This window comes from Polychytrium aggregatum (assembly GCF_025602895.1).
Source record: "Polychytrium aggregatum strain JEL109 chromosome Unknown BJ171scaffold_132, whole genome shotgun sequence".
NCBI lineage: Eukaryota > Fungi > Chytridiomycota > Chytridiomycetes > Polychytriales > Polychytrium > Polychytrium aggregatum.
Genome location: NW_026516334.1, coordinates 1 through 113,831, shown reverse-complemented (window position 1 = coordinate 113,831; position 113,831 = coordinate 1). Strand labels below are relative to the sequence as shown.

The following is a 113,831-nucleotide window of genomic DNA, read 5'->3' as shown; positions in this document are numbered from 1 at the left end:
CGAGGGCGCGTCGCAGTTTGCGCTTCGGCCCTCGCCGTGGATATATGGATGTGCGCTTTTTGCGCTCTCGGTGCATTGCCCTCGGCCTCTCTCGACATCCTCGTGGGCCGACCATTCTCTCCCCTCTTTGCAGAGGTGTCCCTTTTTTTCATTTTTCATTTTTCATTTTCATTTCTCATTTCTCATTTCTCTCTCTCTCTTTCTCTCTTTGAGGTGCCTCTGTCGGTTCTGGTCTTTCTCAGGCGCTGTTCGATCCATCACCTTCGCTGCAGCAATCCCGTATCACAAGTCCACCTTCTGTCGATGTCGTACTCTTTATTTTGTTTGTGTTTCGGCCTGCATTCCACCGATTTGAAAGACTTTCCCTGCGGTCCCACTTTTGCTTGTCTCACGATTCTGGCCAACTACTACACATTCACCCTTTAGTATCGCTGGGTCTGTCCCGTCTGATATGGAGCCGGCGGCACGGGAGGAGCTTGTTGATTCCCATATATGCCTGCTGGACCTTGCGGGACATGTTGGTTCTGCGGAGCTTGGGGCAGTGGGGGTACGGGGGGAGCGGGCTTGCTGTAGGCTGCGGGTTGGTCGGGCGCTGATGCTTGGACATAGCCCTGTGTGGGAGTCAGCGATCCGGCGTTTCCATAAGTGGCCACAGGCGGTCGAGCAGGCGCATATCCTTGCTGATATTGCGCTGACACAGCGGGGGCTGCGTTGGGATATCCGTAGCCAGGCTGCGAGCCGGTCGCTTGGTTGGAAGGTTGTCCAGCTGGCACAGACTGGGGATAGGACTGAGGGGAATAGCCACCAGCTCCATAGGCCGAAGTGGCAGCAGAAGCCGCTGCATAGGCCGTAGGATATTGCTGCTGCTGGTGCTGCAGTTGGTGCTGCTGCTGCGGTTGGTACTGGGGTTGCTGGTATTGTTGGGGCTTGTGCTGTAGGTGGGCCTGAGTCTGGGCCTGAGTCAGCGGATACTGAGGCTGTGGAGTCTGGCTGGGGATACTGCCATCGACCAACGCTTGCTGGTTGCCTGTGTCTTTGATCGCTGCACTCGATGCAGGCAAAAACTCAGCTACATGGGTATGTTTGGCATGTGTCAGCGTTGTTATCCACAGATCCATCGACTCAATCTTGCAACTTTCATCTACAGTCGACTCACACAACTCTGACTTGGAAAGGCGGCCGATCGGAGGGGTCGTCGTGGCTTTATCTTGGACGGGACGAGGCTCTGTGATACCCAGTGCGAGTGTATGATCAGATGCGATCGAGAGCATGCGCGGACGATCGTTGGCCTTTTGCCAAGGGGCCATCTATCTCAGTGGCATCCGAACGATCCACTGGATGTCCACCAGATGCCCATCAACCCAGCATATGCCCACCTTTCTCGGCGACCTGAAGCACCTGCAGCAAGTGTTCGATCTCTCCTTTCATCGACAGCAGGGTGGCTTTGGCAGCCTCAACCGAATCGGCGTCGCCCAACAAACGTGAGAGGCCGGCGCGACCAGGATAGGGAAGGGCAACTTTGTCTGTATCAGGGGTCGCAGCATATTTCCGTCAGCTGTCTAGGCATTGACTGGTGTTAAGCGGACGGGTGCTTCGAGCATTCGGTTGGCTACACCGACCAAGGGCGATCGTTTGACACTGAAACCTCAAAGCCATCCAGGATATTAGCCCAACCACTCACCAAACACATGGACTTTCAAGATTGTGCTGAGAGTCAGCGCGTGGGTAATATCTAAGCAGCGACAGTATCCATGTCAACGAAGAACAGGTGCAGTCCAAGCATTGTGCTAACCAACGAAGCCGAAGCGTCACCGTCATACCAGTGTCGGTCTCAAGACAGACCAAATCCCCATCTGCTCAGCATCGGCGCCGGATATTCCATTGAAACAATAAGCGGAAATCGTTAGTGCATAGGAACTGAAGTTGCAGTCAGAGGACACAGTGCAGCCGTCGTGGAAGCAGCCAGTTTTTTGGCCGTGGCCGACCTTCGTCAGCGTATTTCAGGACCAGGTTCTCGGACGATGCCGAAAGGTGGGGTCGGAATAGGCGGTGCAGGATGACGCAAAGCTCGTCAAAGGTGAGTTCGCCTGGAAGCCGCGACATGGGCAGGCGTTTGACCAGCTTCTCGTTGGGGAGAGAGCAGATGGCTTTGATGTCGATCATGCTTGGGGAGCAGAGCATAGATGTAAGTCGGGAGGCGATGATGAGCTTGGGCTTGGGCTGGGATGGCCGGCACTGGCTTGGATGCTGTCCTCGAGGTATCGACGGACATACCTGTGCTGCGGATGCTGGAGCGTCGCTTTCTGGACAGCGGGCGGATGGACCGTATGAAACAACGGCGGGGCAGACGCTCGGAGTCAAGCAGAATATCGCCGGGCAGGACGACAGCGGATGCCTTGGGTTGACCGGGGCAGAGGCGGACGGCGGATGCCTTCTCGAAGGTCCGATCCAAACCGGGGCGGGTTGTGCGCCTCGCCCGGATCCGCCGTGAACTTGATCAAATCCATCGACTCGAACAACTCGAACTCGATCAAATTGAACAACTCGAGCTCGATCAAATTGAACAACTTGAAACTTCCATCAACTCCATCAACTTAACACCTCCATCAAATCCATCGACTTAACACTTCCATCGACTGCATCGACTTCTCCTCGACGCCCATGGCCGATCTGTGGCCCCCCGCCCTCTTCGCCCCCTCAGGCAATCTCGTCCCCGGCGTCGCATCAGCCGGCTTCGCAGACCGTTCGAGCTCCAGCGCAATCAGGGTCCTCGCCATCCCGCCCTCCGTCCTGGTCCATTCGTCTCTCCGGATCCAGAGCGCTCGTGAACTTGCTCTTCTCTTGGATGTTTCTCATGCCGCCCACCAGCTGGACCGTCTGACGGAGCTCCTCGATCGACATTGTGCGCAACTAAAGGTATATCGGCGTCTCGGTCCCGTCAGTCGTGGCCTTCGACGGCTTCGAGAACGTTGAGGTCTGTGGCTTGCGATCACACCCTGCGCTGCCATTGTTCACAGCTCCCTTCCTCGGAAGTTGCGGCTTGTCGGTGCCACGTCCCGGGAATGCCTTACCGATCTCGCAGCTCCCTTCCAGATTCTGGACGACATCTTCGAGGACCTGTCCTCGCTGCTCTCACTGACAAAAGATGACCCAGGGCTCAGCCCAAAGCAGCGGGCTTCCATTTCGTCCACAGCACCATTGATAGGTGCGTCCAATCCGCCCATTTGCTGCGTCGGCAACCGATGCCCAGCCAAACAGGACACCACAACCTCCAATGCATCCTGTCTTCTTGGAGATTGCCGTCGTTGACCATCTCGACGTATCCCCTGGTTCGCGCTATCTTGGCCCATCAGCCCAATCCCGGAGCAGGTGGCAGGCCAAGACCAAGCTTGTCTTGCAGAACTTGAGCACTGTTTTGGAAACCTTGGAGCAACACCACCAGCTTTGTCTGGAACATGCTCAGTCGTATCGACACATCGGCCAGGAGCTGCGCCTTTTCAAGGAGACCGCCCAGGTGGCCATCGATAGATTAGTTCTGTATGTTCGTTTCGCATCTGCAGCTCTGGCCAGACACGGTTGCTCTGGGCCTTGCATCAAACTCATGGTCTGCTGGTTTGATCTTTCCCTCACGCTTCGCAAAGCGCCGACGTCATGTTCGAATGCTCCAGGAGGATCCGTATGATATCTATCCAGGCCGATTGCTCGCACCTTCCCGATTGGCCGTCAACCCTTGCCGAAATACGGCACTGCCAGGAATCGGGCACCCACTACTCTGGATCGAGTCGGGCTGAAACGCATGTCACCAGCACGTCCGGCGAAATGGAGGCAGTTCCTGGCTGTCCCCTTGACGACGCTGCATCGCTTGAATCACACTCTCAGATTCGACTTGGAATCTTGTCGCTTTCTCCTGCGGAACAACTTCCAAACCGCTCCCGACCCGTAGTCTCGGCCCAGCAAGGCTCGAAACGCAAACGCGCCGATCTTTCCGAGACCAGCATCACAACCCCAACGATGTCGAGGTCAAAAGCCAAACGAACTCGGCAGCAGTCTGAGCATCCGGGCATTCCTGTTGGTGCCAACAACAATTCCAATGCCAGCCCAGACTCAGCGAAACCGAGAGGGCAACCGTCCGTGCTTAGATCCAAGCGTACCACTCAAGCCATGGGCTCGGCATCCTCACGAGCGATAGTCAATGCTGGAGCGGCGACAGCGAAGCAAATTGATTCGGTGCAGACCGGTGCGACTGCAAAATTACACCAACAATCACATCGGCGTTGCCGACCAGAGATGCATCTGGATCAACGGGATCCACAGCCGTTGGACTGCCCTGATCGTCCGCAACGCAAACCTCAGGATAGCCACCAGAGCGACCTTTCTAAGCAGGACGCAAGCAAACCGCCTCCCCGTACTGAACAGGCCGCTACCTCGGGCGAATCGTCTCGCGATGAGGTCTCAGAGGAGCTCGTCGACTCCAGACACTTTAACCGTGGCCTCACCGAGCACTATTCAGCAAACTCAACTCCAGACCCGCCGGAGGAGCGTGACTATGCACCTCCCAGGATCCAGCTTGATGGGCGACCGTCCGTTGACCGTCCCGATGGCTTCGTGATATTCCAGCCTACTGCGTTCTTAGATCGGCCTGCCCATTCGCCAAGGGATCTTCACCGCCATGGCTCCTACTCGACCGCAAGAAACAGCACAGGAGTCAACAGACATACTCTCGGCAACTCGTCCCCCGAAAGTATGCGACTCAATCCCCGCGCCGCCACAGATGCGGACCCAAATGCATATGGCCATGGGCTTCGGAGCGAACGTATCGACCCAGCGGGGGAATCGTCGAGCCAAGACCGCATGGCTCTCAGCGGTGTTGTACTGCGCGGCACAGCCCCGACGAGCCCGAGCGGCTCTGAGAGCAAGCATGGATCCTCGGGCGATGGCATCACCCCCAGCGAGATTCAGTCCGAGACCCACTCGCTCTGGTGCACGGGCGAGTCGCTCCGGGACGTTCACACCCACGACGTTACCACCATCACCGACTCTATGGTTCATATCGCCTCGCTGGAGCGCCGAAGACGTAGCCGCCATAACTGGCGAAGCAGTCCCGGCGATGCCGACTTTTCTCTCAACAATACCCAGCTGTCCTGAGGGCTTCTTCAGGACTCACCTGTCGCTCTATCTGTAGATTTTCCCCTCGCTCCCTCGCTTTCTCGCGCACGCCCCAATGTGAGAAGGGGGAGGAGGGAGGGAAACAACTGTATCACAACAAAGTCACTCTGCTCGCTATCGATGCGGCTACGCTTTTGGGGCTGGTCGTCCATGTCCGTCGTGCTCCTCATGCAGCATCGGAGGATGAAACACAGTTACTCCATCCTCATCGTCACTCAGCGCCGCGACAGGGACAATCGTTTCGACATCGACGAATTCGGTTGTCTCGTCCTTGTTCTTGGGTCGGTCCTGGTCCTCGGGTATCTGCATTGCGGCACGAAGGGATGGCAGCCCGCACTCAGCATCAGCACATTCGACGACTCAAGGCTGAAGGGCACTCGAAGATAGCAGGAGAGAGGGACTGCTGATGGTACTCACATCGTCAAACTCGTTCTCCCGCTCGATGTACTCTGTGTCTTCTTCCAGCTCCTTGAAATCTGGCATGGTGGTGTGATAGGTGGCAAGAGCATCGCCGATGTGTCAGCGCGCGATGGATATATCGGTCTCGAGCACCTCCACTTCCGAAACCAAGACCCCATAAATCCTCCTCTGGTTGTCCTCCGTGCCAGCACCACATCCACAGTCGGGCGGGTGACTCGTTACCTGGCGCAAAGGCCGACCAGTTCTCAGGATACCGAATCGACCATATGTATACAACACCAAAGCCCGAGAGCGTTGCCATCATTGGACGAACAGGATGGTACTGTAGACATGGAGGAAGGAGGAACATGAGCCTTTCTGCAATCAACATCGCCCCATATCCAAGGACGCGAACAGGGCCGACCAAGCATGCTGGCATGCTGTCCACAGCTCGACTCCGAGACAATGAGCAACGGACTGCGTCGCGTTGAGCGCACGACAGAGGCTCAGCTGGTTGTGAAAGCGAAGCAGATGCCGTACCGCAAAGTCAAGGAGACCCTCCTTTGGTCCCTCTAGGATCTTGACAAGATTGCCACTTTCCTTGTCCCAGATGTAGATCTTGTGGATGTGTTTACCGCTCGATCCTGGGCCCGATACGACAGCAGAGCGGCAGTCAGCATCCATCGACCAAAGTGGCAAAGTTGGGCAACCGGAAGTGAGAAAGTGTCGGAAGCCGGTATCTTGGGCAATCTAAGATGGCCGAGAAGGGCCGAGCGAGCCACGCCAAGGCGATGGTTTGCTCACCTGCGATGACGTATTCTCCATTGGAACTGAAGCCGCACTGGATCCATTGGTTACGATCAACCGAGTCCAGGAACTTGTACCCGGGCTCCATGTGCGGCTGCTCTGACGACGACAGTATCGAAAACACGCGGATGATGCGGTCGTTGGCATTGACAACCAGGTCCCTGAATTGTTGGATCCAGAGAGAGTTTGGGAGTTCCATCCGCCCCGATGTTGGCGCCGTCAGTGATGAAAATCAGCGGGGGTGTACGATCGTTGGGTACCCAGCAAGATCAGCGACGATCGAGAGGACAAAAGTGCAGAGGCGACCGCACCTGCTCTTTCGGCTAAAGTGGAAATTCTTGATCGCTGCTCCGCCTGTTGCTCGGACGTAATGAACAATCTATCGGGCAAGACAGTTGGTCCAGTAAGGCCAGGGGGTCTTGATGCATTGTACTTGCCATCGATACTGGCCGGCATTGGCGGAAGCAGGTGTCTCAAGGTGATCAAATGATCCACATGCATTCATGGAGTGTGCCGAAGCGAGCCACCGCTAGTGTCCATTGGAGCTGGTGGTTCGCATACTTGCCTTTGCAGACTCGGTTCGGACAATGATAATGGCACCTTTGGACGTCCCGATGTAGATAAAGTTGCCGTCATAGTCGAAGCTGATGGCGCTGTAGCTGACACCGTCGATGCTTGCGCTGAAGCGGTTGCAACCGCGAATGCCGCATGGAGATCAATCAGCCCCCCCCCCGTTGGTAAATGAAGGCGTTGATAATCGAAGCCGATGTCGAGGATGCTCTCCACGGGGCGAACGATCGACACGGGCACTTACTTGGTGGTGTGCTCGTTCAAGTCTTGCAGCAGAGGAACGATCTCGGCCTCCTGCGATGGATCATCCGACATTCGCACCAGCACCGGGAGGGCTCCCTGCAAACATGCCGCAAAGATATGACTGTCGCCCGCCATCGCATCAGCCATCGCATGCAAGGTCAGGGTCGACGTTGTGCGTGCGATCTGGGTGGCTGGGACTCTGTTGGCACCCAGCAATCGATGGCGCTGCTGGGTGCTTGATCGTCGGGCAAAGTTGTGGGTGGGAATGCTTACCGTTCACTCGGATGCATCCGTGCGCTCACGACAGGCGAGGTGAACCGGACGGTCTGCTTGCGAGTCCCCTTGGCCAAGTCCCAGAGTATGCAGTTCCAGTCCCTTGAGCCTGTCAAGATGTGGCTTCCGTCTCTGGACCAGCTGGCATGTCGATCGATGCGAATGCGAATGCAAACGTCGACGATTCATCACACCAAGGAGCCGAGGATGGAAACGGGATGACGGCCAAGAGAATATCAGATCTAGCAGCTTTCGATGAACGACTGCCATCGATCTGCATGCTCTCCCTCCTTTCCTCTCCGCCTCATCATTGCAGAAAGAATCATGGTAGCGGGTCGAACCTGAGCGTTGTGATGCCGAGAACATGTCCTCGCAGCGACCGGGCAATCCCTCGGGTCTCAAAGTCCCAAACGTTGCAGCGGCCGTCGGCCCTTCCGGTCGCCAGCAGATTTCCTCGCTTGTTGAATTTACAGACGGTCACATACTCGTCCACGAGCCGGTCCTCGATGATCTCGGGAAAGTCTTGGGTGAATGGGTCTGGAAGACGCACGGAGGATATTAGCTCGGAGGCGGCAACCGGCAGCGAGGACAGATAGGCGGTGCTGAATGTATTTCCACCCTTTGGCGAGGGCAGGGAGAGGAGCAGGATGATTTGGTCGCTAGGCAGGGCTGGTGGATCTCGCAAGCATGACGACAGCGAAGCGATCTGCACGAACGGATTGTGCATTGGCTCGGGGACATGATGGCGAGGCGGCATGCAGTACGATGGGCGGCTCCAGAGACCAAGCAGCTCCAGATTCATGATGCGGCAACGGGGCTGTCGATGCCTCAGCGTCGAGATGGGCGTTGCGATGCGGTATGCAGGCAAGAGATCCCCAAACCCTCCCCCCGCCTTGCTGGCTTTTGGCCCTCGTCGCTGCACTTCGAACTCAGACCGCCTGGGGCTCATATCGGGCAAGGATATCGGCATAGTCCTGATGCATCTGCTGACCAACGCCGGCATGCCAGGGCATCGGCATCGACATCAGCATCGACATCGGCATCGACATCGGCATCGACATCGGCATCGACAGCACAGAGCCCAGGCATCAGCATCACCTGGCTGACTTGGAGCAACATCGAATGCCGAGTGTGCCTGTCGACATGCAGTGCAACGATCCCCTCCCTCCCGCAAGTGTGCTGTCGCCAGACCTTGTTCACGAGGGCTGAATGGCCATCCAGATATTTGCTCAGCGCCAGGGAGGCATTGAGCAGCCTCCTTGCGGTGTCGAGCTGTCCAACGCTGTCGAACGGGGCCGAATGAGCAGCTGGGGCCAGTTCGCTGTCTCGTTTGTGCTGCTTGCAAGTGCTGCCCACAGCGCTCGATCTCAACTTGCGGGTACTTGCCTCAGAAACTGCAGGCGCAATAGAGTCATATTCCTGTTAGCGGCGACGATATCAGGCTCGGCTCACAGTATCAGGCACAAATCCAACACTGCCCCCGCCCCATGGATAACTCACCCGACAGCCATGATTCCTGCCGCACAGTCCGGGGGGAGAGTAAAGTGTGTTATCACGCACTCCGGCATTGGAAAGCAGTGCCATCGCATCGAGCAGCTTGCTCGCACCCACCACGATGTCGTCGTCAGCCAAAGAACATGATTGCTAGAGATCCTCTCGGAGGGCTGCAGGCTGGTAGAGACCCTCAGGAGCTCGCGGGCCTGTTCGAACAGGGACAGGGACACATGGATGTTGTCGATCGATGCCACCTCGATCAGGAAGCAGAGCCTGAAACCCATAGCAACAAAGGCCAAACAACGACAATACATATGCAACATGAGCGCCGGACCTGAGTTGGGCTGCGCCGGAATCAAGTCGGTCATCAAGACACATCGTCTGCGAAAATGCACCCACCACTGGAGAAACTCATCCAGATCGAAGCTGGGATCATGGCTCTTGAGCTGGAGATCCAGGGTTCGTTGCAGAACCATGTACATGACTGTGTCTCGGATCAATGCCTCGGTTCTGTGGTGGCGCCGAGTCATGGGCGGAAGCAAAACAAGTGAAGCAGCATTTCCGAGCCAAATACCTCCAGAGGGACAACCTTCGTATTGGAGCACGATGTTGACCAATGCTTTGAATCCTTCGAGATCGAGCTGTCGCTCCTCTGCGAGCTGAATTGTGCCCTTGATCAGCCACACATCGCTCCGTTCTGGCTCCCTCAGTCGCAACCACGATCGTGCTCACCTTGATGACCTCGGGCAGATCTGTCCAGCTCCCCTGGTGGGCTGTTCGTCCGGATTTCATATTCCCCATTCCCAACAGAGCAATACGCGTGCGATGGTTATGAGCAGGAGAGGCGATGAGATCAACCCAAGATCAACTCTAGCGACGCTGGTCCGCCGACGGGCTGTGGCCACACCTCGTATGTGAAACTCCAAAATGAGCAGCTCTTGGGCCACATCAATGGGCTCGCTCTCTCCGCTGGCGACGGTTCGGAGCCTATCCACCGGGTGGTCCGAATAGAGTCTCTGGATGCGCTCCAGTGCCCTCTGGAGGGTGGGCACATCCGTTGCCTGGAGACCGTGGCGAGTGAGCATCACTGTCTCCAGATACCGGCAGAGTATCAATTTTGCTTGGTCGTCATCCCCAGAGCCTTTGGCGGAGGACATGATCTCGGCGGTAACACCGAACAGCTCTGCAACGGTGACCGGCGAGTCAAGTTCTCGATCTGCCATTGCTGAAACCGAGATGTTCCAAGTCTGATACCCACGAGCGGCAGGGATGCACCATGTCAGAGCGGATGGACGGGACCCGACGCCTTGACCGACAACCCAGAGCGGGCCGCCATGTTCAAACTTGCCTTTTGTCTCAACCATTGCAATTCGCTCTGCAGGGGCATTGGGTCTTGACCGTCACCGGCAGACAGAATCAGAAAGGCTGCTGCCCGGGTCAGTATTCTGGCAGGTGTGATGGCTTGTTTCCGGGCAGGTGAGGCTCTTAGTCCGGCTTGCCTCGGTTTATGCTCAGCATAACGCCCACCTTGGCGGATGTACTTGCTGAGGCTCCTGTAGATTGCGTCTCTGGTCTGCGGAGCTGGCCTGATGGGATTGCATTGGCCATGGTAGCAAGTACGCCGTCAAGTTCGAGTGCTTTGCATTCGAGCGCATGAACAACAATATCCTCGTCTGCATGTCGACCCTGATTCCCAAGGACGCTTACCTGGGCTCCAAAGAACCGTTCACAAGTGCCTGAGACTCCAATTCAATCAGACAGCTGGGCAGTCATCAGTTGCGCTGGCATGGTGGCCGTTGCGATGATGTGGCGGCGATGGACGTAGTGTGCTCACCGGACAGCGACAGCAAACTCGTTCGCATGAGCTTTCATCCAGCCGTGATTCTTGGTGAGCGCAAACAGCCTCAGGCCAGTCTTGAGAGCAGTCCTGTTGGTCAGAGCATAGCGACGAGTCTGGTTGGGTGATGCCCAAGCCCGTGCAGATGCGCCGACTCGATCCTATCGTGCCCCGACTTTGGTAACCGAATGCATTTGTACCTGCTGTTGGCCTGGAGTGAGATCATTTGAAAGCCACCGGCCATAATGGGTTACTTTGATGGTGGACTGCCAGCAATACGGCTTGACATGTCGAACGATGCAATTTGGGATACATGGAGCTCTGTCTGGCTCACCAAAAACGACTCACGAAGGGCCAGCATGTACACATCCATCTGGCCAGCATCCAAGATAGCCTGGAACTCCTTTGAAACTGAGCACGTCCTCGCTAGTGAGCATGCGCAAGAAATCGAGGCCACTTCGAGCCGGGGATAGAGCCGCACAGAATCTCACTTGCTTCCTCGGATAAATTGGGCAACCGGATGGCGGTCTTGAGAGTCCAGAACCTGGTCTCGATCTGGTCCGCGAGAATCGATTCGGCTGGCAGGCATGTCGCCGTGCAAGCGGTAGGGAATGAGTGCCGGAGGGGGGTAGAACGAGAGCTGTGTGTGTTGATGACGACAACTCAATCTGCAGCCACAGTGTACCTTTCGATAGAGTCTCGAGGGCGACTGCCAACTTGTCCAGATGGAAGTGGGACTGAGCGATCTTCATGTGCAGAGCCCCTGTGGACAACACCGTGTGGGCGGCAGGATATTGTGTTGGAGGTTCCATTCCCATTTCAAGGTTGAATGTCAGTTGGCCACCCTTCCCAGGGATCGACATGCTATCATGGGACCGGGGGGGCACTTGCATGAATTCTTGATTTGGCCGGGATCCTGGCTAGCCATCAACTGCGTCCCTGCGACAAACCAGACCAGGGCTTCCTCGTATCTGGTAGCCTGGACAGGGGTGCTGATGTGAGTGGCTCTGGTCGACCGAGTCGGAAACAAGCAACGCATGGTGGCTCACGTCGAAAGCCTTGCATCCGCCATGCCAGAGGATGGACTGGCAAGTCCATGAGAGCGAGTCGCTCATCTCGAGTTCGCCTGCTATTGTTCGTTACAGAAGAACAGCAAGGGGGGGGTTAGTCATGATGGAATCGGCTTGGTGGTAATACTGATATGTCTAGCGCACCTGAGAGCGCCTGCTGGATCAGGTTCGAGGCTTCGTCGGCGTTCCGAATGGGCGAGTTGGATAGTTGATAGAGCCTTGCGACTATGAGCTGCTCACGGAATGCCTGACGAGCGGGCGAGTGGGGCTGGAGGGCCAGATGGGTCGAGACAGAGTCCAGAAAGGACAGAGCAAGCTCTTGACTGGCAGAGGGACCAGCGATGGCGATAGTGGACTTGGTCACCCGATACATGTCATGTATATGCGATAGAAAGCTGCGAGAGGAACCATCCCGGCTCCCATATCGGTGAAGGCTCGATGCTGCAAGACAGGATGCAGTAGGATCTATGAGGTCCAGAGTCGACACAGGCACCAACCTGGATTTGGCCACCCGATGGAAGCTGTCGATGTACCTGCCATGATTGCCAAGTTAGATTCGAGGGATTACTGGAGCTGGTTGTGCGAATCTAGTTACATTTGCATGTGCTCCACTTGGAACGGACAAACTTCCACGATGCTGTTCAGGACTGCACGAAAAAGGTTTAGTATCGCAAAAGGGAAGACCTCGGTACTCAGAGATCACAGCGGTGAAAATGGGGCGTCGGATGCGGCGAGTGATGGCACTCAGATAGATCTTCGATCAGCATGGGTTCAATCGCTTGCTTCGATCTGTTTGCTTGGGCCTGTCCGGACATTCTGATAGGCGGCTCCTGCGCCAGCTATGCCACCCGAGCTTGGCTGTGGCCAGTCCCACAGTGCTTATGTTGCGCCAGAAGCATACCAGCCCACCGATAGTAAGCCTACAGAACCAGAGATACCTTTTGCAACCATCTCGGTTCGATGTGACCCTTGTTGCGCGAGCAGCAACTGCAGTTTGACGCAATGGGCCTCCAGGTTGAGTGGATCGTCCTGCGATCGCACAGCGGTCGCCGGGTCAGCACATGGAGATGAAGGCGACGACGGACGGCTCCAAGACCGAACGCATGCTGGAGCTTGCCCGCAATTCTGGATGGGTGCATTGGTAACATACCCTCATTGCCGCCTGGATATACTCCATGCTCTCTGTCGCCGATGACCCCGGGTCTCCACCTGCCATCAGTGCTGCCGACAGTCGTATCAAGACCAATGCTCGCAGTTGCTGGAGTCTGGGTCGGGTAAAGCTTCCTTCGGGCGGACAAGAAGAATCCAACAATGGTGCTATGGGTCCTAGCGAGGTACTTGTGACAAGGGTGTGGGCTGTTCTGATCCACTGGATGGTGTCTGCAGCAGAGTTGGATTCGCATCTTGCACAGTCGAGACAAATCTCGATGACCTGCTCGATCTGGTTGTAACAAACGAGAGGCCAAGCAGGGTGTCAAGAAGCGGCGAGGCTTTGGTCGACACTCAACCATCACTCAACCATCCACCCATCCACCCATCCACCCATCCATCATCCATCCACCCATCCATCCATCCATCCGCCCATCGATCTGCTGCGATATACCTCGTCGATGGTCGCGGACGACCAGATTTCACCTGCTTTGTTGAGCAAATGGAAGGCCACAGGCGAGCCAGCGTGCTTCCACATCTGCGATGAGTCAAACCAAAGCCAGATAGCATGTCTCAGAGCCGATGATGAAGGCACACCGAAACACATCGGCAGATCGAGCTGGCGATAGTGCGAGTGACCTGCATTTTCGGCCATAAAGGCGTGCAGCAGTAACGCCGAGCGCTTCTGAAGAATGGATGATTGTTTGTGTGGAGCAGAGGCCAGGAGCACCGAACAAAGGCCAAAGATCTCATCGGCGACAGAGTGTTGCCCGAGTCTGCAGCGTTCTCGGCCAGAACGGAGCCCGATCTTGACTGTTTTGAACAGGGCTTTGGCTCACACGATCGGCGGTGCGAGGTGCGATTAACAGTGGGATATGCCGCGGGTCAGACAAGAGAGAGGCCAACGCTGGGAAAGCCAGCGACGCGGATGAGTAACTTGCTCCATTTGCCACTCCCAGACCCACATGCTGTATCAGGCAGTCTTGACGAAACTTCGAGGTAGTAGGCCCATTGGGAGTACGAGAGGCGGACAAGATCAAAGGCTGTCTGTAGAACTGGGATGGGCCAGAGCCACAATCAGCAGAGATGAGTCAGTGTATCGCCGCACGCCGTGTAGCCTGTGAACTGGAAACGACAGAGAAGAGCGAGCAGCGCTGTGGCTGGCATTTTGACAGCCTTGCCCTGCATGTATGGCGACAAGAACTGGATTTCGTTGACATTACCATCTGCGGCGTGACTGCCGAGGGACTCGGAGCCGAGAGCAGCGCTCGATAGAAGTGCATTCCACAAGCGAACACCTGTGCGGAAGTGAATTGGTGAGCCTGAAGAAAAGCGACTCGCCAATGTATGGCTATTGAGAAGCGCAGTGGAACTTGGCGCGGACCAATGTCGTCGACAATGTCCCAAAGGGGCTGCTCTCCGGCAAGGATGTCGATCTGCGACTGGGTTGGGGCTGGTCGATGAGTCACGGCATGATCCTGGGCGAGCTTGGCCGCAAGAGCCTGGAGGACACGAAATGTCTCGGCAGGCCATTCGCGGGCCTCGATGGACGATATCACTTTGGCAGCGAGCTCTATGGGTCGGGTGGGAGGAGCGCAAAGGTGAGATACACGAGCAGTCGTATGAGTTGCGGTCGCGACTGTAGGGACATGGCGCTGTGCGAGCGGACTGCACCTTGCAGGTTTGCCGCAGTGTCAGGGAGCATTGCGGCTGACCAGATGCGGCTGACCAGATGCGGATGTGAGCCTGGGGAGCAGGGCAGATCGAACATGAAACATGGATCATGGGCGTGGAGCGACGAGAGACACGTGACGGATGCTCTTCTGTGCAGCTGTTCCGTGGTGGCAGTGGCAGTGCTGCGCACACACGGTCTGTGTGAGCAGCAAGCACGGTGTGACGAGTCCACTCTGGCTGCGAGTCGCTCATGGCGAATCATGACCCAGTGCAGAACCCGACACGGAATCCAAGGACGAGCCCAAGGATGGGCCCAAGGACGGGCCCAAGCACAAGGCAGCTTTGCGTGGCTGCATTTGCGTTGGCGTGGGCTGCATCTGCATTGGCGTGGGCTGCATCAGCGTCGGCGTCCGACTGCATTATCGCTGGCGTCCACGGCCTCTCCCCCACCTGCCCAGCTTTGTCCTTGACTGGCCGGCTTGTGCGAGGAGCAATCTGCGACCAGTCTGGGCCCGCCAAGCGACAAGCCTGTGCCTGCCTGGTGGCCGGGGCGCTGCAATTTTGCGTCTTGCCGATGCAGACGAAGATGTGAATGTCGATGTGAATGTCGATGTCAATGCTGATACTGATGCTCATGCTGATGCTAATACTGATGCTGATGCTGATGCTAATACTGATGCTCATGCTGATGCTCATGCTCATGCTGATGGGCCTCCTTCCAGCCACCCGGAGAGACTTGCTCGCTGGTGGCAACATGTCTGGCTGGCGTAAGCTTTCCACCTGGCTTTCCATTTGCTTGGTATTCCACTCGAGGCCAGTGCTTGGCTCCACCAATCGACTTGGTGCTCGGGACTCGGCAGTGTTCATCGCCCAGCCCCGGTGTGCGCTTGGCGACTGGCCCAGGGGCATGCCACCGCATGTCGCAACTGCGTCTCGGCTCCCAGCGGTGTCATCCACCCGTTGCTTTCTGCACTGGCTCGGCCAGGAACTGCCCCCACCCTCGTTGATCCGTCCGTTGATCCGTCCGTTGATCTGTCCGTTGATCCGTCCGTTGACCCCCCCCTTCGCGTGCCCACCCTGCCAATCCCGTCGCCACATGCGTGCGTGCTCTGTTCTTCTTCGTGATCGCTATTCTTTGTAGCTGTCACTCTTTGTGCACGTTACTCTTTGTCTCGTTACTGTCTGTGATGATCACTGTTATGGTTTTTATCTATCTCGTTGCTGTTCGCTCTCAACGACATTCATTCCGACTTGCTTCATCCCCGATTCGCTTCGATACCCATGACTGCCTATCGACTTGTCCGTCGGCACCGCGCCTCCTGCCTGTCTCTGCCCATCCACTCGCTCCAGCCATCGGCTTGTGTGGATGTCCGCCCTGCTCGCCCGGGCCCCTCCTGCCCTTTGCTCGGGCTCCTCCTGTCGTTGTGCAGGCTCTTTCTCTCCTTGCCGTCCCCCAAAGCACTCAAATACCCCCATGTCGCCCTTTGCGACTGCAGTGGATTCACTGCCCTTGCATCGCCGGCTCTGTTGGCTGATGCTTCTGTCTTGACCACTTGTCCTCGCATTCTGTCTTCCAACCGCCCATCCGCCTATCCATCGATCCGCTGCTGCTCCTCCACTTCATATTCTCGTCTCTCACTGCCGCTCAGCCGTCCTCGCCATGATCCGCCAGGGCCCTGCCGATCTTCCTGACCTGCCATTTGCAAACCGAGGCCGTCCCATCGGTCGCTCCATCCAGCCGCCCCTGCCAGAATCTCCAGAGGGCAGCCCAAACAAGCAGGGGCACCTGATCCAGTACATCCTCGGTCGCCATCAGAGCGCCCTCAACTCCTCGACCGAGACCATGTCGACGGCGTCGTTTTCGCTGTCCCTGCCCGATTCCGACGCCGTGACGATTGCCCCAAGTGTATCTTCGCTCGAATCTGCCCCGCTGTCCACCCCGCTGTCCGCCCTTCCTCCATCATCACAGTCGCCTGCATCGTCGTTGCACCGGCGGTCGGCCCATGCGCTTATGGTGCGATCGCTCTCATCGCCCGAGTTTGTCCTGGGCCACCAACTGCGAAACCATCACCCACACCAAAACCAAAACCAAAACCAACACCAACACCAAGAGCAGCAGCAGCAGCAGCTTTCCAGCCCACCGCCCTCGGCTTCTCCTGTCTCGACCACCCCAACTACACCGGCGGCCGTGCGGTTCCAAACCGCCCACTCCATGTCGTCGGCGTCGTCGGATGTCGAAAGCCTCCAGGCCTCGATAGACGGAGGCCTGAGAGGCCCCATCTATGGCCATTGGATGGACAAGTACATCGCCATTCCCGAGAAGCTGGCGACTCCGCGCATGCCTCCTCCCCAGATGCCCCTGCCGCCCACCCCGACGGCCAACGATGGGGCTTCGACGGTTTCCAGCCTCGCCTCGCGCCTCGACCGGATCAGGCGATACATCGATGGAACCTCGCCATACTACGACTCAGACGGCCATTTCATCCAGCCCTCAACATGGTCCGCCAAGCCTGCCAGCACTGTTGGAGCCGCCAGCACCGTCAGCATCGCCAGCACCGCCAGCATCGCCAGCTCGCATCACTCGGCGTCAACCAAGTTCGCGCATCCAACCCTCAGCGATCTTCTGAGGAGCAGGCGGCGCAGACTGGACCTGATCATGCTGGACAACCAGGTGAGCTGTGCCCCCCCCCCAGTACATCCCTGCTATCGGCTCAGCTTTACCCGGCTCTGTTCTGCTCGGTTCGACTCAGGACCCAAGTAGTGACATTTTGGATTCGAGCGCTGACACATCTCTTTCACCCGATGCCTTACCGTAGCACTTCTCCGACATCCTTCGATATCTCATCGGCTCACCGGATCCCAGCCTCAGCGTCTACGACATGTGGTTCCCGTCTCTCCGATGCTACCAGCTCATTACCACTCGTTTTCTGCATCTGCCCACGATCGATCTTGGCGTACGTATCTCCTCCCAGCGCCATCGGCTGTTGCAGCTGTTGTTGGTCCTTGATCTGAGCCCACACCGTGCTGTTCTTCATGTCTCTGATTGTTGGTTCTCACTCGCCATCGCTCTCGCCGGCACTGATCCCAAACTTGGTCTCGTTCATAACTCCTCTCAGAAATCCAAGGTCACTCCGACTCTCCGCGGAGCCATCCTGCTGGCCAGCAGTCTGGAGTATCGATGGTACGGTCGCCAAACCGCCGCTGTTTGATGTACCACTCGTCCTCTCCCCCACTTCAACTGCAATCTCGGGCCCTCTCTCTCATCCAATCCTCATGTTCATTGACCGCAAATGCACACTCAATCGGGTTCCCTTTTGTCTGCCGTTCCATTCTGGCATCACACAGCTTTTACTCTGCAGCACGTTCAGCCTCGTTTGGTGGGTATCCCTGAGATGGGTTTGTAACTCGGATCGCACGGTGCTGCATGCGTATCGCTCCTCTGGCCGATCGAGGATGCAAATGGCGGGACTGGGTGAGCCACCCAGTTTCCTCCCCGGTCGTTACGCCACTCAACTCAACGATGTCCAATGCGGCACAATGCAACTCCATCCACCTCCAACTCGTCCTTCGCGATGTTCTCGCTAACCCAAAACCATCCTCCACATTCGCATCTCCCCTCCTTCCTTCTTCCAGGTGACGCTATGAGTGGCTCGGCGCGGTCGCACCTGTGGCGGTCAAAGACCTACACCGGCGAGTACCCGGTGCCGATCATCAGCCCGTCCGACTCGCGGCTCTCCAAGGAGGAGTCTGTGGCTCTCCACCTTGCCGTCTCCGCCGCCCAGATTCCCTCCAAGGTCACCCCGGAGCACAAATCGACTGCCCGAAGTTTCTACAAGGGTGAAGACTACCAGCAGATTGCCACCATCTGTGCATATACAGGATGGATCAATGCCTTCTCGGTAGAGTGTCCCACGAAAGAGCGACAGATGGAGGTGCCATTGTGCGGCTGCCGCAGCAACATGGGCGATCGAGATAGTTGCGTCGTAAACGCAGGTGGTCGCTCTCAGAGCGTCTGTGGCAGCGCTGACTCACTGACCCATACACCAATGCTCCTCAGGATGCCATGGGTATCGATCTCGACCCTGGATCGTATCTTTGGGCCAAGGTGCAGTTGCGGGACAGTCTGTGGGACGGGTCCCGACACGCACCGTTCAACTATGACCCTAGTCAGGGGCACGATCAGCTCCGCGAGCGGGCCCAGGCAGAAGAGTACATTCCCAAGCATGGCATCTCCAAAGCCAGGGACATCCTGAAGATTCTCAAGAGTATGCAAGGCTCCAACTCTTCCGAAGCTCAGTGGATACGCGGATTCCCCGCCGGTAAGTGCGCGTCGTTTTGCTGAGAAAGGACGGAGAGAGATGCCAGCAGTATTCTCAACAGCGCTGATGGGTGGCAGACTTGGACAGCGACTGGCGAAAGACAATCTGGCTGCGCAAATCGAAACCACAATTCTCATCCGTGCCGTTTTTGCCACTTGCCCATATCCCATCCGCACCGTGCCGATGCCCTGGATCCCGCTTCTGTTCCACAGGCCACCGCTTGCTCAATAGCTGGCTGCATGAGCAGTTTGGCTTCAAACCGAGCTACGTCGAGGTCATTCTGAATCGAGACACCAAGCGCACCGTTTGCTACCTTCTCTGGCAGGTGCTGCTTCGAGCCAGCTGGGACAACCTGACGGGAGCGCACTGCCAATGCGAGTGGTCCGCGGCCAGCAAGGCGCTGCTCTGGTATGCCTACGCCGCGCACAGCGGCAACACCCTGGTCCAAGCCCACGCCGGGTACCTGGCCTTCCGGCTGAAGGTGCCAGTCTCGACTATCACGATGGTCGGTGGCAACGGATACCTCGGCGACCGGCGAATGGATGCCGCCCTGGAGTTCTTCCGCGAATCGGCCCAGATGACGCGCGACTACAGCCCGAGCCAGTCCATGCGGCTGTTCGAGGTCATGAAGACACCCTCGGGGGTTGTCGAGCTCATCTCGCTGCTGGGGATGTGTGCCTTGGTTCACCGGCTCTCGGTGACCCTGGCGCCGGATCCGCTGCGATTCGAGCCCGAGGTGGCTCAGTTTCTGACCACGGATGCTGGCTCGGCGCTGCTGATCGACCCGAGCACTCCGTATCTCGGTCTGGTGAAGTAAATGGACGGCGACATTGTTTCCCCAGCCGCCGCCTCCTCACAAAGGCCCAAGTCGCATTCCCGCCTTCATATACCCCCCCCCATTCCATTATCATATCCGCATACATGGGCACACCCATGCTCAAGCACGTAGATCCCCGCATGCATAGGCCGAGCCGTGTAAATCAATAAATCGCTTCCAATGCTGCAGATCGCATCGACGGCAGATTCGCAGGTCTCGTGGCTTGCAGGGCGAAATGGTGATCACGTGCTGAACTGATATGGAAATGGCCAAGCCACACCTCCTTGACCGCCTCCTCGCTCTTTCCGGCTTCCATCATCCGTCGCTCGTCTCCCGCCAGCCCGGCGTTCTTCGATTCCGGTCAAACACAAGATGGCAAGCCGGTACATGTCCTCCAGCTCGGCTGCGAGCGACAAGCCGGCGTGGTACATCTCGCCCAGCCACATCACCGACCGCTCGGCGAACCCCATCGGCCGTGGCATCTTCGGCGAGGTCTATGTTGGCAATTACAACGACATCAAGGTCGTCATCCGGGAGATTCCGAGGGTCTATCAGCAGAGAGAGCCTGTCGCGTTTCGTCACCTTACCAAAAGATGGCATGACTTGAGCCATCCTCATGTTCTCTCGCTCCTTGCGGCATGCGACCAAGACGCCGACGGGAGGTCCGTCCAGCCTTTCATTGTCTCATCGTTCATGCCCAATGGCACCCTCCGCGACTATGTCTCCGATCCGAACACCGTCCGGCCCCTCACCGAGAAACTCAAGCTGCTCACGCAAGTGGCTTCGGGCATGTCCTACCTGCACGACCACAGCATTCTCCACGGCAACCTCAAGGCACAGAACATTCTACTCGACGGTGATTTTCAATCGGTTGTTTCCGATTTTGGCTTTATCTATGCTCACCAAACCCCTCCTTCGCCTCCAAGCGCACTCGCAGGCTCCTCGTTGGACTACATAGCTCCCGAGATGCTTGATGATGAGGAACCGTCCGGCCACACCAAAAAGACGGACGTCTTTGCCTTTGCCATCACCATGTATGAGACCCTGAACGACGGCAAGGATACTTGGGTCACTGCCGACGGCGAGCCCATGCGCCCCCGGGTGATTGAGATGCAGATTTGTAGGGGAAACCGTCCAGCGAAGATCAACGATCTCCCGAACGACGTTTGGGGCCTTATCGAACACTGTTGGCACCAGGATCCCCGAGCAAGACCAACCTTTGCTGAGGCTCTGGCTCGGCTGCAGGACCTTACCAAAGCAAGTGCCGCCGCCCCACGGCCTCGACCTCAACAGTCCCATCGCCCTGTCAAGGGCAATAGCTGGCGCATCACCTTCAACGACATCACTGACCACTCTGCTGAACCGATTGGAACCCGCGGATTCGGTGTCGTCTATACCGGCCGCTACAACGGGGCGAAGGTCATCGTTCGCCAGCTTCGAGAGCTGCTGGACCGTGGAGTGGAGCTCTCTCTATTCGCCGATAAAATGAAGATGTGGTGGAAGCTCGACCATCCCCACGTCCTTTCTCTCATTGGCGCCGGCGAGATCGATGGCTACTTTGCCCGGCCATTCATGGTCTCGCCCTTCATGCCCAACGGCACGCTTCTCCAGTACGTATCCTCCCCAAGAAGGAGCTGCTCCATCGACGAGAAGCTCCAGCTCCTTTACCAAGTTTCCTCCGGAATGACCTACCTCCACGAAGAGAAGCTTCTTCACGGCGACCTCAAGGCGCAGAGTGTGCTCCTCGACGAATCGTTCCGGGCCGTGATCACTGATTTTGGGTTTGCCGAGGCCAACAGCGCTCCGGAGTTGCGTGCACCCCGCACAGTGGACCACATGGCGCCCGAGATGCTGGACGACCGTCGACCATGCAGGCCCACTGCAAAGACCGATATTTATGCGTTCGCCATCACCATGTACGAGGTCCTGTGCAGCGGAGGACCGATCTGGGTTGGCCGGGACGGCCAGGTGATCGATGAGTCGCAAATCGCACTGTACTGTCGCAGGGGCCAGCGACCCAAGCGACTTGACGACGTTCCCGACGACATCTGGATGCTTATGGAAGAGTGCTGGCGCGACAATCCCAGCGAACGCCTCTTTTTCGTCGAGATCCTCGTTCGCCTGGAGGACTACCGGCAGTAAAAAGGAGCGCTCTGATGGCGGATTCGATCAGGTCGAGTCGAGTCGAGTCGAGATGATCTGGGCTGGATGGAATTGCCGTAGCTTGCCTGTTTGCGGCGAGCTTGGGATCTGTGTGCACAATAGAGCAGGACACACCCGTGGGCCTTTTTGAACATTTGCAGAACGGTGGTGTGTTGTGCGCCGATGTGTCCGTCGCTCACCAAGAGTGACTGGGGATATCCATGTGGCAAGCGACCACGAGGCAGCAGCGTCAGCGAGGAGCAAGGCCACCAAGCTTCCATCGAGACCCTGGGCCCGCTCGTGCATGAAGGCGTGAGCCCACCACGACAAGCAAAGATCCGACGCATCCTCAAGACCCACAACACCGACAAGGCGAAACGGGAGATCCTGTATCGATAGCCTCGTTCTGGCTCTGAATGCACATTCATTGATCGCCATCGGGGCTCTCTCGACTGCGGTCCTGCAAGATGAGGGAGCGATCCGCCAAGGGCAGTAATCCCATCCGGTGCGACCGACAGCAGCGACAAGCAACCCCAGAGGACAACGACCGAATGCACAACCAACAGTATCGGGATCGTCGTCAAAGCTCGTGCACAGCGCGGTATGCGACCAAGTTCGCAGTCCCCCTTCGGTATTGTCAAGCAGACCAGAGTTGTTCACCCTCCAGACACTTCGTTTCCCTCTCCCGGCAGCAACCTGGCAGTTGCCCGCATCCCCATCCGTCCATGGGTCGCTGTCGGCCGCCCAAAGCCACAGGTCTCGCACGCTGTGATCCCCAGGCGGCACCGAATACCCAGGCCGGCCTTGATCCCGCTCACCGCAGCCCCATTCCGCTGCCTCCTGTCTTTGTCCACGGGCCTGTCTGTCCTGCGGCCTGCTCGGCTGCACCACTGGGAGGCCGGCTCTTGCTGTGCAGCCGCCAGCGTCGGCCAGCACACTAATATTAGTGTGCTGACTTGGGTGTTGGCTCGTCCTCTTGGCTCTGAGTGGCTGCTGTGCCTGCTTTGTCTCTCCGGGCTCAGTCGCAGACAAGCATCCACTCGGGCGAACCTGACTCCCCCACCTCCTATTTGGTCTTTCCTTTTCGGCGAGCACTGTAAAGCTGCTGGTCAAGGAGAGCAGGGGTGCCGAGGAGGTCGGGGCCGCCCTACCGACGCCGCTGGTTGTCGTCGTCCTGCCAACCTCGTCCAAGTCCATCTTGGTCGCCCTCCTTCCCCTCACCGACTCTCCGGACCAACGCTTCATCGCACCATGTCTCTGTTTAGCTTTGCCAGTCGAAAGCAGCCCAGGGTTGCCACGATCCAGACCACCAAGGTCGAGCCGCAGTCCGTGGACACCGTGCTCGGAAAGAGGTATGTCCCAACGAATGCCTCTAGATGCATTGTTGGGTTTGACGTACCGAGCAGCAGCGTCGCATATGGCCACCGGGGCACCCAGAGCCTGTTCCCTCGCTTACTGCCCTCCCCTTGCATAGTATTCCGATTACCCTCAGCGACAAGAAGGAAACGATTGCCTCGATCCTTGAAACCCTCAGTCCCTGTGCCGACAACGAGTGTGGCATCTCTGGTGGCGCTACCGCCGATCGCCCGAGCCTCGCCGATCTGCTCCAGCCCAGCTGCCGCGATCGAGAGGTTGTCGAAGCAGAACATGCGGTGCGTTTGTGAGCACGGCGACATGTCCCAGGGGGGAGGAGGCACCTTGTCAATGCGCGGTGTTGTTTGGAGGGGACGCTCTCAGTATCGTCTAGTTGGCATGGCTGGTCATTGGTGCTTCTGCTCTCGCCCACTGACCCGTGGCTTCTCCTCTCTCTCTCCGATAGCAATTCAACGGCATCATCAAGCACGTTGCCGGTGCGCCCGACAAGAGCCTACCCATCTACGACTATTGGAAGCCTGCCCTGATGGTGTACCAGTACACGACCCCTGTCATGCTGGGTGTCCCTTTTGTTGACATTGGTGTGAGTACCGGAAAGATGGACATATCCATCTCCATCTCCATCTCCATCTCCATCTCCATCTCCATCTCCATCTCCATCTCCATCTCCATCTCCATCTCCATCTCCATCTCCATCTCCATCTCCATCTCCATCTCCATCTCCATCTCCATCTCCATCTCCATCTCCATCTCCATCTCCATCTCCATCTCCATCTCCATCGCTATCGTCATACGAGTTTCGGCATGGATAATCCGCCGAAGTTGCCTGTCTCTTACATCCGGCCATGGTTCACTGCGTCCCGCTTTCACCTCAGGCTGCCCAAGTATCGCCTCATCTCCGCCGCTTGGTTCTCCTGACCAGCAGTCTTCAGTACAAATGGTGAGCACTGTCTTTGGTGGGTCGCCGGCAGCGGCTCGTGTCTGCAGGGACTTGTATGTGCAGGTCAGACCAAGCTGTCACAACGAGCCTTCTGGCCAACAATCTGACCCGGTCCCGTGTGATACATCATCTCCAATACAATTGGACAACAGTTACTTTTGCGCTGCCCACGCTGTGGCTCTCGGTGAGGATCATGTTGCCCTGGCATCTTGTGGAAGTCATCGCTGCTCTGATGGAAACTTGGCTGCACTTGTCTTCCCACACCAGAACCTGTCGCTCACTCCCACTCATTCCCTTCACCACCACCATCACCATCACCATCACCACCATCACCATCACCACCATCACCACTACCACCACCATCACCAGGCGATGCTATCAATGGCTCCTGGAGAGCCCAGCTCAGAGCCCTTCACCACAACAACACTGCTGCACTTGCTAGCCCGATCGAGGAGCCGCTCTCGGCCAAGGACTTTGCTGCTCTTCAGCTGGTGGCCTCGGCTACCTCGATCCCCTCCAAAGTGACTCTCGATATGAAACGCAATGCCCGCATGCACTTTGACGAGCGCAACTACCAGCTCATTGCGTGCATTTCCAGCTACATTGGCTGGGCCAATGCTGTCTCTGTCGGTATCTCTTTGCATTGGTCAAAACTCCGAGCCCCTTTGGCGTTATGCACACAGTCTGGAGCACCCCGCTGATCAATCTTGGTTTGTAGGACTCGATGGGCATGGAGCTCGAGGCCGGCAACATCTTGTGGGCCCAAGAGCGCCTCAGAGGCCATTGGCATGGACGCCGCCACAGCCCCGCCAGCTTCGATCCAAACGGACCCAACGAGAGCCTCGTCCAGGAAGCCCAGGCCGAGGAGCATGTGCTCAGCAGCGGCTTCTACAGCGTGCTCGACTATTATCGTCTTGCTCTCAATGTCATTGGCACAAGCTCGATTGAGGCCAAGTGGCTCAAAAACTTCCCGGTTGGTAAGTAAGGGTGCCAAGGACCAGGGGGTCGGCACCGCATCCTGATCACAGTTCCCTGTCCGTCCATCCATCTGTCCATCCGTCCATCCAGCTGTGCCCTTGCTGTAAGTGCTGACGGGTTCTGCTCGCCACATCCCCAGGCCACGGCCCGCTTGGCAAGCTGCTTGAGGATAGTCTTGGGTTCCAGCCCGAGTACATCACCAATCTGCTGAATGCCGATGCCAAGCGAGCCATCGTGTTCTCCATGTGGCAGTTCTTGCTCAAGCCCCTCTCCGAGTCGACCAACGAGGCGCCGTACGAGTGGAGTCCTGAAGATAAGGCTCGCCTCTGGTATGCCTATGCGACCAAGGCCCAGAACTCACTCCTGCAGGGCCATGCTGCCTTCTATGCACACCAAGTCCTGCAAATCTCCACGGACGACCTCGGCGAGGCAGGCCTGGGTCGTCGTTCGACTGCCTCGGCCCCGTTTGCCCATGCCCTCAAGTTTGTCCGCGAGTCGGCTTCGACCAACCGCAGCTACCGCACCGAGGACAACCTGGCGCTCTTCAAGAGCACCAAGTCGCCAGCCGGAGTGATGGAGTTGGTGACTCTCCTTGGAGTCTTTACACTGCTCCATCGGCTGTCGGGCATGATGGCCACCGAGCCCTTCCACTACGAGCCAGTTGTCGAAGCGTTTTTGACTTCTGGAGCTGGCCAGACCCTTGGCCTGCCTGCTCGGGCCTCTGCCTAAGTGACCTCATCGTTGGAGAAGTTTTTCAACGTCCTGGCAGTGATACCGATTGTGGTCCGTCTGTCCGTCCGTCTGTCTGTCGGCTTCTATGATCGGGCATCCCCGGCCGATTGCCTGTTTTGTTCTTCTTCCACCCGGCGATGTTGGCGTTCTTCCAAAGTCCGGCCCTTTGGTAGTTCCACCCGGCACCCAACCCGGCGTGCTGCACCTCATATGATTGCGTGCCTCCTCGTTAGTCGATTCTATGTATACCAATATGCTCCCCGATTGAGTTATTCGATTGCTTTTATGTCTGCAGTCACCCCATTACAGTCTTTCTATTACTTTATGTCAGCAGTCTTTCAATTATACTCTTCCTACGTCAGTTCGCTCAAACATCGCGGCAGTCCGCTTTGCGATGGGATCGCTCCTGTCGTTCCAGAACAGATCCGCGCATCACTTGCAGCTATCTTGGCTCGGCCCATCCCATATGCCCAGGCCCTCCTCATGTCTCTGATCGAGGTCAAAGGCCGTGACCGTCCCGCCCAGACCCACATCGTTGCCCAGATCGGCCGGTGAGTCAACGCAAGCCACTGCCGGTTGTGGCGCTGGCTCGTGTCGGTCATCTCGCCCCCTCCCTGTCTTCTTGTGCTGGCTCGCGCACACCTCTCCTGCTCTGGCCTGCCCCGACTCTCCTCCCGCAACCCTCACAACTGCCCAGGCCACCAGCAATGAGTTCGTTCCCCAGACTCTCTCGGCCTCTGTCCGAGCTCAACTCCCACTACGATGTCGTCGTCATCGGCTCCGGGTACGGCGGTAGCATTTCCGCCGCCCGATTTGCCTCCACCGGCAAGTCCGTGGCACTCCTTGAACGGGGTAAGTTCCCAGAAGCGCACATGTCGCTGGAGATCGGCCTGATCAGGCTCCAATCAGGGATTCACTTGCATAGGTTCACTTGCATGGGCTCACTGCATGTCTCCGCGGCGGACAATGCCCGTTATCGGACCTCTGCTCGGTTGTCTGGGTGTGGTCGTCCTGGGCTGCCAAGGAGAAATCTCTGCCCTGAGAGAGCACAAATCGCTGCAAATCCTGGCCCTGTCTCGATCTCGGCCTCGTTCGAGGTCAACATACTCTCCGCCCCTAACTCTGCTATATCTCTACACGACCCTGCTCTATGTATCTGTCTCGGCCTCGTCTATGACTGTTCGTCCAGGCAAGGAGAGATGGCCCGGCGAATATCCTCGGACTCTCCTCGAGTGCACTCCAAATATCCAGGTCACTGCTGCCGGCGAGACGGTTGGAGAGCACACCGGTCTCTTCCACTTTTACTTTGGCGACCAGCAGAATGCGGTCGTCGGCCACGGGTAGGTTGTTCGGTGGTCCTCGTCGACTCTGCGGTGGAGGCGTCGATTTCGATGGGTCTGCTGGGGCATTCGCGGTGGAGGACACGTCCCCCAAGCAGGGGAGGCAATGGAGCCAGTTTCACCGAATCGCCACAGTAAGCCTGCCCGCCGCTTCCTGCCGATCTGATCATACGTGTGCGATGGGCCGGTGGCTGGTTCTGGCTCAACAGCTTGGGCGGAACATCTCTCATCAACGCCAACGTGGCTCTTCGGGCCGACAGCCAAGTCTGGACCCAGCCTGTATGGCCCGAGGATCTACGCAATGACAAGGAGGGCATCGATCGAGGTGAGCGGCGGACGATGCAGCGGAAGCGTTTGGCGGAGCGAGGCGCCGTGTCCGAGCCAGGGCTGCATTGATCCGGAAAGGAATCGCTGGCTCCGCTTCGCTCAAACATGCTCGCAACTGCGGCGTAGTCGATGCCGTCGATAGATCCACAGCCCGTCTGTCGGCGCACGTTGTCGCTACTGCCCGACTGATGCCTTTGCAGCTTTTCGCAGAGCCCAGGAGCTGCTCCAGCCCGAGCCATACCCCGACCACATCCCCACGCCCACCAAGCTCAAGGTTCTTGAGAAACAGGCCCAGCATCTTGGCGTCCACGACCACTTTTATCGTCCGCCCGTCACCGTCGCCTTCGAAAGCAGAGTCAACAACGCCGGCATCTGGCAGCCCAAGTCGACCCTGGACGGCAACGACTGCACGGGAGAAAACGACGGCAGCAAGGGCACCACCCTCATGAACTACATCCCGCGCGCCTACGACTACGGATGCGAGATATACTGTGAAGTCAAGGTCGAGTATCTCAAATACAACCCCGAGACCCGCAAGTGGCTCGTTTTCTACGCTGGTCTCGACGCAGACTCGTGCACCTTTGGCACCAAGCCGCTGCTCTTTGTCACCGCCGATGTCGTCGTCCTCGGCGCCGGAGCCATCGGCTCGACCGAGATCCTGCTGCGTTCCAAGGCTCATGGACTCGACCTCAGCGATCGGGTCGGCCAGCAGTTCAGCGGCAACGGCGACTTGCTGGCCTTCAACTACAACTGCAACGAGCCCGTCAATGCCATCGGCACCACGCACCCAACTCCCCAAGCCCCGGCCGGCCCTTGCATCACAGGCATCATCGACATGCGCAAGGGCGAGCGAACTGAGAACGACGGCTACGTCATCGAGGATGGCACCATCCCGGCTGCCCTGGGCCCGCTGATGGCGCCGGGCCTCAAGGCGTCGGCCATCGTCAACCACAACGAGCCCCCAGCCAACTCCAGCTTCCTTGGTCGCCAGCTGCGCGAGCTCCAGACGACCCTCTTTGGGCCCTACACCGGCGCTACCCTCCATACCGAGACCTACTTGGTGATGTCTCACGACAACAGCCACGGCGAGATCAAGCTCCTCAACGACAACGTCCAGCTCTCATTCCCCGACGTTGGAAAGACCCTCAAGGTCCAGGAGATCTTTGCGCAGACAACCGACGCCTCGCACTCTGTTGGCGGAACAGCTGTGCCCCTGCCCATCTGGAGCCCTTTGGCCAACAAGAGTTTGGTGACCGTGCATCCCCTTGGCGGCTGCTCTATGGCCGCCGATAGCACTGCCGGAGTTGTGGACTCGAAGTCGAGGGTAGGTTGGGACAGCACGGCGAGGATGTGCTCGGAATGCCTATCGCGTGCCTTCTGGCCTAAAATCAGATATGAATCGGTGTATTGATCACAACACCCGCCTTGCTGTACTTTCTTCACGACCCCCGCTGCTCCAGGTTTTCAAAGGTCCCAGCTCTAGATCAACCACGGCCGTGCATGAGGGGCTCTATGTCAGCGACGCTGCTGTCTTCCCCATGGCGCTTGGTGTCAACCCTTTCCTTACCATCTCTGGTAAGTTGTGGCCTGGGCTAGTTGTAGGAGACTCTTGCTGCAATCGTCCGTGCACGATGAAGTGAGGGTCATGTCCGATGTTGGCATCGTAGACATACGCCTGGACCCCGCCTTTCTATGTTGCGCTTGCCGATCTTGCTTTGCGCCGCCGACTTGTATCGAACCGGCTAATGACGCTGTTTTGGGTGTCCGCTAGCACTGGCCGAGCGAATGTGCGAGATTGCTACGAAAGAACGTGGATGGACCATCGACTACGAGCTGCCCTCCAAGACTTTGGACTTCAAGAACCCCCGCGTTCCATCCAAAAACGTCAAGCGCGCACGTCTCCGTGCCCTTGGCGTCGACGACAAGCCTAGCTTCTTCACCAGCGAGTATCTCACTGGCCGGATCGACCTTGCCAAGGCGACTGTCGGAGGTGAGTGTCGGCCACCGATGCCTGCCCCTCCGTCCCCGAGCGATCCACCAGCTGTGGTGCATGCTGCTGCTCAGTATCTGCTGCTGTTCGATGGCTGCTGCTTTGTCTCTTCAGCAGCGTCGATCGCCCTCACTCAGACGTGCTCGCTACACTGCATTTTTGTGACCAGAATCCAGCGACAGCTCGATCAATGTCCTGCTGCTCATCACAGCCCACGATCCTGCCACATTCCTCGACTTTGACAACGAGGCCAACACAGTGTCCGGCTCGCTGCAGTGCAAGGCCCTGTCCGATGACCCGTTGCTGATCACTGGAGGGCATTTCCAGTTTGTCTTTGGCAAAGAGCAGCGCGGTGGCCAGGCTGCTGCATTCTCGGATAGCCAAGGGCTGCTTGCCGAGAGTGCAGCGACAGCAGGAGACTCCAAGACCATTTTGCACCTCGAGGCTATCGACACGAACGGCAAAGTGTACGCCTTTGAGGCCACCCGCGAGACCAGTGGCCTCTTCAACGCCGTCGAGGATCTCAAGGTTGTTCTCAAACACAAGGGCGCCGTTGTTGGACAGGGGCGTCTGTCGGTTACATGGTCGGATTTGATCAAGACCCACCTTCTGGAGCTCCTGGTAAGCGATGTGCGACTGCGGCCGGGACATGATATTGGAGATGCGGATGGGCACTCAGCTCGCCGCCCTACTCACTCCTAGGACATGGATGCTGATCCACTGAGAGCCTTGTTGAGTCAGCGATGATCACTGCCATCGCTGCATGTCGTGCGCTGTTCTTCCATGCATTTCGTGACACTGACACCGTTGCCGCAATCGATGATGTCCGTTGCGCCTGTGGTCTTGCAGGATAGTCAGAAGAGCTTCCTCGGACGACTTTACTCGGCCATCTTTGGATCCGGCCCAAGCCGCACGTCGCCCACGCCGATCTTCGCCACACCGTCGCCTCTGCTGCAACCCGCCAACGCCAAGCGCCGATCCCCCGAGTCGTTCAAGATCCGCGCCAGCGACGGCGTCGAGACACTTCTTACCCGACACCTTGGCGGGGCGAGCGGACCTGTTCTCCTGGTAGGTACCAGCGGCCGCAGTCGCGCTCGCTACAGTCCCGGACTTATTCCAGGGCACATGTGCCAACCCAAAGCCATCTTCCCGTCCCGCAGATCCATGGTGCGCCTTTCTCGCGTTCCGTTTTCGAGAGCTCCCTGCTGGAGCATAGTCTGCTCGATGTCCTGCTGGAGCGTCAGCACGATGTATTCCTGCTCGACCATCGGCTCTCGGCACTGCTTGCCGCTCGCTTCGAGCAGCACGATCTCGACGGCGTCGCCAGCGACATCAGCAGCGCGCTTGCCAAGATCGGCGAGGCTACGAATGGCGCCACCGCACATGTCGTTGCCCACTCGTCCGGAAGCTTGGCGCTGTTCATGGGCCTGTTGGATGGCCGCATCTCCTCGAGCCAGATCAAGTCCATCACCTCCCTGGCTGGTGTAAGTCGTTGATTGCCGCTCTGATCCGTAGGAGAGAAGGGGGCTGGGCTTGCGATGGGCGGCATTCTTGGGTATGTGGGGCCTCATACTCGATGCTGGGCCGCTGACGTCCCCTCCTCATACAATCCCCGTATCCATAGGCGCCCTACGTCGTCCCGAGCCTGAGCACACTCCTCAAGAACCAGATGTTGTATGGTCCTAACGCTCCGGCATTGTATGAGAGTGTTGTCCACGCGCCAACCCTGGTCTCGTCTGCCACCGACGCTCTCTTGAGCTGGAATCCGTTCGTGCCGTTGGCCGAGCGATGCCATAACCCGGACTGCGAGCGCCTGTCGATCCATCTGGGCCGCCAGTGGACCCACAGCCGCCTCAGTCCTGTCGTCCACAGTCATCTGGAGGAATTCGTCGATGTCATCAACTTGAAGGCCGCCGTCCAACTTTCTCATATCATCAGGAACCGCAAACTGGTCTCGGCCACTGGACACGGAGTCTACATTTCGGGCGAGGTACAGCTGGCCGCAAAGCTCAATCTCCCGATCACCTTTATTCACGGATCCAACGACGTCGTGTAAGCCGTGTGCCCTCGGTCGCATGAAACTGCCCGTCGCGGCACCATCACACGTCTCCATCATGCATGCTGGGTCGTGCCCTTGCGAATCGAGTCAAAAGAGCGGCGGCGGTGCCTGAGATGGCCGTCTTTGACTCTGCGGATCCTGGACGGCTGCACGAACTGACTCTTGCGGTTGTCTCGCCCCCGTCTCTCCGATCGATCGTCATCAGGTTCTTGCCAGAGACGAGCACTGCCACTCAGCAGACCTTGGCTCGCCACAATGATCCCTCGCTCTACCGAGTCCACATTGCTCGCGGATACGGCCACTCCGACCTGCTGCTCGGTGACAACGCCTTCCTCGACGTGTTCCCGGCCATCCTTGATACCCTTGTGCGGGCACATTGAGCCCAAGACCCGATGCAGCACCCTGCAGCCAGTTTCCACGCCTGAAGTCAGCGGCGAGACCCCCCCCCAGCAGCACCGCACAGCGCGGCATCCTATACAACTTCTCCGGCTTTGCGGTTGTGTTTTGCGTTCTTTCGTTCAATCTGTCAGCACATCTTTCTCGTCCCCAATTCTTTGCTGGCGTCAGTGTTTCTCCTGCTCTCCATTTCGCTTCTTGTTTTCTTCAATCCTTTCGCGTTGTTGTTGTCTCGTATAACACGATTGGATAGACTGTTCAGCTACTGTGGCTCCGTCAGTCATTCTGAGCATGATGCCTGCCCCTGTCCCCAGTCCCATCCACTCTCAGGAATGCGGCTGCTTGGTTGAGCCAACAGAGAGCCAGAAAGCGTCGATGTCATCCACGACGTACTTGCGCCTTGAGTAGCGAGGTGGGGTTGCTCTTCTTGAGACAGCATGTATTCATCGCGATTCACTAGCACACCTCGCTCGCTACCATGCAGGGTGGTGTCGTCCTTGGTTGGTCGGGGAGCATGACTTGTAAAGTCATCATGCCAACTTCTTGCTGAGTCCCATCTCGAGGAGAAGCTTCTCGACGTGGGGCTGGATCTCGTCCGAGGTGCGGCCGAAGAAGGTCTTGAGCGTTCCTTGGCGCTGGTAGTACTCGATCAGGGGCTGGGTCAGTTCGTGGTACTTTTCCAACCGGATCTTGAACGTTTCCTTCAAGAGAGAAAGCGGGAGGTGAGGGGCGGCGGAAGTGAACATATGTCGCAAACTGTGGGTGGGGGCCGCTCTGTAGCTCCAGCATAACCTGCCACTTCGAAAGTGTAACAGGTGCTCGGGCGAATGCAGCTCATCGGACATACAATGTTGTCGTCCGGGCGCTTGGTAAGGGGCTCGCCCGTCACATCATCGAGGCCCTCTCTCTTGGGTGGGTTGTAGCTCAAATTGTAGGTTCGTCCCTGGCGATCGTGGAGTTGGAGGAAGACAGTGGCGACACAGCCAACCGAATCGGTCACAGGGCGGGATGAAGGTGAGCCTGGTTGCCGGTTGCTATCTAAGCCAGCAGGAAAGCAACAGGGGTCACTTGAACTTACACTTGGTCCATGAACCCAGCGATCTGGCAGATTGGGGGGGGGGATTGCATGCCGTGAGTGCGAATGTCAAATGCCAGCCGACGGACTTGAGAGGCCAAGTACAAATGGATTGCCACGAACTGTTGCGAACGAATCGCTCATACCTATAACTCGTTGCAGAATCACTGCAAGGCAAACAAACACAGGTTAGCAACACCGCACACAGTCGGGTAGATGCGATCCTGCTCATCGAAACAGCCTGCCTGAGCTGGAAAATGACGCCGCCTCCGGGGATGTGTCGGCTTGGACAAGACAATGCCATATCCAAGTGTCCAATGGCTGTGGCTCGACAGCAGCCGACGGACAAGCGGTGCCAGGGAGGGGGCGTACCTTCTTCCGGGACATCCAGGTTGATGACGACGTCCAGCGGCTGTCCCGTTGCCTGAAGATGGGCATCCAGCAGCTGTGCTTGGCTGATGGTTCTTGGAAACCCGTCCAGCATCCAGTTCTGGTGCGGCCGTTCGAATGCATTGACGACATCAAGCGATCGAGGATCAGTATGATTCGGACCAGAGGACACCGACACAGCGGGTCAGAGCGTCGGTGTTGCAAAATCCATAGCGTCATTGGAGGCGGATTTGTAGATTCTGTTGATCGGCCCACATCTGCATCAGGGCCAGGGGGGGCGAGATCGAGATCGGACAACACAGGACGAGCGAGGCAGCCCGACAGCAATGCTGACCTGGTCCTTGAGGCGGTCGATTTCCTCAAACATCAACTCGTTGATCACATCGTCGCCGACAAGACCGCCTGTCTTGATGATGTTGGCTGCGATCTGGCCGATGCTGGTGTTCTCGAAAATGTGTCGTCGCAACAGATCGCCTGACGACAGCGCCACGATCGGGAAGGTTCGGGTGGTGTATTTCGTTTGGGTTCCCTGGGCGGGGCAGAGAGTGAGAGTGGGCTATCAGCGCAGGCATATGGCTCTTCGGACCGGTTGCTGCAGCCCTGTCCAGCGATCGAAGGTTCGATGAGCCTGGGCTGTGTCGACCAAGTCCGGGGTCCGGCCGTATACCTTTCCAGAGCCTATGAAGAAACAAGAGCTGCTCAGCGAGGTGCTACTATCGACAAGCTTGGCGAGGTGCTGCTGTCGGCAAGCACAGAGTTCTCGGTGCATGATACGCAGCCACAGCGGAATCACTGTTGCCTACCCGGACAGCCCATGATCAGACAACGCAGAGGCTTGCGGGTTTCTGACGAAGCAAATCGGCGATGGGCCAGCGGCGTCGATGCGGACAGCTGCCTGGCGACATGCATACCGTCGCTCGCAAGGCGAGGACGCAGAGCGCACCAAAGCAGCATTGTGGCAAATGGTCAAAGGAGGCGGGGAAGGAGGGCAGAGGCAGGCTTCGGACAGCCTCGATCGGATGAGCGCCAGCTCAAGCGCAGACGACGGCAGCATGGGCCGGGGCTCACATGGGCAGCCCGACAGCAAGAGCCCAACGGCAAGAGCCCGCCGGAACATGTGCAAGTCGGTTGCGGCAACGAGCATGTGTATTCAGGAGCCAGGACAACGGAATCGCTGCAAGTCCAGACGCTCCAGTTCCTCTGCACAAACTCCAAGCTGGAAGAGCAGCCGGCGTCTCGGTATTCGAATGATACAGCCATTCTGTTGTCGGCAGATACGAGCTGCATTCTGTTGTCGGCAGATACGAGCTGCATTCTGTTGTCGACAGATACGAGCTGCATTCGACGGAGAGCATATCGCTGCTAGTTAGACGAGCGAACTCTGCGAAATAGCGAGGGAGCTGCGATCGACAATCCGCTAGAGTGCATAGGGCCAAGACGAGACGAATACCAGACCCCATACCTGCATCGGGCTACTTGGGTCTCTCCAGCTCGGACAGTTGCGGCGACCAGGTCTCGATCAGGGTGGTGCCGACGTCTTCTTCCTTGACTTTCTTGATGTACTCCTTGAAGGGCTCGATCCGGCCACTCCCGTCGCCCTTGACTTCCTTGTAGAGTTCGAGGGCATCGGAGGACGACTTGAGCGAGTTGAGCAACAAGATATGTAGATCGTGGCAGCAGTGGACGGGATTCATAGTGAACTCGCAGATATCACTCAGGTCCGACTCGTCCTTCTTGGAGGATGCCCGGCTCACGCCCAAATGGCCCGGCGGCGGGTTGGTCTCGAGATGCACCGAGCTGCTGCGTTTCGATGGGGTTCTCGAAGGCGTCTTGGCAGCAGCATTAACATTCGGCACGGGCAAGGTCATGCTCTCGTTTGACGAGATGGCCGCCACTTCGTTCAGTGCCTTTTCCTGTCCGTGTCGTCGATAGAGCACCTCCAGTGCCTCCTCCCGCCGGTCGAGCTTGAGCAGCGACCTGGCCTTCATGAAGCTGAAGAAGGAAAACTTTTGGAGGTCCAGGACGATCTGATAGTTCGCGGCTGCGTCGAGCGACCGAATCGACTCGGCGTACTTGCCTTTGCGATAGAGGACCGCAGCCTCGAGCGAGAAGGCAAAGTCCCGCAGCTTGGTCCACTCGGCAGGCGGGGGCAGATCCGCCGAGTGCGAGGACTCCCAGTCATCCAAGAACTTGGTAATATACTTTTGTGCCTTTTGAAGGAGAGCAAAGCTTTCGTCGAGCTTTGTGGCAAAGTAATGGCAGACACCTGGATCCACGGAACAGAGTCAGTTGGTGGGTTCTGACTCGGAACCACTGAATCACATCGATCGGCTTCTGAGGCCAGTGGACGGAGAAGGTCGTATCGGATGGAGGCCGCGGGGAGGGGCGGCCTGCCAATCGCTTCGCCGCAGTCGTATCAACGAAGCATCAACGACGCATCAACGAAACATCAACGACGCATCAGCAAAGCATCTCGCCACTGCTCCCATCATTTACCCATGTGTACTTCTGCCAATGCAAACGCATACTCGTTGCCGGCGATCGCTCCTCTCTTCAGGACCAAATCCAGGGCTTTTTCAGAGAGTGGGCGCTCCTTCATTGCGTATTGGACCTGCAACAGAGTCGTTAGAGGCGAGCGCTTGCACAGCGGCCGTGAGAGCGGGCAAATGTGCTCGGACCCATGTTCTCATCGACACACCGTGCTGTGGTTTTACGAGGGCCCGTGTCCTCGCTCTCCGCCGCTCAAAGATTTCCAGCGCTACGTCCGCCCTTGTGGAGGAGGAACGCTTTCGATTGCATACCGCTGTTGGCCATTGCCCAGCAGAATCCGCCTCTATCGCGGCCAATCTCCCCCCAGGCTGTCACTCACCCCAATTTCGGCGAGAACATCTTTCTTGCTGACAACCTCCCATTCGATCAGCAGATCCTTGACCTGCGAGTTCGAGTCGGTCCGCAAGGCGGACTTGAGATCCTTGATGATGTCCTTTTCCTTCTGCGTCCTCATTGCGTCCGAACCACTTGGGTCTCGCGGCTGTTGAGTCTTCGAGGCGAACGCGAGACGCTTCGACGTGATAACAGGGACGCTGCTCGCCCGATGGCTGTTGGGCGGGGGATCTGAGAATTCGGGAAGAGTGCACTGATGGAATCGGAAGATTTGGGTCACCCAACGGAAGTGTGTCAGAAAGCAAGGACGAGGGCGGGATGTTCGTGCGCTTGTTGGGAGTACTTTGGGCGAGTCAAGTCGTGGACTGAGAGCAGCCCAAGAATGGCGCTGGTGATTGGCCCCAATCAGCCTGCATAGCGTCCAGAGGAGCAAAAAATCCCGACAGAGGCAGCGCCAAAACACATACCTCAACCAGCCAACGTCATAAAGACAATGACCGGGCTGCTCGCGACCATTAGCCCCCAAGCAGCGATGAATGCAAGTCCAGGTGATTGCTGCAGTGCATCAAACATAGACAGACAGACAGCCCCGGCTCATCGTCCAGGGATCAGCCGTTCTCACCTTGCTCCCGTCCTGCATACTCGCAAACGCAAAGCATCTGTGCGGCTGCGCGTGCAGATTGGACCAGCCAGGGTTTTGGCGGGAAGAAAGCGCCAGGTGCAAGGCCGGTCGACCGGCACGGAGACTTTCGCTCTGTCAAGCGAGCACCCAGATCGGCGAACATGGATGCATTTACGCTGACGCCGCTGATCATCGAGAGTTATACGGGCGAGCTGTGCCAGGGCAAGTACCACGGCGATGGCAAGCTCCAGTTCATATCCGGCAACGGCTACGAAGGCTCGCTTGTGAACGGATACATGCATGGGACCGGCACGTTTACATGGCGGGATGGCTCCAAGTACTCGGGCGACTTTCAAAACAACAAAGCCACGGGCACTGGCATGTATTCATGGTGAGAGCCTCTGATCTCGGAATCAATCGGCGGAGTAGCATGCAGACGTCGTCACAAGGACGGTTTGGTGAAGGACTGGGCCATCTGGGCTCGAAAGCTGAGCGGTAAGGTGCGAATTTGCTTCAGGACAAACGGCTGTCAGTACGACGGAGAGGTCGTGAATGGCCTCAGGTCTGGAAAGGGCAGGTTCGATTGCGCTCCGATGAACGCCTCGTACAGCGGCCAGTGGAAGGACGGCAAGATGAACGGCGAGGGTGTCCTGATGTATTCACGCGAAGGACCCAGCGGCTACTCCGGTAAGGCTAATGGCCGCGTTGCCGCCGACAAAGATGCCAGCGTTGCCGTGGTTCGACTGACCATTGCTGGCGACCTTCCTGAATCCGTAATGCAGGTGACTGGCGCGACGGTATCAAGGAAGGGCATGGGACCATGGTCTATGCGTCCGGAAACGTGTATGAGGGAGGATGGAAGAACAACGTCAAGCACGGACGCGGCACCATGATCTGGAAAGATCGCAATGAAGAGTATTCCGGCGAATGGGAGGTCGGTGTGAACGAATTAGGAATGGCAAGCAGTGTGCCAATGCCGATATTTCCCGCTTCATCGGGGGGGGGGAGAATCAGGGAGTGCACTTGCTTACATCCTAACTCGACAGAACGGGCTTCCGAACGGCTACGGCGTCTACACATGGAAGATTGATCGAATCATACAGCACCAGTTTCCGAGCCACAACCGATATGAGGGTCAGTGACGGCTCCGACACATTAGTCGCGCAGATCGAGTGTGTGGTGCGCCGGATTCCGGGGGGGAACGGCCCCTTGGTACCCAGACACTGAAAGTATCTGACCATGAGCGGCTGTTGTCCCCTCCAGGCCAGTGGCTTAATGGAAAGCGACATGGATGGGGCGTGTTTCAATATGCCAGTGGGGCGCAGTACGAAGGCGAATGGAAGGAAAACATGAAGGTGAATGAACCAGAGCCCGTCGATGATGCTTGATGAGCCAGATGAGCGAAGCAGATGGAGTCGTGTATGGCTTGGGATCTGAGCACCACGGCTTCAGCACAGGAGCCTGGGTAGCAAATCGGCCGTTCCGATGGAGCAGCAAGGCATGCCTGTTGACTCCTCCCTCGAAATCGTTGCGCTTAGCACGGCAAAGGCAGCTATGTTTCGGACAATGGAAGGCGCTATGTTGGAAGATTTGAAAACGACCGAATGGTGGGGAGCTTTCCAAAGTTTCAGAATGGTAGGCGCAGTGGGAGGGAGCAGTGCCGTTCAATGATGCGCAGATGTAGAGGGGGGAGTTATGGAGAAGCAAGCATTACTGAGACCCACACCCCTCTGTGGCAGAGTGCCCATTTGTGTTCAGACTCAAGAGGGCTGAAGAAGCATCCGAAGAAGAATCCAGGCTGATCAACAGCGTCGTCTTGAGACATATTGGTAATTCACATACCAGAGCATCGGTCCGCCGATAATCAGCACAGCCGTAGAGCACAGGATTGAGTGGCGTTAGAACTGACGCAAACACTCCTATGCGTGTCGCATCCATTCGCTTCAAGGACAACTTCGAAACTTGTATCAAAACTACTGTAATATGGGAGAGAAGCTCGAGAATGGATCGCTGGCTATGACGAGACTGCAGCTGTGGCGACTTTTGATCGACTCGAATCTCCGCAAACAGGGGCTTCCCCTAGGTAGGTGTCTGAAATTACACTGGGTGTGCGCAGGGCCCGATCAAGCGAGTGGTGCGGAGATGTCAGCGTGGTGCCCATTGTTTTGTTGGAATGGATTGATGTGCGCTATCGACACGGATTTCAAGATGAAACCGGCAGAGTGTGTGTATGAATGAATGCCTCGATGATATACAAGTCACAACTCTGATGGTCTGCTATCGATGGTGGTGGTTCCCGGTGGTCACATCCAGTCGAAATGAACAGGTCCCACTCGGCCCTGTACTCAAGCGATACATTATTTCGAAGCCGCTTGCATGTACGTTCGGACAAACCACCGAGCGTGAGCTGGACTGTAAAGGAAAACGAGTGGCCATATGATGTTGGCGGTGATGATGCTGGCGATGTCGGGGGTGCATCTCTGTGCGAATCTGTCGTCATATGTGCCAATGCTGCCAACTGTACCGCCGGATACCTGCACGACTCTGCCTGATCGAGCATTGACTTCTATCATCTACAACAGAATCCACACGCGCCACACGAGCGGTTTATTCTTTACGACTTTCTTGAAGCGCTGATTCAGATCGGAGCATTGGCATATGGAAATTGCAAAGATTTATCCATCCACGAGACCGGACTGGCGGCATCATTTTCCCATCTGATCAAAAACAACCTCCTTCCGGCCTACAGCGAGGCCGAGAAGCGGGAAATCGCAGCATTCGGCGATGTCCTGAAGGAATTCAAATCAAACACGATGCAGGTACGTCCAAGCTCAGGCGGTGCCCTGCCAGATACGATCGCGGAGCAGAGAGTCCAAACCCGACGTGGCGAGAGCGACTAGATTTGGTCCCAACGCCTTTGGTCGAGTCTTTGGGGGAGCTGGCGGAATATGGCTCATAGTGTGGGTTTCGCTCCTGGCAGGCTTGTGCTGACGGTTCTACACTACCATTCAAACCATCGTCGCGCATCCCAGGAAATGGCCGAGGCTTACCAGGACAGAATCTTTGTGATGTATCAAGATTTGGCAAAGTACTCGAAAAAGTCCCTCCCGGACTCGACCGGGGACAAGACGTTGACGATTCGCATGTTCATTTATATCCTCAAGGTGGGAACGGCGACCATGGGCGCAATTGCTTTACCACGCTGGCGGCTCTCTGGTTTAAAATAGAACAGCTGGTTGCTGACGGCATTGACGATACTTGGCGAACTACATGTGCCGCTCGCAATCGCAGGACTATGGCTTTCTTGAGAGTTCAAGTACACTCACGATTCCCCAAGTCATCGAGGTGTTTGCGAGCCAGCTTCCGGGAGTGTCTGATCAGGGCTGCTACAATCTGGAGTTTGAAGTAAGTCAGGACGAGGGTTCATGGAGGCGATGCCGATGCCGATGTCGATGCCAGTAGGGCACTATCCACACAGAGAGCGATTGTGAGACCCAAGCGATGGATTACTGATCAATTCGACGGCCGTCTTGTCCCATCAACACGACCTATATGCGTATGCCGATACTTTGGAATTGAAGATTGTTCCGTTGGAGCTCTTTGAGGCGCTGTTCGAGTGTTTCTTTATCAAGAACATGGGGTTCTACGAAAACAACATTGCCCCTCGGCTTGAAAAGGAAGAGCTGGTCTTGTCCCATGACTCTGCTTTAGATGCTCGACCAAACGCCGTCCAGCGAACGCCGACCTTGACAAACGCTGCTGCCTGGACGGTTCCGGTCATTACGACGACGACGTTCAGCGGCGGAGATGGATTGCAGAGTGTCATCGAAGTGGCGGAGGAGATTGAGTCTCAAGCCGATGCCGCACTTGCAAAGCTGAGCGGGGGGCCAGGGAGAAATGCGGTGAGTATATCTGATGTGCGGCTGCCGTGATATGACGGACCATCGCTCTTACCGAGCAAGCGACGATGCCTGGACTAACCGACGGTTAATCCGCTCAAGCCGCGCATGAGCATAAGCATTCCACCGCTGGCGAGAGACTCATCTCGAGAAACCATCAGTAAAGACGCCAAGGAGCCAAAGGACGTCAAGGAGATTAGAGACGGCAAGGATGTGAAGGATGGTGTCAAAGATGCAAAGGATGCCAGAGAGGTGAAGGAACTCAAGGAAACGAAAGATGGAAAGGACATGAAGGATGGAAAGGATGCCAAAGATACAAAGGATGGCAAGGATGTCAAAGATCCCAAGGACGGAAAGGATCCCAAAGATAGTAAAGACAACAAAGACAAAGACAGCCCAGCAAAAGAGCCAATGGACAGCAAGGTCTCGAAGGAACCAGAGTTAGCTGAAGGTACAAAGACCGACCCGACCAATGGTGCAGACGCTCCAAAAGAGACGGCCAATATCGAGCCTGAGACGATCAAGGAGCCTGGTGAGTTCTTGGAGTAGGGAGGACACATATGCAGGCCAAGTGGCGCTCAGAATGAGTGCATGATAGGCACGCATGTGAACTGACACTTGGGTTGCCGAATGCGTTCGATCGATTTGGTTCTGAGTAGATCCGCCAACAAGTGAGTGAGATAGGTCTCTGGGAGCGTCGCCGTAGCTACGGGTGTGGAGAGGCCTATTTCAGCGCCAAAATTCATGCTGCCGGGTCACTCACAGAGCATGGTGGGAGATAGTAACAAGGGATACATTTTTCTTTCGATTGGGATCAAATGACAGTCGAGGAGCTGTTCAACACCTTCAGAGGATATATCAACCAAGACTTCCTGAAGATCGCTCAAGCGCACTCGGAGTGGAGAGTCGCCATGGAGAACATCCGCCGATCCATCGAAAAGGAGATCGAGGCCAGGCGCAAGCAGGAGGAGGCAGCCGAGCTCAAGCGACAGGCAGAGGAAGCCGAGGCAATTGCTGCCCAATATCCGAAGCAGCCATCCGACGAGTCCCGTTCTGAGAAACAGGGTCAGAGCGAACAAACAAGTGCAGCCACAACTGTGGCGCCAACACCCGTGGGAGACGTATAAACGAGACACCCAGACATCATGGTGGAGAGCGGTGGCTATCAATAGAAGCCCATTCAGATGTAGCCACATTGCATCATAATGCTGCTGCCACTCGCTGTCGCAGTCAACTTCGTCTCGGCTGGGCTACCCATGGTGCGTACGTGTCCATGGATCGCGCTGATTGATATCCGGAAGCAATGATCAGCCGCACATGTGCCCAACAGAATGGCATGCATTCGCGAAAGTGAGTAAGCAAACAGCGGATCAAACAGCAAAGCCCGCCGCATCGGGAATCGAAACGCGGCCGCACGGAGGCACAGGCATCCAGAAACAAAACCAAAATAAAACCAAAAAACATTCATGGAGGATAGGCGGATCGAACGCCTGGCTTTCTGCATGCAAAGCAGACACTCTACCACTGAGTTAAACCCCCTCGTTATGATTTCGTCCGAGCCCACTTCTGTTGTAGATTTCAGCTCAAGCAAATTGATGCCAATCCGTCCAGTCGACTCCACATCGATCACACCCGACAGCCCACCGACCGAGGTGTCGAATGGAATCGGCCGGGCGACTATCATACCGCGTCGGGCCCAGGATACTTTGTTCGCTGTGTTGTTCTCGCTGCCATCGAATCCCCTGCTTCGCCCCTCTCTCCCACCCCTGCCGTTTCTGCCGTTTCTGCCGCCTCCATCCGCGACTTCCATTCCATTCCCCGTTTGACTCTTCCACATCATCCACACACCATGGCCGCCAATATCCATATCTCCCCCGACATGGCTCGCCTTGCCATCGACGACCACAGCCCAGATATCTTCACCATCGTCTGTTTCAACGACAGCTTCCAGCTTGCCCTCGATCACAGCACCATCAGAACCCTCCTCCAAGTGTGCCATCGAGCCCGTCCCCTCCTGAGCCCCAAACTGGCCAGCTTCCACACCTGGTGCCAGAATGCAGGAATATGCTATCCAGACGGACAGATAACGATCGGCCTCACACCCAGCGACCAGATCGCCCTCTCGCTGCATTGCAGGGGTCAAAGCACAGCCGATCGAACCTGGATCATCGCTCAGGCAGCCCAAGGCAATGCTGCAGCCTCGTTCTTCCTGGCCCGCATCCTCCAAGTCGATCTCGATAGCGACCGCATTGACAAATCCGAGCAGAAACTCAAGCAACGACAGATTTGCGACTCTCTGACACAAGCCGCCAACGCGGATCACCTCATGGCACAGTTCCATCTGGCCGAGTGGTATCAAGGCGTCGGGGTCGACCAGAATGACACCAAGGCCGTCGAGCTATATCGCGATATTGCGGGTCGTGGGTTTGTACCGGCCCAAATTGCCCTCGGTCGTTGCTACGAGGGCGGAGAAGGCGTCAAGCAGGACTTCAACATGGCGATCGAGTGGTATTCCAGAGCTGCCGACCAGGGCAGCGACGACGGCCGGCTTCATATTGTATTCCTCTGGGGTTGGTTTTCATTCATCGGCCACAGTGTCAGACAATGTGATGCCGATGCCCTCAGGCACTGGCAGGAGGTCAGCATCCAGTCCACCAATCTAAACATCAAGCCCATCGCCACGCACATGGTCGGGTGGATGCACTATCTCGGCCGGGGTACCGCCCAAGACAAACCGAAAGGGGTCAAGATCATTCGCGAGAACAAGTCGAAGGAATTCCCGATCGGGGATCAAGAGACTTTGATCGGATGGAGTATGGCCTCGTGCACATCACCCGCATCCCGTCAGTTCTTCAAGTTGTGCCAATTCGGATCAGGTCGGGACTGGCTCTGCAAGCATCTTGTGGCCCTGTGTTTGAAGAACGGACTCGGATGTTCGCGGAGTTATAAGGATGCAGCGAGCATCTTTGAGCAACTCACCAGCGAAGGCCACAGAGACAGCCAATACAGGCTGGGGATATGCTATCGGTATGGATGGGGGGTACCGATAGACTACTCAAAGGGGCTCCAGTTGTTCTTGAAAGCCGCCGACGCGGGCGATTCGTATGCCCAGCACATGGCTGGCGTATGCCTTCACTACGGATTCGGAGCTGCCCAGAACCACAAAAAGGCAGTCAGGTGGCTCCTCAAGTCCGCCAAGCAGGGCAATCCGCAAGGGCAACAATTTCTCGGCTACTGCTATATGAACGGCTTGGGCGTCTGGCGCAACGCCGATACTGGAATATTTTGGCTCCGCCATGCCGCGGAGCAGGGAAACGAAACTGCCATCTCCGCCCTCAAGAGCGAAGGCCTGTGGCCTTGATCTCCAAGTTCCTCCGGAGTGTCGCTCCAGAAATCTGGTACGCCGCTGAACATGCAAGCAAGCGTGGCAATCTAGCGGGTGGTAAGTCCTCACATCCCGAACGCCAGAATACCAAAGCTCATCGGACTTGTCATGCAGACCCCATGAAATGACGACGACCAAAGTGCATTGTAATTGATATTCAATACATCCGAGTGTACGTAACAGCGCTATCCCAATACGTCCATGTGTGTCGATCGCCTATGGCTTGGCCATGTGCCGCTCAATCCCCAACGATCCAGATCAGGAATTGATACTGGGGGAGGTATTGGGCCATCCAGCCATAGGAGCCGTTGATGAGACTTGTGTTTGCCCATTCCAGAAGCATGATGAGACACTCGGCGGAATACAAGAACGATGCTCCATATTTTGGACAGATTTCGATATGATTGCACAGTGCGCGCAGCCAGTTCAGCCTCTATCACATCGAATCGGTCGGCGAAAGTCCCATATCGCTGGTTTGCATCTGGAGAGCGTGCCCTACCGTCGAAATGACGTCGCCCTGGCGCTCGTCTCCAAGCAGTATCAGGATGATGACATATCCACCTGGATGCTTGATGACGTCCGTCAGGGCCTATGATTGCTGTCCCAGCCCTTTCAAGGTACTCGCACTTTTCTCGTCCTCCTCCGACCGACTGCTTTGGCTCATCAGACCAGATCCTGCTCCCCAGAAGCCTCACATTCGCTGCAACCCCGAACCAACATGGACCCAAGCGTGCTCTAAGATGCCCAAATCTTTGCCTTTTTTACCTATATAGCCGCCGCAACCCTGGCCATCCACTCGACAAAGTTCGTCAAGTGGAACCGCGTGTTCAGTATTCGACAGGGAGTGCAAATTCATACGCTGATGGGTCTTGCGACGGTGTTTTCGTGCTTTTTCTGCGTGTCAAACTTGGCACAGCTCTTCAGCCCATGCGCAACCAACTGGACGTGCACGCAGTTCGGAAGCTTCCTCTTTGCCCTGGGCGATTGCATCGGCTCGGGTTCCATCGGATGGGCCTACGTCTTGAGGCTGAGAGTGATGACGATCAACAACAAGCCCACGTATCCCTGGCTCTTCATTTTTGGCATCATGCCGATCGTCTACGGCGTCAACGACCTCTACTTCCTCCTCATGATCTATGGGATCACCTCGTGGGAAGTGTCGACGTACTATCAGTTTGTCTTCAACATGGCGCTCGAGGCCAACTTGATCTGTTTGCACGGCCTGATGATGTACCGCCTCCACCAACTCAACAACTCGGTCAAGCTCTTCCAGCGCTCTGCAGGCGGGGCCAGTACCGCCAACGCCGCCAACGCCGCCAATCGAAAGCCCAACCGTAACGCCGAATTCCAGGGCGCTCAGCAGGAGGGCAAGGCCTTGATTGCAGTCATCGCGATTGAGCTCGTGACTTATCTTGCCTCCCTGGTCTTCTCCATGAACGATCCCACTCAAACAATCGGAAATGCTATCGCGACGTTCATTTGGGTCTTTGACATCTATCTGTTCTGCGTCGTCAACACTTTTATCGCCAAGCTTCTCAAGTTTTCATCTGGACGCTCAACCAGCGACTCGACCCACGTCGCTTCGGTCCAGGGCAGCAGCATGGCCTGAGTCCACATCGAGCGCGGATGGTACATACATCAGGACTGGTCGTTTAAGGAATCAACATAGGAAGTGGATGGGTTGCCTGCACGATACATGATGGGGGGCCTCTTGGAATGAACCGCCTCACAATGAAGTGCAGCTGTTGACCGAGCCAGAGGGTGATGGTGCATGGAGTATGCTTCTCGATGGTGGACCCATCCGTTCTCGCCTCAGTGCCTTAGGCCACCATAATATCTACGAGCACCTAGAAATACTCTTTCCACCCGAGTTCTTTGGCCGATAAGGCATCAATACACTCGGCTGGCACCATACCGATATAGAATCACTTTGGCATCCAAAGCAGGGTTCGAGATACGAGCCACAACCGAGACGGGAACGGGCCCCATAAACCCTGCGCTCGTCTGAAATGGGTCCCCGGTTGTGAGGCTTTGAGTCTCACAAGCATCATCTCTCTCCAGAGCCGATGGGACACCAGTGGGCTCCTCGCCAACCACTCCAATTGGTCTCATCGGCAGCATCGTGCCCGTTCTCAATCTTAATTTGATCTGGCAGCCAGACTGGCGTCGATATCAGCAAGAGTGATATGTCTGTATTTCCAAACCTCTCCAGCATGTCACTGGCTGTTCGTATGGCGCAGACCCTGTCCAGATCCCTGCCACATGCCTGTCTTTTCGGCTCTGATGCTTTCGAGTCTCGCTTTGGCCCTCATCAGTGCATCTTGCGGATGATGGGTGTGTTAGTGCATGGAACATATCCCCAATGAGCGGAGAAGCCCGCCGTTTCGATCCCTTACCGGATATTGCTCTTGACTTCTCAGACTCAAATCTATCGACACGGAGAATAGCGGGAGGTTTGATTACGTCCGACTCGTCTGTCAGGGAGCTCACTTGAATCTCCACTTATCTGCCTACATGCACCCAATCCAGCCCTGTTGCATAGACACCCTATCGTCTCACCTATCGTCCACAGCACCTTCGCCAGAGCGTGCACTATGCACTTGCTTGGCCACATTTAGCCGGAGTGACAAAGACCCAGATGTGCAGATTCGAGTACCACAGTGGTTCAGCGCCGGAATCTGTTGGTGGGCGGTGAAGCGCGGTCGGTGAGTGATAAAGTGTGCGGACTGATTCATGTTTCCTATAATCGGATCGACAGCGACCCGTGCCGCAGCACTCTGCACGTACCGTCTTGTGCGTGGGAATGTCAGGATAGATGGTGGTTTGAACCTCTGGCCAGTTTCCAAGGAAATACTCGGCCATCTTTGATGATTGCGTTGGCGCCGGCTTCCAGGTCGGCACATTGAGCATGTGTGTCCCTATCGTCCGAATGAGATGGTGTTCAGCCGTCATCATGGGTATTTTCTATTTGAAGCTCTAGGTTGGCAAAGACTTTAGCATCGACAGCGTAGCAGTTGTACCCCACCTGGTGTGTCTGGAAGGAGCAGATATCCGTATCCATGGAAGGTGTACCGATCCCAGCTGTCGATCGAACCGACTTGGAAAAATATAATTGGTGGTCGCGCATCTGTTGACAGGGTTGGTTTCATTATGAGTTGGGTGGTGAGTGGGCACGATAGCTGCGGCCCCACTGCTTGTCGTTCATAGGAACATTGCGATACCAATCCTCACTTTGTTTCCGGGCAAAGATGTGAACCTCCAGCGGCAAGCCCAGAACAAATTGGAACTCTTGGTCATCCTTGCTCCACCGGCACTGCGACCGACTCGACCGCCCAGTGAGATGATCGAGTCCAATAGCCTCGGGAAGCACCCAGGTCGTTGGGTCAAACTCGACTGCAAACTCCACGAATAATTCGTCGGTCGGGAAGCCGCGGGCACTTCCAATCTCGCCAATAACGGAGAGTTTGCTTGAGAATTCTTCCGGAACTACCGAGAACTCCTTCCCGATAGCGAGTGCGCGGATCGATGACCGCCTGGGTGGGCATTTGGATATTCAAGAAAGGGGAATGAGCGCAATCAAGTTGGCGATGACGATTCGGGCGCCTTTCGCACAGCGCATGCTGATAAACTCGGCATGGATATTCGCAGCAATCAAGTTCTCCCGGTAACTCAGATCACAAGTAGGAGATCGCGATAGGCTGTCGAGGCCTTGGGCACTCTTCTCCGGATCAACAAAATCCCCACCTCGAGTAAAAGTCCTGGTAGAAAGTGCGCTCGCGGTCTTCATCAGCCAGTGTCAGCTCCTGCGAGTCGTTTTTGATGAACAGCTCGTAGTCATTGGCCCCGAAGCTGAACCGATAGGGTGTGTCGCCTTCGGTGAGCCCTGGCTTTGACCCGAGCAACGGGGTGAGTCAGCCGCGCGGGACGATCGCTCATGGACATTTCATAAAATATCAAGGGCCCGAATGCTGTGGCTGAGGTACTCACTGTCATTTCAACCAAGCCATTCGTGAATCCCTGAATCTTGCAGAGGACATGGTTCACAACAACAGGCTCGCTGACGGTCTTGCCGTGGACGACTTTGGTCTCTCGATTGCTGGGATGATAGTTTGTGGCAGCGACCCATCATGGTAACATCAGTTTCTTCTGGACTTGACGAGTTCAAGCGACTCGAATGTCCACCTACTGTATATCTAGCTTCAAGCAAGCGACGATGAACATTTCTTGGAACAGGCTTTGGTCCTTTGGCTTATGAGAGTCCGTCGCTGGATCCAAATGGTGTTGACAGACGAGGGATTGTGGGGAGGGGATAAAGATCTGTCAGTTGGACAACGCTCTCGATATGCAGCTGGCCGATCGTGAGAAACAGGCTTGTGCGGACAGGTGTCTCGAGTTGAGGGGCTCGATCATCAAGCGAGCAAGCGGCCGGCAAGCGGCGGCGCTATCAGGCGCACTACTCACGGCTCCTCAGTTTCCGCGATTGACCATCGGGGCCAATCACCAAATCAGCCGTCGCCACACCAGCCGCGTATTCGTCTTGATGCACGTATGTGAATATGTAGGGCTCATCTGGATAACGGCAGAGGTGCCCATTCGACGGTATGAGTGTCCTGTCGGGCCACGGACTTATGCCTGAGTGCATGGTGGCCCTCATACCCTGTTCCTGGATACCGTGGCTGGCGACCTTGGCCTGCCTGGAGTGCTTCTTGGACAGAACCTGCTCGACTGAAGGCGTATTCGGGTACAGCTGCGCTACTATTCCGCTTTCCTGGAAATGGATCAAGTCGCTGCGGCGCAGAGGAGGAGATGGCTGTTGGAAGTTTGTCTCGGAGCCTGCAATGCTCGTGCCTGGCAGAAGACATACGCGGGGCTGTAGATCTTTTGCTGCCACGAGATCGACTGCTCGACTGCTGGGAGCTTTGAATGCGATCCCTTGGAGTGCTTTGACCCCTTCTGCTTCAGCGGTCCTGGGGTAAGTGGCAAGTCAGTGCGCGTCGCTGGTGCGATTCCATGAAGGCGTTGCATCGAATTCGCACCACTGGCTCAATCAGGAGCTCGGGCAGTGCGACAGACCTCTGTTGTGCGTCGACTTGACGATCGCAAGACGAACTTTGACCTTGACGTTTTCGATTTCATCAAATGTCCGATAGTATCTGGTGCCGAGCATGGCTGCGGTTGCGCTGGCGTGATCGAAGCAATAGCATCTCCCACCCGCCCGACAGACGGCCGGCTCGTTTGCTCACGCCCATTGCCACCCCTCGCCTCGATCTGCCCGGACCCGCCCATTCCCGCCGTCGCCGCCTATCCCGCTCCATTAACCCTGCACGAGCCAATGTGCTTGCTGTGCTTGCTGTGTTCGGTTTCGATGTGGACGCATGATACACTATGAAAAATTCCTTATCAGAACGAAAAACGCGCTCTCGGGGCCACCTCGGTCGGCGAGAGACCCCCGAGGGAAGGCGAGAAGCCTCTCGCCGTCACACACACACACACACACACACACACACACACACACACACACACACACACACACACACACACACACACACCACTTTGCACACACACACACACTTTGCACAAGGGAGTCAACCACCTCCCATCGACCATCCCAAGAGGGATGGCAACCCCGAAGTGGACTGCCCAGAATATGGGCGACCCGGCACCCACTGTCGAAATACTCAAGGAACAGTGCAAATCCTCAAAGTCTCCCCTGTCCCCAGAGTAAAAACGACATTGTTGCAGCCATAAAGCAGGCCCTCGAGGCCACCGGTGCTGGAAACCAAGACCCTCCAACCGAGGACGATGCACTCGATCCTGGCACAAGCAGAAGTCCGGCCGAACGGGAGCGCAAGTGCTCATCGACCTCACGACCTGGAATATGAATCCTTTGTTCCTGTTAGTGATCGAGCCGCTGGGCTTGCAGATCGGCTCGCCCGCCCCAATCGTCGCACACTCAAGTCGAACAGCGCCCACGCATTCATCAAGGTTTCCAAAATCGTTTCAACCGTCGGAACTTTGGATTAAAAAAATGATAAGTTGAACATGGCATCTAAATGGCTGGACCATAAAATTCTTGTTTCGATGTCACCCACAGGTGTCAGATTTGTGTTCGACACGGAAGAATCTGTCATATCCCCGGCTCCGGCAAACTCACAGCAACCGTCCGGTTTGGCTTCCGCGGCAGAGCCAGCCAGCCCATCCCGTTAAATAAATTCTTGTGGAATATCAATACAATTCCGAAATACTTGGGCAATCACGGTCGGGTCAGGGTCCCGGAACTCGGTTGGAGTTGGATTGGGTGATTGCGATGTGCTGGTTGCAGTGTGAGCGGATAGCAGTGCACTCGAGCCACGATTCTCCATATAATCCCGCCAACTGACACGAGCGTGAGAGCGGATAGGCTGGGTTTCACACCAGGCAAGCAATACCTCAGGTAAGGGCGACAAGGCGATCGACGCTCTGTTTATCCGATTGGATGATAACGATATGCTCTCGATCTCATTTTCAGGAACCACTCATGCATTCTCAGGCCAATCACAGCTTATAAGCAGCCTTGAAGGTAAGTCAGTAGCTGGCATAGTATTATCCTCGCCTCAACCTTGCAATGGAGGCCGTGCCAATACTAATATCCACTAAACTACTGATAGTTGCCAAGTGATTCAATCAACCACCGGAGACAGAGGTATGAGCCCTTGAGGTTTGATCAATGAGTCTTTCAATCACCCAGCCGACTCGAATATGGTTCAAGCCTGTACACCGCAGCTCACATGCAATGCTCTCTCTTTCCATTCATGCGAATAGTGATCGCGATCAACTATCGGATTAGCAGAGCTCGCTATGGAGCCCATCTTGCAGGAAGGTAATGTCAGGCTGGTTTGCTCGAGGGATTGGGGGGGGGGCGGACGACTGGAGCCGAGGACGACGACGGACGGCGGCGGAGGATCGCGGCGGAGCATGTCCAACCCGTTCCATGACCGGGCGAACCCGGAAAGCCGAGAATAAAAACGAATCGAGCCACAAACCAGAAGATCCAGCACACTCGATCCAGAAAATTTGATCCGGATCGAATTCGGGCTAAAAACCGGGATGAGGCGAATTGGTCACGTGTTGACATCCTGTGGGTCACGAGGTGACACAGACTGGCGAGCGAGAACGCTCCTCGCGAGAACGTCGGCCGAGAACGCGCTCTTCTCGGTCGCACCAAATTATTTATAGGCATAATTGAAACTCGCGCGCAGCACCTCTGGTGCTCGTCCAAGAGCCCGCGCCCTGTTGCCCCACAGCGATCTCCAACTCGCACCCGATCGTCTGCCCTCGCCTGTTCCTCCAAGCGCCCAGCGGCTCTGCCTTAGTCATGAGCTCCACCGTCTCCGATTCCACCACGCCGGTGTTCAAAGCGCCCCTGCCGGTTTCCGCCAACAAGCCCTCGTCCTCGCTCTCAAACCCCAGCCGCATCCCTGTCCTTCGCGGCCGGCCGTCGTCGTCGCGGCTACAGCCGACGGTGGTTGAATCGTCATCCGACGAAAGCGACGAGCAAGAGAGCGTGGACGAAGACGAGGAAGATGACGGTGATGACGACGACGAGCATATTGGCTCTACTGGCCTTGGCGGCAAGATCGCCAGCGAGCCGTCGTTTCAGCAGGCTCGGTCGGAAGCTCCTGTACTCCACGTCGTTCCTGTTGCCGCAGAGCCGTATCCAAAGCCCATCAAGAAGGGTCCCTTTGCCAAGTTCAACAGCAAGAGCCAAGGGTACGGTCGCAGTTCTCTCGCAGTACCGCCATTCGCAGTCGCCATGGCTACTCCAATGTAGCTTACTGCGGCGACGACTCTTCCCGCCCTGCCTCTGCTTGGTTGTGGACGACACACCGAACTGCATACTGAATCGCATCTTGTCGCAATTAGATTTTCGAGTCCGACCGACAAGCTCATGAGCCCGGCCACACAGAAAATCGAAGCGCAGCGACACCGCCTTGCTCAGACGTATGTAGCCTATTTCGATCATAGCAGTCGTTCGTCGGATGTTTGGCCTTATCATCTCCACACCCCGATAACCATTTCGATCTTACTCACAACGGTGGCCATTGCGGCACTGCTGCCTTCACCCAGAATCAAGCCACGAAACCTTGGCAACGAGCTTGCCCTGGCGCAAGCTGGCGGCGACGGCGACGACGACGACGAGTAATCCGCCCTGTCTTCCGCCTTCCCCGCCGCTGCCCTCTATAGCCACCTCCGTTTGCAATCCTCTCCCTTCTCCTCACTCCTTTGTTCTGCTTTGGATGCCTCGTAGCACATAATGAATCGGTATATACATGCGAGCCGCATGAGGCGACGAGGCTCTTGACTCGATGCTGGGTGCCTTGGCAACAGCGGCTGTATATTGGCGTTGGCTTTACACGGCGATGCTCTCTGAGGCATACAGCTTGAAGGTGCGGTCATACGATGCCGTCGCCAAGAATTGGCCATCTAACGAGAGCGGTAGGCTGTGAGTAAGCGTGGTTGGGACGCCAGACGATGGAACAGCCCCACACGGCCGTCGCTCAAGTGGTTTCTCCCACAACGGCAGCCGACATCCCACGCGTGCATCGAGGCAGTGGGCGGTGATGGGCTTATCTGGAGACTGGTATTCTGAGATCCCGCAACCTTACCTGGGGACATGTCGCAGTTCATCACTTTGCCTTCGAGACCGGCAAGGGCCTTGATCGGCTTCCAGTCGCCCTCGGTCCATATCTTGCAAGTTCCATCGTACGACGACGACACCAAGAACGAACCATTGACGATCCGGAATCGTTGTTCCTCGATCCAGCTCGTGCCATCGTCGACATCGCCGCTTGTGTCCATTTCGCCTTCGGTTGGACCGCCAAATTCCCAGTCAGGGTAGCGATTGGAGGTGCCGTTCCAGTCAGGGTAGCGATTGGAGGTGCCGTTCCAGTATCGCACCTGAGTAACAATATTCTGATGGGCGGGGATGTTGTAGGAGGACTTTGCCGCGCGGACATCCCAGATTCGAATGCTGTTGTCCTCGCTGCCGGTGGCGATCTGGTATCCGTTCGGGGACCAGTCCAGAGACAAGATCGACTTGATGTGTCCCTGCAGTGTCATGATGGATCGGCCGGTGCGCAGATCCCACACTCGACCAATGGAATCCATGCCGCTGCACAGCATTTCCATAGGAATGGTATACGTTTCGGGGTGATTTGATGGGAGAGAGCGAGGGCGTGACAGAGACAGATGGCATAAGTGGCACGCAGTCTCGGTGGACTTGCCGAGTGGGCAAATCGTCGACTTGCGATGGACACTCTCACGATCCCGATTTCCAGCGTTCGTTTCCAGTGCGCGAGCGCTCTGCATGCCGGGCGAGCTCACTGGAACGCAGGAGAGACCGGTCGACTCACCCTGTGGCTATCAAAGCACCATCGCACTGAAATCCGATTCCAAAGACTTCCCGCGAGTGCCCTTCTTGCAGAAGCAGCTCTTTCTGTGTTTCGGAATCCCAGAGGCGCCAAGTGCGATCAAAGCTGTGGTGAAGATGGATGGGCAGAGGGACAGGTGAGGCTTTCCATCCGACAAACAAGCGACCCGCCTCTCACTCGCCCGCCGGAACGCCGAGCTTGGCGGCATCCTGTCCCGGAATGTGACCATCAAATGTGCCTCGCAAGCTTACCTCGAGGTAGCAATGTATCGCCCGGATGGATGGATTGCCACTCGGGCCACTCTCATTTTATGTCCCTCCAGCTTTGCTATGGCGGTTTCCCTGGAAGGCAGGCGGAAATCAGACTGAGTTCCCCACAATTCTGGTTACCTGCACCGCGAATTGCAATGACCAGCCTGATCTCAACTGCGATGATTCAGCTTACCTGTCGAGTGACCACAGGTTGACGGTTCCATCAGTGGCTCCACTGACAACATTCAACTCCGAGCGGGACTGAGAGAAGGTCGCTCCGGGATGGAAGGCGATACCGCTGATTCTTTCGCGATGACCTGGCCAAAGATTTTGATGTGTAAGTCTTTGTGGATATGCGGTCACTTGGTGTGCAATCGCTGTCGATTTGGCGACCCCATGGCGATCACATGGCGACCCCCTTGCTTCCATCTGCTATCGTACCTTTGAGCGTCATGGTGTGTTCGCAGCTCGGAATGCCCCAGAGCTTGATTACGCCACTCCATGATCCTGTCGCCAATATGCGCGAGTTGGGCGAAAACACGCAGTAGCTCAGCGGTCGGTCGTCCCCCAGCTGCGAGGTGAAGGTCGCAAAGGTCTGGTTTCGAATGGCGATCGTATCCAGGTGTAGTGCATTAGCCACTCAGGCAATGGGCAGTGCTTCATGGCTGTCGCAGCAATCATGGGGGTTGCGGCTGTTCTCAGCGATCTCAGACAGCCATAGACGCATCGATGTCGGTGCACAGATGCCAGAAGCGCTTACCTTGAGATGCGCATACCACTCTCCGCGGTACTTCTTTCTTTGTGCAATTGGTAGCTCCAGCTCGCTTCGCTGGACGGCGAGGCGCTCCTTTGCCCTGTCATTGGAGGGAAGGATGAATACCCCGAACATTAGGCTGGATCATTCCATGCTCGGGAAACCGGGCAGGGCGGAATGAAGCACAACCACATGCGGCGCCTACCGTGGTATCGAATAGTGAGCAATGCTCTTTCGACACTCCATGAGCTCGGGTATACCATAGGTAAAGAACTCCTCGACCTCCTCGCCCTCGTCATCATCGTCCTCGTCCTCATCAGATTCGTCGTCGGTGCCAACTTGATCGATATCCATTGACTGGTCATGGAGCCTCTGCGCAAGGAGATCGCGCAGACGCTCTCTTCGTTCTGCAGGCTGTTTCGCATCATCAACGACATTTGCGCCAGGCTATGTTAGTCGACGACCTCGATCGTTCCTCGACAAGCGACAAGCGACCATCACATATCGTCTCGAGAAGTCAGCCAAGCATGGTCGCTCTCTGTCTTTGCCTATTCGACATGCAGCAGACATTACCCCTTCTCCGAAGAGCGTCTGTGGTTCGTCGAGATCGATCAGCCGCTGTCGCACTCTGCCGTCGTCGGTCGGGACGGCCAGAGACCGGGCGAGCCGCTTCTTGTTGAACTCATCCAAGATGGCCTGCTGCTCTTGCTGCGCTTTGATCGCAGAGGCCGACAGCTCGTAGTTGGCGCTCGAGGACTTGATGTCCTTGGGGTTGTCTGCCAGCAGCTCATCGAGATTGATGCCCTTCTCTTCCAGCTGAGCGAGCTGCTGCGTCGGGTCGATCTGCCCGAAGTGAATAAACTTTTTGTCCATGGCGATCGGGTCGATGCGAATGTGCTGCTGGCGGAGGGAGCGCAGCCAGTGGGTCGCTGAATCTGGTATCAGATGACGATCGAAGCGGGCTAATGTCGGCGATCGGTGCCGAGCGAGCTTGCAGATCAGGAGCAGACGCCAGATCGGGCCGGCCCGATTGTGAAAGCGTGGTTGGATCTGCAAGGGCACAAAGCCAGGACGAGTGCTGGCTGGATCGGCGGATCGATCCGGAATCCGCCTCGGTTTCTCCGAGACAATGTGTCCATATTTGTCCTGCGGTCTTCCTGTCGCGATCTGGTCTGCCCAGGCTTCGCAACGACAGAACCTGCTCGTCGAACTTCATCGGCGGCGACGCACAGATCCAGCGCCCATTGGTGAGTCCGTAGCCGCTGCCGCTATGCGGTTGCTCAGCCGTGACGCTCGGTGTCCACAGGGGCATGCGCCCTCCCTGAACGAGGGGATCGGCTGTGAGGTGTATGTCTGTTCTGATGATCTAATCAGCCACACCGCACTCCTGTCCACCACTCATCCTGGCGAAGATCCAGTCGCCCAACGATGCCGGTATGTGATTTTCAGAGGCATGCTTGCTGGTTGCGCAGGGACAGGCTTCAGTACCCCAGCGCCACTCGAGCCTCAATAGCCGCGCATATTGATCAGCCTCCAACTCACCATCAACGTTTGTCCACATGCCATTTGCTCAAACCGATCCGGGACGCATGCAACGGCAATCTACACCGCGCCAATGGACTTGAACTTGCAGCCCAAGAGACACGCCAGCTATGGCACCAACGACATCCGATCATACTTTGTTCTCAAGGGATCCGGGATGGGAACCGGCAAGGCCCAGCAAGGTACAACACTGTTGCCGAGCCCATGACTGCCCTCATGTGTCCGTCCATGAGCGCCGAGGCTGGGCAAGCCTATTGGTGATGCCTCTGCCTCTGTCTCTGCTGGCACGAGTCGCTTATCGCCACAGCAATGCGGGCATATCTTCTTTGGCAGAGCTCGAACCTTCGTCCGAACCCGAGATAGAGCACTCAAAGTAAGTCCCTGATGCTCGTGGATGCGATGCGATTGAGACTTTGGCCCGATACAAGTCAGCGGCCCCCATCTATTAGGGTCAGAGAATTCCGGTTGGCGTTTGGCTGACAGCTTCTATCGGAAAGGTCAAGCTCCAAAGGCCGCAAAGACCCAGCCGGGACACAGGCCGACGATCAGCCCAAACGAATGACAAAGTCCAAATCGAGTCGGATGATTATTTACGACGACGATGACGACGATGCTGAAGAAGAGAGAGAGGAGAAGAAAGTAGGCAACAAGACCGAGCATGTCGATATGCCTCCCAAGGACAAGAGGGAGATCCCCTCCAAACTGGCATCGGGGGCGACCAAGAGGTAACGCCCGGTCGGACTCGGGCGGCGCATGGTGGCGCATTGGCGAGCCGCAATATGCACATATTTGCTCCTATACTTGCCTTTTGGAAATGCCAGAGTGCCCTGACGAAAGTGTTCCTCTCTCACTTCGCAGCGCGCAATCGGAGCAGACCAACAGGGCCAAGAGCGAGGCGAACCCCGTTGACCCCGGCACGTTCTTTGGCAGCAAGCGCATTCAACGCAGCGACAAAGTGTTGGCTCACCACAAGCCCGCGGCAACCAGTCCCCCAAAACGAGTAGGTTCTCAGCTGCTCCGTGTCCTTCGGCAAGCCGTCGCCCGATCGTGCCTCACACCCCCGACGATTGCTTGCAGGAAGCCAATGCCATCATCACCTTTGACGACTCGGATGATGCCATGGAGGAGGCAGTTGTCGAGATTCCTGAAGCACCCTCTTCGGCTATCGATCTGGACGGAGATGTTCAGGTGGTAAACGTTCAACCTGCTGTCAAGTCCTCGAAACCGACCAAGCCTGCCGAGTCAGTGGCCATCCTGGCGACGCTTCCTGCACTTGACAGCGAGATGAATGACACTCCCGTTGCCAAAAAGGCAGTCAAGTTAAATGACGCTGCCGCGAGGACTTTGGACGCCGGTAATTGTCGGCGGTGACTGAGCGCAAGCGTTGATCATGCCCTTTGCGGCTGAGCGGAACTAACGCCCAGATGCTATCGATGATCGGCAGTGCCCCTGGTCAAAGATCCGCACAAGCGAGTGCTACCGTGGAGCAGCGACGCAGTACATGCAGCCCCACATGCAAGCCTGGCCACCGAGGCACCGTCTCGGCCCGAGTCCACCACGGCGACGGCATCGCATCCTCACCCGCGCTCGCACCCGCATCACATTGCCCATGAAGAAGTACCGAGTCCCCACCAGGACAAGAAAGACGCCACTCCCGAAAAGCCCGCCAAACCGTCTGCCTCCAGCCTTGCCAAAACTCCGGCAGCACAACACAAACCAGCCTCGCCAACGACAGCGGCCGCAAAGGCTCCTGCCGAGTCAGCTGGCACCGGCGATGCCCCGCTCTCTCCAAAAAAGTACAAGTTCTGGCAGAAAAAGTCGACTGGTCCGGTTGCACCTGGCTCAAAGGACATCCCTGTTGGCGCCGAGAACTGTCTGGCGGGTCTGTCGTTTGTGTTTACGGGGGAGCTGTCGTCGATCTCTCGCGAGGATGCGCAGGATCTGATCAAGCGTTACGGCGGCCGCGTCACCGGCGCACCCAGCGGCAAGACCTCGTATGTGGTCGTTGGCGATGAGCCGGGTCCATCGAAGATCGCCAAGATCAAAGAGCTCAAGCTCAAGACCCTCGACGAAGACGGACTGCTCGATCTCATCCGTAAATCCAAGCCAAAGTCGGACGAGGAGGTGCTCAAGTCGCCGAAGAAGGGCGACAAGGGCAAGAGCGTTGTGTCGCTCCCCACACCGCCGACTTTGGCTTCCAGCGGATTTAACAGGTGGGGGCTCAGAGATGATGCTGTAAGTGTGCTCGCTGCCAACCGAGGCACTAACACGACATTGATACCAAGCAGCTCTTCACAAGGCACCATGCGGCACCAGCAACCCAATGCTGAGCTATGGACAGAAAAATACCGGCCCCGGACAATCAACGAGCTGGTTGGAAACCCAGGGCTCGTCCAGAAGCTGGCCAGGTGGCTGCGCGGATGGTAAGGACGTTTGTCCAAGGCAAGCTCGAGTGCGCTCTTCCTCTCTCGCAAGTTGAGGCTCCCGTGCGCGAGCCTGACTATATCCACTGCTGCCACCATTGGCACACGCCCATTCAATCGTGGTAATCTGCCGATATTGGAATGCCAGGGACGAATACCGTCGCGATGGGTTCCCGAAGGACAAGGACGAGTTTCACGTCAAGGCTGTGCTTCTCTCTGGCCCGCCTGGCATCGGCAAAACGACCGCTGCCCATCTGGTGGCCGTGACGGAGGGGTTCGAGCCTATAGAGTTCAATGCAAGTGACACCCGAAGCAAAAAGTCCCTCGACGTGAGTACAGTGCACCGGTTGAGCCTCTGCTGAATATCGAGCCGATGTTTGTTCAGAGCTGCACCAGCTTGCCATTCTGCCGGCCAGAGCGCAATGTCCAGCTAGCGGAACGAGGCCTGCAACGATGGGCTAAGCCATTCGCACTCGCTTTCGTCTTGTAGGAGCTGGTGAGCGAAATCTGCACTTCCCACACGGTGAAAGAGTTCTTCACGGCCAAGACCCAGCGCAAGGTAAGCTGCTCGCCAGATCGATCCTCGGGTGCAGATCCGTCCACCGCCGATGTACAGCGTGTGCAATTTGTGTGCTGATCCATTTTTTGACATCGGAGCAGTCAAGCGATGTCAAGTCACATGTGGTGATCATGGACGAAGTCGACGGTATGTCGGCTGGCGATCGCGGCGGCGTTGCTGAATTGATTCAGATCCTCAAAAGATCCAAGGTGAGAGTTAATTTTACGAGCAGATTCGGCAGCTACTGCTTCACCTTTGCTCTGTGATCACCCCTTGCGTCGATGCTCCGCACCAAAGGGATGCCAGGGTCCTCATCACCGGATTTCTGGTGCCAGGTTCCGATCATCTGTATATGCAACGACCGCGCATCGCCCAAGATTCGATCGCTGGCCAACTACTGCCTGGATTTGAGATTCAGGCGGCCGACGGATACCCAAATGGAAGTCCGGCTGCGGGATATTGCTGAGCGGTACGAGTCGTCTGGCTGCACAACTGTCTAGCATTGCAGCGCCTGATTGGAGGACCCTGCTAACACAGAGCTCGGTGTGGTGTGTTTCTCGCGTTAGAGAGGGGCTGTTGCTGCGGCCCAATGTGGTCAGCCAGCTGGTACAGTCGACTGGCAGCGACGTTCGCCAGATTCTCAACATCTTGTCCACGTACCGGCTCAAGGCCACAAGTCTGTCGTACGACCAGTCCAAGGAACTGTATGTTGAGCACTCTCCTTTGCCATTGCCGCTGGTATGACTGCGACCGAGTCATTCCCCGCAAGTCTGCGGTACTGATGCTATTACGCTTGTGTTGCTGTCACCGACGAACTGCCCTGTGCAGTACCAAAATGTCCGAGAAGGATGTGGTTGTCGGGCCATTCGAGGTCACGCAGAAGCTGTTCAACCAGGGCATCTACCGCAGCGCCAGCATGGCCGAGAAGCTCGAGTACTACTTTTACGACTTTTCTCTTGTTCCGCTGATGATCCAGGTGCGTGCGTGCTGATCACGGGATGTGTCGAATGGTGCTCGTGCGTCCGTGAACGCGAAATGAGTGTTCTGGGCTGAGATTGATGCTCTCTCGGTGCGTACACCTGGTAACAGGAGAACTACCTCAAATCCGCCCCGGCCATCGCCAGAGAAGTCGGCGGGGCCTCGCCCAGGAAGATGGCTCTCGAAACCCTGAAGCTGCTCAGCAACGCAGCCGACTCGATATCTGACGGCGACATCCTCGATCGGGTTCTGCGCTCCTCGAACAACTGGGGCTTGATGCCGGCCCATGCTCTGCTTTCGACCGTCCGCCCGGCCTTCTTCACCCACGGTGGACTCACTGGCCAGGTTGCCTTTTCATCGTATGTAGCTGTTGGCTGGATGTTGGCTGGTTGTTGGCTGGCTGTTGGCTGGTTCGGTCAGTGGACTGTTACCACAGAAACTGCTCGACCTGCCTCTAAATGACTGCCGAGGGCCGCTGAGCATGTTCTCGCACAACCAGCTTCAACCATTTGCAAATGTGCATCTGGGCTCGACTCTGTTCTGATCAATCGACTGCGCTCCATTCGCCAGGTTCCTCGGCAACAACTCGACCCAACAGCGGCGATACCGGCTCCTGCGTGAGATCCAGATGCACATGGGACTCCGCATCAGTGGCGACAAGAAAGAAGTGCGACAGACGTACATTCCATCTCTGAGCCTTGTCCTCAGCCAGCCCATCATCGACTCACACGATGTATGTACTGTAGAAATGCTCTCTTGCTGCTCCTTTCCGCTTTCGTCCATTCGCTGCTTCATTCCCTTTGTCGTCTCCTGCCACTGCTCACGGTAGAAACTACTCACGCCTACGTGCTCGATGCATCCGCACGGTCTCAGGATGGAATCAGAGATGTTATCTCGATGATGGATGGCTACTATCTCTCCAAAGACGACTGGGACAACGTCATGGAGCTCGATCTCCAGGGCGACGCCAAGGCTGCAAAGATCTCACGCAATCTCAAGACGAGCTTCACCAAAGTGTGAGTCAATGGGCGACACTGTTGTGTGCATGTCCGAAGAGCGCTGTCTGCCATCAACCATCAAGCCCCACCCCACCGCAATCCGGCTGCCATTTCGTGCTCTGCTTACTCCAGAACCGTGATCGTTGCTCCAGGTACAACCAAGGGTCCCATCCCATGCCATTCAGCACCACCGGCGCCACGTCCAAGTCTGGCCGCGGCGGTGCAGGCGCTGGACGTGCGGGCGAGTCTGGTGGTTTGGATGGTTACGAGGAGGTGGACGACGAGGACGCCAACGAGGCCGAAGGCAACAACGACGAGAGCGACCCGACGGAAGACGTATCGTCGTTCGTGAAGAAGAAGAGCGCTGGCAAGGGCTCGCGTGCAGGCCAGAGCAAGGGCAAGGCGACTGCGAGAACTGCAGACGATGTGGGCGTCGGATCGTCCCGCAAGCGAGCCCATCGCGACTGAGGCTCGGCCAAGCGGGGGGTGGCAGTCATGCTTAGAATCGTGTGACAGTGTCGAGCGGCAGGGATGGGCAAAGTTATACAAGGACAGCCCTCCCGCTGAGATCTGTGCATGCCCACGGGCACGGGCACGGGCACCTGCAAGCAAGAGTGGGCTTGGTTGGTCGAGTGAAGTATCAGGCCGGCGCAGCTCGACGCTGATTTCTCTGGGCCGCCCTTGCCGGCTTTGATCGCCATCTCCAACACGCAATGGAACTCAAATATAGTTCATGAAGCCTATTCCACGGGCACCTAGATTCCGAAATCGCTTACGGCATCGAGTTTGGGGAAGAGGGGAGCATCGATTCGCGAGCATCGATTTTCCCGCAATGGGCCTTGTTCCACTCGGCTCACTTGAGGGGAGGGTTGGGTCATTCAAGAGGTGCAATTCAAATGAAAAAAGCCAACAGCGGCATATGTATGTATATTTTTGAATGTTGTAACTCCATTTGGCGAAGAAACAATCTTTGAAAAGTGTAATCACAAAGAGAAGGAAGGAAGGAAGGAAGAGCAACACGTTATAGAGGAGCGGTGGTGTCGATGAAATTGGGACATGGGCAAGTTGCATTGTTGAGGCGAGTCTTTGCTCGAGTGAGAAGAAGAAGAAGAAGAGGAAGAAGAAGAAACAAATGGGACCGGACAATGGGACAAGTGTATGTTAGGCGTGGGTACGGGTGATGGAAGAAGGATCGAGTCGGTGCGGCGGAGATGGTTGTCCACAGGTCGGCGAAATGAAGATCGCAGAATGTCGAATATCGAAACCGAAATGGATGAGGACCAGTGCCGGATGCTGAAAAGGAGCACCATTTAAAGTGGTAGGAGCGCTTGTGGTGAAAGGAGGGGGTGAGCCGGGAAGGCGGGAGGGGGGGGGAGAGGAACTGAGGAGGTCAGTCAAAGGTGGGATTAGAGTCCAAGTGGAGAACGGTGCTGCCGACGGTTATGCCGGCAGGCGACGGGGTTGCTCCAGGAGGACTTTCAGCTTGGATATCGCCGATGTGGCGCAACCCCGGGAAGCATCCATGTGTTGCTATGTCGTGACTCTTCAAGATGCTGGAGGTAGAGTCTCGGGGTCGATGTGGGCAGGGTCCGGGACGATCTCGACAGGCATGTCGTCTGCAGCCAAGGGAGCGATGGACTCGTGTGCGGGCGGGGACGCTGTGACATCGTCAGCGGGAACGGGCTCGACGGTTTGATCAGGGTGCGCAGTATCGGTGTCCATGGCGACTTTGGTCGCATGCTGCTCGGTGGCGGGCTGGGGGACCAATGGAGTCTCAACTACGTCTTCGAAGGGCGATTGCTCGGGGGCCTCGGCATCGTTCTCAGGGCCAAGACCGGGAGTGACTGTGGCCTGGGCGACCTGAGGGACGCTATCCTGAGAAGGCGCATCAGCCTCGGCGTTGGCAATCTCGACGGCTTTCTCGTGGAAGGAGGTGTAAGCTTCATCGAGCGAATCTGCAAGCGGACCGTCGGCAGCTTCGGGGATAGGGGGCATGTCTGAAAGCGTCTCGGGCGACCACGGCGACTCGCCGCGAGGCTGAGAAGTAGGGGCAGGCTGCTCGAGCAGGATCTGCGGCGGAATGACCGAGATGGTGTCTCTGGACCCGACACGCTCGGAAATAGCAGTGGCATACAATGGCCCGTCAGGAACGACATAGATGTCGTTCAAGGTCGCGGCGGTGACGGCTTTGCGCTCCACCCGGGGAGACGGGCGGAAGGACAGCGAGGATCCCTGGATTCTCTTCGACTCGTCTGCAGGTGGCGTGAAGGTGATGTCCAAGGGAATAGGTCCTGAGATGGCGGTGGCGCTGACGTTGACCTGGGGGGGAGGGATGGGAGAGCGAAAGTGCGTCAGAGGCTCGATCAGGATTTGCAGATGGGCCGCACTGGCCGCAGCACAGGGTGCAGGAGCGGCGACACAATCGATCCAATCCACCAGCGACTCTCCGCACTCCATCACCAAGATGATACCCGCACGAAATCCGAGAGCTGGAGCGGCAGAGAGCCCGCAACGAAGCTTACATTTTCAGGCCAGTGAGCGGAAATCAACGGCTTCGACTTGGTCACGGTGCGGATGCCCACGTGCGCAAACGGGACAGTGATGCCGTGCATCAGAATCGAAGTAAGGACGATCAAGCTGGAGCGGAGAGACGGCTGCGAATGAGATACAGATCCAGAGAGCGAGCGGGTCTCGAGCGTGGTGTATCTGCGACCAGTGCAGTGGCTTGATACAACATTGACGTGCAAGGTTGCGACATTTGAGATCGAATTGGTACCAACCTGGTGATCGGCACGACGGTGCTGTTGTCTGCAAACTCGAGCTTGGCTGCGGCCTGATGAACAGGAGAGCGAAGGGAGGCACACGGTGAGCACAGGACACACGATGCTCTGGCATCAACAGGACGCCAGAGTCGATATCAAAGATTGAAGCGAGAGTGCCAGTGATGAACGGGAGGACGGCATGAGTCGGTCGCATGCTGTTGCCCAAGGCAGGCGAGTATACAGACGAACCAACAGCGTGATGGCAAAGCAACGGACGGCAGATCAGAGGTCCGATGCGCTTTGGCACCAACTCCCAGGCGACGGAGCTTACCATGTACCACAGCGCGCTGACGCCGGTGGGCCCGAACCAGCCCACAAAGAAAGCCTCGAGGAAGGAGATCTTTTCGAGGCCCATGAGCTTGTATCCGATCAGCACCAGGGGCAGGCGGCGCAGGATCAGAATCAGCACGATGGTGCCGACCATGGTCGCGGTCGAAACCGACTCGAAATGGAATGACGACCACGGAATCGAGGCGCCGACAAAGATGAAGAAGGTCATGTTGAGGACCATGTCGATGACCTGGCTGACATCGTGGTCTTCGCCCTCTTCGTCGTACCAGCCATCCTGTGCACGTCAAGGAGGAAGGATGAAAGAGTCGGGCGGGTCAGAAGGCTTCGTGAGCAAGACGGGCGTGGGAGCGGCTTCCCCGAAAGCTGTTGGTCAAGTGAGGGTATAAAGATGCTGGACGATAGCGTGCCGTCGGTGTGCAGTGCCCCTGTGATGAATGGGTCGAGCGTTGCTTACCCATGAGAAGGCCACACCGGCCACAAGACAGGCAAAGACAGAGGCCAGTCCAAGCATGGAGCAAATTCCGACCGTGAAGAGCTAGCAAGCACATGCAAAGACAGAAATGAGAACAAGCAACTTGGCCGTGTCCGGGCGAAAGCCGATCCTTCTTTGCATTTTGACGAGCCGCAGCCACAGAGGGAAGAGGGAAGGCGGGGCCAGCCGAGAGCTTGGCTCGGGAGACTGACGGACGTCGTGTTGTCCATTGCTCCTCGAGCTCGAGAGGTAGAGATGGACCTACCGCCATGCCGAGAATGAAGCACAGGAAGCTGCGGCGGTCAATGTATCGATTCATGTGGGCGAATCGCAGCAACCACTTTGAGGCGAGGCCGATCAGGATGGCGATGATGATGGCAACGCCCATTTCGTAGAGAACAGTCTCGAGCGTCCAGTGGAAGGCGACGTCCTTGGGACTCATCTGAGAGACCATGACGCTCATGGAAAAGAGCGTGACGGCCAATCCGTCGTTGACAGCACTGAAGGGGGGGGATGAGAGAGACGACAAAGGCGTCATGGCAGAGTGAGCGGATGCTTGGTGGCCGCGGAGAGGGTGAAACACGAGCCGAGACCCAGACTCAGACCCAAGCCCGATGCCCGCAAGGGGCCGGTTATGAAATGGCAGCAGCAAACACAACATGAGGCGGGAGAGAAGGCGACATACCTTTCTCCAGAGAGCAGATCTCTGATGGGAATGGACAGATACAGATCGGCAAACTTGCCGCTGACGATTGAGTTTGCCAGCACAGGGTCCGTGGGGGCCGTGCACGCACCAATGATCAGAGCCTGGTAGATGTTCACCTTGGCGAGCGCCCAGAGGAGCACGGCGGTGATCAGCCAGGTGGAGATCATGATGGGGCCGAGAAGGACAGCCAGCGGTCGAACATTCGACACCCAGAACTTGCTGTTGTTTCAATAACAGGGCCGGCCACAGAGACACAAATGATGGTGAGTGGCTATGGCCATGTGTACACGATACGCATTGAAATCGAGTGCTTAAGCAGATGCTGATGGAGCCGAAGAGGGGGCCCGGCAGTGGATGGCATCAACGACATGCCGCGAGTTGTAAGTTGTGGGAGCCAAGGAGACATACCGGCGCAGAACAACACCGACGGCGGTAACCTGGATGGCCATGACGACCTGCGAGAACTGCAGCGTGACTTCATTGATATCGACATCCCACTGGAACGGGTTGACGAGATTGATGCCGATGGGGCCTGTGCAGAACGAGCGACGGGATCAGTCTTGCAGAGCGACGGTACCGCGGGCGCAGATGATGCCCCTGGTGGCTGGCGTCATGAGCAGTGCCGTGGAAGGTGCCGTGGAAGGTGCCCTGGAAGGTGCCATGAATGGTGTCATGGATGGTGTCATGAATGGTGTCATGAATGGTGTCATGGTTGCAGCGTGCAAATCACGCGGCCGGTCGAGCACCACGGACGACCATCAAAGTACATCGAAGCCGATCGAAGCCGACCGAAGCACATCGAAACACATCGATGCGGACGGAAGGAGCACCGCCACAGCCACAGGCAGGAACAGCGCCACGGCAGCGACGGGTCCTCGGCAGCGAGTGGGCGGAAAAGGACATGCCGGGGTCCATGTGACGGGAGCGGCGATCCCAATCAAAACTGCTTTCAGATGACGGTGGTTGATCGGGCTTACCAAAGGCGATGCCGAGCAGGGTTGCAAGCAGCGTCTCGGAAATAAAGAGCTTGTCGCGGCAGATGAGCGAGACGAATCCAAAGAGACAGATGAAGGCCCCGACGAGCCCGGTGGTCGAGGGCACATCGTTGATGCCGGTGCGGAAGAAGATCATGGTCGGGCGAACCGGGGGATGGGAAGGGTGGATGCTGTCGAATCGGAGGGAGTAGTGTCCAATCGGGGTTGGGTTGAGAGGGGAGACTGAACTAGTGGACGATATCGGATTGGCGAGCGAGAGAGCGGATGGGGGCGGACTTTGGAGGAGCCGAATCGCAGGCCCGGTGGAATGGAGATTGAAACAATCTGGTCTGCTCTGGCGGAATGCGAGTCAAGGGCGATGGGCGAGTGGGTGGGATGATGGGCGAGATCGGGCTGGATCTAGGGCAATGGGGGTTGGATGGGCGACGACTGCTCTGCAGCCGAGGGCGACCCAGTCGTGGGGAGGAGCTGAAGGCAGGCAAGCAATAGATAGAAATCACACAAGAGTAAAGCCAATGTTATCTGGCTTTGCTGACCGAGTAAAGGAGGAAGCCAGAGCAGGACCAGAGGAAGCAGCGGGCAGGAGGGAAGACGACAGAGGCGGCCACCATTCAAGAGCGATTCAGGGGAGCCGAGTGGGTGGGCGAAGGTGCAGGACGCAGCGATGCGAGATCGGCAGAGGAGCGAACAGCAGGCCGGGCAGACACCGATGGGCAGGGAAGCGGTGAGGCGGTGAAGTGAAGTGAAGCGAGACGAGACGAGGCGGTAATGCGGGACGGCAAGCGGCGAAGAATCGAACAAATCGACGGGCAGGACAGTGTTAAGAGCGAGTGGATCGATACGGATGGGAGGACGGCAGGAAAGTATCGGGACGGGCGGGCGAATGTGATTCGCCAGAAATGAGCAGCGGTCGGAGGGACAGCAGCCGCGAAGGAACGGGGTCGGAAAGCAGCGATGAAGGCGAATGCGAATGCAAATGCGATGGCGATGGCGATGGCGATGGCGATGGCGATGGCGATGGCGATGGCGATGGCGATGGCGATGGAGAGATGTGATATCGGCGATGGAGAGATGCGATGATTAAACCGCCGATGCAGTTGATGGCCAAGAGCGACGACGACGCATTTGATGTCCGGGGGCGAAGACGACGCATTTGTCAATCTCGGATCGCTCGGCTGAACGGACCCGCGGGCGAGCCCGGGCCACGCTGTTGCACAGCAGACAGAGTTGTGCCAAGGTTGCTGTTGCTGTTGTTGCTGTTGCTGTTGTTGCTATTGCTGTTGCTGTTGCTGTTGCTGTTGCTGTTGCTGTTGCTGTTGCTGTTGCTGTTGCTGTTGCTGTTGCTGTTGCTGTTGCTGTTGCTGTTGCTGTTGCTGTTGCTGTTGCTGTTGCTGTTGCTGTTGCCTGATATAATTAGCGTCGTTGTTATTACGGTTGCTGCTGCGATCGCATTGATGAACACCGCATTCATGAGCATCGTGGGGCTGTGGCCTGCTGGCGAACAACCGCTCTCCCACGGCTCTGCCAACTCAAATCCACGCCACTCAGACAGTGTGGGTCAGATCGTATCACACGCAGTCACACACAGTCACACAGATACAGCTCTGACTGCATTGGTGCTGTTTCTGCCGATTCGCCTGTGGTCCGCTGCCCTGGCCCAATCCGTCTCTGTTCCCATGCTGGAACCGACCCTTCCTGACCCTCGACGGTCACCAGGAACGTCACTGCTTCCAACCAGCCCCCCTGCAGACACCAGCATTCAGAATCCCACCAGCACACCATCAAACTCTGTCCACAACTCTCATCAGCACACCCCATCCAAGACTAACGGCCGCCCCTTCCTCATCCAGTCCCACGCGTCTCCATGGACAGCGACAAGAATCGCCCCGGCACAGGAACGGGCACTCCAAACTTGCCTCTTCGCCGCACCCAGTCCCCAAACCCAACCGACTTCTCCGCCGTCGTGCAGACCGCCCTCACCCATGGCCCAAGCCCGGGCTCGCGTCCCGGCCTCCAGTCCGGAGCGGCGCTGCCGCTTTCCAAAGAGATGGACCAGCTCGAAAAGGACTTTCTCTCCATCCAAGAAGACTACCAGCGCACCCTCATCACCCTCAAACATGACGACTACTCAAAGTTCCGTGAGGAGTACGAGAAAATGAGCCAGGCCGTCCTCAAGTCGAGGGAGCACGTCCACCGGCTCTTCAAGCAGTACGAGGAGCTCTACTCTGAACACGTCGCCAACTCCAACTCTACCCAAGAGGCCATCAAAACCTCCATTGGCGACCAACAGACCATCAGCCAGCTCAAGACCCAGGTCAAGGATGCCGAGGACCTCATCCTGCAGTCCAACAAGCGCGAAGAGTCTTCCAAGGAAGACCTCCAGCGCCTCAAGGCCGAGATTGCCTCGCTCGGCAACATCCTCAAGCAGGGCGTCGGCCTCAGCGCCCTGCAGGAGCGCACCCTCAACGAGCTCATCCAGACCAAGGAGCAGTGCACCAAGGAACTCGACGCGGAGCTCGAAAAGATTGTGCACTACCGCAACGCCATCGTCGAGGCCACCGACAAGATCCGCCAGACCGACCAGCAGAAGCGCGGCTTCGAAAAGGACATCTTTGAGCTCAAGGACAAGATCGCCACCAAAAAGGCCGACATCGAGGCCGAAACCCGCAACAAGGAGCGGCTCGAGCGGGACCTGCGTGAGCTCCGTGTTGTCGTCGCCGTCAAGTCGCAGGAAGTCCGCGGCAAGCAGGACGCCGTCAACCGTGGGAACGAGGACGTCTCGCTGTTGCTCTCCCAGATCAAGAACCACAAGCAGATGCTCGAGAAGCTCGCCAAGGACCAGGAGAGCCTCGTCTCCCGCACCCTCAAGCTGCAAAAGGACTGCGACGAGCAAATGACCCTCTCGGCCGAGCTCGCCGAGCAAAACACTACCTATCAGAAGGAGCTGGTCGAGAAGGAGCAAGATCTCGTCAAGATCCATGCCGAAGTCCGGCGCGTCGTCAAGCTGCGCGATGCCCTTGTCAAGAAGAGCAAGCTCCTCGAGGAGCAAAAGGTCGCCTCCGAGCTCGAGCGCAAGACCCTGCGGCAAAAGAACGACTCGACCCTTTCGACCATCAACGTCCTCCAGCGCCGCATCGACCTCGACGGCAAGGTCATCGACGACCTCGTCCGCGAGCACGACATTGTCCAGGAGAACTTCAAGCGAGTCTCGGGCGAGACCGCCAACCACGCCCACCTCACGCTGCTGCACCAGCAGCAGCGGCACAACATCAACCTCGAGCTCGAGCGCTACCGGCGCGAGCATCAGGCCCTGCGCCGCCAGATAGCCGACTGCGGCCTGCTCAAGGACGGCTATGTCTCTGAGATGACCCGCGTCCAGGCCCTCTGCCTCGCCGCCTTGCACCACATCAAGCAAAAGGAGGTCGAGATCTACGAGTTCAAGAAAAAGATGGTCGTCGCCGATACCAAGCTCAAGTACCAGCAGAACCTGTACGAGGCCGTCATCAGCGACCGGAACCTGCACTCCAAACACCTCATCGAGTCGCAGGCCGAGATCATGGAAATGAAGCGCAAGCTCAAGATCATGAACTTCCAGATCAACGGATACAAGGAAGAGATCAACACCAAGGAGTCGCTGCTGCTCAAGGAGATTGTCGAGAACGGCAAGCTCGAGCGCGACATTGAGCTCATCACCAAGGGCATCCAGGAGCTCAAGTCCCACAACCAGCTCTCGCTCACCTACCTCAAGAGCCAGCTACTCGAAGAGTCCAAGCTCAACCAGTTTGTCAAGGAAGCCGAGGCCGAGCGCCATCGCCAGGAGCATGCCCTCAGCGTCCTGGTGATGGAGCGTGACAACCTGAGCCAGCAGCTCATCCGCCAGAACGACGAGCTCGCGACCGTCTATGGCAAGATCAAGATCCAGCATTCGTCCCTCATCCGCAGCGAGCGCTTCTATCAGGACAAGCTCGCTGCCCTCCAGCGACTGCGCGACGAGATCCGCGGCCTCCGCCATCGCCATGCCGAGCTCTCCAGCCAGACCGCAACCCTCGACAACATCAAGGGTACCCTCCACCACCTCCAGAGCGACCTCGTCAGGGAGCGCACCCGCATGAAGGCCCTTGAGGAGGAGCTCGAGAACCCCATGAACGTCCACCGCTGGCGCAAGCTCGAGGGCAGCAACCCAAAGGCATTTGAGATGATCCAGCTGCTGCACACGCTGCAGAAGCGCCTCATCGGCAAGACCAAGGAGGACCTCGACAAGGAGGCCGAGATCCACTCCAAGGAGCAGAGCTACCTGACTCTCAAGAGCCTGCTGGCCAAGCAGGTCGGCCCCGAGGCACTCGAGCAGATCTCCGAGTTCCAGCAGCTGCTCAAGGACAAGACTCTGCAGCTCAAGCACATGGGCACCGAGCTCAACATGTACCAGGCACAGGTGCGTGAGTACAAGCACTCCATCTCCGCCCTCGACAAGTCGCTGTCCCAGGTCAAGCGAGACTTTATCGCTCAGAACAGAGGCAAGCTCTACGACCTCAAGCGGCTCTATCCACCGGCTGCGGCCGGAGCGCCTTCCAAGGATCAGCCACCCGACCCATCGCTTCCGCCCTTGCCAACAGCCGAGCAGCCTCTGTCGCTGACTCCATTCCCTGACGCCGACCACACCGACCATGCCGACGCCGGACACGATCCACAGGACCCAACCGCTGAGATGCAAGAGGCACCACACGAGCAGCTTGGCTTGACGGGTGATTCGACTGCAGCAAAGGAAGGAGAAAGCCTGCCAGGAGGAGTAGCCCAGCACGAGAATGGCGAGGAAAGTGTGGCCGGCGACGGAGAGACACCGACGGCAGCGATTACTCTGTGAGAGGTTACAAAATGAATGGAATGGAATGGGATAGGGCGGTGCAGAATGGAATAGATAGACACTTTTGAATATGTCTGCATGTGTGTGTGCCCTGAGAGGTTGGCGACGGTGCGCTTGAGAGCACCGGGGCTGGTGCCTTGGATCGCTTTGGATCCAACGTAGCTGTCTCTGGCGGGCGAATGACTTGCCATGAACGGCGCCATGGAGGCTGTTGCGGTGGGCACCTGACTGGCCCTTGCCACGTGATCGATCCGTGCCGTTCCGTGTCTGTGGCCAGCGAGGTCACACGGATGTGGCTGGCCGCAGCACGGCTGGATGGCGGCCGGCCAGCGGCTGGCTGGGTGCGGCTGGGTGCGGCGGAATGCAGGCAAAGACCACACACCGCCGGCATTTCTGCGCTTTTCCTTCCTCTCAGTTTTTGACCTTTAGACCCATATTCAATCAGGTCTCGTCAGGTAAATGGCAACATCCGCGCATCCACACATCCATCCATCCATCCATCCACCTATCCATCCATCCATCATGTGAAGATATCGGTGGGTGTGAGGAGCAGCAGCAACGGCGCAGCGTCCGGCCCCAAACTCTGGCAAACCGATTCAAGCTCCAGACCGTATCTTCGACAGAACGAGGGCATCTCAACTCGGCGTTGGCGGCATGTCTTGCGGTCGTGGCTACCGCTGTCGTCGTTCATCGAGCTCCCACATGGGATCGGACGGATGTGCTGGAGGAAAGGACATCCCGGCTCCTTGTCTCGATTCAGATCCAGCGGATCAAACCTCTGGACGGAGTGGCAGGCCAACATCGTCGCCAGTCGGATGTATAGCAGCAGTTCGACTCTGCTCACCTCGGGATCACGGACCTGGATCCACTTCAAAACGATGCGGAACGCAGCCGATGGCCGAACGAGACTCACGAGACACCATTCGGAAGCAGGCCACATTCTGCAGCCCGACAGACGCGGAAACATTGCGGGCACGGTTGGAATGGGCCCATCTTCATCACTGGAGCACCCCTATTTTCGGAACTTGTCTGGTCCACAAGAACGGACGGACGGAGGCGGGCGGCCCTAGTTTTTTTTTCTCTTGCGGATCCGTCGTGAATCGACCCTGATCTCTCTGTGCCGTCTCCTGCAGCTTAGCCACCATGCTTATTCCTAAGGAGAACCGCACCAAGATCCACCAGTAAGTGTCGATGAACGGCCGCCCTTGGCGCCATAAGCAACAGCAGTCGGCAGATCCCCCCACCGTTGGCTTGGTCAAACGACGGCGCCTGACGCTATTGTCTGTGCTTGTGCAGATACCTCTTCCAGGAGGGCTGCTTGGTCGCCAAGAAGGACTTCAACGCCCCCAAGCACCAGGACATCGACGTCCCCAACCTCCACGTCATCAAGGCCCTGCAGTCTTTGGAGTCCAAGGGCTTTGTTGCCTCCCGCTTCTCCTGGCAGTACTACTACTACTACCTCACCCCCGAGGGTATCACCTACCTTCGTGAGTACCTCCACCTCCCCGAGGAGATTGTCCCCCGTACTCACATCCGCACCGTCAAGGCCCCCGCTCCCCGTCCCCAGCGTGGTAAGTGGATTTTGGATTCTGGATGCCGATTTGCTGCTGTCGGGACCCTTGCAGCGCTGCCAGCCGTGTCCTATTCGCGAAAGAAGCCGACAGCGAGTCCGCAAATCGACTAATCGGGCATCCCTTACGCAGATGGTGAGCGTGCTCCCCGCCGTGAGGGCGGTGACCGCGAGTACCGCCGCAGAGACGACCGTGGCGAGAAGAAGGAGGGCGGTGCTGGTGGTGACTGGAAGCCCGAATTCGTAAGTAGCACCTCTGTTGCTCTCCATCCGGCCCTGGTTATGCGTCCTCGTCATCCGGCCTGTGTTGCTGTCTTCAGCCCGCTGCAGCGCCGTCTCGCATCAAGTGTCACTGACAGCCCCATCTGCCTCTCTGTTTCGCCCTGCAGCGTGGTGGACTCGGCCGCCCCGCTCGTGCTCAACAATAAGCTGTTTTCTCCAAGGGAAAGGAAGCAGAGAGTGTGATTGAATGTCATCGAGAACATTCTCGTTCCCAACTTCGTTAATACACACAATGAGACGGGACACGCTGTTTCGCGGTCGCTGATCACTTTTTTTCTGGACCCGAACACCACCTGTCCATCATCCACCCACCTGCCCCACGGACGGCAAGGCACGTCGAGTCGACGATTGGGAGCCACAATCGGTGCCGTGAGCAGGCTCTATGCGCGATCAGCGGCTGGTCTTGGTGTGGTTGATGCAGTTGGTGTGATCGATGCAGTTGGTGTGCTCAGCGTATTCCAGCCGACCCATTACCGCGACCGGGAACGGAACGGAATCGTCGCAGCCATCGACGATGCGTATCTGGTGGTCAGCGCAATACTGGGGCACTGTGCAAAGTCTTCACCCAACCATCCTCCGGCCTGCCTGGGCACTTCGAAACCGAACACTAAAACACGGGGATGGGTGGGTTCTGTGGGCAGGACGACATTGATCGATCTGACTCGGATCGGCACCCGAACCTCATGAGATCCACTCCCCGATGCCCTCTCTGCCCTGGCTTCCAGCCCCGCTCGCCGCCCCCACTTGGTCGATCGTCGTGCGCAATATGATCCACGGCTGCGTGTATTGGTCCGAACGAGACGATTTGTCCCCTTGTCTTCCCAAATCGCTGTATTCCATGGCGAACGCACCAGCCGCATGACAGGCCTGCAGACTCGATTGGATCACCGAATGACGGGGCGCTTTGGCACTGTGGGCTGGACAACAACGAGACTCACAGCCTGGGTCCGAAGCGCCTGGGATTCCTGGAACGTTGAGAAAAACTCGCCAGAGTGCTTGAGCCTGGGCAGCTCGTTGATGAGCGCCTCAATTTCCTCCGCACTAAGGAGTGGCACGTTCGCCTCGCCATCGCTGTTGTCCAACAGCCTTTGCTCTTCCTCGTATGTTTCCTTCATGCTCCTCAGGCTTTGCATGCTGTCCAACGGCTGGATGGGACCCTCGGAAGAGTGTCTTTGCAACACAGGGGTCTCTTCTTCGGTGAGCTTGGCCAAGTATTCGAGAAGCGCATCGTTGTAGGCGACGATGCCGTTATGCCGAATGAACACCGCAAATCTGGCGGCAATGGCGGTGATCCGCTTCTCCTCGGCCTTCAGGTCCCGCAGGGCTGATTCGAGCTCCCAGATGGCAAGAGCTATTTTTTTGCTTTCGTCGTGCTCGCTGTCAAGGCGGCGCTGGATCTCTTCGTTGATGATGTCGACGACGCTGAATGTGTAATCGTAGCGGACGTTACTGTGCCATGTGATGTGATGTCCGCACTGGCTTTCACGACAATAACCCCAGAAATTGATGGATGGGCAAAAGTAGATCGGGACCTGGCTGAAGATGATCCAGCCGCTGGTCCAACTGCCGTGGTAGCAGACCTCGTGGCATTTCTGCTTGAATTCTCTCAGCTCTCCGTCCTCCTTCTTCTCGACGTGCTTGATGCAGTCCGGATGGGCGCAAACCAGGGCAGGCTCGTCAAGGTCGCGCTTTTGTGGCACGAGTAGAGTGAGCTTGCGCTCGGCTTGGAGCTGGTGGACGGTGACGTATTTGTTGCTGATGGCTTCAATCTGTTGATCCAGGGACCGCTTGTTGGCAGCGATGTTTGCTGTGACATCCATCAGCGGCTTGAACAGCTCAAGGACATGGGCCCGCACGCGAAAGAGCAGAACGGTCTTCTCGGTGTTGTGGCTGGCGGTGTCGGCAATGCTCCTTAGGAAGCGGTGGAGGGTTTCGGAGGAACGTCTCCATGACTCTCGCATGTCTGCTTCCTGCCTCGGGTCGAATGCGACCTCGTCCCTGGCAAGTAGAAACCTGTACGCTTCGTTGTCGACCATGAGGGTGTTGGTGTTATTGATGGGGATCTCGAGACCGATGTCATGCTTGATGGTCTCAAGGAGGGATTTCAGCGCAGGGAGTGTGTCGCCGTGCCGATAATAGGTACTTCTGGAGTGGGTGAACATGAAATACAGGTTCTTGATGCATTCGCGATGGAGGCTCTTGAGGAGCTCCTGGAGGCAGTATCGGAACCACACGGTCAGCCGGCTGTTGTTTGGCTTGAGCAGGATCAGGACGGCATTGATCTGAGGGTAGTTTGAGATATAGCCGATGATGTGCCGCATATTTTGCTTGTCCCGATCGATTCCGCGGGTGTCGCCCATGCCCGGGGTATCAATGAGCTGCACCCTGACGAGGTCGCCGCTGGTGAGCCTGGTGTTGAAGACATAGGTGCGGGCAAGCTGGGTCGAGGATTGACCCTGGACCAGCTCCTCGTTCAAGTTGGCTAGGACAGATGGAGCAGAAGCAGCATAAGGATGCAGAGCGGGGAGTCGAAAGGGTGAATACGAGTACTGCCGACAGAGATACCGCGGATGGGGATATTGCCAACAGGGGATGTTGCCAACAGGGGTGTTGCTGGCTGAGGCAAACGATGGGGCTGGTGCCCTTTCCCTCACCTTCAGCGACTTTCTCGACCGTGAGGGTCTTGGACGAGATCTCGACGGGGACGACGCTGTTGTCGGGGTAGATGTGAAACTTTGTGGGGATGAGGGAGAGGACGTCGTCTGAACGGACGCTGTCCAGGCTGTCAAAGCTCAGGTAGTTGGCGATGGCGTTGATGAGGGTTGACTTGCCCACCCCAGTCTCGCCCATGACCAGGATGTTGAGCTCCTTGGCGGGCTGCTCGGCCAGGGTCAGCTCGAGCCGTGCCGTCTCGGTGGGCGTCGCTTCGTTGGAGGCGGCGTTGGCAGTGGCCTTGCGGGAGAACAGGAATCCAGACCTGGATTTGGACATGGCTGCGACCGATCGATGGAGGCTGGAGATGAGCAGCAGGAGGGCCAACGGTTCAAACAGCGACGCAGCGGGAGCGGCAGACAACGCGAGAGCATGAAACACGTATCACACGGGGGATACCCTCGAGATACAACTGTTCAAGACACTGCCAAGATGCTGTTCAAGACATCAGCTGAGGACTCCACCACCACAGCCGCACGCACACGCCGGCGCTGATACCCGCCGCTTTGCATTGAGCCCGTCCGGGCGGCCTTCGTCTCGGTCCCAAGACAACAGCCACCCCCCCCCCAGAATCTCGTCGCAGACATGCCGCATAGTCACAGCCAGCACCCGCAGGGCCATATTCCCCTCAAGACCTTCTACACGAACGCCAAGACGGAGCCCGAGGAAACTGACGATATAGCCAGCCGTCAATGCGGCCCTCATAACGGCGATGCGGTCTCCAGTCAAGCCGACCTGCCGAACGACTACGACCTGGACGACTACGGCATGCCGAGCTTTCAGCCCCAGGGCGCGAGCGACCTCGACACCAGCAACATCGATTGCGTCGACGTCTTCCTCGAGGATTGGAGCACTCTTCAACCACCAGCTGACTCGGACTCGGATGACGACAGCGATGATCATCCCACAGGTAAATGGCGAGATCCCGGCAACGAGCCCCCGTCCAGAAGCCTCTGGTTCTCATTCTGGGTTTGGCTGCATCCCCTCCTTCTCTCCTCCCCACCACCTTCATAAACTCGTAGTTGACCTCGGAACTGGTTGCAAACAAGATGGTGGCAACGATCCAGCAGCTTCTCTCCCGGCAGAGCAAGACTCGGAGTGGGGCCCGCCTCCAAGCGTCTCCGCTCATCCCGATGCCATCAATATACTCGTTCTGGGCGAGACTGGGGTGGGCAAGTCGACCCTCATCAACGCCATCGCCAACTACCTGAGCTTTGACAGCTTTGAGGATGCGCTCGCGAGCGACGAGCCTATAACCTTGGTTCCAGCCCGCTTTACCCTCTGCGATTCCGAAACCTTTGAAGATGTAATTGTCGAGTCCAAGACAATCGATCTCAAGAACCCCGGCCGAGGTAAGTACATGGCTTGGAGGGCACTGGAAGAGCGTGGTGAGTCTCCCGACGAGCTGTCGATTCGTATGGACTGAGCAAGCAGCGCACTTACACCATGGTCATCCCTGCCCTGCCCGAACCTTTCAACTCTGGTTTTCGATACAATACTGTCGCACCATACAGTCGTGCATGAGACTGCAAGGCTGGCTGCGGGACAGTCGGGGACGCCGTTCCCCCAGTCCTATGTCTTCTGCCTCAACGACGGAGCGGGCACCCCAACCAAGATCAGGATCATCGACACTCCAGGCATGGGCGACACCCGGGGAATCGCCCAGGACAAGATCAACATGGACAACATCGTTCGATATGCCTCCTGGATCGGCAGCATCCATGCAATTGTTCTTGCCCTTCCCACCAACAACAGCCATCTCACCGTTTGGTTCCGGCTGTGCATCCTCGAGTTGCTGCAGAACTTTGACCGTGCCGCAATCGAGAGCATGGTCTTCCTCTTCACCAAAGCACGCGTGACGTATTTCCGGATGGGTGATACCACCATTGCTTTGGAAAAGTTCTTCCAGCAGATCCGGGAAGAGTCCGGCGTCGATATTCAGATCCGGGAAGACAATATCTTCCTGGTCGATAACGAAGCTTACCGCTTCCTCCTGGCACGGCAGAGCGTGGATTTCCTCCAGAGTGAAATCGAAGGCATCCAGGAGTCATGGAACAAGTCAGCCGAGACCGTCCGCCGGCTCTTGGCGCTAGCACAAGCGAAAGGCCCTCAGGACCTCCGGCTGACTGCCCAGCTCCGCAAACTCCGGACTTTTGCCCGAAAACAAACTCGGGCACTGATAGAAACGCCGCAAGAGCCGCACGTGCGGAGATCATTAAAGTTGCTGATTGCATGCACATACTATCTTCGGCTCCATAGCATTTTCGTCAAGCAAGAAGCATTCCTGGACCTAGAGGATCTCGACGAGATCAAGTGGCAAGCCTATGGAGACGACGTCATTGATCTGGAGAAACTGGGGATGCTGAAAGATCTGAAGGACATGTATGATATCGAAAAGGCGCTGTCGAGCTTCGATGACGAAGAAACCGCTCCTCCCCCAAGTCTGGATGACATTGTCACCCAGATTGAGCGGCTGGAGCGCGGCGAAGATATTGTGCTGGCAGAGCTGACCATCAGTCCGACGTTGATTCGCAAAATTCATCGCCAACACGAATGAACCTGAAAACTGTTGATTTACTCGATCCCGAGGGAGAGTTTCACTGTGCTGGATACATAGGATCGGCCGCAGTGAGTGGCTGTAGTGTGCGGACTCGATGTAAACGAATCTGCGACTCTCGAAACCTGAGTTGGGGATGTTGTTGTCCAGCGAGCAATTCTCGTATTGTAGCTTGGTGTGTTCCAGTCTGTCCACTGGCAAGTCGGCTGCAGCTTGGCAGTGAGTTGACCAATAGTCCAATCACGGCTGATGATCGAGCTCACTGCGCCGGAAGAATGCGCTAGAGCCCAATGACTCCATTTCGGAGGGACAGTGGCTGCATATCGGAGGAACAGTGACTCTGAATTACTCGGCTGTCCGCACCGATGCAATCCGATTGTGTAGCTCGGAACAACCGTCCTGCCTGCACGAGCCCCAAATGATTGTTACGGGCAAGTGGTCGATGGGAAGCCGCCTGCGGGTATATGGCTGGTACACTGGGCAAAGTACTCGCGGCCGACAACCAATCGAGAGTCAGCGACCAACAAACTACACTGCTCAAAGATTGCTTCGTATTGGGATGCCGAGCCAGGCGCCTCTTCTCAATGGGCTCTCGGAGAGTGGCCAAGTTTGCGCCATACGCTGATCGACCGCCGATGTTCGCAGTTGGTCCTGCTGGCATCGATCTGGTACACACTCTTGCGTTTCTCCAGTCACTTTCGATTCTGCCGCCTCGTTCAGGTGCTTCGGGGTGCCTGTCGCTCCGTCTGATATAGTCAGCGTTTCTATTGCAGCAGCACCACGGAGTCTCGTGCACCTCCGCTGGTTGATATCGACTAATCGGTAGATGCCATCAATAGCCTCTTGGACTCTGGCACCGAGCGATCGACTTTGCCCAAATATCGAGTCGCACTGATCAGCACGGACAAACTCGACGGAACAGTCGAGCAGAAGTAACCCAGCTCTCACTGCTGCGAAGAACAAACTGCCAGCCACCTCGACCAGACCAGTTTGTTGGTGACCACCAGCAACCACAATGGATCCTTCGTCGCCGCGCACTCTGTCCACTCTGTCCACCAGGTCAAACCCGCTCAAGCAGATATATGACAGGAACCACCCAGATGTCCCCGACTCAAATCTGTACCAAACCACGAACAGTGTCGACAAGCTTCCCGAGATCAATCCGAGCCGGCGTCTTTCGTTGATGATCCATCCCCCAGCCTCTCCAGCCTCTCCGGCGACGCTACCGAGGGCTGCATTCCGACGCACGTCCCTTGGGATCGTCAAGGCCGAAGCCGAGCTGCTGCATCCCAGCCAGCCAAGGATCCGTACCCGCAGCGATAGTGCTGTTCTGGACCCCGACACCGGGACTCCAAGCCCACAGCGCACCCCCCGACGGCGGGCAAGTGGCATCACCACTCCCGTTCATGAGGGACTAATAGTGCCTCTTGCTCCGGAGGTGTCTCGCCGTGCATCGGCTATAGCCTCACGGAGCTCGCAGACAACTCTTGAGGCGAGTCAACGTTCGGTACCGACAGGAGAAAGACGACCAAGCCACTTGAAACTACGATCCAAGACAGTTGGCGACGATGACTCCATGAATCTCGAGCAACGACTGCTCGTCAAGCTCAAGAAATATGCTGAAACGCTGACCTCGGATGACGATATCTCGTGCCTCATCGATGCATCCAAGAGAACCTCACTCAGCGAGGAGAGTGCCCTTCCGAGGAGAAAGTCCATCGTCACTGACCTCCTGGAACTGACCACCACACCCAAGCCGACAATATCATCCCGCCTCCAGAGCCTCGGCATGTCCATTCGTCAGTACCTGCAGCTATCCATCACGGGCAGCCAGCGATCCTCGGCGACAATCAAAAAGTTCAAGGCGGCCGTGCGACGAGCCATCATCATATGGCTCACTGCCCGGGCATTCAAGTGCTCGCTCCAACATGACGGCGCCGAAGTCTGCCATGGGTTATCGGGAATGTGGGAAAGCACGGTGCTCTCGATGGAGGTCCGAGCGCTGTTTGCGCGGCCCCAGTTTACATGGACAAACGAGGACTGGAAGAAGCTCAAAAACACTCTCAATGCCGTTCCAGGATGGACTATGCGGTTCACGGACGAGATCAGGGAAATGCTGATTGCCCGGATGACGCTTGAAATGCACACGTCTGGGACGGTGCTGTTTCGCAAGGGCCATCGCGCCGAAGGCTGTTATCTGTTGATCAAGGGACAGGTATGCGGATGGCTGGCGTGGCTCGGGTGGGAAATGGGTGCGGTGCGAAGTGAGTCATGCTGCTGTCGTGGTTGATACTGATGCTTGGACCACAGTGCAAGGCTGCCGGAGCCGACAACAAAGACTTCTTCCGACCCGGCGACATGATCGGCGAGACCGAATTCTCGGTCGAGGACAAGACGGTAAGTCGCCACATGACAAGTTCATGCACCACCATGCACCATCATGTACCACCATACACCGCCACTACTCGAAGCTTGTCCACATATCAGTTGTGTCAAGTACACGTCACATATCACACGATTCTCCTGTAGGTCCGCAGACGCCCAAACACCATCGCTTGCCAATCCGACTGTGCCATGATGCGCATTGGGGGCAACGACTTTCTGGAGATCATGGACATCGAGGGTCATGCGGTCAAAAAGGCCGATCTCATCATCGAGCTCTTCCGGACACTGCCGTTGTTCAGCGGATGCTCGTGGAGGACCATGTCGTTTTTCGCCCAAGCATGCGAGACCGTCTTTGTCGATGCCAAGCAAGTTGTTTTGACCCAAGGTGCTGATTGTTCTGGCGATGGCTCTCCGCTTCCTAGACCTTTGCGATGCACAGATGGCAGTGCATGACGTCGATTCGATGCACGGCCCTGACCATCGGCGTCGATCTTGCGACCCCACAGGCGACCCCATCCGGTATCTGTACATCATTCTCACAGGAACCGTCGACGTTATCAAGGTCATATATCTCACCCGCCACGACGACAACTACCAGCTGGTCAGGCTTCGCAGCGATGAATATCAGTCGCTGTACAGGAACTCGGACCATGTCAAGGAGAAGCTGCTCAGCATCCGATCTCTCAAATCGGGCGACTCCTTTCCGTATATCTCGCCGGACATCCATGCACCCACAGACGTTTCGTTTGTCGCTGCGATGAAGGGCGAGTACCTCAAGATCAAACTGGTGAGCATGCTGGCAAAGAGTCTTGCCTCGGCAGCACGAAGCCGGGCTAGGCGAACGAGGGTGTCTCAGTACGGTGCACGTTCTCACCCAGCCTCGGATGGTACTGCTTCACATATCTTCAACCGACCTGTGGGACCAGTCCGACATATATGACGGGGAAGAGGGTGCCGAGCTCCGTGCTCGTCTGACTGACCAGCACGCTGAGTCAGAGGCACAGATAGCCCTGATCGAGGAGACATACTGTCTGCAGAAGAACAAGGAGATTGCCAAGCGGAATCTCAGGAAAGATCTGCTGCCCGACCTCTCGACCCTCGCCGACAGCGAGCCCAAGACGGAGCGCCTCCCTGACCTCTCCCCGGCCCTTCCTCTCGGTGACCTCAGTCGACGTCGGGCGACTCTGGGAGGATATCGGCGGTGCTAGATACCCACAGCGACGTGGCGATGGTGATCTGGGTCATGCAAATACATTCGCGCAAGTATGGCTTCAGATCGAGTGCCGCGTGTCTCCATGCAGATTCGGGAAATTGGTCGGTGTTTCATGATCTGCCAACCTGAGCCACCGCTCATGGGACAGCATCACTTTGTATATCGTGATATATTGAATGTCAAATACAGTGCCCCTCGAGAACTGCTGCTGCCACATGGTACCGTCCCGCAAGTCTGCTGTTTGGGACCGTGGTTGCTGGGATGGTGAAAACGGCGTGGCTGCTCGGCTGCTCTGGTTGCATGTTTGGCTGGAGTGACTTGAGCGTTAGAAGTTGCACTCGGGAGGGACTCGGGGATCAGGGCCACTGGTCGATGTCCTTAAGGCTGTCCATGGCCCAATCGTAACCCTGGTTGGCTGACTTGCGATACCAAAAGGCGGCAGTGTCGACGTTCTCAGGGACACCATAGCCCATCTCGCTGCGGAAACCGATCCAGCACTGTCCGTATCGATTTCCTTGCTCGGCCGACCGGCGATACCACTCTACTGCCTTGGCAACATCCTTGGCGGTTCCGTATCCGTTGGAATAGCACACACCAACCCACCACTGTCCATACGAATTGCCTCGGTCGGCCGACTTGCTATACCACTCGAATGACTTCTGGCTGTCTACCAACACTCCGCGACCCCAGTAGTAGCACCCTCCGATCCGCAATTGGCTATCGCTGTGACCGTCGTTGGCGAGTTGCTCGAATATACCAGCTGCCTTCTTCTCGTCCTCGGTGGTTCCGAATCCTTGGAACACACACACGGCCATCAGATATCTGCAGAGCCAGTCTCGATCGGATCCGAGCTGGCACAGATCGAAGAACTTGCGGGATATGGGTGAATCGGACTTGGTGTCGTTCCAATACGCTGCCAGACACTCGTCCTCTCCGAGCTTAAAATCATCGGACTTGGTTTCTCGGATGAGCTTGACGCCCTTCTGCTTGTTGCGCATGGTGCCTCGGCCAAGGTAGTGCATCCACCCGAGCATGTGGGTGGCGATGAGTTTGAGGACCGGGTCGGTGGACTGGGTGCTCACTTCCTGCCAGTGGTGGAAGGCATCGGCGTCGCTCTGTTCGACACCATGGCCGATGAACGAGAACCAGGCTCGGAGGAACACGATATGGAGTCGACCATCCTCGCTGCCTTGATCTGCAGCCTTGGAATACCACTCAATGGCTGAGTCAAAGCCTTGATCGACACCTTCGCCTCCCTCGAAGCAGCGACCGAGTCCGACTTGAGCTCGCGGATATCCTTGGATGGCTGCCTGGCGATACAGCTCGGCAGCCCTGGCATGGTCCTGGTCGACTCCGAGACATTGGTAATAGCATTCGGCCAGATGGAACTGGGCCATGGGGTGGTTGTTGTCTGCGGCCGTTTGCAGGAGAGTGGTGATTTGCTGATGGATGGTGTCCCAGTCGGGAGAGTCATCGGTCTGTCGTCGGGAGACTTTGCTTTGGAGGATCCGGGCCAGGAAATACGACGCAGCAGCATTGCCTTGATCTGCTTGAATATCGAGCCAGATTCGGTCGGCCGTCTGTTGACCCTCGCAGTGAAGTGAGATGGCAATCTCGTCGCTCAGAGTGAGACCGATCCGCAACTGTCCATCTGGATTGAGGAGCTCCATACTCTGACACCAGTTGTAGAAGCGAGGCAGCTTGGAGCTCAGGAGAGGCCGGGCCCGCTTGCACACTCGGAGGAGAGTCTTGATGGTGTTGTGATCGAGTGCGAGTTGGAAGCTGTCGTTGCAGCAGATGATGGTGAAGATATCTGGGATGTGCTCGTTGATGGCCGGTCGAACCGTGTCAGTTGAGGGATGGACACTGGGAGCCATGATGGACAATGTGGATTGAGTGGATTGTGATGATGTCCAGACGACGATGAGACGAGATGAGACGAGATGGGTGGAATGGAATGCGAGTGGCACAGCCACCAAGCCAGGAACATGGTTGGATCCATGGATCGATTGCTTGTGTTCATCCTCATTCCCACACATTCCATCACTCCATCATTCCCACACATTCCATCACTCCATCATTCCCACACATTCCATCACTCCATCATTCCCACACATTCCATCATTCCATCCTCCAACTCACATCCTGGAAGATATCATCTGCATCCTGTTCCTGGGGTTCCGGTGTCCCGTTCATGATTTGACGAGTGTTCTCTGGATGGCCAGAGCAAGCAGCCCATCGATCCAGGTCCAGGATGTCTCGTCCCAGCCTAGCAGCAATCCAGCATCATTCCGATGGCTGTGATTGCCGATACTTTGAACGAGCGACACTTGCACCATTCGATCTCACTCGATTAGCGGACAGCGTGAGTGCGATTGCGGTGCCGGGTCGTTTGGGGACTCTCAAGCACACATCCACGAAACAATCTGGGATGTCGTCGCCAAGTCGGTTGTTTATTATCATTCATGGGGCATTCTGATTTGAATGAACATAAGAAATATCATAGATGTCACAAAGACTCTCATTTGACAGAGCTCTCAGTCGAGCGATCGAATCTACCAAAAACCACCCTATTACACCAGAACGGCACACTGAAACATCCAATCACTCACAAGCAGTCAACCACACAAGCACATCGGTGTCTAATAGGCACAGTGCTCCAACCAGTCCGGTATCCCAACACAATAACAAAAACAGAAATCGCAAATCACAGCAGCTGGGCACCCGCTCGGATTGTTGTTGACCAGCACACTGGCCGGGATGAGGGCGGGCTCAGAGGGCCTTCTTGGCTTGATCCCGGGCTCGGGCCATCTTCTCGAGCTCTTCAAACTCGCCCGAGTCCTGGCACATCTTGCGGAAGACTCCATCCTCGCGCTGCATCAGCTCAAAGGGCGTGCCAAACTCGGCCACCTCTCCGTGGCTGAGGACCAGCACCGAGTCGTAGTCGGCAATCGTGCGGAGGCGGTGGGCGATGCACACCACCGTCGAGTTGGCAAACTCGGATCCGCGGATCGTCTCCTGGATGAAGGCGTCGGTCTCGTTGTCGACCGAGGCCGTGGCTTCGTCCAGCACGGTGATGGCCGACTCCTTGAGCAGCGCTCGGGCCAGGCACAGCAGCTGGCGCTGGCCCTGGCTAAAGTTGGACCCGCCCTCGGAGACAGAGGTGTCGAGGGAGAACCCGGACGCCTCGGCGGCGGCACGGGTGTTCTGGCCCTGGACTTGGGTCTGGCCTTGGTTCTCGGATGTCTGCGCGGGCAGGTTGTCGCTCGACGAACTGCCGTCCAGCTTGGCCTGCAGAGTGTTCAGGAACCGCACGCGCTCCAGGATCGACCAGAGCCGGTCGTCCGAGTGCTCGCCAAAGGGATCGAGGTTGCTGCGGATGTCGCCCGTGAACAGGACGGGATCCTGCGGGATGATCGTGAGCTTCTGGCGGAGGTCGCGCAGCCCAATCTTGGAGATGTCGACGCCGTCAATGACAATGCTGCCGCCGGAAAGCTCCATGATGCGGAACAGCGCCAGGGTGAGCGTGGACTTGCCCGCGCCGGTCCGTCCCACGACGCCGACCTTGGTGCGGCCCTTGAACTCGCAGGACACCCCGCGGAGGACGGGATCCAGGTCGGGGGCATAGCGGACGACAACGTCGTTGAACTGGACGTGGCCCTTGGCAGGCCAGCCGGGAGGAGGACGCGATGTCTCGATGACGGCGGGGGCTTCCTGGTCAATCTCGAGGTATTCGTGCACACGCTCGACCGAGTTCATGTTCTGTCGATGGTGAAACGGAGCGAAGGGAGTGAGGCGAGACGAAGTGGGTCACCCGAACCGTCACAGCGACAGCCGCATCGAACAACAGAGCGACAATGTGAGCATCGACTCCACTGCCATATCAGTCGCACTTCAACACTGGCACTTACCAGCTCCATCTGCGAGTGAACCTGAACAATCCAGAGCAAGTTTTCTGCGATGGTGGCTGCCCAGGTCAAGCTGAGACCGGCAAGTCCCACGCCGATCAGGTCCTTGGACCAAATGATGGCAACACCGGCAGTGAAAGTGATCAACGAGGTGATCAGGGCAATCCGGACCGACAGCCAGCGATTCGAAAGACCTAGCATGCGATATGCCCTGTTGTTTTCATCGACCTTGATCATGTTGTCCTCGATGAACCGGGCCTCGTGTCCATAGGCGCGGATGGTCGACACGCCAACGAGACACTCGCTGAAGGTGCTGTAGATGGGGCTGCGGCTGTTACTATGGATTCGCTTGAGCTCGCGACTTGAAGCCAGGTAGTAGATTGCAATCCTGTAGTAAATGTAGGCAACAAAGGGAATCACGGCGAGGAAGATCGGTGTCACGGTGCCGATGACGATGAGGGTGGTGATGGCGCTTGCTAGGATAAGGAAAAACATTGCGCATGTGTTGATCAGGTTACGGTCGATGGTTCCAATGTCCTTGGAGAGGCGGTTGGTGATGCGGCCGAGCGGGGTGACATCGAACCAGCGCACCGGCGCATACATGATGCGAGTGATGAGCTGGTCGTGCAGCTTCTTGGCAGCCTTGTAGCCAACCCAGCTGCGATAGGCAAAGTTGGTGATGATGAGAAAGAGGACGCACGAATTGATGAGGGCGTACACAAGGACATAGTAGGCAACATTGACGGACTGGCCGGACGATCCATCGACAAGGGTGTTGCTGTCGTTGCCTGAGACTGGGTTGAGGAAGCTGAGGGACAGCGGGGCCGAGAGCGTCACGGCAAACATCGTGTTGAGCTCGTTGGCATGGTTGTAGGCATCGGCCCAGACCTTGAGCCAGTAGTCGGCCAGCACTTGGGCCGATCGCTGCACAAGAATTATACCGAGGTAGGCGACGATGACACCAAAGCCGCCTGCCGCAGTCAGATAGAAGTAGTAGACGCTGCCCTGGACTGCGCCGGTTCTGGAAGCCTCGGCATCGATGAGCTTCTTGGCGTCTTCGGGCGTCTTGCCGTTGGAGTAGTTGCGGCTCAGGAGCTCCTCGTCGGTGAGGTCGACGTCGAGCTCGCCAGCGTCGGGGTCGGACTCGGGCTGGAGCGAGACTGCCTCGAGGTTCTCCTTGGCGATGATGGTCTCGACCTCGCGGTTCTGGGAGACCTCGGCGACCGAGCCATGGTCGAGGATCTGGCCCTGGTTGATGACGACGAGGTAGTCGGTGGCGGGAAGGGCCAGACTGGTGGCGTGGGTGACGAGGATGCGGGTGCGGTCCTTGAGCAGGCCCGTGATGCACTTGTCAAAGAGATGCTTGGCTGTGGGCGCATCGACGGCTGAGAGCGGATCGTCCAGCAGGATGTAGTGGGCCCGGGAGTACGCGGCGCGGGCGAGCGAGACTCGCTGCTTCTGGCCGCCCGACAGGTTGATGCCCTTCTCGCCGATCTCGGTCAGGTCTCCGGACTCGAAGGAGGCAAGGTCTTTGGACAGGGCGCAGGCTTCGATCACGCGGGCGTATCGGAGCTGGTCGTAGGGCTCGCCGAACAGGATGTTGTCCCGGATCGTGGCGTTGGCGAGCCAGGCGGTCTGGGCGACAAAGGCGATGCCGCCCTTGGAGCGGTGGCTGCGAGTGAGACGGGTCAGGTTGGCGCTGCCCTGGAGCGACTTCATTTCGCCGAGGAGGGCATGGATGATCGAGGACTTGCCGGAGCCGGTGGAGCCGCAGATGGTGCTGAGCTTGCCGAGAGGGAAGCTGATCTTGAGGCCGCGCAGGGTAAACTTGGGCTCGGACGAGTCGTCCGCACCAGAAGCCGGCTGCTCCGAGCCGAGGAGCGGCGTGGTCTCGGAGGTCTGCTGCGACTGCTTCTTGAACAGATTGGCGAGTCTCTTGTGCCAGGGGAGCTGGGGCGACTTGCTGTCGGGAGCGGCAGTGGCCTGGTGCCACTCGAACCAGGCATCGACAAACTCGACGGCAACAGGGTCGGTCCAGGGCTCGGTGTTGCCGGTGGGGTGAGAAACGGGCAGGTCGTCGGAGAACTTTTGGAGCTCGGGCTCGTTCAGGAACTTTTCGATACGGTCTGATGAGACATAGATTTGGAAGAACTGCGAGGGGAGACGGGTGTCAGCGGCAGTCCTGTGGGTAAGAGGATGGCGACGGATAAACAGGCAAGAACGGTGCCATGCGAGGAGCACTTGCCTCCGAAAGTGTGTCAGGGAAAACTGCGAGGGGGAACTTGAGAGCGTTGAACAGACTGAGGCAAGTGAATGCCGTGGTGGCTGGATGGGAGACATGCACAAGTCGAAAGTGAGACATCAGCGCGGTCAGCACACATCAGCGACTGGAGATTGCGTGGGAGGCTGAGACATATTCACTCAATCGGCTTCGAGTCGATTGGAGATACTCCGAGCAACATGCACCAGACATCCGAGGCCATGGGTGGTGCGAGCGCATCGCTTACCATCCATGTCGTGGCCAGCGATCAGGGTGTAGCTCAGGAAGGTAACAACCGCAACAATCACCGGCACAAACGACCAGAGCATGACGTTCATGCCAAGCGAAACAAAGAACGAGAGGAGCTCGCTGAGTTCGACATCACGGGTCTCGCCGATGCGCTTGAGGAACTGTGGCTCCCAGGCAAAGAACTTGATGATGCGGATGGCCTGCAGAGCCTCGAGGGTCCGGGTGTTGCGTTTGTCGGCCTTCTCCATGAGGGCCTCGTAAGATTTGTTGAGTCTCGTAGTGATGAGGCTGGTGAGGGGAATGGTGAAGACCATGATGGAGAGACCGATCAACGCCGACCAGCCTAGGAAGCTGTACAGTGCACCGATCGCAACGACGATTTGCATGAAGGTGGTGAGGACAAGCTCGGCCGAATGGCTGGCCTCGGCAAGCTTCTCGGTGTCCATGGACATGAGCGAGACGAGCTTGCCCGTCGACTGGTCCTCGTCCTTCTTGGATTTGCCCTTGGCAGAGATGCGGCGGAGAGATTTCTGGAAGATTTCGTTGATCAGGACAGCACGAACTTGAAAGTAAATGCTACTAGCTGTATAGTTGAGCTGGAAAGATTCGTCAAGCAGATCAGCGACTGTTATAGTGCCAGATAGCGGGTTCAAGCAAGCCAAACAGAGGCAAGACATGCAGCAGCGACAAACAGAGCCGTTGCGGCGTTGAGACTGGCGGTGTCCTACCTGGTTGTTGGCAACCGCATTCAGGTTTGCCAAGAACAGAGCCAGGAACACCCAGAAGAAGCCAACGGTAATGGGACGGCCGTTCGGGTTCTGGATGTAGCTCATGATTTGGTACAGACAGTATGCCGGCGAGAACACAAGCAGGGCAACAAAGAAGCCCAAAACGAGCTGGATCAGAAAGATTCTCAACTCCATCATGAACAGGCCAGAGATGAGGCTTTTGTGCTTGTTCTTGTACTGCTCGCGGTAGACACGGTTGACTCTGGCAGACTTGTCGCTCTCGAGCAGGTCAAAGAGGTCATTCTTGGTCAGGGGGGTCTTGTAGCCGCGGCTGAGAGGGCCGTCCATCCAGACAAAGAACAGGTTCTCGAACCAGGTGGACTCGGGCTCGGGGGCAGGGAGCATCTGTGGGTGCAAATGGGAATGCCAACAGCACGCACATGTGTGGGAGTAGTAGAACATGTAGTCAGTCCTGCGAGAGCACCATCGATGCAACAAGCGGGGCAATAGCCGCACCCAGCGATGCCATGGCGGTGGCATGGAATCATCATGTGTGCCAGAGAGGCGTCGCTGTTCGTGCGTTCGTTCGATACATTGGATCTGCACTCACCTCGGTGTTCTTGGGGCCCTTGAGCTTCACAATATGCAACGATTCGACCTGCTCGCGCAGACTCAGACGCAGAGCAAAGTTGGCCACAAACAGGATGGTGCTCAGGACAACAGCGAGTACGATCGGGGCGACGGCATCGCCGCTGTTGCTGAGCAGGGTGTTGTGGAGATGGAGAGCCTTGAGGACGGCACAGCCGAGGGCGAAGGGCTGGATGGGGCTGCTCAGCTTGGGGCGGATGCTGGCCGGGACGGGACCGGTCGAGGCCGCAAAGACGATGGTTGCGATGGCCTGGCGGGATGAGCGGGCGGTGTGAGTATGATGCAGTCGATGTGGGAGAGCACGATGCCGGCGAGGGCTTGAGCATGGCATCCGGCGAGAGAGTGAGAGGAGACGAGCAATGCTGCTGCGATGGCTTACCCATGCAAGAGCCCAGGCAGCCGAGCCAAAGAAGACGAAGGAGCCAGAACCAGACTGGCTCAGGTCCTGGAACGAGGCAGCGACAGAGACAGCCAGCTCGAGGACGAGGATAGCCAGACAGGTCCACTTGAGGGCCGGATTCTGGGCGACGACGGCGGGAGGAGCAGGCTGGTCGGCGGCAGAGATGGCGCCGTAGCGGTTGCGGGTGGATCCATCTTCGCTGTTGACGAGGGCGGTGTCGGGGCCGTCCGAGGAGGCGGCGGGATGGACAATGTCCTTGGCGGCCCAGAGGACAGCAGCGACGATCAGGGCCAGCGGGAGGATGCCGACGGCATAGCTGGGAAAGCGACAGTGATCATAACTTGCCAGTCAGGGAATGACTCGACCGACAGCGACGACATATCCCAAGTAGCAGCGGCCAGGGCGAATAGAATGCGGTGCCGTCCTGGTTGAATGCGATGCTACCACGACAGGGCGGCAATGCTAATACAAATGGAATGCATCGCGAAACCATAAGACTCACCTGTGTTCGAAGCACTGGTCGACGACGAGAAAGCCATGGCTGTCAGAGAACCAGATGGTCGAGTTGGCGGGGCACGGATACATGGTGGTGGTGCTCGAGCTGGAAGCGCTTCAGAGCGACGGGGCTGCCCCCTGCATAAATATACTTTGACCGCCAAGCACTTGGCAGCCGAGGATCTGCCGGGGGGTTTGTGTTCGTGGGTGCGAATGCGCCGCTTTCGATCGATCAAGCTGCAGAAGTGCCATTTGCCCAACACCTCGACAACGGAGCCAGTGCCTGAGCAATCTGCTGCGTCGTCAGAGCTCGGCCTCGGCAACCCGATTGGTCCTGATTGGGACACCCGGATCCGCCAGCACAAAGGGCACGCAATGGGGCTCGATAGGACAAAGAGTTCGTCCACGGACGCCGGGAGAAAGCGATCCGTATCACGAGCAGGTCGATGCCGCAGTGGGTCTGTGTCCTGGACTCAGGGCTGTTCCTATGGGAGCGACAGGAACGATGTCGAGGCTGCGAGTCCTCACACCGCAATCCCGAGAACAAAGTATTGCCTTGCTGCTTCTGTTGGATCCGGAAAGCCATGGCTCCAAGGAAGGTCAATCGCGCTGCCGACATCGGAGGATCGAACAACCACCACGGTGGCAGAAAGCGTCCTGGGCAAAACACAGGTCAAATTGATCTGGAAGACCCCGGAGCTCACCGTCGAGATCCGTCATCTGACCAAGGAGAGGAAGGAACTCCAGAAGCAGCAAGCCGTGACACTCAGACGAGCACAGATGCACTGTCTGACCCGACTCTTCAGAGTGGTGCGGAACACATCCTATTGAGCGATGCATCTCGGATGCGGTCTCATCACCCTGCCCAACCGCCTCAAGCAGCTGGCCCTCCAGAACCGAGCCGTCTGGGAAGACCGTCTGGACCACAACGGCAAGATGGTCTCGCTGGTGTTGAGATATTCCCGCACCCAGCCCAGCCCGATGGATACATCCCTCGGCTCCCAGTTCTACCTCGACGAGTACTGGCGGCAGCTGATCGTGCTGAAAGAGCAGTGCCAGCCGGACTACCCGATGAAGGAGCTGTTCAGGAACGGCTACTACCAGCTCCCAGGACCACCAGTCAAGCTGCAGATTCACATCGATGATGCACAAAGCTTCGACAGGTCAAAGGAACTGACTTCGGCCCGCACCGTGACGACGACCATGTCGGGACTGTGGGCCGAGCGAGGGCCCAAGAGAGATCGATACTATCACAACATGATGGTAAGATGGACCCTCGGTGCCTTTCCTGGACACCCGTATGGTCACTATCGGCTGTGCATCTCCTGCACGAAGAGCCGAGGAGAGTTCGTCGCGATGTGCCGGACCCACACCCAGAGCTGCGTCGGAAGAGGCCGCTCGTGACAACGGATATAGCCCCCATGAGTCCAGGCTGCACTGCAGTGGACTGGTTTCATCCTCGCATGGTCCTACCACATACGCCGGCGTGCCCCGGCGTCCCTGGGTCGGATCGAGGGTGACCAGAAAGCTGCAGTGTGGCCATATTCTTTCTTTTGGCGGCTGAAGAGGCGAACCTATGCTCGTTTGGATCCAGGCCATTCGTCGCCGTTGCCATCCTTTTGTCGGTCCATCGATGCTGATCAGGGCACGCTGCCTGGTGTCGGATCGAGGGAGGATGGTCTTGGTGCCGGGGGAGGCTGGTGGCTTGCTGCCTGCTTTCTTCGGTACCATGTGGCGAGGGATGGTCTGGGTCGCGCTCGCCAGCTATGGTTGCAGAACGAGTATCGATTGTGAATGTCGAATTGTCGTTGTCGGGTCATCGGATGTTTCCTCTCGGTCGATCAACATCAGCGATGGATATGGGACAGCACTATTTGCATATTGGATGTATTGGATGTACTGAATGTCAAATACAACAACACTCGGTCATTGCCGCTTTATCGGAACCACTTTGCAAGTCCACTTTTTTTTTTTGATAGTTGTATATTCAGGAATATTCAACATGCCATCAGTATCGCAGGATACCCGGCAGTGGGTGGCCAAGCTCGCTCATACACCCCTGTTGCGGCCTTCGCCGACTCTCCAGCCCACACGGCGAGCCATGCGGGTTTTTTTTTTTTTTGTTTACAATAGTTGTATATTCAGGAATATTCAACAAGCCATCAGTACCATGCGGTACCCGGCAGTGGGCGTACAAGCAGGCTCACACGCCCCTGTTGCGGCTCTCGCCGACTCTCCAGCCCACACGGCGAGCCATGCGGGTGAACACTTCCTCCAATAGGTCCCACAGGGACTCGCATGTCTCCAGGTCCCGCTCGGGGACCCTTTCTCTCTGGCCATGGGAGCTCCTCTCCGGGATCTCCTCAAAGCCCATCCACGGCTTTGTTCGTTGGGTTCGCTGTCGTGGCCTCATGCCTCTCAGCACTCCAGTCACTCTGTCATTGCTCCGTGTGGGGGGAGGGCTGCCTCTCCTGCTGGTCGTTGGGAACGGTGTGTCTCCGAGTCCGAGGTCGTCGTCCGAGACCAGGTCCGGGCTCAGATCGGCATCGTCGATCAGATCGATGCTTGGTGTTGTGTTCGAGAGCAAGTCGACACTCTGGTCGCTCTGCCAATCCCATCCGTGGCTGGGCAGGTCGTCGTCGATGTTGGTGAGGAAGGAAAAGTCCAGATCTCTCTCCAGATTCAATTCCCAGTCTGGCACCGAGCTCATTTCGGAGCTCAGGTCTGTTGAGTCGTCGTCGGTCAGCCGGAGTCGCTCCAGTCGTGCCAGCACCTCTCGATGTGGGTACCAGAGCGACTCCCCGTCGTCATCCGAGACTGCTTCGTCAATGCTGGTCTCCCCATCCGACGTGGTGTCGGACACGATTGGTGGTGGCCTGCAATCCGCTCCACCGTCAGTGTCCTCGTGGTTCTTCTGTCTTGCCTTCTGTTGCTCAAAGGTGATCAGGTCCAGCAGCTTGTCGACTGGTCCCACTCCGATGGTCTGAGGCTCCACCCATGCTGGGTGTGATCGTTGAAGTTGGCGCACCTTCCTCGGGAGGATCCCTCTTGGGTCGATGCACCGCTGTGCGTGGGTGCGGTTGAACTCCACGGTGGCTCCGTTTGTCGAACATTGTCGGCATATTTGAAGCCGGCCTGTGTGATGGCCCGGGAAGGCTCCGAGTCTCCACCGAACCATGAGCTCGAGGATGGGTTTGGATCCTTGGTACCCCTCCGCCATCCAGAGACCTGACATCTGGGTTGACGGTGTGCATGCCGCCGTCAGCTGTTGATTCCCTCGAAACGCTGTTCTCATATGCTCAGTGAGCATGAGCTCCTTGATGGGTGTGGTGACAGCGTCCTCATTCATCGTGGTGGTACTCTGTCGGTTTGTTCGGTTGTGGGATCCTTCCTCACTACTCGTGATCCCGGAGAGCCCGTTCCCGAGCAGCCGTCTGCGTCGTTGCGAGGTGGATAGTGGGACCATGATGAGTCCCGTTTTTTTTTTTTGTTACTATAGTCAACTTTATTTAAGAAGACAAGCCATCAGGTCCAACAGGTTGGTACCCCGGCACGTTGAGTACACAGGCAAGCCTATTTACTCCTGTTGCAGCCTAGTGCTGCCTCAGCTGCCCACAAGGTCTGAGACCAAGCGGGTGAACACATTTTCAAGCAGTTCCCACAAGGGAATAGCAGGATCGACGGGAGGTCGGGGTGGTGGAGTGACAAGTGCTGGCACTATACTACGCTGTGATGAGGGTGCAGGGAGAGACTGCAAGGGTGGGACTACACTGGTTGTGGGAGTGGGTGCTGGTACTGGGTGTGCACCAAGTGCGAATGCTCGGAAGGCAGTGCGGGGAGCGGGTACATGAGCAGCAAGCGATCCAAGTGCGGGAGGGGTGCGAGTGCGAGGGGGAGTGCGATCGAAAGAGAGCAGGTCCAGCAGCTTGTCCACTGGTCCCACTCCGGCTATACCACTTTCCACCCAAGTCGGGTGGGCCGTCTTGAGGGCTGCGACCTTGCGGACCAGGACTTGATGCGGATCCACACATTGCTGTGCGTGGGTCCTGGTCAAGTCGATCCCGGATCCGTGTCGAGCCAGGTTCTTGCACTTGCGGTATCCGAACCTGAAGTGGCCTGGGAGAGCACCGAGTCGCCATCGGACCATGAACATGAGCATGACCATGGATCCTTGGTACCCGCGAGCCTCCCAGAGTCCCGACATCTTGGTCGACGGGGTGCAGGCGGCGGTGAGCTGCTTGGAGCGGTCGAAGCCGTTCTTCATGTGGTCCTCGAAGATGAGGGTCTTGATCGGGACGGGCTGGGGTCGGGGCGGTCCGGGCGGCGGCGGCTGGTGTCGGGTCTTGCCTCGGTAGATCTCCGTGGCCGTGAGGGAGTGGTCGGCCTCTTGTCGGCGGACCACCATGGCCCAGTGCGGATCGGCTCGGACTCCTTGGCCGAGGAACTGGTCGGGGTGGTAGGGCGCAATGATCTTGTTGCGCAGGATCATCGACAGCATCTTGTCGCCGTCAGAGACTTGGTCGTCCCAGCGGGCCCAGTTCTGCAGGGCCAGCATCTTGACACGGACGGACATCTTGGGGAGGCCGCAGTTGAGGTGCATGGCACCGACGGGAGTGCCGGGGCCGACGCGGAACATGGTGCGGAGGGCCGTCATCTGGGCGTCGTCGAGGCGGTCGCGCAGAGCCGGGTCCGGGATGTCCATGGCCATCCCGTATTCGAGGGTCGGCCGCACAAAGGTCTTGTAGACCTGGGTGATGGTCTTGGCCGAGACCTTGCCGAGGGTGATGCCAAGTCCAACCACGGTGTCGGTGACCATGTGGACCTTGCGGAGGAGCTTGTCGAACTGGAGGTCCGGGCGGAATCCGTCAATGTCGACCATGACACCGAGGTAGCGGAACTGGAGGACCTTGGGCAGCTCGGTGCCGTACAGCTTGGCGGGATGGAGCTGGTCGACGTTGCAGGCCGAGTACAGCACCTCGCACTTGGGAGGCGAGAAGCGGTAGCGATTGTCGACACTGTGACGCTCACAGATGTCCAGCATGGCCTGGGTGCGGCCAGCCGGACAGATGAGGACACCATCGTCGGCAAACCAGAGCGAGTTGACCCGGAGACGGTGGTGGCGACTGGAGGCAAGCACAAGTCCGTCCTCGGCTCGGAGCAGTCCAGGCAGGTCGTCAATGTGGGCACTGAACAGAAGGGGACTCAGGACCGAGCCTTGGATGAGACCCTTCTGCAGCCACACAGGCTGTGACGTGCGGCCCTTGCTGGCGACGCGGACAAGAGTGCGGTCGAACATGGCCCTGAGGACCCCGACGGCGACCGGACCAGCACCTCGGGCGGCGATCTTGTCCCAGAGGCGCTCCCGCCAGACAGTGTCGTAGGCGGCCTTGATGTCGAGGAAGACCAGGCTGTACTCGTCGTCGCAGATCTTGTTCATGCGGACAAGAGCGTCGAGCGAGTACACCTGGTCGAGGGTGCCTCGGTCCGGGCGGAAGCCTCCCTGGGCAATGTCCATGATGCCGATCTCGCGGGTGAGGAACGGCAGCAGGACTCGCTCGGCGATCTTGCGGAGGACCTGGGTCAACCCGATGGGCCGGTACATGGCCGGATCGAGGATCGAACCCTTGTTCTTGTAGACCGGGTTTTTTTTTTTTTTTTGTTACTATAGTCAACTTTATTCAAGAAGACAAGCCATCAGGTCCAACAGGTTGGTACCCCGGCACGTTGAGTACACAGGCAAGCCTATTTACTCCTGTTGCAGCCTAGTGCTGCCTCAGCTGCCCACAAGGTCTGAGACCAAGCGGGTGAACACATTTTCGAGCAGTTCCCACAAGGGAACAGCAGGATCGAGGGGGGGTCGGGGTGGAGGAATGACAAGTGCTGACACTATACTACGCTGTGATGAGGGTGCAGGGAGAGACTGCAAGGGTGGGACTACACTGGGTGTGGGAGTGGGTGGTGGTGCTGGGTGTGCACCAAGTGCGAATGCTCGGAAGGCAGTGCGGGGAGCGGGTACATGAGCAGCAAGTGATCCAAGTGCGGGAGGGGTGCGACTGCGAGGGGGAGTGCGATCGAAACTGAGCAGGTCCAGCAGCTTGTCCACTGGTCCCACTCCGGCTATACCACTTTCCACCCAAGTCGGGTGGGCCGTCTTGAGGGCTGCGACCTTGCGGACCAGGACTTGATGCGGATCCACACACTGCTGTGCGTGGGTCCTGGTCAAGTCGATCCCGGATCCGTGTCGAGCCAGGTTCTTGCACTTGCGGTAGCCAAATCTGAAGTGGCCTGGGAGAGCACCGAGTCGCCATCGGACCATGAACATGAGCATGATCATGGATCCTTGGTACCCGCGAGCCTCCCAGAGTCCCGACATCTTGGTCGACGGGGTGCAGGCGGCGGTGAGCTGCTTGGAGCGGTCGAAGCCGTTCTTCATGTGGTCCTCGAAGATGAGGGTCTTGATCGGGACGGGCTGGGGTCGGGGCGGTCCGGGCGGCGGCGGCTGGTGTCGGGTCTTGCCTCGGTAGATCTCCGTGGCCGTGAGGGAGTGGTCGGCCTCTTGTCGGCGGACCACCATGGCCCAGTGCGGATCGGCTCGGACTCCTTGGCCGAGGAACTGGTCGGGGTGGTAGGGCGCAATGATCTTGTTGCGCAGGATCATCGACAGCATCTTGTCGCCGTCAGAGACTTGGTCGTCCCAGCGGGCCCAGTTCTGCAGGGCCAGCATCTTGACACGGACCGACATCTTGGGAAGGCCGCAGTTGAGGTGCATGGCACCGACGGGAGTGCCGGGGCCGACGCGGAACATGGTGCGGAGGGCCGTCATCTGGGCGTCGTCGAGGCGGTCGCGCAGAGCTGGGTCGGGGATGTCCATGGCCATCCCGTATTCGAGGGTCGGCCGCACAAAGGTCTTGTAGACCTGGGTGATGGTCTTGGCCGAGACCTTGCCGAGGGTGATGCCGAGTCCAACCACGGTGTCGGTGACCATGTGGACCTTGCGGAGGAGCTTGTCGAACTGGAGGTCCGGGCGGAATCCGTCAATGTCGACCATGACACCGAGGTAGCGGAACTGGAGGACCTTGGGCAGCTCGGTGCCGTACAGCTTGGCGGGATGGAGCTGGTCGACGTTGCAGGCCGAGTACAGCACCTCGCACTTGGGAGGCGAGAAGCGGTACCGGTTGTCGATGCTGTGGCGTTCGCAGATATCCAGCATGGCCTGGGTGCGGCCAGCCGGACAGATGAGGACACCGTCATCGGCAAACCAGAGCGAGTTGACCCGGAGACGGTGGTGGCGACTCGAGGCAAGCACAAGTCCGTCCTCGGCTCGGAGCAGTCCAGGCAGGTCGTCAATGTGGGCACTGAACAGAAGGGGACTCAGGACCGAGCCTTGGATGAGACCCTTCTGCAGCCACACAGGCTGCGACGTGCGGCCCTTGCTGGCGACGCGGACAAGAGTGCGGTCGAACATGGCCCTGAGGACCCCGACGGCGACCGGACCAGCACCTCGGGTGGCGATCTTGTCCCAGAGGCGCTCCCGCCAGACAGTGTCGTAGGCGGCCTTGATGTCGAGGAAGACCAGGCTGTACTCGTCGTCGCGGATCTTGTTCATGCGGACAAGAGCGTCGAGCGAGTACACCTGGTCGAGGGTGCCTCGGTCCGGGCGGAAGCCTCCCTGGGCAATGTCCATGATGCCGATCTCGCGGGTGAGGAACGGCAGCAGGACTCGCTCGGCGATCTTGCGGAGGACCTGGGTCAACCCGATGGGCCGGTACATGGCCGGATCGAGGATCGAACCCTTGTTCTTGTAGACCGGGTGGATCAGGACAGTGTTCCACTCGGTCGGGACGACGGAGGCCTTGAGGGCGGCCAGCAGGATGGCCCGGAGCCAGGGAGCGACCACGGGAGCGACAGGGTGCAGCATCTCGGCCTTGATCTTGTCCGGGCCGGAAGACTTGCGCTTGGGGGACTTGACGATGGCATCGGCCACCTCGTCCGACGACAATCGGGGAATGGAGCGGTCCTCGGGGAGCAGGCGCGGAACAGTGTCCAGGGGTCTTGGGCCGACGGTCCGGTCAAAGGCGGCACCGGGGGTGTCCTGGGAGTGCGAGGAGACCTTGCCGTAGTGGACCACAAGTCGCTCGAGGGCCTCGTCCGAGTTGTCAAAGTGGAAGGCGTCGTCGAGCTCCTTGCGCTTCTTCATGGCGGCCAGGGACTTGGCGACCTCGGAAGCGTTGAGGGAGTGCAGCTTGTTCATGGCCAGGGTCTCGGCTGCTCGGCGGGACTGGACGATGAGGTTCTTTTCTTGTTTGCGGACAGCGCGGAGTTCGGCGCGCTTGTCCTCGGCGACGCAGAGGGAGAGCCCGGGCAACTTGAGCTGGTAGATGAGATCGCGGCGCCTCTCGCGAAGCTGCCGCATCTCGGGGATCAGGTTAGGTTAGGTTAGGTTAGGTTAGGTTTTTTTTTTTTTTTGTTACTATAGTCAACTTTATTCAAGAAGACAAGCCATCAGGTCCAACAGGTTGGTACCCCGGCACGTTGAGTACACAGGCAAGCCTATTTACTCCTGTTGCAGCCTAGTGCTGCCTCAGCTGCCCACAAGGTCTGAGACCAAGCGGGTGAACACATTTTCGAGCAGTTCCCACAAGGGAACAGCAGGATCGAGGGGGGGTCGGGGTGGAGGAATGACAAGTGCTGACACTATACTACGCTGTGATGAGGGTGCAGGGAGAGACTGCAAGGGTGGGACTACACTGGGTGTGGGAGTGGGTGGTGGTGCTGGGTGTGCACCAAGTGCGAATGCTCGGAAGGCAGTGCGGGGAGCGGGTACATGAGCAGCAAGTGATCCAAGTGCGGGAGGGGTGCGACTGCGAGGGGGAGTGCGATCGAAACTGAGCAGGTCCAGCAGCTTGTCCACTGGTCCCACTCCGGCTATACCACTTTCCACCCAAGTCGGGTGGGCCGTCTTGAGGGCTGCGACCTTGCGGACCAGGACTTGATGCGGATCCACACACTGCTGTGCGTGGGTCCTGGTCAAGTCGATCCCGGATCCGTGTCGAGCCAGGTTCTTGCACTTGCGGTAGCCAAATCTGAAGTGGCCTGGGAGAGCACCGAGTCGCCATCGGACCATGAACATGAGCATGATCATGGATCCTTGGTACCCGCGAGCCTCCCAGAGTCCCGACATCTTGGTCGACGGGGTGCAGGCGGCGGTGAGCTGCTTGGAGCGGTCGAAGCCGTTCTTCATGTGGTCCTCGAAGATGAGGGTCTTGATCGGGACGGGCTGGGGTCGGGGCGGTCCGGGCGGCGGCGGCTGGTGTCGGGTCTTGCCTCGGTAGATCTCCGTGGCCGTGAGGGAGTGGTCGGCCTCTTGTCGGCGGACCACCATGGCCCAGTGCGGATCGGCTCGGACTCCTTGGCCGAGGAACTGGTCGGGGTGGTAGGGCGCAATGATCTTGTTGCGCAGGATCATCGACAGCATCTTGTCGCCGTCAGAGACTTGGTCGTCCCAGCGGGCCCAGTTCTGCAGGGCCAGCATCTTGACACGGACCGACATCTTGGGAAGGCCGCAGTTGAGGTGCATGGCACCGACGGGAGTGCCGGGGCCGACGCGGAACATGGTGCGGAGGGCCGTCATCTGGGCGTCGTCGAGGCGGTCGCGCAGAGCTGGGTCGGGGATGTCCATGGCCATCCCGTATTCGAGGGTCGGCCGCACAAAGGTCTTGTAGACCTGGGTGATGGTCTTGGCCGAGACCTTGCCGAGGGTGATGCCGAGTCCAACCACGGTGTCGGTGACCATGTGGACCTTGCGGAGGAGCTTGTCGAACTGGAGGTCCGGGCGGAATCCGTCAATGTCGACCATGACACCGAGGTAGCGGAACTGGAGGACCTTGGGCAGCTCGGTGCCGTACAGCTTGGCGGGATGGAGCTGGTCGACGTTGCAGGCCGAGTACAGCACCTCGCACTTGGGAGGCGAGAAGCGGTACCGGTTGTCGATGCTGTGGCGTTCGCAGATATCCAGCATGGCCTGGGTGCGGCCAGCCGGACAGATGAGGACACCGTCATCGGCAAACCAGAGCGAGTTGACCCGGAGACGGTGGTGGCGACTCGAGGCAAGCACAAGTCCGTCCTCGGCTCGGAGCAGTCCAGGCAGGTCGTCAATGTGGGCACTGAACAGAAGGGGACTCAGGACCGAGCCTTGGATGAGACCCTTCTGCAGCCACACAGGCTGCGACGTGCGGCCCTTGCTGGCGACGCGGACAAGAGTGCGGTCGAACATGGCCCTGAGGACCCCGACGGCGACCGGACCAGCACCTCGGGCGGCGATCTTGTCCCAGAGGCGCTCCCGCCAGACAGTGTCGTAGGCGGCCTTGATGTCGAGGAAGACCAGGCTGTACTCGTCGTCGCGGATCTTGTTCATGCGGACAAGAGCGTCGAGCGAGTACACCTGGTCGAGGGTGCCTCGGTCCGGGCGGAAGCCTCCCTGGGCAATGTCCATGATGCCGATCTCGCGGGTGAGGAACGGCAGCAGGACTCGCTCGGCGATCTTGCGGAGGACCTGGGTCAACCCGATGGGCCGGTACATGGCCGGATCGAGGATCGAACCCTTGTTCTTGTAGACCGGGTGGATCAGGACAGTGTTCCACTCGGTCGGGACGACGGAGGCCTTGAGGGCGGCCAGCAGGATGGCCCGGAGCCAGGGAGCGACCACGGGAGCGACAGGGTGCAGCATCTCGGCCTTGATCTTGTCCGGGCCGGAAGACTTGCGCTTGGGGGACTTGACGATGGCATCGGCCACCTCGTCCGACGACAAGCGGGGAATGGATCGATCCTCGGGGAGCAGGCGCGGAACAGTGTCCAGGGGTCTTGGGCCGACGGTCCGGTCAAAGGCGGTACCGGGGGTGTCCTGGGAGTGCGAGGAGACCTTGCCGTAGTGGACCACAAGTCGCTCGAGGGCCTCGTCCGAGTTGTCGAAGTGGAAGGCGTCGTCGAGCTCCTTGCGCTTCTTCATGGCGGCCAGGGACTTGGCGACCTCGGAAGCGTTGAGGGAGTGCAGCTTGTTCATGGCCAGGGTCTCGGCTGCTCGGCGGGACTGGACGATGAGGTTCTTTTCTTGTTTGCGGACAGCGCGGAGTTCGGCGCGCTTGTCCTCGGCGACGCGGAGGGAGAGCCCGGGCAACTTGAGCTGGTAGATGAGATCGCGGCGCCTCTCGCGAAGCTGCCGCATCTCGGGGATCAGGGCCGGGTCCTTCCAGACGGTCTTGATGGAAGCCTTGCCGATGGTGGGGTCGGCAGCGGTGGTGATCAGGGAGATCAGGATCGACCAGGCGCGGTCGATGCAGTCCTGGGCCGCACTCTCCGAGATCGGAATGACCGATCCCCTTGAGATTGGTTAGGTTAGGTTAGGTTAGGTTTTTTTTTTTTTTTTTGTTACTATAGTCAACTTTATTCAAGAAGACAAGCCATCAGGTCCAACAGGTTGGTACCCCGGCACGTTGAGTACACAGGCAAGCCTATTTACTCCTGTTGCAGCCTAGTGCTGCCTCAGCTGCCCACAAGGTCTGAGACCAAGCGGGTGAACACATTTTCGAGCAGTTCCCACAAGGGAACAGCAGGATCGAGGGGGGGTCGGGGTGGAGGAATGACAAGTGCTGACACTATACTACGCTGTGATGAGGGTGCAGGGAGAGACTGCAAGGGTGGGACTACACTGGGTGTGGGAGTGGGTGGTGGTGCTGGGTGTGCACCAAGTGCGAATGCTCGGAAGGCAGTGCGGGGAGCGGGTACATGAGCAGCAAGTGATCCAAGTGCGGGAGGGGTGCGACTGCGAGGGGGAGTGCGATCGAAACTGAGCAGGTCCAGCAGCTTGTCCACTGGTCCCACTCCGGCTATACCACTTTCCACCCAAGTCGGGTGGGCCGTCTTGAGGGCTGCGACCTTGCGGACCAGGACTTGATGCGGATCCACACACTGCTGTGCGTGGGTCCTGGTCAAGTCGATCCCGGATCCGTGTCGAGCCAGGTTCTTGCACTTGCGGTAGCCAAATCTGAAGTGGCCTGGGAGAGCACCGAGTCGCCATCGGACCATGAACATGAGCATGATCATGGATCCTTGGTACCCGCGAGCCTCCCAGAGTCCCGACATCTTGGTCGACGGGGTGCAGGCGGCGGTGAGCTGCTTGGAGCGGTCGAAGCCGTTCTTCATGTGGTCCTCGAAGATGAGGGTCTTGATCGGGACGGGCTGGGGTCGGGGCGGTCCGGGCGGCGGCGGCTGGTGTCGGGTCTTGCCTCGGTAGATCTCCGTGGCCGTGAGGGAGTGGTCGGCCTCTTGTCGGCGGACCACCATGGCCCAGTGCGGATCGGCTCGGACTCCTTGGCCGAGGAACTGGTCGGGGTGGTAGGGCGCAATGATCTTGTTGCGCAGGATCATCGACAGCATCTTGTCGCCGTCAGAGACTTGGTCGTCCCAGCGGGCCCAGTTCTGCAGGGCCAGCATCTTGACACGGACCGACATCTTGGGAAGGCCGCAGTTGAGGTGCATGGCACCGACGGGAGTGCCGGGGCCGACGCGGAACATGGTGCGGAGGGCCGTCATCTGGGCGTCGTCGAGGCGGTCGCGCAGAGCTGGGTCGGGGATGTCCATGGCCATCCCGTATTCGAGGGTCGGCCGCACAAAGGTCTTGTAGACCTGGGTGATGGTCTTGGCCGAGACCTTGCCGAGGGTGATGCCGAGTCCAACCACGGTGTCGGTGACCATGTGGACCTTGCGGAGGAGCTTGTCGAACTGGAGGTCCGGGCGGAATCCGTCAATGTCGACCATGACACCGAGGTAGCGGAACTGGAGGACCTTGGGCAGCTCGGTGCCGTACAGCTTGGCGGGATGGAGCTGGTCGACGTTGCAGGCCGAGTACAGCACCTCGCACTTGGGAGGCGAGAAGCGGTACCGGTTGTCGATGCTGTGGCGTTCGCAGATATCCAGCATGGCCTGGGTGCGGCCAGCCGGACAGATGAGGACACCGTCATCGGCAAACCAGAGCGAGTTGACCCGGAGACGGTGGTGGCGACTCGAGGCAAGCACAAGTCCGTCCTCGGCTCGGAGCAGTCCAGGCAGGTCGTCAATGTGGGCACTGAACAGAAGGGGACTCAGGACCGAGCCTTGGATGAGACCCTTCTGCAGCCACACAGGCTGCGACGTGCGGCCCTTGCTGGCGACGCGGACAAGAGTGCGGTCGAACATGGCCCTGAGGACCCCGACGGCGACCGGACCAGCACCTCGGGTGGCGATCTTGTCCCAGAGGCGCTCCCGCCAGACAGTGTCGTAGGCGGCCTTGATGTCGAGGAAGACCAGGCTGTACTCGTCGTCGCGGATCTTGTTCATGCGGACAAGAGCGTCGAGCGAGTACACCTGGTCGAGGGTGCCTCGGTCCGGGCGGAAGCCTCCCTGGGCAATGTCCATGATGCCGATCTCGCGGGTGAGGAACGGCAGCAGGACTCGCTCGGCGATCTTGCGGAGGACCTGGGTCAACCCGATGGGCCGGTACATGGCCGGATCGAGGATCGAACCCTTGTTCTTGTAGACCGGGTGGATCAGGACTGTAGGAGATGGTATCTCCGACGCTGTGCTGCGCGTACTGCGCGTACTGCGCGGCGCAGTGGGTCGTGACCTGTGCTGCGCTTTGCGTTTTCACGCACCGCAGGCAGGCCACCGCAGGGTATACCTGCGGGTTGCCCCCGTTCCCCCCGTTTGTCTGGAGTTCGGTTTTATCGTGAATAAACGTAAGTGCTCCCCGAGCTCACCCGTCCGCTAGAGTAGCCTAGCACCGCCCTGTTCTGCCCCGTCCTGTCTTGTCTTGTACCCCCTCCCTCCCCGTCTTGCCCCAACGTCCCAGTAGTGGACGTTACATGGTAGCATCGGAAATCCTCGTCTTGTTTTCGTCCTGTTTGTCCTCTTTCTAGATCCTCAAGCTGGATCCCGCCTCTCTTGCCGACCGACTCTCCTCTCTGTCCCTGGAGCCTGCCCCTGCCATGAGCAACCCCCGCCCACTTCCGGAAGCCTTCCTCAAGACCTTCCGTGCCCCAGTGTTTACTGGGAAGAGCCGCTCCTCCTCGGTGGAGGACTGGCTGCAGCAACTCGAGGACTACCTCGATGCTGCCCAAGTCGCCCCCACCCACCACATCGTCGCCGCCAAGCTCTGCTTAAAGGACCAGGCGTACCGTTGGTACCGCCGCCAAGGGTTCGACGAGCAGAGCGAAGGTGTGTTTGACGACTTCAAGGACCGCCTCCGTCGCCGCTTCGGCAGCCCCAATGCTGAACTCATTGCCCGTGACAAGCTATACTCTCTCGTGCAGCGTGGTTCTGTGACCCGCTACATCGAGGAGTTTGAAGACCTCTCCTCCCAGATTGAGGAGCTGGGCTCTGCTGATGCGATGTACCTCTTCCAGAAGGGCCTCAAGCCCAAGATCAGAGAGTACATCGCCAGCAACCCTGATGCCCGCAAGTCCCTGGACGTGATGATGGACGTTGCCGAGAACCTCGACAACGTCCAGTACCATGGCCGCCAGTTCTACCCGCAGCTGGCAGGCGGCCATCGGTCTCATCACGTCCCAGCCCGTCCGCCTCGCCCGGCCCCGCCCGCAAGACCCATGCCTGAGCCCATGGACGTTGACGTCAACGCCATGGAGGCTCGTGGCCCTCCCCGCTCCCGGTTCCAGCAAGCTGCCACTGTCTCCCCCAAGGACAGACAGAAGCAGGAGGACCTCCGCCATGGTTCCTGCTTCTTCTGTCACCGACCGGGACACCAGGCCAAGGAGTGCCCCATGAAGTCGGGAAACGGCCGACCCTACTAGGTGGCTCTGGAGCCCTAGTAGGAGACCAACGCCGTGGATTGCTCAATGCAGTCCACGCGTCTCCAGAGGAAGTTCACCTCGCCCCCTCCCCCGAAGGAGAAACAAACCAAGTGTTGTGCGTCGTGCGAGAGGTGCATGGTGGCGCAAGCCGCCTGCCTCTCCACGAACGTGAAGAGAAAACCAAAATTGAAAACCAAAACAAAAAAGAAAATCAAGAACCCTTGAGGGACAGGACCGCCTGTGCCCTCACCCCTGTCAAGTCGTGTGTGTCGGATGCTTCCGACATGTGTCCGCAAGCCGTGGACGTCGTGTGCAATGGCGTGCTGACGCCGCAGGCCCCCGCAATGGCCGAACCCTATCCAAAATGTCCGAGTGGCCGTGATGAAGCCAACCAAGACCAAGTGTCGCCCGTTCCCCCAAGTCAAGTCATGGTGCAGGAGGCTGTGCAGGAGGACCATGAAGAGTCCCTGCTGTACCTCCCTGCCACCGTCCAAGGTCACACCGTCCGAATGATGGTGGACTCTGGAGCAAGCTGCAACTTTGTCAGCAGACGCTTGCTCCAGGAGCTCAACATACATGCAACCAAGAAGAAGTCGCCGATGAGTGTGGCGCTTGCAGACGATCGTGTGCAGCAGTGCACACACCAAGTGGTCCTGCGAGTGGCCCTCCATCCCAAGTACCATCCTGTCCTGTTGTTCCAAGTGATCGACACCAAGTTCGATGCCATCCTCGGCATGAGCTGGCTTGCTCGTGCCGAGCCGACTCCAGTCGTCGACTGGAAAGGCCGCACTGTCCGTGTTGGCCCTGACATTGTCCTGCAGGGCATGGCCTCACCCAACATGCCACCTCTCCTCTCAGCCATGCAATTCAAGAGGCTGATCAAGAAGGACACGTCGTTCCTCTGTGTCGTGCGTGAGGTCGACGACACCGACCAAGCCGGTCCCGGTCCCCCGCCTGTGGTGACCAAGCTGCTCGACGAGTACAAGGACGTATTCCCCGACCAGTTGCCACAATGCCTGCCACCCCAACGCACCGTCGATCATCGCATCGACATCGAACCAGGCTCGTCGCCTCCGTCAAGACCGACGTACCAACTGTCGCTGACGGAGATGGACGAACTCAAGCGCCAGTTGGATGACCTCCTCGCCCATGGGTTCATCCGCCCGAGCCAGTCACCGTATGGTGCACCAGTGCTCTTTGTCAAGAAGAAAGAAGGTGATCTCAGGATGTGCGTCGACTATCGCGCACTAAACAAACAGACCATCAAGAACACCTACCCGTTGCCCAGGATCGACGAGTTGATGGATCGTCTGAGTGGAGCAAAGGTCTTTAGCAAGATAGACCTCCGCTCAGGCTACCATCAGATCCGCATCCACGAGGATGATGTCCACAAGACCGCCTTCAGGACTCGCTACGGACTGTACGAGTTCCTAGTGCTGCCGTTCGGATTGACGAACGCACCTGCCACGTTCATGCAGCTGATGAACGATGTGTTCCGCCAAGAGCTCGACAACTCTGTCATCGTGTACCTGGATGATATCCTTGTGTACAGCAAGGATGAAGCGACCCATGAAGGTCATGTCGCCCGCGTGCTGGCCAAGCTACGCGAGCACAAGTTGTATGCCAAACTGTCCAAGTGTGAGTTCTTCAAGAATCAAGTCCCGTTCCTGGGACACGTTGTCTCAGGAAGAGGAATCGAAGTCGACCCCGCCAAGGTCAAGTCTGTGGTCGAGTGGCCGCCGCTCGCATGCGTCTCTGACGTGCAGTCGTTTCTCGGTCTCGTCAACTACTACCGCCGATTCATCCCCGATCTGGCGCGCACTGCCGGTCCACTCACAGACCTACTCCGCAAAGAGTGCCCCTTCGTGTGGGACCACCCACAACGCCAAGCGTTCGAGACCCTCAAGCACGCCTTGACGAACGCTCCTGTCCTCGCTGTGTTCGACCCGAACACGGATGTCTCCGTGCACACCGACGCCTCCGACTTTGCGGTGGGAGCTGTTTTGATGCAGGAGGGAAGGCCCGTTGCCTTCGAGTCGCGCAAACTGTCCCAACACGAGATCAACTATCCCGTGCACGAGAAGGAGCAGCTTGCGATCATCTACGCGCTGCAGAAGTTCCGAGTGTACCTCCACGGTACCGCCAAGCCCTTCAAGATTGTGACGGACCACCAGTCACTGCGTTACCTCGACACCAAGAAGAACCTGAGCCGACGCCAAGCGCGATGGATGGAGTTCCTCGCCGAGTACAACTACGAGGTTGTATACCAGAAAGGCAAACTCAATGTGGTGCCTGACGCACTGTCCCGACGCCCCGACTACCAATTGGCGTCACTGTACGAGTCGACTGTCAGTGTCGACAACACGATGCTGGATGTTGTCCGAGACAACATCGCCAACGACAAACAGTTCGGAGAACTGTTCCGAAAGGTGTCTAAGCTCCCCAAGGACGACGAATCATCCGAGTACACAGTGCGTGATGGCCTGCTCCTCCTGAAGAAGGACAGCCGTGTCTGTGTGCCGGACATTCCGTCGTTGAAGACCAAGTTGCTCCAAGAGGTCCACGACTCGCCCCTCGCTGGACACTTTGGAGTCGAGAAGACATACGACCGACTGGCCAAAGTCGCATACTGGCCTGGAATGAAGCGCACCGTCGAGAAGTACATCGAGTCCTGCCATACCTGCAAGATGGTCAAGTCACGCACGACCCGAGAGCAAGGATTGCTGCAACCCCTGCCTGTTCCCGACCGCCCCTGGACCAGCATGTCCATGGATCTCATCACGCATCTACCGACGACCAAGTTGGACCACGATGCAATCGCTGTCTTTGTCGACAGGTTCAGCAAGATGGCACACTTTGTGCCGTGCCAGACGACATGCTCCGCGCCTGACCTTGCACTGCTGTTCTTCAAGCATGTGTTCAAGCACCACGGCCTCCCAAAGTCCATCGTCAGTGATCGAGACCCCCGATTCACCTCCTTGTTTTGGACAAGTCTGTTCGACCATCTCGGCACCAAGCTGAACATGTCAACCTCGCACCACCAACAAACGGATGGACAGTCCGAGCGGACGATCCGCACCCTCGAGCAATACCTGAGGACATACGCCTCGACCAGCCAAGACGACTGGGACATACAGCTGAGTCATGCAGAGTTTGCATACAACACCGCCAAGTCGAGCACAACTGGCTTGAGCCCCTTTGAGGCGCTCTACGGATTCCAGCCTGATGTTCCCACCTCCTTGACACTGACCGAGTCCACGGCTGGATTGCCTCCCAAACCAAGTGCCTTTGTCAAAGATCATCAAGTCCGACACAAGATGATCGCCGACGCGCTCACGGATGCGCAACAAGTGATGGCGAAGTACTACGACCGCCGACACCAGGATGTCTCCTTTGAAGTTGGAGACCTTGTCTACCTGGACGCCGACAACATCAAGGTCCCCGAAGCCCAGTCAAAGAAGTTGTTGCCCAAGTACCGAGGACCGTTCAAGATAGCGGCCCGACCCAGTCCCCTCAACTACCTGTTGGACTTGCCACCTGGAAGCAAGCTCCATCCTGTCTTCCATGTGTCCAAGCTGCGTCGCCACACGACCCGCAGTCCAGCACAGTTCCCCGACGCCGACGAAGGTGTCCCGGACGACGCACCACTGGAAGACGACCTCGGACAATACTATACTCAAGAATATGAAGTCGAAAGGATCGTGAGGCACAAGAAAGTGGCTGATGGGTCACTTCGGTTTTATGTCAAGTGGGTTGGTTACCCACACTCGGGCAACACATGGCAAACACTGGAGGACTTGTCCCATGCACCCGAGGAGCTGAGTAAATACGGTAAACACCTCGAGGAGCCCCAAATAAAGAGCACACGCAGGGCTCCTCGCAGGAAGCCTTCTTAAGTGTGGGAGTGTAGGAGATGGTATCTCCGACGCTGTGCTGCGCGTACTGCGCGTACTGCGCGGCGCAGTGGGTCGTGACCTGTGCTGCGCTTTGCGTTTTCACGCACCGCAGGCAGGCCACCGCAGGGTATACCTGCGGGTTGCCCCCGTTCCCCCCGTTTGTCTGGAGTTCGGTTTTATCGTGAATAAACGTAAGTGCTCCCCGAGCTCACCCGTCCGCTAGAGTAGCCTAGCACCGCCCTGTTCTGCCCCGTCCTGTCTTGTCTTGTACCCCCTCCCTCCCCGTCTTGCCCCAACGTCCCAGTAGTGGACGTTACAAGGACAGTGTTCCACTCGGTCGGGACGACGGAGGCCTTGAGGGCGGCCAGCAGGATGGCCCGGAGCCAGGGAGCGACCACGGGAGCGACAGGGTGCAGCATCTCGGCCTTGATCTTGTCCGGGCCGGAAGACTTGCGCTTGGGGGACTTGACGATGGCATCGGCCACCTCGTCCGACGACAATCGGGGAATGGAGCGGTCCTCGGGGAGCAGGCGCGGAACAGTGTCCAGGGGTCTTGGGCCGACGGTCCGGTCAAAGGCGGCACCGGGGGTGTCCTGGGAGTGCGAGGAGACCTTGCCGTAGTGGACCACAAGTCGCTCGAGGGCCTCGTCCGAGTTGTCAAAGTGGAAGGCGTCGTCGAGCTCCTTGCGCTTCTTCATGGCGGCCAGGGACTTGGCGACCTCGGAAGCGTTGAGGGAGTGCAGCTTGTTCATGGCCAGGGTCTCGGCTGCTCGGCGGGACTGGACGATGAGGTTCTTTTCTTGTTTGCGGACAGCGCGGAGTTCGGCGCGCTTGTCCTCGGCGACGCAGAGGGAGAGCCCGGGCAACTTGAGCTGGTAGATGAGATCGCGGCGCCTCTCGCGAAGCTGCCGCATCTCGGGGATCAGGTTAGGTTAGGTTAGGTTAGGTTAGGTTTTTTTTTTTTTTTGTTACTATAGTCAACTTTATTCAAGAAGACAAGCCATCAGGTCCAACAGGTTGGTACCCCGGCACGTTGAGTACACAGGCAAGCCTATTTACTCCTGTTGCAGCCTAGTGCTGCCTCAGCTGCCCACAAGGTCTGAGACCAAGCGGGTGAACACATTTTCGAGCAGTTCCCACAAGGGAACAGCAGGATCGAGGGGGGGTCGGGGTGGAGGAATGACAAGTGCTGACACTATACTACGCTGTGATGAGGGTGCAGGGAGAGACTGCAAGGGTGGGACTACACTGGGTGTGGGAGTGGGTGGTGGTGCTGGGTGTGCACCAAGTGCGAATGCTCGGAAGGCAGTGCGGGGAGCGGGTACATGAGCAGCAAGTGATCCAAGTGCGGGAGGGGTGCGACTGCGAGGGGGAGTGCGATCGAAACTGAGCAGGTCCAGCAGCTTGTCCACTGGTCCCACTCCGGCTATACCACTTTCCACCCAAGTCGGGTGGGCCGTCTTGAGGGCTGCGACCTTGCGGACCAGGACTTGATGCGGATCCACACACTGCTGTGCGTGGGTCCTGGTCAAGTCGATCCCGGATCCGTGTCGAGCCAGGTTCTTGCACTTGCGGTAGCCAAATCTGAAGTGGCCTGGGAGAGCACCGAGTCGCCATCGGACCATGAACATGAGCATGATCATGGATCCTTGGTACCCGCGAGCCTCCCAGAGTCCCGACATCTTGGTCGACGGGGTGCAGGCGGCGGTGAGCTGCTTGGAGCGGTCGAAGCCGTTCTTCATGTGGTCCTCGAAGATGAGGGTCTTGATCGGGACGGGCTGGGGTCGGGGCGGTCCGGGCGGCGGCGGCTGGTGTCGGGTCTTGCCTCGGTAGATCTCCGTGGCCGTGAGGGAGTGGTCGGCCTCTTGTCGGCGGACCACCATGGCCCAGTGCGGATCGGCTCGGACTCCTTGGCCGAGGAACTGGTCGGGGTGGTAGGGCGCAATGATCTTGTTGCGCAGGATCATCGACAGCATCTTGTCGCCGTCAGAGACTTGGTCGTCCCAGCGGGCCCAGTTCTGCAGGGCCAGCATCTTGACACGGACCGACATCTTGGGAAGGCCGCAGTTGAGGTGCATGGCACCGACGGGAGTGCCGGGGCCGACGCGGAACATGGTGCGGAGGGCCGTCATCTGGGCGTCGTCGAGGCGGTCGCGCAGAGCTGGGTCGGGATGTCCATGGCCATCCCGTATTCGAGGGTCGGCCGCACAAAGGTCTTGTAGACCTGGGTGATGGTCTTGGCCGAGACCTTGCCGAGGGTGATGCCGAGTCCAACCACGGTGTCGGTGACCATGTGGACCTTGCGGAGGAGCTTGTCGAACTGGAGGTCCGGGCGGAATCCGTCAATGTCGACCATGACACCGAGGTAGCGGAACTGGAGGACCTTGGGCAGCTCGGTGCCGTACAGCTTGGCGGGATGGAGCTGGTCGACGTTGCAGGCCGAGTACAGCACCTCGCACTTGGGAGGCGAGAAGCGGTACCGGTTGTCGATGCTGTGGCGTTCGCAGATATCCAGCATGGCCTGGGTGCGGCCAGCCGGACAGATGAGGACACCGTCATCGGCAAACCAGAGCGAGTTGACCCGGAGACGGTGGTGGCGACTCGAGGCAAGCACAAGTCCGTCCTCGGCTCGGAGCAGTCCAGGCAGGTCGTCAATGTGGGCACTGAACAGAAGGGGACTCAGGACCGAGCCTTGGATGAGACCCTTCTGCAGCCACACAGGCTGCGACGTGCGGCCCTTGCTGGCGACGCGGACAAGAGTGCGGTCGAACATGGCCCTGAGGACCCCGACGGCGACCGGACCAGCACCTCGGGTGGCGATCTTGTCCCAGAGGCGCTCCCGCCAGACAGTGTCGTAGGCGGCCTTGATGTCGAGGAAGACCAGGCTGTACTCGTCGTCGCGGATCTTGTTCATGCGGACAAGAGCGTCGAGCGAGTACACCTGGTCGAGGGTGCCTCGGTCCGGGCGGAAGCCTCCCTGGGCAATGTCCATGATGCCGATCTCGCGGGTGAGGAACGGCAGCAGGACTCGCTCGGCGATCTTGCGGAGGACCTGGGTCAACCCGATGGGCCGGTACATGGCCGGATCGAGGATCGAACCCTTGTTCTTGTAGACCGGGTGGATCAGGACAGTGTTCCACTCGGTCGGGACGACGGAGGCCTTGAGGGCGGCCAGCAGGATGGCCCGGAGCCAGGGAGCGACCACGGGAGCGACAGGGTGCAGCATCTCGGCCTTGATCTTGTCCGGGCCGGAAGACTTGCGCTTGGGGGACTTGACGATGGCATCGGCCACCTCGTCCGACGACAATCGGGGAATGGAGCGGTCCTCGGGGAGCAGGCGCGGAACAGTGTCCAGGGGTCTTGGGCCGACGGTCCGGTCAAAGGCGGCACCGGGGGTGTCCTGGGAGTGCGAGGAGACCTTGCCGTAGTGGACCACAAGTCGCTCGAGGGCCTCGTCCGAGTTGTCAAAGTGGAAGGCGTCGTCGAGCTCCTTGCGCTTCTTCATGGCGGCCAGGGACTTGGCGACCTCGGAAGCGTTGAGGGAGTGCAGCTTGTTCATGGCCAGGGTCTCGGCTGCTCGGCGGGACTGGACGATGAGGTTCTTTTCTTGTTTGCGGACAGCGCGGAGTTCGGCGCGCTTGTCCTCGGCGACGCAGAGGGAGAGCCCGGGCAACTTGAGCTGGTAGATGAGATCGCGGCGCCTCTCGCGAAGCTGCCGCATCTTTTTTTTTTTTTTTGTTACTATAGTCAACTTTATTCAAGAAGACAAGCCATCAGGTCCAACAGGTTGGTACCCCGGCACGTTGAGTACACAGGCAAGCCTATTTACTCCTGTTGCAGCCTAGTGCTGCCTCAGCTGCCCACAAGGTCTGAGACCAAGCGGGTGAACACATTTTCGAGCAGTTCCCACAAGGGAACAGCAGGATCGAGGGGGGGTCGGGGTGGAGGAATGACAAGTGCTGACACTATACTACGCTGTGATGAGGGTGCAGGGAGAGACTGCAAGGGTGGGACTACACTGGGTGTGGGAGTGGGTGGTGGTGCTGGGTGTGCACCAAGTGCGAATGCTCGGAAGGCAGTGCGGGGAGCGGGTACATGAGCAGCAAGTGATCCAAGTGCGGGAGGGGTGCGACTGCGAGGGGGAGTGCGATCGAAACTGAGCAGGTCCAGCAGCTTGTCCACTGGTCCCACTCCGGCTATACCACTTTCCACCCAAGTCGGGTGGGCCGTCTTGAGGGCTGCGACCTTGCGGACCAGGACTTGATGCGGATCCACA

At 57.8% G+C, this 113,831-nt stretch overlaps 24 protein-coding genes and 1 non-coding gene across 25 annotated transcripts; 13 read left to right on the top strand and 12 right to left on the bottom strand.

Annotated features, from left to right (window-relative positions):
* Positions 1–195: 195 nt before the first annotated feature.
* Positions 196–2,498, bottom strand: BJ171DRAFT_540741 (uncharacterized protein). The gene is made up of 7 exons (XM_053112939.1): positions 2,275–2,498; positions 1,986–2,164; positions 1,821–1,853; positions 1,682–1,732; positions 1,377–1,523; positions 1,157–1,225; positions 196–1,069 (listed from the first exon to the last, which is right to left on the bottom strand). Exons 2-7 carry the CDS (start codon positions 2,161–2,163, stop codon positions 423–425), a joined length of 1,125 nt encoding a protein of 374 aa, XP_052961762.1. The 5' UTR covers position 2,164; positions 2,275–2,498; the 3' UTR covers positions 196–422.
* Positions 2,499–3,176: 678 nt separating this feature from the next.
* Positions 3,177–5,219, top strand: BJ171DRAFT_57469 (uncharacterized protein). The gene is made up of 2 exons (XM_053113721.1): positions 3,177–3,537; positions 3,642–5,219. Exons 1-2 carry the CDS (start codon positions 3,275–3,277, stop codon positions 5,143–5,145), a joined length of 1,767 nt encoding a protein of 588 aa, XP_052961761.1. The 5' UTR covers positions 3,177–3,274; the 3' UTR covers positions 5,146–5,219.
* Positions 5,220–5,292: 73 nt separating this feature from the next.
* BJ171DRAFT_590926 (retinoblastoma-binding protein 5) lies at positions 5,293–8,260 on the bottom strand (the record flags this gene model as incomplete). The annotated part of the gene is made up of 10 exons (XM_053114482.1): positions 5,293–5,469; positions 5,584–5,642; positions 5,809–5,908; positions 6,106–6,209; positions 6,370–6,533; positions 6,684–6,726; positions 6,934–7,052; positions 7,187–7,306; positions 7,459–7,599; positions 7,800–8,260. The coding sequence occupies 10 exons, from the start codon at positions 8,258–8,260 to the stop codon at positions 5,293–5,295; spliced, it is 1,488 nt and encodes a 495-aa protein (XP_052961760.1).
* A 466-nt stretch (positions 8,261–8,726) lies between these two features.
* BJ171DRAFT_57477 (uncharacterized protein) lies at positions 8,727–12,497 on the bottom strand. The gene is made up of 19 exons (XM_053113725.1): positions 12,455–12,497; positions 12,357–12,392; positions 12,004–12,182; positions 11,839–11,918; positions 11,681–11,768; positions 11,475–11,552; positions 11,281–11,367; positions 11,124–11,200; positions 10,990–11,000; positions 10,787–10,879; positions 10,660–10,713; positions 10,480–10,538; positions 10,301–10,377; positions 9,860–10,199; positions 9,685–9,725; positions 9,527–9,604; positions 9,352–9,398; positions 9,066–9,158; positions 8,727–8,740 (listed from the first exon to the last, which is right to left on the bottom strand). Exons 1-18 carry the CDS (start codon positions 12,460–12,462, stop codon positions 9,143–9,145), a joined length of 1,449 nt encoding a protein of 482 aa, XP_052961759.1. The 5' UTR covers positions 12,463–12,497; the 3' UTR covers positions 8,727–8,740; positions 9,066–9,142.
* Positions 12,498–17,452: 4,955 nt separating this feature from the next.
* BJ171DRAFT_57348 (uncharacterized protein) lies at positions 17,453–20,019 on the top strand. Its single transcript, XM_053113709.1, has 6 exons — positions 17,453–17,636; positions 17,799–17,863; positions 18,028–18,059; positions 18,316–18,581; positions 18,740–19,001; positions 19,214–20,019. The coding sequence occupies exons 1-6, from the start codon at positions 17,562–17,564 to the stop codon at positions 19,816–19,818; spliced, it is 1,305 nt and encodes a 434-aa protein (XP_052961758.1). The 5' UTR covers positions 17,453–17,561; the 3' UTR covers positions 19,819–20,019.
* A 186-nt stretch (positions 20,020–20,205) lies between these two features.
* BJ171DRAFT_433823 (kinase-like domain-containing protein) lies at positions 20,206–21,060 on the top strand (the record flags this gene model as incomplete). Its single annotated transcript, XM_053107930.1, has 1 exon — positions 20,206–21,060. A coding segment is annotated over one exon (855 nt), but the record flags the coding sequence as incomplete, so codon positions are not given.
* Positions 21,061–21,331: 271 nt separating this feature from the next.
* Positions 21,332–22,123, top strand: BJ171DRAFT_540727 (kinase-like domain-containing protein). Its single transcript, XM_053112938.1, has one exon. The coding sequence runs from the start codon at positions 21,391–21,393 to the stop codon at positions 21,958–21,960; it is 570 nt and encodes a 189-aa protein (XP_052961756.1). The 5' UTR covers positions 21,332–21,390; the 3' UTR covers positions 21,961–22,123.
* A 972-nt stretch (positions 22,124–23,095) lies between these two features.
* Positions 23,096–26,345, top strand: BJ171DRAFT_540725 (uncharacterized protein). The gene is made up of 8 exons (XM_053112937.1): positions 23,096–23,312; positions 23,435–23,612; positions 23,780–23,917; positions 24,210–24,274; positions 24,427–24,458; positions 24,644–24,900; positions 24,993–25,251; positions 25,392–26,345. The coding sequence occupies exons 1-8, from the start codon at positions 23,212–23,214 to the stop codon at positions 25,979–25,981; spliced, it is 1,620 nt and encodes a 539-aa protein (XP_052961755.1). The 5' UTR covers positions 23,096–23,211; the 3' UTR covers positions 25,982–26,345.
* A 294-nt stretch (positions 26,346–26,639) lies between these two features.
* BJ171DRAFT_540722 (uncharacterized protein) lies at positions 26,640–32,463 on the top strand. Its single transcript, XM_053112936.1, has 11 exons — positions 26,640–26,836; positions 27,174–27,324; positions 27,534–27,649; positions 27,852–28,975; positions 29,112–29,226; positions 29,423–29,641; positions 29,811–30,262; positions 30,491–30,709; positions 30,802–31,125; positions 31,266–31,693; positions 31,906–32,463. The coding sequence occupies exons 1-11, from the start codon at positions 26,692–26,694 to the stop codon at positions 32,078–32,080; spliced, it is 3,468 nt and encodes a 1,155-aa protein (XP_052961754.1). The 5' UTR covers positions 26,640–26,691; the 3' UTR covers positions 32,081–32,463.
* A 45-nt stretch (positions 32,464–32,508) lies between these two features.
* On the bottom strand, positions 32,509–34,640 carry BJ171DRAFT_540718 (adenylate kinase). Its single transcript, XM_053112935.1, has 8 exons — positions 34,365–34,640; positions 34,229–34,239; positions 33,896–34,090; positions 33,544–33,661; positions 33,318–33,338; positions 33,175–33,197; positions 32,944–33,039; positions 32,509–32,797 (listed from the first exon to the last, which is right to left on the bottom strand). The coding sequence occupies exons 1-8, from the start codon at positions 34,513–34,515 to the stop codon at positions 32,627–32,629; spliced, it is 786 nt and encodes a 261-aa protein (XP_052961753.1). The 5' UTR covers positions 34,516–34,640; the 3' UTR covers positions 32,509–32,626.
* A 2,587-nt stretch (positions 34,641–37,227) lies between these two features.
* Positions 37,228–40,528, top strand: BJ171DRAFT_433822 (uncharacterized protein; the record flags this gene model as incomplete). Its single annotated transcript, XM_053107929.1, has 12 exons — positions 37,228–37,457; positions 37,584–37,753; positions 37,849–38,000; positions 38,113–38,200; positions 38,330–38,421; positions 38,605–38,701; positions 38,806–38,895; positions 39,015–39,149; positions 39,380–39,444; positions 39,649–39,885; positions 40,099–40,230; positions 40,358–40,528. The coding sequence occupies 12 exons, from the start codon at positions 37,228–37,230 to the stop codon at positions 40,526–40,528; spliced, it is 1,659 nt and encodes a 552-aa protein (XP_052961752.1).
* Positions 40,529–42,432: 1,904 nt separating this feature from the next.
* BJ171DRAFT_t384 lies at positions 42,433–42,504 on the bottom strand. Its single transcript has one exon. It is a non-coding gene; the product is annotated as a tRNA-Ala (tRNA).
* Positions 42,505–42,764: 260 nt separating this feature from the next.
* On the top strand, positions 42,765–46,161 carry BJ171DRAFT_606379 (uncharacterized protein). Its single transcript, XM_053115216.1, has 4 exons — positions 42,765–43,778; positions 44,016–44,221; positions 44,335–44,407; positions 45,124–46,161. The coding sequence occupies exons 1-4, from the start codon at positions 42,815–42,817 to the stop codon at positions 45,957–45,959; spliced, it is 2,079 nt and encodes a 692-aa protein (XP_052961751.1). The 5' UTR covers positions 42,765–42,814; the 3' UTR covers positions 45,960–46,161.
* A 395-nt stretch (positions 46,162–46,556) lies between these two features.
* Positions 46,557–49,517, bottom strand: BJ171DRAFT_574445 (ciliary basal body-associated, B9 protein-domain-containing protein; the record flags this gene model as incomplete). Its single annotated transcript, XM_053113716.1, has 13 exons — positions 46,557–46,670; positions 46,747–46,778; positions 46,910–47,028; positions 47,138–47,268; positions 47,376–47,477; positions 47,582–47,883; positions 48,095–48,237; positions 48,338–48,446; positions 48,537–48,615; positions 48,812–48,919; positions 49,007–49,137; positions 49,215–49,317; positions 49,424–49,517. The coding sequence occupies 13 exons, from the start codon at positions 49,515–49,517 to the stop codon at positions 46,567–46,569; spliced, it is 1,557 nt and encodes a 518-aa protein (XP_052961750.1). The 3' UTR covers positions 46,557–46,566.
* A 2,113-nt stretch (positions 49,518–51,630) lies between these two features.
* BJ171DRAFT_606377 (uncharacterized protein) lies at positions 51,631–52,702 on the top strand. The gene is made up of 3 exons (XM_053115215.1): positions 51,631–52,099; positions 52,253–52,330; positions 52,457–52,702. Exons 1-3 carry the CDS (start codon positions 51,705–51,707, stop codon positions 52,530–52,532), a joined length of 549 nt encoding a protein of 182 aa, XP_052961749.1. The 5' UTR covers positions 51,631–51,704; the 3' UTR covers positions 52,533–52,702.
* BJ171DRAFT_540708 (WD40-repeat-containing domain protein) lies at positions 52,684–55,796 on the bottom strand. The gene is made up of 10 exons (XM_053112934.1): positions 55,339–55,796; positions 54,971–55,179; positions 54,772–54,865; positions 54,453–54,606; positions 54,205–54,328; positions 54,012–54,101; positions 53,743–53,865; positions 53,281–53,501; positions 52,996–53,250; positions 52,684–52,813 (listed from the first exon to the last, which is right to left on the bottom strand). The coding sequence occupies exons 1-10, from the start codon at positions 55,636–55,638 to the stop codon at positions 52,740–52,742; spliced, it is 1,644 nt and encodes a 547-aa protein (XP_052961748.1). The 5' UTR covers positions 55,639–55,796; the 3' UTR covers positions 52,684–52,739.
* A 2,326-nt stretch (positions 55,797–58,122) lies between these two features.
* Positions 58,123–61,733, top strand: BJ171DRAFT_433833 (replication factor RFC1 C terminal domain-containing protein; the record flags this gene model as incomplete). Its single annotated transcript, XM_053107932.1, has 11 exons — positions 58,123–58,418; positions 58,548–58,730; positions 58,879–59,076; positions 59,324–59,498; positions 59,625–59,758; positions 59,856–59,993; positions 60,118–60,265; positions 60,379–60,626; positions 60,838–61,000; positions 61,141–61,283; positions 61,418–61,733. Coding segments are annotated over 11 exons (2,142 nt in total), but the record flags the coding sequence as incomplete, so codon positions are not given.
* Positions 61,734–62,810: 1,077 nt separating this feature from the next.
* On the bottom strand, positions 62,811–66,687 carry BJ171DRAFT_590913 (Sodium/hydrogen exchanger family-domain-containing protein; the record flags this gene model as incomplete). The annotated part of the gene is made up of 9 exons (XM_053114481.1): positions 62,811–63,584; positions 63,788–63,902; positions 64,046–64,098; positions 64,359–64,652; positions 64,833–64,913; positions 65,116–65,350; positions 65,536–65,775; positions 65,965–66,088; positions 66,534–66,687. 9 exons carry the CDS (start codon positions 66,685–66,687, stop codon positions 62,811–62,813), a joined length of 2,070 nt encoding a protein of 689 aa, XP_052961746.1.
* Positions 66,688–72,534: 5,847 nt separating this feature from the next.
* Positions 72,535–73,574, top strand: BJ171DRAFT_57132 (putative 40S ribosomal protein S10-B). The gene is made up of 4 exons (XM_053113676.1): positions 72,535–72,593; positions 72,709–72,983; positions 73,116–73,225; positions 73,372–73,574. The coding sequence occupies exons 1-4, from the start codon at positions 72,556–72,558 to the stop codon at positions 73,408–73,410; spliced, it is 462 nt and encodes a 153-aa protein (XP_052961745.1). The 5' UTR covers positions 72,535–72,555; the 3' UTR covers positions 73,411–73,574.
* A 454-nt stretch (positions 73,575–74,028) lies between these two features.
* On the bottom strand, positions 74,029–76,339 carry BJ171DRAFT_57121 (uncharacterized protein). The gene is made up of 2 exons (XM_053113671.1): positions 75,919–76,339; positions 74,029–75,746 (listed from the first exon to the last, which is right to left on the bottom strand). Exons 1-2 carry the CDS (start codon positions 76,253–76,255, stop codon positions 74,149–74,151), a joined length of 1,935 nt encoding a protein of 644 aa, XP_052961744.1. The 5' UTR covers positions 76,256–76,339; the 3' UTR covers positions 74,029–74,148.
* Positions 76,340–76,408: 69 nt separating this feature from the next.
* On the top strand, positions 76,409–78,548 carry BJ171DRAFT_57118 (uncharacterized protein). Its single transcript, XM_053113669.1, has 3 exons — positions 76,409–76,886; positions 76,999–77,328; positions 77,491–78,548. The coding sequence occupies exons 1-3, from the start codon at positions 76,562–76,564 to the stop codon at positions 78,531–78,533; spliced, it is 1,698 nt and encodes a 565-aa protein (XP_052961743.1). The 5' UTR covers positions 76,409–76,561; the 3' UTR covers positions 78,534–78,548.
* Positions 78,549–79,548: 1,000 nt separating this feature from the next.
* On the top strand, positions 79,549–82,491 carry BJ171DRAFT_614353 (uncharacterized protein; the record flags this gene model as incomplete). The annotated part of the gene is made up of 5 exons (XM_053115312.1): positions 79,549–80,748; positions 80,844–80,930; positions 81,063–81,303; positions 81,425–81,705; positions 81,797–82,491. The coding sequence occupies 5 exons, from the start codon at positions 79,549–79,551 to the stop codon at positions 82,124–82,126; spliced, it is 2,139 nt and encodes a 712-aa protein (XP_052961742.1). The 3' UTR covers positions 82,127–82,491.
* On the bottom strand, positions 82,488–83,801 carry BJ171DRAFT_433828 (uncharacterized protein; the record flags this gene model as incomplete). The annotated part of the gene is made up of 2 exons (XM_053107931.1): positions 82,488–82,924; positions 83,258–83,801. The coding sequence occupies 2 exons, from the start codon at positions 83,799–83,801 to the stop codon at positions 82,488–82,490; spliced, it is 981 nt and encodes a 326-aa protein (XP_052961741.1).
* Positions 83,802–84,551: 750 nt separating this feature from the next.
* BJ171DRAFT_451147 (P-loop containing nucleoside triphosphate hydrolase protein) lies at positions 84,552–90,150 on the bottom strand. Its single transcript, XM_053108211.1, has 7 exons — positions 89,887–90,150; positions 89,277–89,681; positions 88,547–89,144; positions 88,281–88,364; positions 88,050–88,165; positions 86,043–87,947; positions 84,552–85,893 (listed from the first exon to the last, which is right to left on the bottom strand). The coding sequence occupies exons 2-7, from the start codon at positions 89,679–89,681 to the stop codon at positions 84,904–84,906; spliced, it is 4,098 nt and encodes a 1,365-aa protein (XP_052961740.1). The 5' UTR covers positions 89,887–90,150; the 3' UTR covers positions 84,552–84,903.
* Positions 90,151–91,853: 1,703 nt separating this feature from the next.
* BJ171DRAFT_57081 (uncharacterized protein) lies at positions 91,854–92,685 on the bottom strand. The gene has a single exon (XM_053113659.1). The coding sequence runs from the start codon at positions 92,548–92,550 to the stop codon at positions 91,984–91,986; it is 567 nt and encodes a 188-aa protein (XP_052961739.1). The 5' UTR covers positions 92,551–92,685; the 3' UTR covers positions 91,854–91,983.
* Between the last annotated feature and the right edge of the window lie 21,146 nt (positions 92,686–113,831).

What these genes read in the sequence shown, in the direction of transcription:
- BJ171DRAFT_540727 (XM_053112938.1), top strand. Translation starts at nt 21,391, where the DNA reads ATGGTCTCGCCCTTCATGCCCAACGGCACGCTTCTCCAGTACGTATCC.
- BJ171DRAFT_540722 (XM_053112936.1), top strand. Translation starts at nt 26,692, where the DNA reads ATGAGTTCGTTCCCCAGACTCTCTCGGCCTCTGTCCGAGCTCAACTCC. An exon ending in TGCCAAGGCGACTGTCGGAG is followed by an intron (nt 29,642 to 29,810) that starts GTGAGTGTCGGC and finishes TTTTGTGACCAG; the next exon opens with AATCCAGCGACAGCTCGATC. An exon ending in CCATCACCTCCCTGGCTGGT is followed by an intron (nt 31,126 to 31,265) that starts GTAAGTCGTTGA and finishes CCGTATCCATAG; the next exon opens with GCGCCCTACGTCGTCCCGAG.
- BJ171DRAFT_57132 (XM_053113676.1), top strand. Translation starts at nt 72,556, where the DNA reads ATGCTTATTCCTAAGGAGAACCGCACCAAGATCCACCA. An exon ending in CGCTCCCCGTCCCCAGCGTG is followed by an intron (nt 72,984 to 73,115) that starts GTAAGTGGATTT and finishes TCCCTTACGCAG; the next exon opens with ATGGTGAGCGTGCTCCCCGC. An exon ending in GTGACTGGAAGCCCGAATTC is followed by an intron (nt 73,226 to 73,371) that starts GTAAGTAGCACC and finishes TTCGCCCTGCAG; the next exon opens with CGTGGTGGACTCGGCCGCCC.
- BJ171DRAFT_540718 (XM_053112935.1), bottom strand. Translation starts at nt 34,515, where the DNA reads ATGCTGCTTTGGTGCGCTCTGCGTCCTCGCCTTGCGAGCGACGGTATG. An exon ending in CCTGGATGTCCCGGAAGAAG is followed by an intron (nt 33,339 to 33,543) that starts GTACGCCCCCTC and finishes TTTGCCTTGCAG; the next exon opens with TGATTCTGCAACGAGTTATA. An exon ending in AGCGCCCGGACGACAACATT is followed by an intron (nt 32,798 to 32,943) that starts GTATGTCCGATG and finishes TCTCTCTTGAAG; the next exon opens with GAAACGTTCAAGATCCGGTT.
- BJ171DRAFT_57477 (XM_053113725.1), bottom strand. An exon ending in CGGCCAAATCAAGAATTCAT is followed by an intron (nt 11,553 to 11,680) that starts GCAAGTGCCCCC and finishes TGTTGTCCACAG; the next exon opens with GGGCTCTGCACATGAAGATC. An exon ending in TGCAATGGTTGAGACAAAAG is followed by an intron (nt 10,200 to 10,300) that starts GCAAGTTTGAAC and finishes CGTGGGTATCAG; the next exon opens with ACTTGGAACATCTCGGTTTC.
- BJ171DRAFT_57469 (XM_053113721.1), top strand. Translation starts at nt 3,275, where the DNA reads ATGCATCCTGTCTTCTTGGAGATTGCCGTCGTTGACCATCTCGACGTA. An exon ending in GCCATCGATAGATTAGTTCT is followed by an intron (nt 3,538 to 3,641) that starts GTATGTTCGTTT and finishes CGCTTCGCAAAG; the next exon opens with CGCCGACGTCATGTTCGAAT.
- BJ171DRAFT_540741 (XM_053112939.1), bottom strand. Translation starts at nt 2,163, where the DNA reads ATGATCGACATCAAAGCCATCTGCTCTCTCCCCAACGAGAAGCTGGTC. An exon ending in CTGTCTTGAGACCGACACTG is followed by an intron (nt 1,733 to 1,820) that starts GTATGACGGTGA and finishes GTCGCTGCTTAG; the next exon opens with ATATTACCCACGCGCTGACT. An exon ending in CTTGAAAGTCCATGTGTTTG is followed by an intron (nt 1,524 to 1,681) that starts GTGAGTGGTTGG and finishes CCCCTGATACAG; the next exon opens with ACAAAGTTGCCCTTCCCTAT.
- BJ171DRAFT_57118 (XM_053113669.1), top strand. Translation starts at nt 76,562, where the DNA reads ATGCCGCATAGTCACAGCCAGCACCCGCAGGGCCATATTCCCCTCAAG. An exon ending in CAGCGATGATCATCCCACAG is followed by an intron (nt 76,887 to 76,998) that starts GTAAATGGCGAG and finishes ATAAACTCGTAG; the next exon opens with TTGACCTCGGAACTGGTTGC. An exon ending in TCTCAAGAACCCCGGCCGAG is followed by an intron (nt 77,329 to 77,490) that starts GTAAGTACATGG and finishes CGCACCATACAG; the next exon opens with TCGTGCATGAGACTGCAAGG.
- BJ171DRAFT_57348 (XM_053113709.1), top strand. Translation starts at nt 17,562, where the DNA reads ATGTGGTTCCCGTCTCTCCGATGCTACCAGCTCATTACCACTCGTTTT. An exon ending in AGCAGTCTGGAGTATCGATG is followed by an intron (nt 17,864 to 18,027) that starts GTACGGTCGCCA and finishes GGCATCACACAG; the next exon opens with CTTTTACTCTGCAGCACGTT. An exon ending in GATGGATCAATGCCTTCTCG is followed by an intron (nt 18,582 to 18,739) that starts GTAGAGTGTCCC and finishes AATGCTCCTCAG; the next exon opens with GATGCCATGGGTATCGATCT.
- BJ171DRAFT_451147 (XM_053108211.1), bottom strand. Translation starts at nt 89,681, where the DNA reads ATGCTCCCTGCCCCCGAGCCCGAGTCCACCTGGTTCGAGAACCTGTTC. An exon ending in ATGCGGTTGCCAACAACCAG is followed by an intron (nt 89,145 to 89,276) that starts GTAGGACACCGC and finishes GAATCTTTCCAG; the next exon opens with CTCAACTATACAGCTAGTAG. An exon ending in TGACACACTTTCGGAGGCAA is followed by an intron (nt 88,166 to 88,280) that starts GTGCTCCTCGCA and finishes ATGTCTCATCAG; the next exon opens with ACCGTATCGAAAAGTTCCTG.
- BJ171DRAFT_606379 (XM_053115216.1), top strand. Translation starts at nt 42,815, where the DNA reads ATGGCCGCCAATATCCATATCTCCCCCGACATGGCTCGCCTTGCCATC. An exon ending in AGAGACTTTGATCGGATGGA is followed by an intron (nt 43,779 to 44,015) that starts GTATGGCCTCGT and finishes GGGTACCGATAG; the next exon opens with ACTACTCAAAGGGGCTCCAG. An exon ending in GCGTGGCAATCTAGCGGGTG is followed by an intron (nt 44,408 to 45,123) that starts GTAAGTCCTCAC and finishes TTACCTATATAG; the next exon opens with CCGCCGCAACCCTGGCCATC.
- BJ171DRAFT_57081 (XM_053113659.1), bottom strand. Translation starts at nt 92,550, where the DNA reads ATGGTACCGAAGAAAGCAGGCAGCAAGCCACCAGCCTCCCCCGGCACC.
- BJ171DRAFT_540725 (XM_053112937.1), top strand. Translation starts at nt 23,212, where the DNA reads ATGTCTCTGTTTAGCTTTGCCAGTCGAAAGCAGCCCAGGGTTGCCACG. An exon ending in AGCAGTCTTCAGTACAAATG is followed by an intron (nt 24,275 to 24,426) that starts GTGAGCACTGTC and finishes ATTGGACAACAG; the next exon opens with TTACTTTTGCGCTGCCCACG. An exon ending in TGCCCACGCTGTGGCTCTCG is followed by an intron (nt 24,459 to 24,643) that starts GTGAGGATCATG and finishes CACCATCACCAG; the next exon opens with GCGATGCTATCAATGGCTCC.
- BJ171DRAFT_57121 (XM_053113671.1), bottom strand. Translation starts at nt 76,255, where the DNA reads ATGTCCAAATCCAGGTCTGGATTCCTGTTCTCCCGCAAGGCCACTGCC. An exon ending in GGTCGAGAAAGTCGCTGAAG is followed by an intron (nt 75,747 to 75,918) that starts GTGAGGGAAAGG and finishes CATCTGTCCTAG; the next exon opens with CCAACTTGAACGAGGAGCTG.
- BJ171DRAFT_606377 (XM_053115215.1), top strand. Translation starts at nt 51,705, where the DNA reads ATGAGCTCCACCGTCTCCGATTCCACCACGCCGGTGTTCAAAGCGCCC. An exon ending in TTCAACAGCAAGAGCCAAGG is followed by an intron (nt 52,100 to 52,252) that starts GTACGGTCGCAG and finishes TGTCGCAATTAG; the next exon opens with ATTTTCGAGTCCGACCGACA. An exon ending in CGACACCGCCTTGCTCAGAC is followed by an intron (nt 52,331 to 52,456) that starts GTATGTAGCCTA and finishes GCCTTCACCCAG; the next exon opens with AATCAAGCCACGAAACCTTG.
- BJ171DRAFT_540708 (XM_053112934.1), bottom strand. Translation starts at nt 55,638, where the DNA reads ATGGACAAAAAGTTTATTCACTTCGGGCAGATCGACCCGACGCAGCAG. An exon ending in CGATACATTGCTACCTCGAG is followed by an intron (nt 53,866 to 54,011) that starts GTAAGCTTGCGA and finishes TCTTCACCACAG; the next exon opens with CTTTGATCGCACTTGGCGCC. An exon ending in GAACTGCGACATGTCCCCAG is followed by an intron (nt 52,814 to 52,995) that starts GTAAGGTTGCGG and finishes CGCTCTCGTTAG; the next exon opens with ATGGCCAATTCTTGGCGACG.